This window comes from Pongo abelii, chromosome 1 (genome assembly GCF_028885655.2).
Source record: "Pongo abelii isolate AG06213 chromosome 1, NHGRI_mPonAbe1-v2.0_pri, whole genome shotgun sequence".
Lineage (NCBI taxonomy): Eukaryota > Metazoa > Chordata > Mammalia > Primates > Hominidae > Pongo > Pongo abelii.
The window spans coordinates 50,633,951-50,778,129 of record NC_071985.2 but is presented as its reverse complement, the minus strand read 5'-3'; the positions used below and the strand labels follow the sequence as shown (position 1 = coordinate 50,778,129).

The window sequence follows — 144,179 nt, the reverse complement described above, 5'->3', positions numbered from 1 at the left end:
TTTTTGTTACTTTAGAAATAGGCAATTCTACATATGCCTAACACTCGAGGAAAATTATTCAGTTGAATTATCACTCCTGGCTCTCCATAATAATTCTTAAAATATATAGAACTGGCTTTATATTAGGGGAATCTCTTTAGCTTTTTGGCACTTCTGAATCATATAAATATTGTCAACTCTCAAGTGGCCAGTGTTAAAAATCAGTTTGAGCATTATACATACTGTATTTTTCTCCTCCACCTCAACCTTGTCTTGTAGGCTGTTGTTGTTTTCTTCGTTTGATGGATTGATTGTGCTTTGGTGTTTCTAAAACAGGAAAAGTTCCTTTGTTCCCCTCGCAGGGTGTGCGCTGGGAGGTGTAGCTCACCTCTTCATTGCCCAGCTGCTCAAACCTCTAGGGGAGCATACAGACGGGCAGGCTGTGGGGCTCTGACCCCACGGCAGTGTCTAGCGGTTTGCAGCTGAAGCTCTAGTGGGCTTGTGTTACAAGTTTGCTCTTTTAGTTTAGGCATCCGTAAGTGCCTTGTTTTAGCTCAATTAAAACCTCCTGCCTTATCGGAAGGACAGAGGGCTTTCTGTATCCTGAGGTTTCTTGCGTTGGTGTACTGGAAAAATCAGTTCACATGTGGGCTTGGAGAATGAGTGCAAGGTTTTATTGAGTGGAAGTAGCTCTCAGCAGATGGTGAAGCCAGAAGGGAGATGCTTTTCCCCTGGAGTTGAGCCACTCAGCAGCCAGGGCTCTCCTCCGACTACCCCGGCCAAACTCTGATGGCCTGCCGGTGTGCCAGCGTCGTGTGCTCTTCCACTGGTTTGCTCCCCTGGACGTCCTCTTGACGTCCAGCTGCTTGCATCTTCTTCCGCGGATGTATTTCTCTCTATGTCCAGCAGCTTGTGTCCCTGCCTGCTAGGGTCTTGAGGCTTTTATAGGCACAGGGTGAGGGCGTGGCAGGCCAGGGTGGTCTTGGGAAATGCAGTGTTTTGGCAGGAAAACAAAAATACCTGTCTTCATCTAGGTCCCTGGGCACAGACCTAGGGGTGAAGCCCTAGCCAGAGACCATGCCCTCCTCTATCCCGCATTTTCCTTCCCCACTTCTGTATCATTTAAAGGGACCATGCCCTTCCCTTCCCAGCACTTCCCTTCAGTATCATTTCCCCACTCTGGAGAGGTACATCTAACTGTCATTAGAATACGGACGATGACCTGTCTGAGCTGTTTCCTGCTGACAGCGGCGTGTTGTTTTGGGGGAAATGGCAGTCAGACTCCTCCCAGAGGTCTATCTAAGGGTTTCTAGCAAAGCGGAGCCATTGTCTGAGGCTCCGGTTGTCTGACCCTTTGGAATTTGATGGCTTCTAGGCATAAGAGGAAAAAAACAAGTTTTATAAGGTTAAGTATGCACGGGCTAAATATGTGTATTATACAAAAAAAGATTTTAGTGCCAAAGATTACAGAGACAAGTAGTAAAATATACTAACAACGTTGTACCCTGAGCCGTTTCACCCAGGTGAAAGACATTAAACCTTGCATGGGCGTGGATAAACTTTTAGAATGAAATAACTGTTCTTGCCATATCTTTAGCAGTTAGCAGGTGCACACTGAGAATTCTGGGGTTTGTGAGCTTGCTTGGTGGCCTTTAAAGCTTCTGTCTCTTTACTGTATTTCCTCTCTCATTCCTGGGCCTCCCTGTCTCTATTATAAAAGACTGAGGTGGCTACTTTAAGGAGGTTCTCTAAACTACTGTCTGGTTCCAGGGCCTGTTTTTGTAGCTTCCTCCTGATGTCAGGAGCTGCCTGGGTAATAAATTTATCCTTTAGGATTAGTTGTCCCTCAACTGAATCAGGAGAGAGAGAGGTATGCTTTACCAAGGCCTCTCTTATCCTCTCCAGGAAGGCAGTGGGGTTTCCATCAAATCTCTGGTCAATCATGGACAACTTATTGTAATTGAGAGGCTTGGTCCTAGTTCTACATAAGCCTTCCACTATGCACTCCTGAAAGTGTCTCCTCTTCCAGGCTTCCACCTCATCATTAGGATCCCATTTAGGGTCATCCATTGGTACTGCTTCTCTTCCAGTTGGGATAATATTTGCCTCCTTCCCTGAAGCTATATGTGATACAAAGCTCATCCCTATGTCTCTCTGCTGCTTGCAGAGTAGCCTGTTCTTCAGTGTCCACCAGGGTTTGATTCAAAAGAAACAGAACATCTTTCCAGGAGACTTCAACTCTTTGGGTGAAATTCTCGAAAGCCTCTATATATCTATCAGGGTAATCTGAAAACTTGCCCGGATCCCCCTTCATTTGCTTTAAGTCCTGTAGGGAAAAGGGGACCTGGATCTTACCTGGCCCAAATTCACTGAGCATCTGTTGGAGCAGCAAGAGTGAGAATGGGGCTTGTTTAGGGTGAGAATTTCTAGGAGGGGGCAAATGAGAGGCTAAAGCAGAATAGGGATGTCTGGGTGGACCCAGAGGAGCAGGGCTGGAGGGAGCTGGCTCCTCTGCTGGGAGTGCCTCTGGGACTCATATCTTTAATTCTCTGGACTTTCCCCTTGCAGCCTTCCCTGAGATGGCAAACAGGAGAGCTGGATCAGTCTTACACTGTTGGCAAGGGTCTGGATTGCCTTGCAAGGTATAGAAAGCATGCATATATGGGGCCTCAGACAATCTGTCCTTACATCTACAGAAACGTTCCAACTGCTGCTATTGAAATGAATGGTTCCTTCCTGGGTCCAACCCAGTCCTTCCTGTAAATCATAATTTGGCTAAACCTTTGTGCAGAGGACTATGAGGCACTTTCCTCCAGATTCTGAGGGTCAAAGCAATCCCAATGGTTCAGGATACACTCCAGAGGAGTATAAGCTGGGGGTGATGAAGAGAACTGGTTGTCCATTCAGAAAGACAGGGAAAAGAGGCATCCTTATTTCCTTTTCCTCTTTCAGCAAAATATCAGAGTGAGATGGAGAGAGAAGGTGAGTGTCCTCCCTTGACTTTTCACCTCTTGCCCCTGAGCCCCAATGACCTTGGCCAGGTGCCGGCCATAGGTACAAATGCAGTATGTACCCATAAAGCAGGGAAAACTTGGAGAATCAGAATTAACTGCCCTCACATATGCCTCCCTTTCTGCCTGCTGTTGGCGAACTCTGAGTTCCCTGGGCCTGTTTATGCCATGAATCATGGCCTCCTTCCATGGGGTGGGGGGTTTAGTCGGCAGGAATTGGTCCTGCCCATTTACATTGTGCCTATTTCCTGGCTTTGGATCCCTCAGACCTGTTTTTTCTTTCCAGGGCCTCAGCCTGAAGCTTGGAATCGAGTTTGGGACTGAAAAGGCATTTTAGAGGCTGTTTCTGTTTAGAGTGTCTCACGTGTGCCCTGCTGAATCTGCAGTTCTCAGCCAGCAAGGGTCGCTCTTCTGTTAACTTCCCTACCAGAAACAGAGTTGGGAGAGGGAGTCCTCTCACTTAGAAAAGGAAAAAAGAGAAAAACAGTTTAAGGGGCTAAAAGGGAGAGATGCTAGGAGAAGAACCCCTTGCATAGTGCAAGTGTGCCCCTCTAATCCTTATAACTTTCCCATCCTTCCCTTAGGTCAGACCATGTTGAATTCTTTGGCCAGGGGAGGAAAAGTTTGGTTGGCATGGTGGGCAAGAAGCACCCAGCAGGGTCCCAGCTACCACTGGTTTTTTCCGGCTTCCCCCTGCCCATGGCTGTCGGACTTGGCCTTTGCCTGCTGCAGGCACACTCACATGACTGAGCTGGGAGGGGAAAGGTGCCCTGAGCCATGCATGCCTGTGGCTGACAAGGTGGAGGCATACATGGCAACTGTAAGAAAAATTGGTCAGATTTGCACATTTGGTGGCTGAGCCAAATGCTCATTTTACTTAGTAACATTGCCACAGCCTGTAGCAAAACTCTTAACATTATAAATGAAGAGGTAAGAGCCATTTCAAACTGTGTGAGAGAGAGAAAAGACATGAAAGGAAAACACAGCCTCTTACCCACAGGAAAGAGAGAGAGGTGGCAGGGTTTTGGAAGAAAGGCAGACCCGACAGTTTTGCTTTTGTTCACACTGACCTTCCGAGATCCCAGACGAGCCCCCAATTTAAATGGGAAAATTTCTCGTGTCCCTCTTGCAGGATGTGTGTTGAGGGTGTGGCTCACTTTTTCAGTGCTCCGCTGCTCAAACCTCTAGGGCGGCATACAGATGGGCAGGCTGTGGGGCTCTGACCCCACGGCAGTGTCTAGGGGTGAATGTTTACAACTGAAGCTCTAGTGGACATGTATTACAGGGTGCTCTTTTAGTTTAGCCATCCGTAGGCAGTTTGTGTTAGTCAGTTCAATTAGACTCCTGCAAGGACAGAGGGCTTTCTGTATCCCAGGGTCCTTACCTTGGTGTACTGGAAAAATCAGATCACACCTTCAGCTTGGAGAATGAGTGCAAGGTTTTATTGATTGGAAGTAGCTCTCAGAAGTTGGGGGAGCCAGAAGGGAGGTAGTTCTCTCCTGGAGTCAAGCCACTCAAAGGCCCAGGCTTTCCTCTGACCACCCCAGCCAAACTTCATTGTTCCTCCTTTGATGGCCTGCCAGTGTGCCAGTGTCTGTAGGTGTTGTCTTCCACCAGTGTGTTCCCCTCGACGTCCTCTTGACGCCCAGCCACTTGTGTGTCTGCCTGCTAGGGTTTTGGAGTTTTAATAGGCACAGGTTGAGGGTGTGGCAGGCCAGGGTGGTCTTGGGAAATGCAACATTTGAGCAGAAAAACAAAAATACCTGTCCTCACATAGGTCCGTGGGGACAGGCCTAGCCAGGGACCATGCCCTCCTCTACCGAACACTTCCCTTTCCCTCTTCTGTATCATTTAAAGGGAACACACCTTCCTTCCCAGCACTTCTCTTTGTATCATTTCCAAGAAAAAAATGGAAAGAGGTGTGAAAGCAAACAAAACACAAAGGATAGCTGATTTTTTTCTTTTTTAAAGCTTGGGTAAAAACAGGGTCCAGAGAATCTTGAAGTTTCAATTTTTTTCAGTTACTCAGGTTTTCCCTAACTGCCCACCATCTTTCTGGCCTCCCAAAATGACTTCATTGCCATGAATTAAGAGTTGACCCAATAGCTGGCTGAAAGGCATCAGAAAAAAAATGGCATTACCTAAAATATATGTCCTCATTACCATCCATTTCATGTATATGATATTCATTTTTACATTTTCTATCTCCTTTACTTTTCAAAGTGAGGCACAGAAACACGGAACTACAGAAAGCAAAGGGCAAAGGATGGAACTCGGATTTGAACTGAATTACAAAGCCAGTGCTCTTTCAGTGCCTTCCATGTTGACTCCTTTTGAGAGTGAACAACTGTAGTAATACATGTTAACTCAGGTTTAATGATTTGTTCTGGGTCCTTTATTTATATAAAATTTGATTTCCTGATCTCTCAATCCCTGAATCCTGGACCTGGCCTCAGAACCAGTTTATTTTTTCAATTGTTATGATAGGGTTTTCATATATTATTTAAAATATACCTTGATAAGGACCTATTAAAACAATCTTTAACCAAAAAATAGTGATCTTTTGTTCTTCATATAATGTCCTTCCCCTCAGTGGGTCTAGGCAAATAATATGCAGAAGAATTTCTTGAAGGTCAGATGTCTTCTAGCTTGAGCCTCAGGGGTTCATTCAGGTCTCTCATCAAAAGCATATTTTAAGTAGGTCTCTTACTGATTTATAATTTACAAACTTTGCCAACTATAGCATACAAAAATCACCCTAGTGTAAAGAGAAATGCCAGTTTAATTCATAGACATTGGTTGACACAAAGTTTAACTTTATTTCATAATGACTACATTTCAACTTCATTTATTGCTTTAAAGTTAAAAGACATTTTTATAGCCAAGCCAAAAGTTTTAAGGCAAATAATTTTCAATTATGAGTTATAGGATTGTCTTAGTCGTTGGTAGTGCTACAACAAATGTACCATAGACTAGATGGCTTAAATGACACAAAAAAATTATTTTTTCACTTCTAGAAGTTGAGAAGTCCAAGATCAAGGTACTGGTTGAGCCAGTGACTAGTGAGGGCCCTTCCTGGTTTGCAGACAGCTGTCTTCTTGCATCCTCATGAAGAGCAGAGAGAGAGAGAGAGAGAGAGAGAGAGAGAGGCAAGGTCTCCCATGTCCATGTATTGGTATTAAAAGGAAGGGCCACTGGGAGGTGATTAGGTCATGAATGGAATTAGTGCCTTTATAAAGGAGGCCCTAAATAGCTCCCTTGTCCTTTCCACTATGTGAAGTTACAGAGAAGATGGCCATCTATGAAGAAGCTGGCTCTCACCAGATGCTAGATCTGCTAGTACCTTTATCTTAGACTTCCCAGCCTCCAGAACTGTGATAAATAAATTTCTGCTGTTTATAAGCCATCCAATTTAAAATATTCTGTTATAATAGCCCAAATGAGCTATGGCAGACAGTTCGGTATAGTGCATCCCTTTCAAAGAGTTGAGCATAGATTTTCTTTACGCATCTCATCTTTTAAAAATCTTTACCATTTAGAAATATTTGTATTATAATGTACTTGCAGCTCATAAAATAAAAGCATTGTCACATCATTTTTAATACACATACATTATTGGAAAAAATAGAAATTACATCTAATTAGAGAGAAGGAGTAAATTCCAAGTAAGTCTGGGGGAAAGAATAAATACTTGAAAGTGTATTTACTGAGTCTGTTTTCAAGTGAGAGATGCATACAATTCAAATTTATGAGCAGATAAATACATTTATGCCTACCAAGGATTATTCAATGCATTTGTAACTTTTGCAGCCCAGGTTTTAATCCCTGTCTGCTACTATAGGACCTTAAGTTTCCTTTAAATTGTCATCCAATATGGCTGAGATGATCTTAGGGTGGGTTATGTGTGTCCAGTACTATGTTATCCTCTGATATTTGCCATTTTTTTCTTCTTCTGCCCAGATCCCCTGAGGTGAGAAACTATTTTCCTGACATTCCCACAGCCTGCTGTGTTCATGCAAATATCTCACTGCTGATACTTCTGTTGGCCAGAGGGTGAAGGCTTGAGTTTCAGATTCTACCACTACAGCAATGGGATGACTGGTTGAGTCAAAGCATCTCCACCCATGCCAGAAGAGAAGAAGTCAGAGAAAATAACTAAGACAATTGCTGACCTTACAACGGTCCTGTCTTCTGATGCCACCACCAGAAATTTGGACACCTCAAGCTACAAAGTGACTCCAAAAGGAGAGTTCCAGTCTCTTTTATGCTGCTCTCTTTAATATCTTCCTCCCCAGGAAGGAGTAATCTTGATCAACTGGTCATTTTCCAGGTCACTGATTACTCCACATTTTCTATGGGTGGATGCTTTAAAGAAAATAAAAATGAAAGCTCTTCTCATCATAATTTATTCCTTCCTTCCACTCAACCAGACTAGTAGCTGAGGTAGTGCAGCCAAAGAGTCACTTAGTCACTCTCCCTCTCCTTGGATGCTTTTTTGACCCATTTGGCATCTAGACCAGAGTTACTGCCAATTGGAATCTAGGCAGGAAGGCAAGGACTTGCTTTTATTAGGTTGGTGCAAAAGTCACTGCAGTCTTTGCCATTACTTTTAAATAGCAAAAACCGCAATAAACTTTTGCACCAACCTAATAGTTCTTTTCTCTGACTTCTTCTCTTCTGGCGTTGGTGGAGATGCTTTGACTCAACCAGTCATCCCATTATTGTAGTGGTAGAATCTGAAGCTCAAGTTTGGATTGATAAGATCCTCTGGCCCTTGTACATTCAGGTGAACATGGGTATAATTTAGCTGAGGTAAAGGGGGCTTGATGACGTATTGCCTAGTTTACAACAGATCTACATTAGCACTCAGACACAAAGCCTCAGTTAGTAATATTTGTGTCATCAGCATTTGTCTTATGTTAATATTAAAACTGAGAGGAGAGATAATCCAGCTGTGTTACTTCAGGTTCTCCAAAAGGCAGACTGTTTAAGACAGTATTAAGCTTACAAGGATTTTGTTAGAAAAAAATGCCTGCATGAAGAAATGGTGAAGGCCAGGTGCAGTGGCTCACACCTGTAATCCCAGTTCTTTGGGAGGCTAAAGTAGCAGGATTGCTTAAGCCCAGGAGTTTGAGAACAGCCTGGGCAACATAGCAAGACTTCATTTCTACCAAAAGTCTTAAAAAATTAGCCAGATGTTGGGGGATGCACTTGTAGTCATAGCTACTCAGGAGGCTGAGGTTGGAGGATGGTTTGAGCCCAGGAGTTCAAGGCTGGAGTAAGCTATGATGATGTCACTGCACTCCAGCCTGGATGACAGTGAGATCCTGTCTCTAAAAAAGAAAGAAAGAAGGAAGGAAGGAAGGAAGGGCTGAGAAAACAGTCTGATAGGATGCAAGTCTGACCCCCATGAAGGAAGAAGGGAAGAGAGATTGGAGGGAAGCACCTAGACTTCTATACAGTTTAAGGAAGTGTCACAAAAGCTGTCAAGAACTCCTCAAACCAAAGCCATCAGAAAAGTCTCTTGTTGCTCCATAATGAATATGCCTAAGGAACCATGTTGCACTCAATGATTGGCAAGGAGCAGCCCCTCGAAAGGCATAGTCTTGGTACAAAGCAGTGATGGATTTCAAAGAGCAGCAGCTGGAGTTCAATTACACCTTCTGTGGTTGAAGGTTGAGAGGCACATTCCCATGGCTGTCACACAAGCAAACAGGGGATTTTGGTATTCCTTGGACACCTAATCAAAATGCCTAATAAGTGCTGACCTAAAAACACCCTTGTTTATTGCCTGACACCTAGATGGCTCCACATCCTCCAGGCTCTTTAGGCCAATCTTTTAATAGCTGTAATCAAATGTCCTTCCACTTATTGAAGAAAACCAGCATTTTCTCATCCCAGTTTTCCCAGGTGTATTAGTTTTCTAATGCTGCATAACAAATTACCACAACCTTAGCTGCTTAAAGCAACACCCATTTATTGTCGCACAGATATGTAAGTCAGAAGTCCAGGAGGGCTCAACTGGGTTTTTGGTCTAGGATCTCATGAGGCTAAAACCAATGTCTTGCCCAGATTACATTCTTATTTGGAATATCTGGGGAAGAACTTCTTTCCAAGGTCATTCATGTTGTTGGCAGAATTTAGTTCCATGTGGTTGCAGGAGTGAGGTGCCAGTCTTCTTGCTGGCTTTCAGTCACGGGGTCACGTTTAGTTCCTAAAATCTGCTCTGAGGTCATTTTACCCATCCCTCTCCACCTCCACAATAAACCAACCTCATGCCAAATCTCCCTGAAACTTCCAATATCTCCAATATCTTCTGCTACCAGCTGAAAGAAAGTCTGCTTTTAAGAGGCTTGTATGATTAGATTAGGTCCACCTGGAGACACCCCCATCTTCAGGTCAACTGATGAATAACCTTCTCTACATCTGTCAAATTACTTTCCCATGTAATATAACATAATTGCAGCAGTGCTAGCTCATTGTATTTATAGGGGGTCATCTTAAAATGCTGCCAGCCACATAAATGACTTTGAGGATGCCTACTCCAGATCTCCTTGCTTGCTTCTCAAAAAGTCCCTCGTTTCCACTCTGCTTTCCGTCACACTACTGTATGCCGTACTGAAGGCAACATATTTTTCATAATTCACCAAAAGTGTAACAAATAAACTATTGTGCATGGCACATGTTTACTGTCGGTTGGGTTATTACTAGGAGATGATATCAGAGAATAATAAATACAAAAAATTTTAAGACAATTTTAAAAATCAATAAACTACTAAAATTTCTTCCTAGTCAAGTTCTTGGTACTTGGTTCACTGACCATCTTTACTCAGAGTCTGTTTCCTTTAAGACTGTTTTATTCTTTTATGCTCTACCTACCAGCGACTTCCTTAGAAAGACAGTATCACAGTTCACCACCTACCCCCAACTACTCAAAGCTATCCAAGCACACAATCTGGAGTTTCCTTAAACAAAAGAGGCATCAGTCAGGTTCTCATTCTCAGCAAGAGTCTTCTTCCCTGTCCTCAACCTCCCCACCCCACCTCTTCCAGGAGAACATAGAAAGGAGCTTTAAAAGGGATTTATTCTAGTCCTAAATACAGCAAAACTATGGGAGTGGTGGACCTTTTTGCATTATTCTGTGTAAAGATAAAGAGATTCATCATTTTCCCTGTTCTAACTGCATAAAGCAGAACAAACTGAGGTTCTTGTGCACCAAAGCCTCATGTTTGCTGGATGCCTGGAAGTTTCTTTTCTATACCCTGGTGCTCTAGGATTTGTTCCAAAGTAGCATTGCCTTGTGCCCTGTGTCTGGGTTTTAGCACAGAATAGTTCTCTCATATCTACTTTAAAGCCTTTCTAGGACATAAATGGATTTTTTCTGTCCTGACCCGGAGAAGGAAATGAACAGACTTGGGATTCAACTTTCTCCCCACAATAGAGGCTTTGGTGGTGTGGCCCTTCTCTTATATATCTTTCTACCCCAAGGCTTCCCCACTCCCCTGTGTAACCGAGCTTGTAATGGGGCCACCCAGTAGCGTACCAAGCATGCACAAACACGTCTAAAATGCTGCAGAGGATATGGACTACACCAGTCCTGGTACCACCTAACAGAGGAATTTGCAGATTGTTCTTTTTCCCATACACATAGACATATATTCTTCTACTCCCAGCACGTAAGTGCCTTACCAGTTTTATTGGTCAGATTTGCAATTGCCTCTTTCACTTCTGGTTTATATGATTGAGGTCAGAGTGTTAAGTTTCATGGGTTAAATATAAGAGACTCACTGTTCCTTCTTGTTTTTCTTGTCATAAAGAGTACAGTACTGGAGTGGCAGAACTTAATGAATCGAGTCTTTAGCCTGACACCCAGAGCAGCACCTGCTGGCAGCTGGAAGTGACACTGCTATAAACCTTCCACCCCATGGTTAGTCAGGGTTTGCACCGGAGCCTTGTTAACTCACTACCCTTCAAACACATGATAAATGTTCTTCTTTGAAGAAAACAAAAACAAAAAAAATAAGGTGTTTTACACTAGCATCTTGTTTTCCACTAGCATCTTGTTCACCTGCGCTATCAGCAGTAAATATCTAAGATAATTAAAAAGTAATAAAGTTTTTCCATGTCTTTTTATTGAAATTGCAAAGATTTTACAGCTTTTTAATCTGTCCTGCCTGTATATGTTAATCCTTAAAGTAAACATAGAAATTTGATTCATTCTTAAAAGTCTTGCATATGCCAAAAATAGTAACCATGTATTTCCAACCTGGAAACCAAAGACCTGCAAAGTCCAGAAGGGCTGTTTATGATGATTCCTGTGAGTTCACAAGCATTGCTCATCACAAGTATTAAGGAATTTAATAATTGTTCTGATTCCAAGGGAATTTCTTTTTAGTTATAAAACGTGAACCATTTCATTCGTTAGGCCCTTAATGAAATACCTGTGAGACATGTGTGTCAGATACTTCTTAAAACCTTCAAAATAAAGTGTGATGATTTCTCTAGAGACACTTATAAATAAGTTCAGAAAAAGGCAGCCTGAAGACAGCTAAGGTAATGCACTGCTTACCACTAAGTGGGAAACTTACTCTACAGCAATCTTGTTTGATAAAATGCTCATGAATAGTCTTTTTACACCAAAAATTTATCATCATGCAAACAAGCATGGGATTTGATGAACAAAAATCTCTCAAATTAAGTTTCCTTGTTTTAACCCCATAGCTTTCAGAATTCACATACAACTTTATATAGGGAGCTATTTCCACATGACCAAAACGATACATTCGGTGATCCAGTGTCCCCAGAAGATATCCCTAGCAAATTGCTTGACAACAGATATAATGTATGGTTAGTGTTTTCTCTTTGCTAATCACTGTGACGGGTGCTGTGGTTTAGATTATTTTATTTAAGATTCACAAATCACTTCAAAATATATATTCATTCAGTAAACTAAAATTTTATTCATCTGTTGCTATGTATCATGCACTATTCCAGGCACTTGGGATGAATCAATTAAAAAAGCAAACATCACTCAAGGAGCTTACATTCTAGTGGGGGAAGAGAGAAAGTATACAATTAATATACATAAAAATTGCATAAATTGTGTAATATATTGGAAGGGGCTAAATGTTACAGAAAAAGAGAAATTTGAGAGGTAGATTGGGGAACAGTTTGTCTAATAAGATAGCATGGCCAGTATAGGTCTCACTGTAAAGCCGATATTTGGTCAAAGGCCTGAAAGAGACAAAAAAAAATAGCTATTAAGATATCTGTTGGAAGGTGCTGCAGGTAAAGGTCATATCTTCATCTGCAAAGATGAAAAGGCAGGAGCATGACAGGCCTGTGAGAAGGCCTATTAGAATAATAGCAAGGTGGCCAGTGGGGCTGGAAGGGAATATATAAGGTAAAGAGACATAGAAGATGAAGGTGGAGGGTCACATGTGTTCTGGGGGGCCATTGCAGGGACTTCCTCTCTTTCTCTGTGTAAAAGTGGGGCCATTACTGGCTTTAAGGAGAGGAGTGACATCATGAGATTTACATTTCAAAAGGATTTCTCCCTCTGCCTCAGGAAGAAGAGACTGCCAAGAGCCAAAGGAAGAGGAGAAATGAGGTGAGAGTCTATCACAATTCAGGCAGATAGGATGGTGGCCCTGGCTACAATGAAAACCATCATAAGGAATAGCCAATAACTAAGTGGCTTGATTTGGGGGATGAAAGGGCTGATTCTAAGGTTTTTGCCTAAACTGCTATTATGATGGTGTCATTTAAATTGAGATTAGAAAGACTGTACATGGAAGAGGTTTGTGGAGGAAGATCAAGGACTTTGATTTTGGACATATTGAAAGTATGTCTAGTGCACATTGCAGCGGCAACATCAAGTATGAAAGTTGGACATATAAGTCTGGAGTTAAAGACAAGTGTTGAGCTAGAGATTAACCTTGGGAATTATTGACATATAGATATTATGCAAAGGCTTTGGGCTGGTTGATATTATCAAGACAGTGGGTACAAATGGAGAAGAAGAGATTATGAAGATCTGGGTCCAGAGCACTGTAATGACGAGAGGTGGGAAAGAGAAGGCAGAACCAACAAAGGCAGTTGAAAGGCATTAACAAAGGACACAGAGAATAAACTACGAGGGTGATCAAGAAAGTACAGTGTTCTAAAAACCAGCTGAATACAGTGGAGAACATAATGTGGCTCTAAAGTTTTAAGAATTTGGTTAAATTTCATAAAACTAGTAACTGGTAGCAGCTGGATTTAAAGCCAGCTCTTTTGACTTCAAATCCTGGTTTTATCTACAAAATACTGGAACCCTGAGTATAAGCTATAGTTGTTATAAATATAATGAAAGCTACAAACATGAGTTACAAAAGGAAAACTTTTTCTTGTCAGCAATGAGAGATTTAGACCTCTTTTAGGCCAGAAAAGTAAGAGCCATCCATGATCATTGAGAGTGATCTATTAATGATTGCTTAATATGAACACATTTGTAATTTTATCATACTTTAAAGTTGTTTCTGGTAGTGGTTTACTGATTATTCTATTTAAAATCAATAAGCCAGGCGTGGTAACTCACACCTGTAATCCCAGCACTTTGGGAGGCCGAGGCGGGTGGATCATCTGAGGTCAAGACTTGGAAACCATCCTGGCCAACATGGTGAAACCTTGTCTCTACTAAAAATACAAAAATTAGCCAGGTGTGGTGGCGGGAGCCAGTAATCGCAGCTAATTGGGAAGCTGAGGCAAGAGAATCGCTTGAACCCGGGAGACAGAGGTTGCAGTGAGCAGAGATTGTGCCATTGCGCTCCAGCCTGGGCAACAGGAGCGAAACTCCATCTCAAAAATAAATAAATAAATAAATAAAATTAATTAAGACTTTTTTTTTTTTTTTTTTAAGAGGTAGGGTATCACTCTGTTACCCAGGCCAAAGTACAGTGATGTGATCATAGCTCACCGCAACCTTGAACTCCTAGTCTCTTGAGTAGCTGGGACGACAGTTGCGTGCCCCCATGCCTGGCTAAGACATAAGGATATATTTTAAGAAGCCTTAAAGTAGGGAAAAAGCAAAATATAAAGTCATCCCACAGTAGAGGCAAAAGATGTAGTACACAACTTCTAAAGTTAATTTTACTTCAAAGAAGAGAGTACTGCAGTTGAAATACTTGACTGAAAACAGAAAGGGGCCTGGGAAGTCCTCCTGTCCAGTGTTATCCAAGTATCTAGAGGATTATCAAGGAAAGGGAGGAGATAAGAATTTTCAAGACTCCGCTGTTTTCCCCATTTTATTCAAATAAGAATCATTCTTATCAATTGTATACAAGGGCTTCCTGTAAGATTTTCTTTGACTAACAGGCCTCACAAATAAATGATATTTATTTGATTTTTTATTTTACTGATAAGAAAACTGAGGACCCAATGTGACAGGCTCAAGATCATAGCTGTTAAGGGTTGACCTGAAATTTAGACCTTCGTCTTGTGATCCCAAGTCCAGTGTGTGTACCTGCTTGTGTGTGTGTGCTTGTGTGGTGTGAGTGTGTGTATGTGTGTGCATGTCTCTATGTTTCTCTATAGCACAATTCCTATCTCCTGATAGAAGAGTGAGGGAGTCATCCCCATAACATGGAAAAAGCCTCAAAATCCCATCTCAAAATATGCTTGTGAAGTTCTGGGCACCAGAGGACCCAGAACAACTTTATAGTCACTCAGCTGACCACATAATGGCACACTGAACTGAAGTATTACCATTTGTGCCTCTTCAGACCCTGGAACTTCTCTTTCTTCCCCTTTCATTTCCTCATTACTTCCAGAAACTTACTGCTTCTGAGTTTTTAAGATTCCTGCTAATAATAATAACTAATATTTTTCAAGTCTTATGATATGCTAGGCACCACTTGGTATTTCATATATATTCTTATTTATATAATATATATATTATATTCTTATTTGTATATTCTTTATTCTTAAAGAATTTACATATTCTTATTTATATATTCCTATATATATATATTCTTCATTTAAATGCACAGCAACTTTATGAAGTCAGTTTTAAAACTGTTTGTAGCTTTGACACAAGGAAACTGAATCAGAGTATGAAGTACCTTGTTCAAACTCCTACCACCAGAATTCCAACCTGAGAGTCTAACTTGAAGCTTGACATGTAAACACTACCTACGTGTGGAACATAGCCAGGTCTGTTCATCCCAGGCCTTACTGTATATCTCATGTTTTCTGAATTATTTCTTTCTAAGGATAATGGTTTGTTTTTCATAGAATTTTATACTTTGTTTGATATTTTCCGTAGGCACTGCATCATGAAAACAGGCATCAAAATTCTCTTGCTGCTATAACTCATTCCACCAAAGCCTTTCCTTGACTGTATAACTCATCTAAGAAACTAATGTGAGAAAAGTTATTAACAGCTGATAACTGGATAACCTATAATTTCTCTACTTTGCCCTCACTTCTGTGTTACATTTAAAAAGAGCTTTTACCTAAACCAAAACAAAATAGCTATGGAAAAGTTAGGCTCCATAATAGGACTGAGGGTGAATATAGTTCTGACTCTGCTGATCTGAAATTACACCATCTTCACAAACATCTCTGCTATCTATGAAGAAGGTCTCCTAAAAGCACTCAACTTATGCCCTCTAAGGGGACATAACACCATTCCGTGATGTCGCACCTGGATTGTTTCCTGTACCAGAATACCCTTCTTATCTGTAGCGAGCTAACACCACCCTCTGAATGCCATGCCATTCTTCTGAGGAATAATTCTTTCCACACTCTGCACTACAAGCTTTCAGTCAGGGTAACTATGGATTTATCTGATACTGCCTGCCTAGCCAACCAGATTGGGATTGGTGATCAGCCTACGTCTCCTCATCAATCGGAACCTTGTCCTAAGATGTTGGAATTAGGGTCCATTATGAGCCACTCTTAGTCCCATTGTGTTTGCAAAGCTGGGAGATGTGTGTTTTCGTAGCTACATGGTCACTATATTATAATCATCCAATGGATTCCTCCTGCCCACTGCACAGAAAAAAAAAACGATTCACTGAGAGTATGGTATTGCAGTACAGAAAGTGTTTAATTAACACAGAGCTGGTCAAGTGTTTGGACTGGAGTTGTTACTCAAATCAGTTGTCCCCAAGGACTCAGAGGCTAGGGTTTTTATGGATAATTTGGCAGGCTGTGGGCTAGGAAATAAGTGCTGCTGAATGGTTGAGGGTGAAATCATAGGATGTGGAGGATGGTACTCATGCACTGTGTCTACCTCTGGGTGGGGGCCACAGGACTGGTTCAGTCCTGCTCTGGATGGAGTCAGTCAGTTGCCAGAATGCAGAAGTCGGAAAAACATCTCAAAAGACCAGTCTTGCCAGGCTCGGTAGCTCACACCTGTCTCTCATCCCAGCACTTTGAGAGGCCAAGGTGAGTGGATCACTTGAGGTCAGGAGTTCAAGACCAACCTGGCCAACCTGGTGAAACCCCATCTCTACTAAAAATCCAAAAATTAGCCGGGTATGATGGCACATGCCTGTAATCCCAGCTACTCGGGAGGCTGAAGCATGAGAATGACTTGAACCCAGGAGGGGGAGATTGCAGTGAACTGAGATTGCACCACTGCACTCCAGCCTGGGCAACTGAGTGAAACTTTGTCTCAAAAAATAAAAAATAAAAATATCAATCTTAGGTTTTACAACAGTGATATTATCTATAGGAACAGTTGGGGAAGTCACAGATCTTGTGACCTCTGACTACATGACTCCATGGCTCCTGAACAGCAAGGGATTATACAATATAAAGGCAAACTAGGGAAAAATGGCTGGTTATCATTTAGCTACATCTGTATTTTAGCAGAATTCAAGCCTCTCCCATAATCTTAATCTCATGGCCATTCACTAGTTTTACTAAGGCAATTTCCATCCCTGAACAAGGAGGGGATCAGTTTTAGGGAAGGATCATTTTCATCATTGCTTTAAAGTTAAATCAAAATAAATTCCTCCTGTGGTTAGTTTGGCTTAAGCCCAGGATTGAGAAAGGACAGCCAGTCTGTAAGGCTAGAAGCAAGATGGAGTCAGCCACGCTAGTTTTCTCTTGCTGTCATAACCTTTTGCAAAGGTGGTTTCAATACCCACAGTGTAGAGAATTTGTGTCTGAAAAAAATAAAACCAGTCAGAAACAAAGAAACTGAAATGAGGGAACCCGTGAATTCTGGCAGCTTTCACATGCTTGAGGTTAGCCCCACCCTTGCCATCTTTCAGGTTTGAAAGCAGCATATAGAGTAGCCAGAGCAGTGCCTGCTGGGAGTCCCCTGCTCACCCCTCAGATTCCTCCTTGAGCTTCACAGGGAGAAGGACTGCAGGCAGAAGTTGAAGGAATAATTTTTTTTCATAAGGGGAATTCTGAGACTTTCAGTTATGAGTGTGAGAGGGTGGGAAAGAGGAGCAGCCACCTCACTTACATCCTGAAAGCCACACAGCTTCTGTTTAGCAGCAATTTGTCAAGTCAGAGTCCAGGTTTGTAGTTTGGCAACAGCAGCACTGGAAAAGTTCCCCAAACCTGCATTGTTGGTATTGACAGCAGTGCTCAAAGGGAAGCGTCTTTAAATGGGTGCATAAAGAAGTCATAATTATTACTGGATTGATGGGAAATACCTTAGAGACTTCCAGAAATAATTTTGTGAAGTTTTGGAATGGAGGGTAATGGGGACTAGAAGAGCTGTTTTGTTAAAAATAAAGCTATACAACACAGGTTATTAAGTTAACAGGGCACGTGTGTTCCCATTGAAGACTGGTAAAACACAGGTTATACTAGTTTAATTTCATTTTATGTTTTAAAAATTGTTTTTCATGAAGTTATATGTAATCATGGTTTAAAAATATCAAAGTATATAGAACATTTCTTTTTTTTTGTCTTTTTTTTGTCTTTTTTTTATTCTTATTCTTATTCTTATTCTTATTCTTATTATACTTTAGGCTCTATGGTACATGTGCGCAACGTGCAGGTAAGTTACATATGTATACATGTGCCATGCTGGTGCGCTGCACCCACCAACTCGTCATCTAGCATTAGGTATATCTCCCAATGCTATCCCTCCCCCCTCCCCCCACCCCACAACAGTCCCTGAAGTGTGATGTTCCCCTTCCTGTGTCCATGTGTTCTCATTGTTCAATTCCCACCTATGAGTGAGAATATGCGGTGTTTGGTTTTTTGTTCTTGCGATAGTTTACTGAGAATGATGATTTCCAATTTCATCCATGTCCCTACAAAGGACATGAACTCATCATTTTTTATGGCTGCATAGTATTCCATGGTGTATATGTGCCACATTTTCTTAATCCAGTCTATCATTGTTGGACATTTGGGTTGGTTCCAAGTCTTTGCTATTGTGAATAGTGCCGCAATAAACATACGTGTGCATGTGTCTTTATAGCAGCATGATTTCTGAAATAAAACTATTTTCTCCTCCCCTGGTCTCACGTCTCAGAAATAGCCAAATAGCCACTTTTTAATATTTTATTATTTTTGTTCTGTATTTTCTATAACAAAAATTTTTTTTTCACTTCAAGCATAATTTATTGGTTTCTTGCTGTGATTCTCCTTACCTCCTCTACACATTTGTAGTATATGGCTTCTCTATTGGTAATCTTTTAGCTTTAAACAATATATTAATGCTAAAACTGCTATTTTTTTCTTCCATCATTATTGGTGCTATATCTTCATACCTCACTTCTTCAGATAAGGATACAGATGCCTCTGAACTTCTATTCTCTAATTTCCTTCGTGTCTCCCACCTCGTGGCAAGTTTACTACTACTATAAAATGGGAAGTAGTGTGCAGAGAGTCTTGCAGAATGGAGTTCAGTAAAAAGGAATGGAGAATGACCTGAATAATATGAGTAATACAATTTAGCAAGATTGTCATTGCTTCTATACTTTTGCTGTAGCTAATACTTGGAAATGCCATATATGTTTGTTTTTAAAGATGTGTTTATATCAATAACTGCCAATTAAAATATAGCAATTACATGATTTTTAATTAATGCCTGTGATCTTATATTTGCATCTCTTTTCACTTTAAATCTTAGTTCCAACAACAGTATTTATGCACTATTGTTGTATTTGCATTATCCTACAATATAGTTACAATAGTTTTATAACACAAGCATTGCTGAAGAATTAAACCATTGAATGAAATTCAACACTTATTTATGGCTGTATGTGTCCCTAGAGTATATTCTGCAAAAGTAGTACAGTCATAAGAATGTTATGTATTATATAAAATCACGTGAATAAATGGTTTTTCTATATATACCAACTGGATATGCAGTTCGCTTCAACCATTTCAGATATTAAATTGCTTCTTTAATATTTCTGAATTAATTTAGCATATGTTTTCAAGCATACAAACATATATGCTTTACGTATTCAAAAAAGTTACATAATTTACAAAATTTTACATAATTTTTGAATATGTAAAGCATGTATGTTTACAAGCTTGAAAATATAAAAGGCAGATTCACATAAGTCTGACTTCCATTCCTTTTCCCTTTCACCTACAGACAATCTTTTTTTTTTTTTTTGCTTGAGACAAGGTCTGGCTCTGTCACCCAGGCTGGAGTGCATGACACTGGAGTGCAGTGAGCTACTGGAGTGTAGCTCCATAGAGCTCAAGCCTGCCTCAGCCTTCCAAAATGCTGGGATTACAGGCATGAGCCACTGTGCCAGTTTATCTGCTTTTGGTTTATCTTTCTAGTGTTTCTTTTTTTAAAAAAAATATAATTTTTTAAATTATACTTTAAGTTCTGGGGTACATATGCAGAACATGTACTTTTGTTATATAGGTATATATGTGCCATGGTGGTTTGCTGCACCCATCAACCCCTCACCTACATTAAGTATTTCTCCTAATGCTATCCCTCCCCTAGCCCCCCACCCCGAGAGGCCCCAGTGTGTGATGTTCCCCTCTCTGTGTCCGTGTTTTCTCACTGTTCAACTCTCACTTATGAGTGAGGACATGTGGTGTTTGTTTTTCTGTTCTTGTGTTAGTTTTCTTTTTGAAAATATATTCTAATATATAATATTCCTACCTCCTTCTCACACAAAGGTGGTATACAATATACAGTCTTCTGCACCTAATTTGTCTCACCAGATACTAACAAACCATCCAGGAGATCACACCATTTCATTAGATGGTGACTTGTAACTTTCCCTCATTCTTTTTATATGTCCTGCTGATTTATTAGAAGAAATCGGGATCATTTTTTCATCATGTGCCCTGTTGATGACCATTTGAGTTGTTTCTAAGTATTTTTCTATTTAATGATCTTACAACGTTTAACTTTACATATGTGTCATTTCATGTTTTTTTCTAATAAGTCTTTGAAATCCATTTTTAGAAGTGAGATTGCTAAATCTAAGAGCTATTGCATATATAATTTTGTTAGATGGTGCCAAATTTCCTTTCATCGGGATTGTAGTTTTTGCATTTTTATCAGCAACATATGAAGATGCCAGCCTTTCACTCTATCTAGGGTCACTTACCTATATTTAGTGACGGAATTCTTAAAAGGTTTTGGAATATGAATGACACCCTTCCCTGTTTTCTTAATTTTCCTCTACTACTGCTTTCAATCAGCCATTTCAGTGAAGATTTGCAAGTAGGACCAAATTATTCTTGTGGAATCAGAATGTCATCATGTTGCTAATGCCTGGCATTCCCTTCTGACAGCATTGAGTCAAATATAATAGAAGACACACAGTGTTTCTATTAGTAAAAGAGTACCCATGCAAATGCTATATAAGATCAAACAAATGTTTAGCAATAAAATCGTCTTTCTTGGTTGCCTACATGCATAAACATTTGGCATATTTTATTTACATTGGGGGTGCTCTTAGGAAAATTTTTTGGTATAAAATCATTGGAAATAAAGTTCGAGGCCAATGCGAAAAATCTGAAGTCTTTGTCAGTTCTCCTTTTTTTTCAGTTGGACTGGAATCTTTTTTCCATCTCATTGGGAATTACTAGTGTGAAGGAAAACATCAAGAAACCAGAACCTGCTGCTTACTTCCTCAAAGAGTAGAAATGAGATGGTACAAAAAATGGAAACATCAGGATTACATTTGTTTCCTTTTATTATCATTTCTTTCACACCTTTTTTATACTTATCCTGCCTTAATATGTATTTTCTATTTTATTTTATTTGGAGTTTTATTTTTTTCTCATCTCAGCTACATATTTTCAAGTGATCAACCTAATCATTAATGCACCCCAGCAAATGCTTCTACCTCTATTTTATAACTCAGTTGAATAAATGGATATGTGATTAAAAATTGATTTGCATTTTAAAAATTCCCATATCAATAAAGTAAATGGAAAACAAAGTTTTTAACTAACATTTATATAATTTTTCCTATATAATTTTGCCAATTTTTTTCTCAGTTCAGTTGTAGAGATCTTGAGTTCCAAGAGTGCTTAGAGATCCACTCTTCCAGAGACTTCATTTGGAGATAAGAAAATTAATTGCCATATACGATTCTGGAAGAATATCAGTCTGACTTGCATTAGACAAGTGGTTCATGGTAAGACTGGGCTGACACATGCTTTCCAAATTTTAAATTTAGTGTTTTTTTTCCATGAAATCATGAGACATTTTAAAATTTGTGGTGTTATTGTTGCTGTTGTTAGCGGGAAGTAATAAAGAATAGACAGAAGATTATTCTACTTTGGAGTTCTGCTTTTATTATTTTACTTTTATTATTATTTTACTATTATTACTAGTGTATATATATATTATTACTATTACACATATATTATTATTTATTATTTTACTTTGGAGTTAGAGGCCAAGTAGTTGCCTTTGCTGTGATTTAGATGATTCTGGCCAAGTTTTCCCTGGAATCTATTGTATGAAGAATTGATAAACTTCCTTGCAGGCAGCTTCATCTAAGAAAGCAAAAACAAAATAAATTTAGGTTTAGCCCAATCATGAAAGCTTCATCAAAATGAGGTGCAGATTTCAATTTTGCAAGGTGCTTGGCCTGTAGATGAGTCTGTTTGTTCCACTTTATGGATTTATGCTTGATTTCCTACATAAATAGAATCACTCTGTTAAAGCTTTATATGATATTGGGGGAAAATGTAGTTCTTTGGTACCATTTTGCCAGAGTGTTCAATTTAAAAATGAAATAAATTCCTAATTGTCTACATGGTGAAGCTCTGGCAGTTTGAATCAACACTCCAGGGGAGTGAGGGGACCCAGAAATGGCAGAACTTGGCAGCCATGCTGTTGTTACCCAGTGAGATTGCTCTGTCAGCAGGAGAAAGTAGTGCTGGCTGGGTGTGATTACATGCAGCCAAAAGAACAGTGATGCTGAATGGGACTAGTTGTAATTCAAAAGAAAAGACAAGTGGAAGAAAGTGGATCGTGCAGCGTGCAGGTTGACTGGGTTTGTAAAATCTCCTGAGACCCTTCAGAAATACTTTGGGGAAGTAGAGATAGGGAGGGAATTCTGAAGACTGAGGCCCTGCTGTATCCAGGGTGCAAAGTTTTCATGGACATAATTTTGTATCTTCTATATAGCCACTGTTCGTTCTTATTTAGTAGCAACAAAATATCATGAATGAGATACATCAAAAGTCTTTCTCCTATCATTACATACTCACCACAATAATCTGAAAGCAGTTACTTGTGTGTGTGTGTGTGTGTGTGTGGTCGCTGGGGCTTGGGGAAGGGAAGAGTCTCACTCTGTTGCCCAAGCTGGAGTGAAGTGGTGCCATCTTGACTCACCGCAACCTCTGTCTCCTGGGTTCAATCTATTCTCATGACTCAGCCTCCCTAGCAGCTGGGATTACAGGCATGCACCACCACATCCAGATAGTTTTTGTATTTTTGGCAAAGACACAGTTTTACCATGTTGGCCAGGCTGATCTCATACTCCTGAGCTCAGATGATTCACCCACCTCGGCCTCCCAAAGTGCTGGAATTACAGGCATGAACCACTGCACCCTTAAAGGCAGTTACTTTTTTAATCAATATAACCAGAGTTTTTGCTGAAAATGAATGAAACAGAGAAGATAAATATATTGTACTTTGAGCTTATCCATACTTTAAACATGCCAAATTACAGAAGCAGATACCTTTACAAAGACTTTTTATCTCAATTCTTTTTTCTTTATCAATCTCTAAACCATTGAAGCTGAAATCATTTAAACGTTCTATTATATCTATCTGTACACTGATTGCTGTAAAATAACATTTTAATAAATAATTTAATAAGGAAAGAGAAAAGGAATAAAGTAGTGAAAAAGAGTAAAGAGATGCACCTGGACATTTAAAAGTATATAGTGACAGTGGCAAAAAAAATAAAGGGCAAAATCTTTGCTTAGTCGGCAAGCTCTCAGTCATCTATTGCTGTGTAACAAATCACCCTGAATCTTAGCAGCTTAAAAGAACAAAGGCTTCTTACCTCACCGTGTTTGTGGGTCAGGAATGTGACATGGCTTGGCTTGGCTTCTCTTGGCTCAGGGTCTCTCATAAGGCTTGTAATCAAGATTTTGGTCCAAGTTTCAGTCATCTCAAGATTTGAGTAGGGGAGGATCTGCTTGCTAGCTCATTGACATGGCTGTTGGCTGGCCTCCATCTCTTGCCATATGGGCCTCTACAAAAGTCTGCTTCATGACACAGCCGCTGGTTGTCCTCACAGAGAGTTATCAAGGGTAAGCAAAAGAGAACAACCAAGATAGAAACCACTTTTTTTTTTTTTTTTGTAACCTAATCTTGGAAGTGCCCCCGTCACCTCTGCTGCATTCTAGATGCAGCCTACAGTCGAAGGGAGTGTATTTCAGAAAAGCACCAATATTAGGAGATGAGGATCTTTGGGGCCTATCTTACAGGTTGCCAATCGCAATCTCTAAGACAGAAAAGCTTTGGATCAAGGGTTAAATAGTGTGTTATTATGTTTATGAAATATTGTGCAGTTTGATATTTGGGCACCTTAATCATAATCTCCCTTGACACTCTCACTCTCTTTCATTGTTGAAATCACCCAGGTTCATTGGAATCATCGGTTTTGAATTCCACCATCTCTTTTCTGGGCCCTAAACGGTGTATAAGCAGCTCAACTAGTAAACCCTGTTAGTTCAACATTAAAACCATCCCAGAGTGATTATTTTTTTGAAACGTAAACCAGATCATCCTCTACCTTTCAACCTTTGCGTCTATCACTCATTTAAGGACACTTTGCTGGATTCCTATTGCCCTTGAGACATTAGAATAAATATTAACATGGCTTACACATTTTTGTGTGGCCTTGGCATAGACCTCCTTAGCCTCAGGTAACAGCAGCCTCCTGGGAGGCTCTGTTCCAGCCGAATTATATGAGTCTCTATGCTTTCCTTGAACTGCATTTCTTCTTCCATTATTGAGGGTCTGCACACGTTATTTTCTCTGCCTGGGATGCTCTTTGTCTCCTTATCCTCAATCCATGCCCCCAACTTCTCTACCAGTTATCATTTACATCTGTTAAGTGGAAAATTTTCCACTAATGCAGTGCTTGCCTAGGAGATCTCAAAACTAATTTAGTTTTAATCACAACTAGTTCTAACCAGTTGAAGCTCATAAAATACCATGAATTTTTTGTTTGTTTTGTTTTGTTTTTTAGATTGAGTTTCGCTCTGTCACCTAGGCTGAAGTGCAGTGGCATTATCTTGGCTCACTGCAGCCTCTGCCTCCCACATTCCAGCAATTCTCCTGCCTCATTCTCCCAAGTAGCTGAGATACAGACACATGCCACCATGCCAGCATTTTTTTTTTTTTTTTTTCAGTAAAGACGGAGTTTCACCATATTGCCCAGGCTGGTCTCGAACTTCTGACTTCAGGGGATCCACTCTACTTGGCCTCCCAAAATGCTGGGATTACAGGCGTGAGCCACCAGGCCTGGCCCAAAGACTATGAACTTTGAATAACCTGAGTACACCAAACATTTACTGGACCTAAGTGAAGATTCTTTACCAATGAATAAACTATAAGATTTGTTTTATCCAACCATGTATAGACCTTGGACTCGTTTAGCTTACCCAGAGAGCTCCTTTTCAATTCTTATTTAGAACATTACCAAGAGTTTCCCTGTCTAGCATGTAAAAATCTGTAACTTTTCCTAGTTCCTTTTATTCTCTAGGCCTTTACTTAAGAGCCCTCTGTTTGTATAACTGTGTGATTGATATCTTTTTCTGCCACTAGACTTCAAGCTTTCAGAAAGTAGTATGTCTGTGCTTACCATGGTATCTCCCCCAACACTTAGCAACATGCCATTAAATAAATGGCCTCCCAGCACATATTTGTTGAATGAATGAATAATTTTTTATTTCATGACTTCATATTAAAAACCAGGAAAGAACATGTTATGAACTTATTTCTTTCTTTTCTAGTTGTTTAGTTCTTAGGTTTTCAGGCAATGGCTGATATTTTTGACAGAATATAGATGAATCTATCTTAATTGCTATATTAGTATGTGCTTACCAGTTGCAAAAGGAATTTAATGATTTGGAGAAAGGCTATCAGTCCTCCCCTTTCTTCTGACATTACCAATAATGTGCTTGGCCAGCTGTACAATACTGTCGATGTGTACAGAAATTCTTTTCTGAAAAGCACAGGTGATCATGTTACATCCTGAAGCCTGAGATCTGACTACTCTTATTATAGTAGCCTGAAAAGTTACAAATGTCATTAGTAGTCATTAAATTACTCTGCTTGGCTTTCTAAAGGAGCTCTGGTATTTAGCTCAGCAATCTCTCATGGCTGTAAAGTCTATAATTTGAACATGCATTTTCATGGGGCTGCATATATTTTGACAGAGTCTATGTTTACTGCTCTAAAAATGACTCTCAGGAATGAACGCAGAACCTGAACCAAAGAATTCTAATCGAAATTCATGGAAATCCAAGTCTTGGAATTAAGTATGTGTGAGTATTGGCATGCTCAAATTGTCTTCTCCACCCCATCCACTACCCTTCTATTTTGCTGTGTTCAAGCAATTTAATTCTGCATCTAATTTTAATCTGTAAACCATATCCCTTCCTGCAGTTGTAAAGCATGTGTTAGCACTTAACAAGCAGGAGGGGGTTGCCTAAGGTAAGAGGATTGATAGCATAACCCAGGCATCTTAAAAATGGCTTTGTGGGATTTGGCGCCACTAGCTAAAGCCTTATGTCCACGGGTCCAAGCTGTCTGTCCAGGGCTTAGGGAGACTCAGGCAGTGAATACAGAGAAATCTTTTATTCCTACTACTTGGTGTTGATTTTTCAGGAATATTTACATGGTGAGGGGCTGTGTAAGCAGCTCAGCATATTCACAATCAGCTTTCTTAGAAGGAGCAGGAAGAATGAGTGAACTTGAAAATATGGTTAAAACCATTTAAAATTGTATTCGATTGTCACAGCAACGAGTAAAGTAAAAGAAATAATTTGGAAAAGCACAAATATGTCTGCAACATAAATGCTACTCCTTCTAACTAGCTATAATTTATAGTATTAGAAATTAAGAAAAATCTATTTTACCTAGAAGTTATTCTGACATGAACGTCAAGGAGAAAGTTTGATTTTAAGATCAGTACATAGGATAAGAATCATATACAAATAAAATAACCCTTGGATGTCTTTAAAATAGTTGTAAAGTTCAAACAATTCATTTCATTTCCACAAAATGGTAAAGGTAAAATTAAAATTATTTCCAAAATCTTTCCGTATTTTTTTCTTCCTTATATTACCTTTTCAGATTTGAGTATATTCCTTGTTTAATGTAAACAATGCAACCCATCAGTGGTGACATTCTGAGGGTAAATACTGTATGACATTTACTCTAAGATGTATCTTTCACATTTTAACATCTCTGAAACTAAGATGTGTCTTATGATTCAAAGCATTTTACGATTATAACAGTGAGGATTTCTTTCTTTCTTTTCTTTCTTTCTTCTTTCTTCTTTCTTTCTCTCTTTCTTTCTTCTTCTTTCTTTCCTTCCTTCTTTCACTACTTCATTCATGATGGTTTGTCTTGCCATTAATTATTTCTTAGATAGGAAGAAATATAGTAGGTAAATTCTCATATGGTAAATACATAAGTAAAAGCTATGACTCCACTGGAAATAAATGCCATGCTTTGTATGTAGTTTTCTGAGACACCCACGACTCAACTTTGACTCACAACATCAGACCTAAAGCATTGGATTATATGCTTTATGAGTAGATTCATTCTTGACTCATTCATTCAACTAATATTTATTGAGCTCCTATTGTATGTTTGACATTGTTGTTGGTGCCAGGCTTAGAGCAGCAAACAAAGCAGGTAAACCCTCTGACTTGTAGAAATTTTTTTTCTATGATTAATAAGGAAAACCAGGACTTAAATCACTTGAATTGGCGTGTCATGTTTCCAAATATGTAGTCTGAGGGTATAAACTTTGTTCTTGGATCACAGGTTTATCATGCCCTAAATCCCAGAGACAAAGAAGTCAAGCTTAGTTATTGTTTTTAAAGGAATACACTATTCTTCTTTTCTTAGAAATAGTTATTCACTACAAGCTAAATTCTCAAAATTTGAATGTAAAGTAGATAACATAGCTTAGAGCCATCACTCTATCAGTTCTGGGGCATCAGGCATATTATTTCTATCTTGTGCTCACCTTTAGAACAGTATTTCCTTTCTCAAATGGTTCTTGTGAGGATTAAAGGAAACCATGTAGCCATATCATTGTGTGAATTCAATAAAGTAAATAATAATCCCATTTAACTTTATTTTGCAAATTGATCAAAAGTGAAAAATAGGCCAGGCATGGTGGCTCAAGCCTGTAATCCTAGCACTTTGGAAGGCTGAGACAGGCCGATTACCTGAGGTCAGGAGTTCGAGACCAGCCTGGTCAACACAGTGAAACCCCGTCTCTACTAAAAATACAAAGTTAGCCGGCATGGTGGCACATGCCTGTAATCCCAGCTACTCACTCAGGAGGCTGAGGCAGGAGAATCGCTTGAACCCAGGAGGCGGAGGTTGCAGTGAGCTGAGATTGCACCATTGCTCTCCAGCCTGAGCAACAGAGTGAGAGTCTGTCTCAAAAATAAATAAACAAAAAAATAAAAAGTGAACAACAACATGTGTTGTATTTTTTTGAACCAATACTTAGAGTCTTTTAAAACAGTAAAGAGGCATATGTTGTCAGCTTAAAACAAAACAAAAAAAGGGAGAAAACTTTAAAATAAAATTTTCTCAAAAAGGCAAAATCTAGACAAACATCAAGAGAAATTTTTAACTAAACTAAAGTTTGGTAATGACTGGTCTTGAAAGGAAATCACAAATGAAAATTAGACTCTCTCTTCTTTTCAAACTATCTGAAAAAGAAAGATTAGTGATAAAAGATACCCACTTGTAATAATTCCTTTAAATATTTGAAATACATTTTAATTTTTTATATACCTTTCTTAAGATATCTTGATGCTACCGTTGGGCAATGACTGCCCAATATTACTTAAAAGCACATCCTAGCATGTGAGTTATGACTTGATTCTTCTTATTTTTCATTAAAAAACTGGTAAACTTTGTAACTAAGTTACAGAAATAATAATCATTATATTATTAATGATTATGTTATGTTATGAAAAATCAAGAGCAACATTCAAAGCCAAATGAGTAGTCAATTAAACATTTTAATTTTTTATGTTATGAATTCAAGTCAATGTACATGAAAAGTATACTATTAAATGGAATTTTCATCAATGAACTTTATATCATTTAACTGTCAAGCACTCAAATTCCTTCAGAGGAAATATAAAAGAGAAGAGTACATAATTGACTTAATCTTTCAAACTAACTCATTCTTACTTATGCTTATTTACCTTAAAATTTTGAACCTGAGTTTATCTTCAGATTTAGAATGAGAATAAAGTTAAATAAAGCGCTTTTATAAAGCATTGTATCATTTTCTGTGTGTGTGTTGTTTATGTTTAAATAAATGCATGCTTTATAACATTTAATAATTTTAAATACTGTCATCAATGCCCTGTGACTAGTATGTATTAGAGTTCTAGCACTTTGGAGGGCTTTTAGTTCAATAAACAAATACATTTGGAATTTAATGATAACGATATTTTTAAAATAAAATCATTTAGTGGCTTACTATTATCTAAAAGAGTATAAGTAACACATTTGTAGCTCAGAAATGTAGAAGATATAATGAATATGATAGAAAATGGTCAAAATTCCAGCACTAAGAGTTAAAGAATAATAATAACTTGTTATGTATTGGGGTATGATCATACACAGGAATAGAGTCTACTACTACTACTAAATATTTACTAAATGTCAGGCACTATGCTAAAGTCATTGTATGAATTATTTATCCTTAAAGCAACAATGTTCATGTAGGGAATATTATACAAATTATATAGTTGAACAAATTCAAGCTTAGGAAAATTAATTTCCCCATGCTTACTCTTCTAGTAAGCTGGAATTTAACCCTCTATCTGAGTTCTGAAAAATTTATACTTAAATATAAGCAGGATTTTTAATTAAAATATAGTTGTTTTTATTTTCCATCATATATGTCATAATTCATTTTCCCACTCCTCGTTTTTGAACATTTAGCTTGCTATTATTAAAATTTTTAAAATAATGCTGCTTTGAATCTCTTCATACATACATACATAAATACATTTTAAAACATCACACTTCCTAATTTCAAAAGATTTCATAAAACTATTGCAATCAAAAACAGCATCGTACTGGCATAAAACAGACACATCAACCAAAGAAACAAGAAAGTCCAGTAATAAACCCAACTACTTATGGTCAACTGATTGTTGACAAAGGTGCCAAGAACACACGATGGGGGAAAGACAACTATTTCAATAAATGGTGTTGGGAAAACTGGATAGCCACTTGCAGAAGAATAAAATTGGACCCTTATCTTATACCACACACTCACATCAACTCAAAATGGATAAAGGACTTTAAATATAAGACCTGAAACTAGAACTTTTAGAAGACAACAGAGAGAAAAATCTCCATAACATTGGTCTGAGCAATGACTTCTTGGCTATTACCCCAAAAGCACAAACAACAAAAACAAAAATAGACAAGTGGGATGGCATTAAATTAAGTTGTTTCTGCAGAGCAAAGAAAACAATTATGAGAGTGAAGAGACACATAAGTGATATATAGATACATAAGAATATATATATAGATATATAAGAATATATCTATCTCTATCTATCTATCTATGTATCTATCTATCTATCTATCTATCTATCTATCTATCTATCTATCTATATATTCTCATCCATGGACTGGAAGAGAATATTTCCAAACTATATATCTGGTAACGGGTTAAGATCCATAATATGTAAGGCATTCCAATTTAAACAATTCAATAGCAAGAAAAGAAAAAACCTAATTAAAAAATGGGTAAAGGATCTGAGCAAACATTTACCAAAAGAAGATATACACATGGCCAACATTCACACCTTTTTTTTTTTTTTTTTTTTGACAGAGTCTCACTCTATCATCAGACTGGAGTGCAGTGGCGTGATCTCAGCTCGCTGCAACCTGTGACTCCTGGATTCAAGTGATTCTCCTGCCTCAGCATCCTGAGTAGCTGGGACTACAGGTGTGTGCCACCATGCCCATCTAATTTTTGTATTTTTAGTAGAGACAGGGTTTCACCATGTTGGCCAGGATGGTCACGATCTCTTGACCTCGTGATCTGCCCGCCTTGGCCTCCCAAAATGCTGGGAGTATAGGCGTGAGCCACTGCGCCCAGCCTCAACACCTCTTATCATAAGGTAAATGCAAGTTTAAACTACATAAAGATATCATGTCACACCTGTTAGAATGACCATTATCAAAAAAAGAAATGAGAAATGTTGTTGAGGATGTGGAGAAAAAGAGAACCCTTGTATACTGTTGAGGAGAATGTAAATAATTAGTATAGCCATTTTGGAAAATAGTATAGGGGTTCTTCAAAATACTAAAAAGAGAATTACCGTATGATCCAGCAATCTCACTTTTGGGTATATATCTGAAGGAATTGAAAATTGGTACGTCAAAGAGACATCGACAATCTCATGTTCACTCCAACTTTATTCCCAATAACTAAGATATGGAAGCAACTTAAGTGTTCAATAGATGAATGGATTAAAATAAATGTGGCATATATAAACAATGGAAAATTATTCATCCTTAAAAAGGAAGGAAATTCTGCTATTCCTGACAACATATATGAAACTGGGGGACATTAGGCTAAGTGAAATAAGGGAGGCACAGAAAGATAAATACTGTATGATCTTATATACATGTGGAATCTAAACAATTTAATTTCATAGAAACAGAATAAAAATGTGGTTACTGGAGATTGGGAGAGTGGGAGAGGAATAGTGATAGGAGAGATGTTTATTAAAGTTTACGAAGCTTCACTTAGTCTAGAGGAATAAGTTTTAGTGATCCTATCATATCGCATGGAGACCACAGTTAATAATAATGTGTTGTATATTTCAAAATCGCCAAAAAGAACAGATTGTTAACATTCTCACCATCAAAAAATGATAAATTCTTGAGGTGTTAGATATGTTAATTACCTTGATGTAATTTTTCTACAATATATCTGTAGATCAAAATATCACATTGTGGAGTTCAAGACCAGCCTGGCCAATGTGGCGAAACCTTGTCTCTACTAAAAATACAAAAATTAGCCAGGTGTGGTGGCAAGTGCCTGTAATCTCAGCTACTTGGGAGGCTGAGGCAGAAGAATCACTTGAACCTGGGAGGTGGAAGTTGCAGTGGGCTGAGATTGCACCATTGCACTCCAGCCTGGGAGACAAGAGTGAAACTCAGTCTCGAAACAAAAAACAAAAAACAAAAAACAAACACTAAAACAAAAAAATCACATTGTATCCCATAATCATATATAATTAGTATCAGTCTATTAAAAATAAATACATAGGTAAATGGGAATTCTAGAAATACAATTATTGATTAAAAGTTTACAAGCATTGTTAAATTATTGATAAAATTGTTTCCATAACATTTAAATCAGATCATACTCTCATGAGCATTGTATAGTTCTGAAGGCAAAGAACAGAAACCATCCTTAGCTAAATAAAATAGGACTTATTTTAAGCCATTAAAATTATTATAGACACTGAAAACAGCCATCAAGGAAAAAAAAAAAGCAGAGCAAAGATGGCTGGGAAAATGGTTTCTGGACCTGGAGCTTTTTGGACTAAGCTTTTTCATCCGTCTCTCAGGGAACTGCAAAAATCTCATGTCTATTTCTTGTAGCTGCTCTTCACTAACCAACTTCCATCTTTTATTTACTTTTTTAATGTATAAACAAAGAAAAATGTTAATCTATTCCAAAGCTTCATGAAATTATACATTTTGTACACACCTTCTACTCCTGAAGGATTTATGTTTATTTTAATTCAAATTCATAAGAATGAAAATATAAAAGTTTCAGTCAAATGGATGGATTGAGTCCCTTTGGCACAGGTGTGTACTTCTGATCTAATTTGCCATAGCTGGAAGGGTGTGTTTCCATGTTCAAAAAAGAAAGTAATGGAAATGGAAAAATCAAGCCCAGAAGTTTCAGCAGAAACCAGAGACAATCCAGTATAGCATGAGAACATTCATGTTACCATCACTACATTTTCTTCATCAGTTAGCTTTACTAAAGAAATACTACATCTCATGGTTTTAATTTGAATTTTCATAAGTAAAGCAGAATTTTACATCATGTATGTCTCACTCATTTGCTTTACATCTGTGACCGCTCTGTTCATATCCACTGTTCATTTGTCTCTTTAGTTGTTAATTTTTTCTTACTCCTTTTTGTATATTAAAAATGTCATATATTAAGTGTATTAATCTTCTTTCTTTCTTATTGTTCATATTCATTTTCATTTGGCTATCTGCCTTTTCATTATATGGTTATTTTTGACACGTTATAGTTTGAAGTTCAATGTAGTCAAAGTCATGCTTGTCGTTTCTTTTTGTCTCGTTTGTGTTAAAATTGAAAGTGTTCTTCATCATTTCAAGGATATTAAATTTTCAACCACATTTATTTTAGAAAATTTTCAGAAATTACATTTAATTCATTAATATACTAAAATTAAGCTTGAGAACTTATACGAAGTTCCAGATATCATTTTTTTCTCATTTAGCTAATATTCACAATGCTTTTCCTGACAGAATGATCCATCTATTAAACATTTTATTCCAAGTGCATTAAAGGGTTTCACAATATGATTACATTTTTAAAATCACTTTTTAAAATACTGTGAAGAAAATATTGAACAGATGGCTGGCTGATGGTGGGAGTTAGGAGACTATTGGAATAGTCCAAGTAAGAGGTGTGCATTTCTGGACTAAAGTTCAGTAGAAGTATACAGAATAATTGAAATATTAGCAAGATAAAAAGTGAACATCTTCAGGACTGTGCAATTGTATGTTTAGAAAAGGAGAGGAAGCAAGGTTCAGGAACATGAAATGAATTGAGATTTATGACCTTGGTTTCCAAGTAGATCAAGAGTGTTATCCCTTGGGAAAAAGATGATAAGTTATCTGTAGTTATGGATGGGCTTGGGTCTGTGAGAAGAGCAGAAGACAGATATGTAGCTTTGGGATATGTAAGCTGGAGATAAAGACTTGGGTATCCGTAGCATCTGAGCAGATGTAAACATCATTCACGTGCCTGAGATTCCTTCAAAGATTGTGAGACAAGAGAAGAGAAAAAAAGCCAGAAAGTTAAGGATGGGTCTCAGAAGGATACTGGCATTGGGAGTTCAAGCAGATGAAGAGCTTCTTAAATAAATAAGACATCACTGTAATAAAGACAGAAATCCAAATGAGAGTAAGATCACAAAAGTGAATGGGGACTGGAGTTTAGGAAGAAGTGGTCAGCGGTGTCAGGCATCAAGGGGAGTTTGAGTAGGACAACTGGCAGAAAAGTTAGATTTGTATTTGGCAATATGGAGCTCACTGGTGATTTGGGGAAAAGCAATGTCATTAGAATGATGTTATTCACAAGTGGGAGAGAGAAATGGTAGAAGATGCCAAATTACATATAGTTGAGGTGAAATGGGAAGTAAACAAATATAGACAGTGCTGCAGGCTACTATGTACTATTTCTAAAATCTTAGCTTTTAAAAAGAAGAAAAGAAGTGGGATAAGTAACTTGAGGATAAAGCAAGTATAGAGAAGTTTTTCTCAAATTTCTTTTGTTTTCTATTTGAGAAGAGAGAAAACTGAACCTTGTCACATGTGAAATGGAGCCAGATGGTGAGAGAGGAGGGGGATATCACAGGGGAAGAGATGTCCTGAGCAAGGCGGGAGGCTCACGTGAGACAACTCAGGGCAGAATCCTATGCATTCATAGGCTATAAACGAGGAAGTGGAGGGAATAATCACATGGACTCAAGCTTCTCAATGAAAAACAGAAGTCAGTTCGTCTGTTGAGAGTGGAATCGTGGAAAGGAGCAGTTGAGGAAAGAGGTAAACATTTAGGCTAAGCACGAGGGAGTGGAGTAGAAGAAATGCTGGGTGAGAGTTGAGGGACTGAGGTGTTTGGAGGCCCCTGAGTATGTGTATTAATGTGTCCATATAATGATGTGATTTTATTTTTCAGCAACACTGATATTGAAAGGACAGTTGCCTTGGAGATAAGAGAATGAGAAACTAGAATGGTAAGTGATAGACAGAGTGGGATATTAGATATCGAATGTGGTAAAATATTTTAAGGTTATGATGAGGTCTAGAGCCGGGTCCCAGCAATGGGTTTCTGTAATGGGAGTTAAAGGCAAATGGGATTTAAAAGATCAAGGAAAAGAAAGGATAATTTATTTGACCATTAAAAAAAAAACGAACATTGAAGCCACCCAGGTACTCCAAACATAGACACTCGAGAAAGCATTTTATTTTGCTATATAATTATTGTCATTACGAATGGTAAACTTAAAACTGCTGTGATCAAATTTAATGACAAATGTCCTATATAAAAATGCAGAGGCAAACCGCTTAAGAAAAACCATGATATGCATAGGCTTTTACTTGAAAAGTCAGATGAGTAAACATGAGGCAATTAATGGGCCATGACTGTAAGTCTAACCACGCAGTTCATGCACAAAGAAAGAGGGTAAAGTTTTAATTTAAAGTGGAAATTGAACTGGGAAAATCAATCTACTATATGACTGTCATAAGTGTTCTGATAGTTATATAGTTATGTATATATTATTTTCTTCGTATTTAGCATGTTACATAGCAAGAGGCAGAATTATATGAGCAAATCCTCACCCAGAGAAGCAGAAAGCTAAAATTATCTGGTGTTTCTATCCCACTTTGACCAAACATCTAACCAAGGTTGTAAAGAACACATATTTGTAAGTGTTGTTATTGTCAATGGCATGGGAGCTGAGGTCCTACTTTATGTCTTCATTTCACTCACACTACAACAGTAGGAAGGTGAGCTAACCTAGATGATGATACTATACGTTTGATGGACAAAATAGTTTTGCCTTTTCTAAAACATGCTCTGTTTATAGCATACAAAAGATAGAGAAGCATTATTCTTGTTTAAACCAGTGTCTTTTTCATTGAAATCTCATCACATGACATAAATTGAATAAATAAACCAGAAGATGCTGACGAATTGGAAAACTTAAAGAACAATAGTACTATTTTGAACACATCTTTCAAAGATGGAATATCTGTTGATTGTGACAGCAAAAAGCGGGGCCACAGTTGCATTCATTGTTCAGTGAGCTTGTCCACACAGTTCAACCCACCGACAGCAATGAATGTTGATTGTGACCTTTTAAACAATAATCTCTGCACAGGGAAGAGAAAGTCCTGGTGTGTCCACCTTTGGTTTCCTGTCTTCAGCGAATTCTGAGCACCATGGAGTAGATGATGGTTAGCCATAGGGTACAATCAACGGTCGATGGTTTTGATTTTAATTCCAAACTCACCGACAGCGTTGAATGTTCACTGAAGCAACCTCAAAACTCAGAATTCTACTCACTTTACAGTATCTGTAAGTATCTGAAGGGGATGGGAGACAGAAACAACAGTACCTTTAGTCATATACTTTATGCATTTTTATGCCATTTCAAAAGAATACAAAAGAAGACAAATAAGAAGCATGATTCTTCCAACAAAGAGTTTGGCAAACCTCCACATCACATTGTATGAGAGAAAAGGATCGGTTTCATTAAGCAAAAAAATGGCCTATATTGGGCTAGTTCCAGAGATGGAATTATCTCACTGTTAAAGACAGGGAGAATTTGTTATTCAAAGTACTTTGGGGTATAAAATCCAAACAATATCTTATAATTTAAATATTGTTATGCTTATAGTAGGCAAGCATTATGTATATAGCTTATACAGAAATTAAACAGAATTACCTTAGATTTCCTCAAATTGGCATTGATATCATTTATATTTACATTATATATTTACTATATTTTATTCTAAAATAAGGTTTTAAAATTAGTACAACTTCCTAAGAATAATCTTATTTAGAAAATGCTGAACAAATTATAAATGAAGAAACCAGCTCAATTTATTTTGCTTAGCTTATGGCACAAAGATTTCATTAATACAGTGAAAGGTAAATACAATCTATGTATGCTACAAAACCATTCATTTCCTATTATTTTAAATAACATCTAACATCTAGCATCTCTTTATGGGTAGATGGGTGAGAGATTCTTTTCATAGTCTTATTTTCTAAGACTTTTATCATTAATGCTTATTTTAAAATTATTATGAACTCTACTCAATTTATTTTTAGAGACATTTTCAATAATTTTCTACCATCAATTAAAACAAAAGTCACCTTGGATATATCTAAACCAGAATATATTTCATATATTTCATACATTTAAGTTGCATCTAATATGGTTATAGAGTAATTATCTGTAGGAGGGACAACCCACAATAATTTGGAATGCTACTTTGAAGGTGATAATGGTCTATTCAAGTCAAGGCAATTACTCTTGAAATGTTAGTGAAATATGTATCCCAAATTTTTACACATTCTTATGTTTCAGTCACTTAGAATTATTTTAAAGCCAATAATTGTTTAACCTTTTAGACAAATTATTTACATGAAAACTTCAACAGATTTTTTTTTAGAGAAACAGGGACTAGAGATCAACTGGAAGTAAATTTTAAAGTGACAAATAGGCACAGAATATGAAACAGTGATGTATCTGAATTTTGCATTGTTTATTCTTTTGAAAGAAGCAAATTTCTCCCACAGAATAAAACCCTAGAAGAATGCTTTATCAGTAGGCATTTCTGTGTTGCTGCTGGAAATAATATTATCATGGGACTGAGGATTCATTTGTTTGCATTATCAATTGCGACTGAAAGCATATCACTCCTGTTCTGTTGCCTGCCTATTGTGGTATTAGTGTCAGGTCAATATACAACTGTTTTCAATCATGCCTATTCATCTCTTGCTACATCTGCTAACGTTTAATAGGGATGCTGTGATAAAAGACTCTACGCTGTGTATTTTCCCTTAACACAAAATGCATTTGGCCTACCGGTAAGCAAAGCTCTAGGTCAGTTACAAATAATTACAAGGCATAACTATGTTATCTTTTGTTTTCCAAAATATTCTTCTAGAAGTCTTTGGAAGAATACAATTAACTTAATCCTAAAGTTGTTATATTCTTAGAATAAAAATCTTAACTATAATTGATTTAACATTAAAATTCTTTAAAGTCTTATAATGATTCACTTGAAGCAATAGAAGTTACATTGAATGTCTTGTTATTTACACATAAAATAGCAATGATAAACAAAGTGATTAATTATTTTTTCTTTCTTTGGGCTAATCATAGTCATAGTTTGTTAAAGATAAAACCTCATATCTTAACAGTTTAAATCCTCCACAATCGAAAACAGGATCTCTGTGTTCTTGCTTCCAATTAATCTAATGTCAGAGACGATAGTAAACTTTAGGCTCTATATTCTAAATTATTTCAAGCAATACAGAAAAATTGTTCTACTTGGTGGTTCAATTTAGTTTTCTGCTCACTTATGTGATCTTGCAATTACTGTCATGTACCTTCCAATCCTATATCTTTTCCATCTTTATTTTCACAACTTAATCCTTAGTTATAAATCATTTATCTTTAAAATATTAAGATGCAATGGTACTGAGATTTCACATTTTCTGGCAATTTTTTAGAACACATTGTTCATAATTCCAGAATTCTAAGTTGGTGGTAGCAATATGCATTCTTGCATAGTTTTCCTTGAATGAAAAAAAGTCACAAGCAATAGGTCATTTACGCATAAATACTCTCTTATCCCCTTCTTCCTAATTTTGGAGGGCTGTGTGTGTAGGATAAAACCAATCCAATTTGCATCCAAGCCAAATTTACTGTAGCTTTCATTTCTCATCCCTAGGCTTGTGGGAACATTAAGTATTTCAGTTTTGCTTAAGGTTAGTAGGTCATAAATAAACCAAAGCAATTTTTTTGCTTTGTGCAAGAGGGTCACGAAATACATGAAATACCACTTTTAAACAAAGCAAACCCTAACATGAATTGACAGAGGAACATAAAAAAGTAGTGCAATGCGCCTCAGTAAAAAGCCATAGGGATTTGGGATGCTGAAGTTGTCTGTTTTAGGAATAGATTATATATCTTGTTTGATGATCTGTATTTAATTTAAGTGACTGCCTCTGCCAGTCCTTCCAGAGGGCAAGTGTGTGAAATAGAGCATCTCAATGTCAGTCTCCAGTCCTTTCCTCTGCCTGATGCCTTGACCTAAATTGGGCATGTGGGCATTGATCTGGACAAATGAAAGAGACTGAGTCTTTGCTGCCATGTACATTTTATCCTTAGTTCTACTTAGTTTTAAAATCTGGGGAGCAGCATGTATGCATAAATAGATTTATAGTTTAGTCAGTTTTATTTTATGTCATGAAAGTGAATCTATTCAAAACAAAAGAAGTGAAAAATATTGCATTAAAAAAATGCCATTGCTGTTTCCTCCTCCTCCGAAGGAGATAACACTATCTCTGAAACCCATCATAAACAAAATTTCTTCTTAACCGGTATTTTGGGTTCCCAAAGTCCCTTTCTCATGTCTGTCTCCATTTTCTTAGAAGATTTCTTCCTCTGCTTAGGATATAAAATCTCAATAAATGCTTCAGCACTGGCACTATTACCTTCCCAGTTATGCAGTTAAAGTGCTTATCACAGAAATGTTCTTCTGGGTAATTATAATTGTAATTATTGGGCCTTCTGGCTGCTTCAATAGAAAAAGCAAAAGCACGAAAGAGGTCAGAAACTGACTAAATGTGATGGAGAGCCAAGTTGGGCACTTGGACATGGTTCTCCATTGAGAAAGAAGAAAAATCAGGGCGAGTCATGCCAAAGCTTGGCTCCAATGAGATATCTTTTACTACCGAAACACTAGCACCCCGCAGAGGACTATAATTATACTTCCGATAGTTTTGTAATTAATGATAGCCCTTACTCCTGATAACAGCAAAGGGCCTGAAAAGTTTCTGGTTTTCCATCCCACAAAACTGTGGGAATAATTCTACATTACTCACTTTGTAAAACTTCCTATGAATTTCCTTTTGAGAAGGGAAGAATTTCCACTATAACCTTTGCACTATTTGATAAAGTTATCAGTAATTGAAAAAAATTAATAGGTTTATTCTTAACATACATATTAACTGTATTTACATATAAGAAACCCACATTGTGCCTCTGTTACAAAACAGACTTTGAGAGATTTAAAAATCTTTTCCATAGTAAAATCCAACCAATTGACACATACTGAACACTGAAACTTTTTTGTTCTTTTTATTTTTGAGACAGAGTTTCGCTTTGTTGCCAGACTGGAGTGCAATGGCACGATCTTGGCTCACTGCAGCCTCTGCCTCCGGGGTTCAAGCAATTCTCCTGCCTCAGTCTCCCCAGTAGCTGGCATACAGGCATGCGCTGCCATGCCTGGCTAATTTTTTTGTATTTTTAGTAGAGACGGGTTTTCATCATGTTGGCCAGGATGGTCTTGATCTCCTGACCTCATGGTCCGCCCACCTCAGCCTCCCAAAGTACTGGGATTACAGGCATGAGCCACTGCATCCAGCCAACATTAAAAATTTTTAAAGCAGCTTTAAGCTCTGGAAAGATTTAGAGATTTACAGTCTACTCAACTTTCTGGTTTGTTTTTATAAGTGTTTACAGATATAAATATTTGTGTGTTGTTTGTTTAAAAACTGCACACAAACTCAAATATTCAGAGTTTAATGTAATAAGAAAGTTAAAAAGAATCATTGTAACTCAACATTAATATTTTAATAATCTCCCATTGATTATTGATATTATTGATAATTATTGATATATTGTGCTTATTTTACTTTCCTCAAATTAATCACTTCTTATCACATGCTGGTTTAAACTGTTTTTGTTCAGTAGAGTGTATACATGCACACTATGTCTGTATGCATAAAGTTTTTCTATGCATATGAATTGCAGCAATGTAAAGGTGTAGTTTATTGGGCAGCATAATATAATAACTAAAGAAACAGCAATAGAACTGAGTCAATGAACCCAGGACCTCCCAGTCACTAGCTTCATTGTATAACCTCTATGAGATTTGGTTTTCTGAATAAAATCTAGATAATAAAACCATTCTCATATACAGTGGTTCAATATATTTCTGAATAATCCTTTATAACAGATATTTTATAAGGGATACCATTATTTAAGGGGACCAGATTAAATCAGGATCTCCTAAGATTCTAATGCTTCTTCCTTCAAAAACAACTGTTTTCCCACTTCTAAAATAATAAAAAAAAATCTATTAGCCTCAAAACATATATATATATATTTTTTTAATTTATGGCACAATAATATTCCCAGTAAGGTACAGCACTCTACTGTGTGGCTTTCTTACCTGGTAGGTGGTAATGATTGACAGACAGGGTGAGCTCTTCCAAGACAGGTAGCTCTAAAGAGGATTGATGTCTACTTGAAAGTTATAATTAATCTTAAACTCTCCTAAAGTTAGGAACCCTTGATTAACCTAATGCATCCCTGTCTTAATCTTCAACATTAATGCAAAGTATGAAGACTATAGTGTATCCAGGATAATTATTACTGTTAACTTTTCAAAACAGTTTCTTGTTCTTGAGCTTATTCTATATATTATTTTAAATCAAATCAGTATGCCATTGGCTGTCTACATAGAATTAGACTAGTTTTTAAATTTTGTAGTATTTTTGAAAATTGTTCAATCTTCATATTTTTTAATATTTCAAGCTTTGTCTACTGGAAAGCTATTTCAATGTTTATTTGCCCTGAAATTTAGACTTCTTCCTGAAGCAAAAAATAAAAATAAAGTGAGAGAGAGAGGGAGAGAAAATGAAAGAAAACAGAGAAAGAGAAAGAAAAAAAGAAAATATATATAACTACAATTTTTTCAAAATCCATGAGCTTATAGTGCAGATAAATTATACTGAGCTATCAAAAGTAATCCTTTATAAACAAGGAGTTATTTAAATAATCAATTTACAAAAAAAGATAGAAAAAAATCTCATTTTTATAGAAAAAAAGCACAATGATGATGTGAAGTTTGAAGTTAAATGCATGTAATGAAAAATTCAAATCATAGTTGAAGCCATGTTATTTTTTCATAAAGAGAATCCATCGTGAAACAGTATAACCCCATGACTTCCACAAACTGTGCCAATGCCACAGTGAGCAGTGTTTGTTTTTAGCAAAGAAATATAGTGCCCTCGATCCAAGAATTTGTACTAATAGTTGATTAATTCTTCAGTTTAGAAAGTACAGATGCGTTAACTGATATTCAAAATAAAATTAATCCCAAATAAACACTACCATATCAGTAACACAACTTATGTTATTATGTTGTTATTACTAATACTAAATTAATATTTGAAAAATAAGAGTGATATGTGTGTTAGAGAAAGTAAGCATTTTTGGGGGAAAATTTTTTTTTCTGGGACAATTGACATGATGGATATTTGTTATGAAAAGAAGTAGACCCCCTTGCTTAGACAAATTATTAAAATTTGCTAGTGAGTGGAACATGAAATGTACAATCAACAAAAAGACATGCTAGGCTTTTTAATTTTTTACGTGAATCATTAAAATGTTATTTTATTGTATCATGTTACTTTGGAAAATGAGTGATTATAATTGTATTTTTAGAATATTGATAATATCTTTCAAGTTTTCTTTGCTCCATTCAAAATACAGTCTACAAATTGGAATCTCCCAAGCTCTTTGACTGCATTCCCCACTATGTTATTAGAATACCTTACTATTTTGGGAGGATATTGTGGACATATTTCTGGCTTCATAAATTATACAAGCATCTGTTCTTTCAATCAACAGGATACCAAATGTTTTTTACATCAATCTGTGTGAAACAAGGTATATAATACTATTCTATTTCCCATGAGCTTTTAGTAAGCACTGACTTTGTAGTAAAAAAATATCTGAGTAATTAAAATGGTGGAAGAGAGATGAAAAATAGTAACAAAAATGTATTACAAAGTAAGATCTGTGTGAACTTTTAAAAATAATGTATGCTATAAAAGTAGTTACACTACCTTTCTGGGTTTCTATACTACATAGACATTTTTAAATCAACTGACAGAACTTGAGAAGTTTTAAATACAAAGCTGAATATCTATTAAAAGTTTATTGCTCATGGCTCTAATATTACATAAAATGCTATATTAGGCTAATATGAAAATTTATAAAATATTTGATCTGACTTCTGATACACATTACATGGATTGTTTACTTCACCACAATTGTCTTTATAAAAATTTATCTTTTAAGAATGAAGAATCTAAATAGACTTGAATATGCAAGAAGTTCTCTAAACCTTCCCTAATGTAACCAGCAGGTTACTGTTTTCTCTCCATGGTGACCTGTGGGCTGAGAAAGGATTCCAGCCAAAACTCGAGACTCTATTGTAGTTAAATACTTTATTTCTTGATAAATAATATAAAAATGAAATACTTTAGCTCAAACATACACCATTATGACATTTTTGGATTATCTAAAGAATATATGCATTGATTTTGGACTCTGATAAGAAATCTCTTATAGTCCTGAGATTCTGCAACTTCTAAAAATTTCTATTTTTTATTTTCCTTAATCAAAGAGTGATTCTAGAGGGCTTAGTTAATATTTTCTCTATGCTACATTTAAAAGAACAAATAAGCAAAAATCCAGTATTTTGTTAACAATTCACAGTACTTTTTTCTTTATAAAAAATATTTATAGATCAGCATATTCCTTGAACAATAGGATCACGTGACTACTTGATTCATTGAAATCACAACTGAGGAAGAAAAAACAAAAGACTTAATCTGGTGATTACCTTGTGTTTCTATCAACATAAGGATGTTCTTTACTACATGTGTAGCAATAATACAGATATTATAACAACTTTAAACTACTCATAGTCTTTACAGCATTTTCTTCTCCAAAAAAGATACTTGAAAATAAGATAGACAGATAAGTGAGAAAGTTACTTCACAGTAAGAAAGTTTTCTTCCGTTCATATTTTCAAATCTTCACTGTTGGTCTGCTGTCTTTTTATATTTACATATGTACAGAAAAATGAATGGCTTAAATTTTCAAAAAGTACCACATTATTGATGATAGCCTATCAGAGATAAAGGTAAATCACATTTGATGTCATTAGGTAACTGTGGAAAACTATGATTTCATTTAAACGATCTTTATGAATTTATTACCTACAATCCTGAAAGGACCCCTTCCCACTACCACTAATCCATCTAAAACACCTAGTTTCTAGCAAATACATGATGTAATTGTGTTATACTTTTAAAGTTATTCCTGTGGGGCTTAATTTACAAGCAATCTCTTTCCTGTATTAAATATAAATGGTTACCGGAGATCAATGCAGAGAAAAACTGATACAATTACCCAACTGAAGAATGACTTTCAAAAATATCAATATGTGCAATTAATAATAGAGTGGCTTTATAGTTTACATTTTTTAATCAGTGAGGGTATTAATTAGATAAACTTGGATCAAGTTAACTTAGGTGCTTTTTAAATACCTCGCCTGAAACTCTAATTAAATATACTACTCTTCCCAGTTTCCTGTCTTAAAACTAAGTTTTTAACATCGCCTGGAAGCTGTTAAACAGCTGCAACATTCAAACCATGAAACTAATGTCTTTTAGGGATGAGTGGATTACGTAAATGCAAATACAGTTAAGTTTCTTCTGGGAAAAGGTCTATAAATGCATAGATTTTTAAAAAGTAAGCTTAGTTATCAAAAACTTTCAGACATAAGAATATAAATATGCCCATAAGTACCTTAAGTGCTTTATGAAAAAAGTGACGATTACTATACAAATAAACAAACACATTGTACGGCCATAGGAGGAAGACAGAAGTATTTATTCCGTAGAACTATTGAGCTACATACTCAAATTGGCACAAAGACTCAAAACATTGAACAATTTGAGACAAGCTATCAGATAGTGACACAATTCTAGCTTATTTTCCATGTCCTTTATATTATTCTATGTATATAATGTATTAGCTTCTATTAACAGTTTTTTATTTTCTATTTATCAACCAAGAATTTGTTTCAAAATTGTAGAAGAAAACAATATAAATTAAGTTCCATATTTGTACCTTGAGACTTACAGGCTATCTGATATTTCCAGTTGACCTTTAATATAAGGAGAAAATAGGATAGTGTAGTAGGTTAAGGGCAAGTACACCAAGATGATATAGAATTCTAGTTTCAATGCTACATATTTTTCACCATGAAAAGTTTTCTAAAAATGAAATATAGGCATACCAGTAATTGAATCAAAGTTTCTCTTTCTTGGCCTATCTCTCTCACTAGACAGTGAGATCCTTTGGGTCAGAGGCTGTTTTTTAGTCATCTATAGACTGTGAGCACCTAATATATTTCCTGGAGACAGGAGGCACTCACTAAGTGCTTGTAGCCTCTTCCTTGATTCCCTAGCGCACATCAATATGTAGATATTCAACTCGACTCAGTTTATTTCCCCACTATCCTCCATTTACCTGACTTTATAAAAAGCAGTGTAGAAGTAGATAATTTTCATATTGGTGCCCCATGTGTCTGAATGTAATCTATTGCATTTAAAGTTATTTTTGAGAGACTGTATACTTATTCTAATAATATTTTCGTTTTTGAAAACATTTCTATATTATCCCTGTTGATCAACGCACATGGGTACCATGTAAAGTATAATAATTTGGGGCCCATGCAAAACAGTATTCATGAACTGTTTCTAGTTTTATTTAGTAAAAGGGTAAGTGGAAGGAAGCAGAAAAGACAGTAAAGTGCCTTGGTTAGACAAAAGTCCTCCTTGGAAATGAGTTTATCTACTTCTGTTCTTACCGTAACATATCTTTAGCAATAGGTTTCACCCCTACCCAGGTACCCAAACCACATACTATTTTCTCATTAAGGTAAGTTCTGGCAAAAAACAAAAACAAAAACAAAACAAAACAAAAAACATATATATATATTTGTTCTGTAATGAACATATATATGTTATATATTATATATATGTGTGTGTATATATATGTGTGTGTGTATATATATATATATATATGTTTTCCCGTTTCATTACTTTTCTAGTATTGTCTTAGGTGCTTAGGACAAATATCCAGCTAATCTGCTTGTGTTCAGCCACATGACCTTCAGAGGTCTTTCATTGACCCCAGATTAAAATCTACCTAAGTTTTAAAATTCCAGTTCTTGTGGACCAAGCTGATCAACCAAACTGATCAACTACTATATGTACCATACTTTGCAACATTAAGAGTTTCTAAAGCTATTTTTGAAACTTGAATCATTCTCAAAGGATGGAAAGTTGTCTTGTTTGAGTATCTTTGAAGAGTGGGGTTAAAAAAATAAATGGTTCAACTTAATGGCAACTCCTAAAAACACCGTGATCAGTGGCAGATTCCCTGGCTTATGGTGCCGTCTTCCAAGGCATTTAACTCTGAAGGGCCAACAGCATTTGGATGTATACACTATAGGGATGTGTTTTTCCAAAAATTAGTCACATTAATGTAAATATTGATATTTATTTTAAAAACTCAGCAAATGGAAAATTTGTTTCACAGCCAAATTTTTTAAAAAAATAAAAGCGATTTTTACTAATAGTTAAGATGCTGCTAGTTAGAGTGTTCATAAGGGAAAATGTTTTAGCATTCTTGGATTTTTTTTATTGAAGTAATTTTAGCTAGCAGATACTTTCCCCCAAAGATATCGTTACAAAGAACATTAAAAATAATAAAATAACTTAGGGTCTTTTTTTCCAACACTTCTTTTGCTTTCATTAAATTCAGTGTATATCAATGTCTAAAAAGTTGATAATCATTCCATTGTCATGTCATCTCTTGTTTTGTCTTTCAGTACAGCTTTCTCTGTGAGACAGATTAACGTTGTAATCTGTGGTCATCATATTGTACCTAAAATTACACTTCTAAATGTTGTATTGGATTTCTTCTTACTGTTCAAAAGAAGAAATTCTGACCAGTAAACAACAAATTGGATTATATAGTCACCTCGAAGAGTAAGCATCCCCAAAATAGCTTCAAACATATTGACTGACTTGAACAATCCAATTCATTTCTCTCCATACCTAATAACTAACTACAGGGAAGGCATATTTTAAATAATGAGATTTACAGATGAATCCTATCATTCTGGAGAAAAAAAATATAACAATATATTATGCTTCAATCTATTTTTAGCTTTTATTTTCTCATAAAGCAGAAAAGTGATTTTGGCCATACCATTTCAAAAATCTTCTATTTTTTTTTTCGTTTTAGGGTAAAAAAATTTGTTTACTAAATGGACGTTTTTAACCTAAATATTCATTTATAAATAGCTTTTTTTCACATTCTCAATTCTATATTCTGCCCAGTTCTGTTAAGATCACCTGAATGATACAAAAGTTACTAATTTATACTGACTTAAGAGCAATCACACAAGCACACCATTCTGTGGATCAGAACTGCAAGATTGAATCTGTAATGAACAAAATTAGCCTCGTGAAATATTTTTCAGTAAGCACTTTTAACTTATCCTAATTTTCACATACTATAATGGAAACATTTGAGGGCATTCCAGAGAAATATTTTCATTTCTTTGGGATAAACAATTAAAATAAAAAAGCCAAAACATCTATCGGGGAGAAAAGATATCAACGAGTAAGCTTTCACTTCTATTATGGGAAATAGCTTGAGGCATATGGCAGAAGTAATGGCAAGTGGCTTTATTTTCCTCTGCCTTTAAATACAACTTTTTACTTTAAAGTTAACATTATATTGAAAGCACAATTTTTGTAAGCCTCTGTAATTACTAAAGATATCTTATTTGAAAGGACAGTAAAATTTTAAAATTAGATGCACATATATCATCACAAATTTGGAATAATTTTGGGGGAAATAATGGAATTAAAATATACAGTGCATACTGAGAAATTCAAAACAGATGTCTCCTAAAATTTAGTATATTTACATCGTTGTAAACAGCATATCTTTCCAAAACATGACATTTCATCTTTAGGATAGTTTTTGTGTGTCTATAGGATGATGGGGTGAGAGAGGGAGAATACGTTCTATTCAAAGTTCTACATCTGATAAAACCAAAACTGAGTTTCTACAAATTATTTTAAGTGACAATGTTTCTATTTGAAGGAATTTATGAGTGAATAAAGTAATAATTTGCTTTAAGCTGACTTATTTTCAGGCTTTTATATGTGTCGTATAGAATATTTGTTTAGCCCTCACTCTTTGATTTTTATATTTTTGAAGATTTTAGAGACTTTTAAACAAAAATGTATACCAGAGGTGTTTCACAATATTTCTCTCCACCAATAAGGCTGAATTTGGAGGCTGCACCAATTGTCTTATTTTATGGCATTATAGTTTGCTTTGGAATTCTCAGAAGGGTAAGTTCAGGTCTTTGCTGTAAAACTGCGGAAACATAAGGGAAGTCTTCAGGAATCTGAAGTTCAAATTTCCAAGCAGGAATAACCCCACCACCTTTTTAAATCCTTTTTTAGTTTTAGATGCAAACATGGAAACTAAAGGCTCTACTTTTATTGGAAATTTAGCAATTTTCTTTTTTTTTCTTGTTTTTCTTTTTTCTCTTTTTTTAATATATTTTTATTACACTTTAAGTTCTAGGGTGCATGTGCACAATGTGCAGGTTAGTTACATATGTATACATGTGCCATGTTGGTGTACTGCACCCATTAACTCATCATTTACATTAGGTATATCTCCTAATGCTATCCCTCCCCACCTCCCATCCCACAACAGGCACCAGTGTGTGATGTTCCCCTTCCTGTGTCCAAGTGTTCTCATTGTTCAATTCCCACCTACGAGTGAGAACATGCGGTGTTTGGTTTTTTGTCCTTGGGATAGTTTGCTGAGAATGATGGTTTCCAGCTTCATCCATGTCCCTACAAAGGACATGAACTCATCATTTTTTATGGCTGCATAGTATTCCATAGTGTATATGTGCCACATTTTCTTAATCCAGTCTATCATTGTTGGACATTTGGGTTGGTTCCAAGTCTTTGCTATTGTGAATAGTGTCACAATAAACATATGTGTGCATATGTCTTTATAGCAGCATGATTTATAATCCTTTGGGTATATACCCAGTAATGGGATGGCTGGGTCAAATGGTATTTCTAGTTCTAGATCCCTGAGGAATCACCACACTGTCTTCCACAATGGTTGCACCAGTTTACAGTCCCACCAACAGTGTAAAAGTGTTCCCATTTCTCCGCATTCTCTCCAGCACCTGTTGTTTCCTGACCTTTTAATGATCACCATTCTAACTGGTGTGAGATGTTATCTCATTGTGGTTTTGATCTGCATTTCTCTGATGGCCAGTGATGATGAGCATTTTTTCATGTGTCTCTTGGCTGCATAAATGTCTTCTTCTGAGAAGTGTCTGTTCACATCCTTTGCCCACTTTTTGATGGGGTTGTTTTTTTCTTGCAAATTTGTTTGAGTTCTTTGTAGATTCTGGATATTAGCCTTTCCAAGGCTGGCTCAACATACGCAAATCAATAAACGTAATCCAGCATATAAACAGAAGCAAAGACAAAAACCACATGATTATCTCAATAGATGCAGAGAAGACCTTTGACAAAATTCAACAGCCCTTCATGCTAAAAACTCTCAATAAATTAGGTATTGAAGGTACGTATCTAAAAATTATAAGAGCTATTTATGACAAACCCACAGCCAATATCATACTGAATGAGCAAAAACTGGAAGCATTCCCTTTGAAAACTGGCACAAGACAGGGATGCCCTCTCTCACCACTCCTATTCAACATAGTGTTGGAAGTTCTGGCCAGGGCAATCAGGCAGGAAAAAGAAATAAAGGGTATTCAGTGGGGAAAAGAGGAAGTCAAATTGTCCCTGTTTGCAGACGACATGATCCTATATCTAGAAAACCCCATTGTCTCAGCTCAAAATCTCCTTAAGCTGATAAGCAACTTCAGCAAAGTCTCAGGATACAAAATCAATGTGCAAAAATCACAAGCATTCTTATAAACCAATAACAGACAAAGAGCCAAATCATGAGTGAACTCCCATTCACAATTGCTTCAAAGAGAATAAAATACCTAGGAATCCAACTTACAAGGGATGTGAGGGACCTCTTCAAGGAGAACTACAAACTACTGCTCAACGAAATAAAAGAGGATACAAACAAATGGAAGAACATTCCATGCTCATGGGTAGGAAGAATCAATATCATGAAAATGGCCATATTGCCCAAGGTAATTTATTGATTCAATGCCATCCCCATCAAGCTACCAATGACTTTCTTCACAGAATTGGAAAAAACTACTTTAAAGTTCATATGGAACCAAAAAAGAGCCCGCATTGCCAAGTCAATCCTAAGCCAAAAGACAAAGCTGGAGGCATCACGCTACCTGACTTCAAACTGTACTATAAGGCTACAGTAACCAAAACAGCATGGTACTGGTACCAAAACAGAGATATAGACCAATGAAACAGAACAGAGCCATGAGAAATAATACCACACATCTACAACTATCTGATCTTTGACAAACCTGACAAAAACAAAAAATGGGGAAAGGATTCCCTATTTAACAAATGGTGCTGGGAAAAGTGGCTAGCCATATGTAGAAAGCTGAAACTGGATCCCTTCCTTACACCTTATACAAAAATTAATTCAAGATGGATTAAAGACTTAAATGTTAGACCTAAAACCATAAAAACCCTAGAAGAAAACCTAGGCAATACCATTCAGGACATAGGCATGGGCAAGGACTTCATGTCTAAAACACAAAAAGCAATGGCAACAAAAGCCAAAATTGACAAATGGGATCTAATTAAACTAAAGACCTTCTGCACAGCAAAAGAAACTACCATTAGAGTGAACAGGCAACCTACAGAATGGAAGAAAATTTTTGCAATCTACTCATCTGACAATTTAGCAATTTTCTATCAAAGCCTTTAATACAAATAAATAAATACTTTTTTTGTTATCCTAACTTCCACGAGACAGAGAGAGCGTGTGTGTGGGAGGAATGGAAGGAAGAAAGAAAGGAAAAGTAGGGAAGAGAAGAGAAGGGAGGGAAATGAAAGAGAGGAAAAGAAAGAGAAGAAAGGATGTAAGAAAAGAAAGGAAAGAGGAAGGAAGGAAGGAAGGAAGGAGAGAAAGAGGGGGAGAGAGAGAAAGAGGGAGAGAGAAAGAGGAAGAGAAAGACAATGGAGAGAAGGTTTCTAATGGGCATGGTGCCACTGTAACAGATGGTCATGGGTGTAGACAGCCAGGAGAGGCCTATGAGCATCAAAGGACATAAGGGCTAAAGGCAAGGCTGATCTGGAACCACCTGAACATTTACCTTTCCTGTATGAATTGAGAGAATATTTACTAATGGATTGACTGGAGTCTTTTTTTTCGTTCTTTAATCTAAACAACGACTCTCTTGAGATTCCATACCTGAGCTGAGCAGGAATAAACTCTTGTACTTTCTACTACTGCAGAGTTTTATATTTGGACAATTGGATAGTACTTACATGTCCCATTAGCTAACAGGTTACATTTATAGTCAAATACATGCTATGCAATAGCAGCTTTATTTTAAGAAAAAAAAATTTAAATTGCTTATTTTGGTTTTCTTTTGTGAAACTGAGAATTATATAAGTCTATGGTTTAATTTCAGAGAATTTCAATGTAAGAAGTAGATACCTAATAAAGCCTACATTATAGTTTAGGCATTACTTTGATTATAGATTATCAGCTGAAAGTGAGTATAAATTTGGGTTATTTCTCACTTAACTATACAAATATACAGACTCTGTGATAAAAAAGAAATCTTAAGAAGTAACCCTAAAATTAATAATTATCAGGTAATAATGAAAGCCTATTCACACTAATTCTATTTATTTTATTATAAAGAATATTCTACCTAGATTGTACTCCTTATCAAAATAGTTTAACTGTTAAATTTCTAGTTCTTCGGATGTTTACCACATAGTCTAATAGAAGCACTTAATTTCATAAAATGATGACTAAGAAAATGTAACAAACTTGCCTAAAACCCCACAAAAATATAAAGGCAGAGCCAGGAGTCAATGCATAATCTGGAGTCATTTCTAATAATCATTTCCTCTTTTTTAGGGGCTCAGTGAAATTCATGGATTGGGCAAAAAATCTCTTCCCAACTTTTAAGACTATGATTATTGCTTCAGCTCTTGTTCCATTTTTTGATTCATCTTATGAGTTTATTTTTATTTTATGTCAGTGCAGAGATAACACCTAGAGTGTTACAGCGTTTCATTATAACAATACAAACTTACTGCCCTATTCTAATTTTTTCTCTCTCTTTTGTTTTGTTTTATTTAACAAGTACACTCAAGAATCTAAAACTTTTCAGTGTCTTCAGATCAGTGTCATCACAGTAGTACCCATGGAAAGCCAATATCTCCAGCCCTTCCCTTCTGTCTCTCAGAGAGCCATAAGGAAATACATTTGATCTCAAAATGTCGTAAAACATCAGCATCCATTCATTTTTTTCTTCTGAAGAGCAAAGACGCTTAACGGATTTTTCTGTATTATTTTTATGTGAGACAATGCGTTGAATGCTTTATTCTTTGTAATAATTAAAATGCTTACCTGGTTCTTAAACTTCTCGATATTTTTTCTCCCTTCCTCCTCCTTCTCTTCTTCAAATAAATCGCTTATTTTTCAATATTTGAAATGGCGAATGGTAAACCAAGACTTGAAGACAGAGCCAAAATTTGCCTTGCAGCAATATACATCAGACCTTAAAATAGTATTTTTTTCAATATATCTTCCCATTAATTAATTGATATCTTTAAAAAATGTAAAAAAATTCAAATCATCTTGGATCCATGTGAGATACTTATATTATGTGATATTTACCAACATTTCATATTAATATAGATATTAAGGTAATTTGTTAACAATTATATCACTTTGAGAGTTATTTATGCTTTTCTGTCTTGTCTCCTACCTCCGACCCAACCTATATACATTAATATGTAAATAATTAGACTCTTAAAAAAGTAAAATTATGCTAAGTCTACAGAACAATAGAAAATGAGAAGTGGGAATTCCATACAACAGAAATTTTCTAAATTCTTGTCTGTCCAGGCACAAAGCTCATTTCTGAGGTCCGCAATTCTCTCTACAAAATCCGTGTGCATTGTCACACATCAGAACAGGTCCTGGATCCATGTTGGCATATGTGGCAGAGTCATGGCCCTCTTCGTGCCACTGCAATTACCAGAAGAATCAATGAGCAGAATAATGTGTTGCCTTTTTCTCTAGGATTTCTTGCTGAGATGATTTAGGCAGTAGATTTCCCCAAAATCAATGAAGTTCTAGGTGACATTTTTTTTGGTTTTGTTTTGTTTTTGCTTTCTATGTTTGCTTTATTAAACACTCACTGTAAGTAATTTCTCTGCATCATTATATAAAATAAAAGGAAAATAGGAAAGGTCAGATAGAATACTTTTTTTTCATTTTAAATTCATTTCATTTAAAATGTATTCATTTAAATTAAGAATAGCCTAAGTTAAGAATCATTTTCCGTTTGTTTGAAGCAGGGAACAGTCATGTTGTAGTCCAAGAACTCTGACAGCAAATTTCAGGATGGCAAGGGCTGACCCTTTTTGCTGCGTCTAATGAGCTGGGAAGGCCTGAGTTGGCAGTGTTCATTCACATCCACCAGGGTCCTTCGCTGCAGGTTCTTTTGCCTTCCGTGAGGTAATGCAGAATCAGAGCCTCTGGGTACAGCGCACTTCTCAGCACTGGGATTTTAAAAAGCAGATGTAACCTGAAGAGGCTGATCCTGCGGTGGATTTGTTTCTTTTAGGGAATATTCCAAGGGGCCTCTTAGCTCTTTGCCCGTGCTCAAGTGACAGCTTTCAGGTGATATGGCCAAAAACCAAGGCAAGTAATCTGCCTGAGGCTGTGCATTGTCCCCACCCAGGCATTTCTCTCAAGAAGGACTCAGCCCATAAATCAGAGACAGAAAGTCTGTCTCAGAGGAGCGTGAAGGACCCATTGTCTGCAGCACTTGGCTGTTTGTTGAATGTGTGATTACAAGCTGGAAAAACGCAGCCCTTGCAGAGGCTCAAGTGCCTGAATTATACAACAGCGATTAATTAGGACAACCAAATTTCAAAGTTGTGAAAAAATAAACAAGTTTTTAGAATGAATGGGATTAATTTATGATGTATAGTAGGCAGTCTGTCTAATTGATGTACCCTTTAGACAAGTAAAATAATTAAAAGCCTATATATTCTACCAACTTCATGTGAATTTTTTCAATCAATTTCTATAACTCCTTTTGGAACTAAATATAGCACATGCTTTTTAATATGACAAAATCTGCTAAGTGTGCTAGATGCTTACTCTTACATAAAGAATTGAACTAAATAACAAAGTATAAGCATGGCTTCTAGTTTTAAAAATCCTCAAAAACTCGGATTTTGTTTTATTTTTGTGTATGAAAACACTTTCCTCTTTCTCAGGTAAGGTTGAAAGAAGATACTTTGGTGTTACATTGAAATGATAGCCACCTTCACAATGAGTTACTTGGTGATTTAAAAATTTTCTCTTCAGAAATGTCATCATGTTTATTGAAAATTCCAGAGAATGTGCTGAATGTAGAAAATAATAATGAATAAAAAAAGTCTTCATTGATAAGGCATATAATAAAGCATAATCTTTTAAAAGTTACCTTTCACTTTCTGACTTAGAATAATTATAAATATATATAAAATTTAGATTGAGGTAATCAACAATACTGGATCATTTCCTCCAAGGGAAGACATTTTAAAGGGGTGAAATGAACTGTCTGGTAATATTTTGGAGTGTTTATGAGAACAAACAGTAGCTTGAAATAAACAAATTCTGTGAACAGAATACTATTGTTATTCTATTGACTCATTATTTAATAAAATTCAGCTATATATTATGAGTGTAAGTGCAGAAAAATCGATAACACAGATTAGGACTAAAATATTTCAGGTTCTATGAGTGTGACTGCTACATGTAATGCACATTTTTTGAAAATAAGACTACAATCCATTTCTTTTTTTCTTTTTGAGATAGGGTCTCACTCTGTTGTCCAGCTCTGGAGTGTAGTGGTGCTATCTCGGCTCACTGCAAGCTCCGCCTCCCGGATTCACGCCATTCTCCTGCCTCAGCCGGGCCCAATCCATCTTTTTATTAGTCTTTACATACTTTCTTCAGTAAAGCTTTACACACATCCCTTTCAAACCTAAGTTGCCTTCTGTCTGTGTGTTTTGCATTGTTGACATCAAGTATATACATAGGGAATGAAATTAAGTGTTCACTTCTCTTTTCGTTGTCCTTGTTTGTAACTTATAACTGTGAATCAGTCCATAGTAATAAATAACTTGCATTGAATATTTGTGTACATGCCTGCTATTCTGCTAAGTGCTCTGATATGGTTTGGCTGTGTCCCCACCCATATCCACCTTTGAATTGTAATAATCCCCAGGTGTCAAGGGCAGAGTCAGGTGGAGATAATTGAATCATGTAGGCTGTTTTCTCTGTACTGTTCTCATGCTAGTGAATAAGTCTCACGAGATCTGATGGTTTTATAAACGGGAGTTCCCCTGCACAAGCTCTCTTGCCTCCTACCATGTAAGACGTCCCTTTGCTCTTTCTTCATCTTCCATCATAATCATGATGTGCAGCCTCCCCAACCATGTGGAACTGTGAGTCCATTAAACCTCTTTCCTTTATAAATTACCCAATCTCAGGTATGTCTTTATTAGCAGCTTGAGAACAGAATTATACATGCTTTCTCTTCAATACCTCTCAACACTACATCTTGGTAGGCAGTCACATGATTAAATCTAAAGTCCTCACCACAGCTTATATGAATGGTCTGAACTGTTTCTCGCATTTTGTTTCCCATCTTCTTTTCACTCACTCTTCTCTTGTCACAAATGCTTCTTTTCCATTTGCAGAGCATGCTAAATATGAAATAGCCTCAGGGCCTTTGTGCATGCTGTTGTCTCTGTCTAGAACGCTTGACCATTAGTTGGAACCATGACTCATGTTTCTCACTTCATTCATGTCTCTAGTCAAAAGTTACCCTCTCAGGGAGGCCTTCCCTCACCACCCAATCAATAATAGTACCTTACTTACTCTATCAACTTACTGTGGTTTTTTGTTTGTTTGTTGTTTGTTTTGCTTAATTGCAAATATCACCATAGAATATTACATTAGATACTAATTCAGTCCTTTAGTAAATAGGTAACAAACACCTGATACATACCAGGCACTGTTCTAAGATCTTGGGATATGGCAGACGGCAAAATAGAAAAATGTCCCTGTGCTCATGCAGTTTACATTTTAGTGAGAAAGATGAAACATAAAGATAAATAAGTAAAAGACGTGGTATATTAGAAAAAAATAGGACTAACACTTGAAAACTAACAGAACAGGAAAGGGAATATGAACCGTGATGAGGGTGGGATTTAAATTTAAAGTAGGTAACCAGTGAAGGTGACTTTTAAACAAGAATTTGAATGGTGAGAGGGAGCTAACTCTTTAGACTTCTGTGGGAAGAAAATTCCAGGAAGGAGACAGCACATGCACATGCACTGTGCAGGTAGGAGAAGACGGGTATCATTAGTCTGTCAGTTTATTATGTGTCCTCTACTACCAGAATGGAAGCTCCATTGCAACGGGTATTTTATTTGTATGGTTTACAACTAAATCCTTATAGCCTAGAATAGAATTCTCTGAATAAATATGTTTGAATGCATTAAACAAATTAATTATTCTCAGTTTACCAATGAGGAAATTGACACACATTTAACTCATTTGCCCAGAGTACCAAGGTGGTAAGTAGTGGGCTTAAGATTTGAATTTGAAAAAAAAAATACATTTATATATGTATACTTCCACAGTCTGTGTTCTAATTACTATCTTCTGCTGTTACGGTAGCTTCCAGTTATCTCGGAAAGTAAGAACATGTTGTGGGTAGACTAAATGACTGAAGTGGTAATCAGGGAAGACAAATCACTATTCTGGATATTTTTATTCCCAAGTTTAATTTAGATTCAGAAAGGTTACATGAGGTAACGTCCAGAAGTTCCCAAGGTTAAGGCCAGAACCATCTGAATCAAAGGCTCATGTGATCACTGCTATAGAGACTGGCAAGTCATAGATAGTTAGTCATGATTGTATAATTTATTACTGTATAACTTTGGGCAGTATTCTTTCTTTGTGCTTCAGTTTCCTTAGCCACAAAATGAAAAGATTGGGCTAGATAACCCCTAAATCTTTTTTCTGTTTTTATGGTATCTTATCTTTAAATATTAAGTCCCCGAAAACACTCTGGAAAGGTTTGAATAGTTCTTATCTACCAAAGAGATGAGTAGACATTATCTGTGAAGAGAAACAGACAAGGCATGTGAGAAAAAAAGGGTTATTAAGGGGGGCAACTTGGTATAACAATTCATATGTTAGAAAAAAAGCACATAAATATTAGACAGGTGTCACTGAAAAACAAAGTGAGTAGAGGGAGAAGAAGGATGTTTGAAGCTGCTAAATCTTCTGGGCTCAGAATATGAAAAATTTTTAATACCATGGTAGGGAGTGTGGACCTGACTCTATGGGTAGCAGAATGTCTAGACAATTGCAACACAAAGTTATTTGAGTTGTATATATTTAACATGGTCAGTGATACATCTACTGTATGGGCTACAGTAAAAGTTAATCAGCTTCTTATTTATTTATTTATTTATTTATTTATTTATTTATTTATGTTTTGAAACAGGAGCTCACTCTGTTTCCCAGGCTGAAGTGCAATGGTGTGACCACAGCTCATTGCAGCCTTGACCTCCCTGACTCAAGCAATTATCTGGCCTCAGTCTCCCAAGTAGCTGAGACCACAAGCGCATGGCATGACGCCCAGCTAATTTTTTAATTTTTTTGTAGAGATAGGTTCTCCCTATGTTGTCCAGGCTGGTCTTGAACTCCTGAGCTCAAGCAATCCTCCTGTTTCACCCTCCCAAAGTGCCAGAATTAAGGTGTAAGCCACTGCACCCAGCCAATCAGTTTCTTATTTTAAAATATTTTCAACTTGATTTGAATTGTGACAAGTGAAGGTGGAGAAGCAAGAGACAGAGTTTAAAAAGTTATTGGAATAAATTATAAAGGTGTAAAAATAACTTTGGGAGGCCTTCCTTCCTCCCCTCTACTGTCTATCCTGTACTGGGTCTTTGTAGACTGTAAGGCGTGGGGTTCCTGCTGTCACGCAACCTATCACAGCATAGACGAGAGCATTATGTAAACAACACAGAAACTCATTCCCCAAATCACTTACAAGGTGTAAAGTTAAAAAAAAAATTCTAAATTGAATGAGGTGAAATTTAGAGTTTTTAAAAGGCTATGTGGACATGTAATGGCAATTGAAGAGAAGAGTTGTAGGGTTTATCTAAGTAGTTAGTTCAATGGTCAAGAAAATAAAGAACAATGAAAGTTGCAGTTGCCTGTCCTCCCACACATTTATTTTTTCCCTCCTTTCTTTTCCCTTCCTCCTCACACTTATTTATGCTTTGCATAGCCATCTGTGTAAAAATCTCAAAAAGCTTCCTTTAGAGACTGTGATTCACCAGTCATTGCACAGTATTGCATTTCTTGATGACTCACATGTTGAGTAACCCATGTGCACCCTTCATTTTTAACTGGAGATGTGTCTTCCCTCTAGAGTTGTTCAATATCATTTACAAGGTCAGTTGCACATTAGTTCCTCTACCACAGAAGCCATAGGAAAAAAATCAATACATAGTTTCCAGCAACACCATATAAAATGCAGTACAGAAATTTAGTAGAAATCCACTTCAAAACAGATAAGTCAAAAAGAAAAAAATGTAAAATGCAAATGCAAAGAAGTAATGTCTAGACTTTGACCATATTAGACAATTTCAGATACTTTCAAATCTAAAATTTTAAATTAATTCTTAAGTATATTTAGTTACATTTAAATTTAACTACGTTAAGCCAAACCACGTTACCAACATAAAATAATGACTTCATTCTAGAAATAACTGTAGTGTCTATCAATATACTGTATTCAAACTTGAAATTAATTGCATATGATAGTGATTGTTTCTAAAAAGCAAAGGAATTATTGCACTGATGGTTTTGATTTGTATATAAGTATATATGTAATTTTATATTATATATGTATATATTTTAGTAATATGCATATGTATCTATTTTTTAAATTATATAATTGACTTGCTTTAAGTAGTATGTATTTTTAGAAGTGAACTAATAAGTCAATATGCTTTATTTTCCTTTTCCAAACAGATCCTCATATTCTGAGCAATGACAATCACAGAAACCCGTATTATTTCCCCACTTTGTTCTTTTTCTTTCTTTGTTTACTTGACTGCCTTCCATATTTTTAAATAGAAGCCTTTATTTATTCACCTACCCTCATAATATTTTAGAATATATGTCTTGGTTACCTCCAAACTGTTCAAGTTTTTAAAATATTTTGGTTCTCACATTTTGTGTATATTTTTACAGTAAATATTTTGAAGTGGGAGGAAGAGTATCGTATAAAAGAATGGCCACTTCCCAAACTTTAAAGCAAATTGATTTTGGAGAAGTATTTTCTCATAGTCAGAATGCAGCTCTTCCAAAATAAATGACTATATCAGTGCTCAATGGCAGCAGGCTTCTTACAAAGTTAATGTCTGAGAGATAACTATTTCTATTTTATGTGGAAAAACTTCAATGCAATTAGTTGATCCATGATAAGAAAAACAAAGTTTATTCATTTAAATGATGAAGACATGAGGACAAATAACCATTCTCATTCAGAAATAAAATTGTGTTGTACTAACATTTCAAAACGTTTGCATTTTTAAATTAATGTTCATATCCAAATTATGTTTCTCTTTTTTCTAGTCAACTCTATTTTAGTTGTATCTGAAAATATTTTAGCATTATTACCAACTACTTTTTGCCAACAAAATATTTTGTCCTTTATTTCAGCCTTAAGGAATCATTAAGCTCCATTTTGTTTTACGCTAATGAAATAAAAATGTTGGAGGAAGTGAAATCAATTTAATAAAAGCAAAATGAATCTAAAATTGCATGCTCCAGGAGACAGGAACTATATGAGCATTGATAAGAGCTTGTTATAGCATAGGTATTACTGATAGGTTTAGAATATAGATCTCTTTAGTCGAAAATGAAGCCCAGTAGTTGTAAAGGTGATAAACACTCTTGTAACAACAAAGATGTAATCGTATTTTTTTTTTTAAGAGAAACACAGGAAGGGGTTCTGGGACTTTTTTAAAAGAGTACCATTCATATTTTATGAATTATTGTGTGAACTATTATTTATTTCATAGTTCCACATTTAAAAATTAACAATGCCTTTTGCTCCTTCTTTTTGGAAATAGATTATGATGAAAGGAGTAAAGATATTTTGATGAAGTGACTACAGGGTGAAATTTTCAGGCCACATAAAGAGAAGGATAAATTCACTACACCTGTGCTTGTTCTTTTGCATGAGCCTGTGGAAATGATAGTCCATTTTTTGGACATGAAAATGGATTAACCCAAACGATAATGAGTAGTTACCTTTAAGGGATTTCCCTCATGTGTTAAGGCATGAATGATATTTCTATTCACTAAAATTCAAAAAGAACTAAACTACAAACAGTCCTCATGATAATTACTGAACTTTTCCATGCATAGATAAGCACTTTGGAAGATACCAAAGTGTATTATTATCTAGAGTTACTCATAAAGATGAGTTTAGGTGGCAACCCCTGAAAGATCTGGATTTGAAGCACCTAAACAATTCCTACCCTATCAGTTCAGGAAAAGTAGGATTTGTATCTAAGCTCAAAAATATGTTTAGTACCACAAAAGCATTAATGCTCCCTATGACTATATTGAAGGAGATTTCTGCAGTAATTCTTAAGGTCCATGGGTCTGGATGTTTGAGAACTTTTCCCAAACTCAACAAATCTAAATGTGATGCTCAGTCCCCTGATTAAAGAAATATGGCATAGGGCAAGTTACATACTTAACTTAATATTTAAAATATGCATTCAGTATACATAGTTAAAATTTTATTGCCTGGGATAAAATACTCTATGTTAATATCAGTAAAAACTAAATGGTGGTCATGGGTTGCATAGGTTATGGAAAAAGTATAAATTAAAAACCAGAAGATTTGAGATATTATTATACCACTCATCAGCTATGAAATCCTAAGGAAATTATTTAATATCTCAAAGATCTATTTCTCAAGAGTAAATGAACAGCTGCCAACTCCACTATCTACTTCATGGTGTTTTGGTGAGGATGAATTTAGCTAAGAAAGGCAGAATCTAGAGTGGATGAAATGCATTTTGATACCAGGAAGACTAAAGTTTGAACTTCGATATTGCCACTTTTTAATTGAAGGACCTTGTACAATTTACCTCTCAAAATCTGTTTCATCTCCTGTAAAATGGTCAAGAAAGAGTTGAGCCAGACTGACTTGACTACCTATCTGTCTATCTATCTATCTATCTATCTATCTGTCTATCTATCTATCTATCTATCATTTATCTATCTGTCTATCGGCTTATCTATCAAATAATCATCTGATTGTGAGTATTGGCAAATATTAATGAAGTAGAATAAAGTATTTTTTGATTAGTATTCCATGCAAATGTATCCCATTATTAAGTGGAGTAGCATGAAAAAAATGTGTTTATAAAATCTGCTATTCAAATTAGTAACTTTATGTCTATACTTAAAATTCTAATGGTTTCATATTATTGAAATTAGAATATAGCAATTTGGATACTGTATCAATAACACTTGTTCATTTTTAGAAAATTAAATGCATTCAAGTAACAAAAATATTGTAAAAGAAAATATATAAAACGTGTATTGTCTCTATCCTTCCTTCTGCCAATCTAAAGAAAGTATCCTCAGGGTGTTTTGTTTTGTTTTGTTTTGAGACAAGATCCAGCTCTATACCCCAAGCTGGAGAGCAGTGGTGCAATCTCGGATCACTGCAACCTCTGTCTCATAGGTTCAAGCGATTCTCCCAACTCAGTCTTCTGAGTATCTGGGACTCCAGGCACATGCCACCATGCCCTGTGGTGTATTTTGTATTTATTGTAGAGACGGGGTTTTGTCATATTTCCCAGGCTGGAGCTCAAGCGATTCACCTGCCTCAGCCTCTCAAATTGCTGGGATTACAGGCATAAGCCACCATGCCCGGCCAGTCTCAGAGTTTTCTTTTAACACCTAGGATGGCAACTGCCCAGGATGATAACTAATGGGAGTTCTTAAAAATTTTCATAGCTAAAAATAATTGAAAGCAAAGACTAAAAAAGATATTTGTATACCTCTGTCCAAATCAACAGTATTTACAATTATCAGAAGGTGGAAGCAACTCGCTGCTCTCTGTTCATCAATGGTTGAATGGATTAACAAAATGTGATATACATATATAAAATATCTTATGATTATATATACAATATCTTATGATTTTATATATATATATACACACACACACACACACACAGACAATGGAATACTATTCAGCCTTAACGAAGAATATTCTGCCACAATATGGATGAAACTTGAAGACATTATGCTAAGTGAAATAAGTCAGTCACAAAAAGACAAATATTACATGGTTTCACTTACATGAAATAACTAGAGTAGTCAAATTTATAAAGACAGAAAGTAATATGGTGGTTGACAGGAGATAGAAGGAGGCAGGATAGGTGTTAGGTGTTATTGTATAATGAGCACAGAGTTTTAGTTTGAAAAGGTAAATAATAGAAGAGGTAGAGATGATTGATGGTGATTTTGCACAATGATGTGAACGTACTTAATGCCCCTGAACTGTACACTTAAAATGGTTGAAATTGTTAAATTTATGTCATGTACATTTTACCACAATAAAAAAATCTATCTAGTAATTTTCTGTACATTTCTCTACTTTCTTATACTTATGATTGTAATTATAATCTTCAGGTTTGGTGTTAATATTTAGTATTTCCAAAAGTGGTTTGAAAAGGGTATGGGAAGAAAAATAAAATGGGTCATTTTTGCATTGGCTCAGTCCTTTAATTTTAATCTCCATTTCCTGAGTTTAAAATAAATTTGTTTAATTAATATTAAGATAACCAAAATGGATTCTGGCTTTGCTTCCTCTTCTAGATAATAGATTTGGAGAGAATGGTTGTTGATTGGTTTAGCAAGGCAGGTATTTTATAAAACCACTCAAGTAGCTACTTATACATAGAATTGATGCCTGTGCATAAATAATACTTGTAAAAATGATGAAAGTATTTAATATTAGAAAATATTTAGGTCTTTTAAAAGGAAGTTTGTCTAGTTTTATATTAATATCATAATATGCTTCATATATATTCATTAGAGTTTTAAAGTTTTACCTTCCACATATATACCCTTAATCCATCCACAAACCTATGACTCAGAAATTTCTATTCTAGTACATACTTTAGAGCATTTATTGCCCATACGCACCAAGAGATGCATACAAGAATACTTGCTGCAACAGCTTGCTTAATTCCAAAGCAGATAACAATTTAGATGTCCAAAAAAGAGAACAAAAAATAAATTAAGAATGCTTACATAATTTAATACTATACCCCAAGGAATAAAATAAACCTAAAACTATATGCAACAATTAGTAGATGACAATTAGAAACATATTTTGACTGAAGAAAAGCCAGTAATAGTAGGAACATGTACAAAATGTTACCATTTTTGTAAAGCTCAAACCAAGCTGAACTTTCATTTGAAAAGGTAACCCTGAAATTCAGGAGGATGGAGAACCATCGTGAAAATCTGTGTAGGTGATGCACGGCACACTTTAAGGGGCATCATTCATATCCGAACTGTATGTAAGGGTAGGCATTCCCTAGATTTGTAAAGTACACAACCTGCACAACTATAAGTGGAGACTTTGATAATAGTAACCTCTGAGGGAGAGAAGGCACAGAAGTACAGAGGTTGCTTTATAAATTTTGATGCTGCTCTAGTTCTTAAATTGGATAGCAGATTTACAAGTGTTCATTATATTGCACATATTCTTTAGTATTTATCAAATAATATATTTCCAGAAATAATTCTGGGAATTATTCTAGTGTTGTGGGGTAGAAGAGAATGGGGATATAAAATTAACTATTTTCCACACAAAGAAAAGTGTTCTTTCTACTCTATTCTTTTGCCTCTGAAAACCACTATTTTTTTTGCTTGCAATAAGAAAAAAAGTATTTTAATGAAAATATTGCATCATGTGTTCCCACTTAGCTACACAATATTCTGACAATAATTTCTTATTTGACAATGATTTCTTATCAAATGTCAGCCAAGTATGGAGACATCCAATCCTAATTCAATGAGAAGGTGTTATAATAAATTATCCCCATTCTCAATAAATACCTTCCGCATTTTTTACCTGATTCCTCAGCTAAGTAAAATATGTCAAAGTTTCCTTGGCATTTCCAGATTGAGAAAAAGACTTTACTCCTCAAATCTGTTATGTTTCCAGTAGCCCCCTTTATTTCTACTCTATATGTGGCAAATAGAAGATGTGATTTTCTACACAAAAATAATAGGTATAAAAGTCAGTCAAAATCAGAATCAATTTATTGTAATGGTTGGCTTTTTCCAAAACAGATATACATATTCTCATAAATATTCTCAGTTGATTTTATCTAAGATAGTGTCACTTTAAAGAAATGCCTCCCATGGGCATGTTAAAATCACTTATCCTCAACAAGCATATTGCATCTCAATCTTAAAATGAACATGTGATTTAAAAATTCATTATATTTTCAAGTTATTTAAATCCACTCTTAAAAATGCATCAAACTCCCTGTTGTATTGTGAAGCATGAAAGCAAAGTTATCCATCAGTTACTAATCTAGCATATGCTCCTGAAAAAAATGTTTTACTTTTTAAAATGGCTATAACTACTTATCAATATATATAATATTGGATATCAGGAAGGTGTAGGTTAATTGTGTATTCCTGATTATATTTATTTTTGAGAAAAAGCTCATTGCTTCTGTAGAAAATGTAACATCTAGGAGGGTGTACAGCTCAGGAGTAGAGTATTGGACTGCAGATCAATAAAATATAACATCTTATTTTTATATGTACAGGAATATTCTGAGTAAAATGCTAATTTTCAGCAAGTTTTTATTGTTAAGTTACTATAATAAACATTATGTTAGAAGTACATATTCAAATGAAAACTTGTCTCTCCAGTGACATTTGAAACACACCATCTGCATTATGTGCTATAGCAGAATTCAGAGAACAGCTCCTTTCTTTTATATATAATAGTCATTCTATTATAAATCAGTTTAACATAAATACTTTGCTTAGAAAAAGCGATGCTTTAACTATAATTTTCTGATGGGAACACATTTTTATTTTTCATGTCACAAAAGTCTATAGTATGCCATGTGCCATGTAATACATTAGAGAGAAGAAAATCCTAAAATCAAACAAACAAAAATGTGGAAGAACGAAAAGAAGAAAAAAAATCTTTAAGTTGGTTTAAATTTATTAAGTTAAAATAATGTAAGCCAAAGTATGTCTTTGTCTATCTTGATTAGTTCAACTCATAAACCTAGTTAAAAAGGCAGTTTACTCAATTTTTCTTCCAAAAGAGAAAAATGAGGGCAAGTACAGTATAGAAGAATTTTTAAATGAGACATACTGACAGACTATAACATGGTGTCCCATCAGATGATGTGGTGTTTTGACTGCATGGCTACAGAGGGCTATAATTTAAATGCCATTAAAGACACATAGGCTTTAGCACGGAGACAGGAATACTGTAAAATCTTTTGGTCTGTAGTCACAACGCAGATAAAATTGTTCCTTTGATCTTGCAATGCCAAAGTCTGTTGTCCAGAAGGGAAATGTCTTTGTGCTTCTGTCTTAAACTAAGACAGATTTCATTTTTTTAATCTAAGCCATTCTGTGAACACCATGTAAAATAAAGTGCATTTTATCAAGCAGAGCTTCGTTTTCTTCCATTGTTATTTTAGGTTACATTATGATTATGTAGTGCTCAAAAAAATGTGCCCAAAATACACACATCTGGGTTTAAAATGATGAGACGCTAACTTCAAATGTCTTGATGTGGACAGTTTAGTGGCATTTGTATGCTAGGAGTTAAGAACATTGTAGTTCTCTTCTTTATATGTTTTTATTTTTAAACAATAGTGATATATTTTGTCATAAGGCTAAGCAGAACATAAACATACACATTTGACCTCTGTAAGAAACCTCAGCAGCTAAAAGTCTGTAATAAAATATATGCTGCATGATTTGCAGAATCATACCCAATGCTCTCCAGATCAAGTCTCTAAATTAAAAAAATTGTAAAATGTTAACAATTTTTAAGCATTACATTGTAATTTTAAATGTATATATTACATTATTAAGGGGAAGCTACACTGTGGGAGATTCTCGTAATAGATTCATTATGTCTTATTTCTTTAAAAAAAAACTAGAAAAAGGAAGTAGTTGTTGGGATTTGCACATAGTCTTGATGGCTCATTGTACATGAAGTATTACATTTATGTCAAATACATATGTAATTTTTGAATGACAGTATGTCAATGATAGCTTCCAGCACCTAGTGTATTTTAGGTCTTAATGGCTTATATGGTGATTCTCCTTTATATTAAAAGATGAGCAATATTATTTTTAAAAAGTAGATAGTGAGTTTGAGTTAGAGATACAAATATTTTTGCCAAGATTAAATCTAGTATTAAAAATGTTACTTATCTCTCTATTCTAATTAGACTTAAGAACTATTTCCAGTTTCTTTCCTAGGTGAAAATTTTGGGATGATTAAAGGCTGTATGTTTATTGGCCAAAACTAACATTTCCATTCTGTCAAAATTTATGTTATCAGGTGAGAAACTTTTGATAATAAACTTCACTAAAGTCAGGTTTGAATAGCTTAAAGGCAAAACATCTTATGCATAAATCATCCGCTTATTTTATTTTCTGCCTTGATACATTTTATTATATTATGGCATAACAAAATTCCTAAATACAAGTTTCTGACCAAGAGGTCTTTGGAAAGTAAAGGGTGATTTTTAAATGCGTAAGAAAAAGGAAAAAAAAAAAAAAAAACAGCTTAATCAGCACTATTTCTGGCACAAATCATGCTCAAAGTGAAGCAATTCAAACATATTGGGCATTTCTGCACAACACTCATCAACAAGCAAACAGTCAAAATCAAAGCCTGTAACTGAACTCTTCAATCATATTGTTCTAAATATTTGATAATTTCAACTGTTTGTCATGTAGCAAAGGATATCTATAACTTTTAGCTGAAAGGATGTGCTTTCTTTGCTCTAAATATTTCAGATCAGTTTGTATTTAATAGAAATAGAGGCTCAGTTTGCTGTCTGGCCCAAAGTGGAGACTAATGGAGATGCTTCTGTTGAAAAGCTTTTACTTAGTGTGTATTATTACTCAACTTTGACATATTATTAGTAAAGACTCTAGAGGATAAGAACAGTGTCCCAGGCATCCTCTTTGTGTTTCCCCCAAAGTCCAATACGTATGTCAAATGATGAGTGTCCTGACAGTAGAATGGTGCGCCCATGTCTCCTTTGTGTAAGTGGATCCCTTGGCAATTAAAAGTACATCACTGGCGTTTTGTCCAGACCTCTGCAAAACATCAATGATGTGTAAGGACACCATTTTATAAAAATAATTCTGCTTTGCTGATTCTGAAAATAATTTATATGACTATGAAAGTCCAGGAACAACCCAAGATTGATACAGCATTTTTTTGTGACCCATTGCAGGCTGATGAAAAGTGAATTTTAGTTAAGATAAGAAACGCAAGCAGCATGAATGGCAAGAAAAACAATCCTAGAAAATGTGTTGTATTTTTTGTGTCTGATTTTGAAATAGCTTTTTAAAAACTTCCTATCAACGTCATTCTAGAATCCATAATTGCTAATGGTTACAAGTATCAGCCCCAGGCAAATTGCCTAGTGAGATTTTCTGCAGCAGTGAAGGTAAACAAACCAGTCACTTTCTAAACAAACATTGCTTTTATGGTTATTTAAGCCTGCAGTATACATTGGAGCATTAAAATAATATGAGAATGCACAGTATCTTCTGGTTATCATAGGAACACTTGAATAAAAGTGATCAAATGCTTAAACATACACAGAATCAGTGTAATAGAAAAGATATTATAAATACATTGCAAAAATATTTTTAACCAGAAGAGGATATCAGAAACTAGAGTCACTGAATACAAGGCATCAGAAATCACTTAAGATGAACTATTAAATTGTGTGTGATAGAAAAAGAGAATAAAAAAGAAAGAGAATAAGAGAGAGGAGATTGAGATTTAATCACCATGAGTGTAAAATTCCAGAAGAAATAATTAAGCAAGGAGAAATATTAAATTTAATTGGAAATTAGGTCAAATAAAAATATACAATGGAAAACTTTGCCATATTTTAAAAGAATGTAGGGAAGAGGGAAAACAGAAATAAAAAATAAAATTATAAACTAAATCAAAATATGTAATTAATTATATTTTTGCAGAGCTTTTTTGTGAATCAAAGCAATCCTCAATCTGTTCTGTAGCAAGACAGTTTAGTTTCTTGGAGATCATTGGCAATCATTTTGATTACCAAAGTAATTGTAGGGCAGTACTAAAATCCGTTTCATTCTTAATTTGATGAACAAAAGACACTAATGCTCTTAAAATGAGAATAACAATTATTTGTAGCCGTTTCAAAGATAAATTTGCAGTAAATCAATTCAGCAGTCATCCCTTTGGTTATTTTTAAAGAATAAGAGCAATCTGAATAAACAATATATAGATATATCAGCTCAAAAACACAAAATAATTTTAGGCATTTGGTGACACTAAAATGCAGTTGGATTTGCCCAGCATTTAATAGTTTTGCTCTTCTTTTGGAGGTCTCGATTTCTAGAAAATTAATAAGTATCTGAAAATCTCTGCTAACAGAGGTGCTATGTGGGCAAATACAGAGCAGGATGATTCTCACAACACTTACTTTCTAACTTAAATTAATTAATTCTCTTCCAATGATTTAAATAGGAGCATATTTTTGGGTAAGACTTCTTCCATGTTGATCATTTGAGAAAATGATGGCAGAAGTGAGTATGAGCAGAATGAGGTTTAATTCTCTAATATACTACTCTATATTTAAAATGATTAAATTTGGAATATGATATCATTAAGAGAAAGACAAAATTAACACCTGTAAGTTGTTCAGATTGTGACATGTTGTACATTTGTGTATAATTCCAAAATGTGGTTGCCACAAAATAATGTGTTCACCAATATCCAAGCTTTTTGAGCTGCCAGAAAATATCAAAACAATTGGTGCTCTTTGGAATGTGTAGTTCACTTCCTGCTAGGAGAGGAGTCACAGCTGCTACAGTAGCAGTGGGTTTCCAGATGTCAAGGCTGTGAGGATAGTGAGGTAATTGCAGGAAGGAAGGGATACAATTTTGTTATTACAGATTACCCTCCCCATTGAAATCTCTGGATACAGCATTAGTATCAGCGCTTTGAATATGCACATTGTGAACTGGAGATCTTCATGTTGAAGTGTAGAGGTCTGTACATTTGCTTCAGTTGAAAAGGCTGGGCCAGGCTTATTAAAATTTGTGGGAAACAGAGTAAATGCTCTCAAAGCTGTATTATTGTATTTATAAAGCATCCATAAGTGCTAATACGTTTTATCAGCAAAAGTTGGTTTTATAAGGACAATAACCAAATAACAAAGTTTAGCTATAAATGTTCCAGTACTATAGCTCATCCACTGAATTAAGAGAAAACAAAATGTTTAGATACCGATAAATTAATCAGCAAATTTGCTTAAGTCCTTCTTTGTATACTAGTGACTGAGTAGAGGAAATAGATGATGATTTTTCCAGTATTCAACCTAGAAGAATTTCTTTCTCAACTTCCCGTGCTGTGTAGTCAGAAGAGTACAAATTACTGAAAACTCTGTTTTTCATTCAGAAGCTACAATCATGGTGCCATATTTCCATATGGGAATTTTAAACACTACAGTATTTTGACATATTTTATTGTCAAAACCAATACATATTTGTCCACACAAATTAAATTGAAATTAATTGAAGAAATTCTGTTTGATAATTTCTGGGTTTTTTTTTCTGTTTGAAGGGTCTGTATTACTTATTGTACTGAATGTAGATATTAGCTTAAGTTTCTTTGTAAATGAATGAAATAATTGGTGCATTAGTTTCACCTAAAACAAGGCAGGGTTGAGGATATTCTGAGAGTTATGTGAAGTTGACAATTCTGGATTCATTCTACCAGCCATGAAGAGAGAGACTTCTCATCTCACTCATAACAGATACACCATCCTCTGCTAAAACTCTAAGCTTTTCATAGTTTTTGAGGGCAGTTACATATCACCATTGAATCACACTGAGCTATTCATGGTCAACTAATAGCCAAAAGTCCCATGTGCCATTCTTACTTCATGTCTCCCACATTCTGTAGAATTTTGAAGTTAGGGCTAGAACTTTATGCCTGTCTTGCTAAACCTGACCTATTATATCTGACTAAGGCACACTGGATTGTACAATTCCAGAGAGTGCCATTCCTATCATTAACTCATAAGTGTTCTTCCTGAAGTTACACAGCCTCTATGGCCACAGGTGGCCTTGTCTACCTTTGAATTTTGTTTTTAAATCATGGATAATTTATTTACTATAGTAGATGTCCTCTAGTTTAATTAATAATATACCTTAAATTTAATAGAATCCTATCAACGTTTAAATAAAATTATTGAATTAGTGGGGTCTTAAAGTACATGTAGGTGATGACTTATAGAAGGACAAGAGCTATTGGGTACTTTAGGGAGGGCTGAAGACTGAGGACATAAAATGACTAATTCTTTTGTGGCAGGTGAAATAAGGATAACTATGGGAAAATATAAACAAATATTGATAACAAAGTATTTGCTAGTGTAGGAGAATGAACTTTGACATTCTAGTAGGCATTTGAAAAAAAAAGATTTTAGCTAATTCAAATCCCCGTTTAGGAGTTGATTATCAGTTTTGTTTTTCTTTTAAGGTTTCCTGTCTTTCAATGGCATGTAAAGAATCTCTCATTAAAACAACCACTCTCCTAAGTCATTCTTTCCAGTGGTAATGCTGATTTGGTCTGTTGCAAATGAGAAAACCCAAATGAATACAATTTATTTATTTGTATCTACACCGCCTTTGCTATTTTAATAAAGAGAAAGTTCTCAAGTCAAAATAAGTTGTACCTAAAATTAAGCATGTCTCCAGAAAAATGACTCTCTATGCTACTGCATCACCGGAGAACTTGTTAGGAATGCAAGTTCTCAGAAACTCTGAACATCAAGCCCAGCAATATGCATTCCAATAAACCCTCCAAGTAATTCTGACACAGCTAAAGTTTGAGAAACTTTGGCCTAGCAAATCTATGGTAGCTGAGTGTTTCTTCAGTAACTAAGTTGGAAGAAATAGTGACCCAGTACTTGGTTAAAGGAAATTGTAATTTCTTTTCAATTTGAACATACTCACTGTAAAAATGTTTTGTCACATTTCAAATATACTGGTAAGGATAAGTTCTCATATCCACTTTTCCCCTTTATTGCATGCCATATTATTTGTTTTCAGGGAAAGACTTAACTGTAATTTAAAAGTGCAACATACAGAAACAAAGCATTGTTACCCTAAGCTCTTCATAAAGAAAAAAATTGAACTATAATCATGCCACCATTTTATTATTTAGTTACTACAAGTTGGACTATAAATCCTCCCAAGTTTAATATCTGAATTTTGATACTACAGATTCATGGTAATATGTTCAGCAACATTACAATTAATACCTGAAAGGAACTGATCCCACATCTATCCTCAGTGAACAATGCTGGATCTACAAAAGAAAAATCTATTTTAACATTTGTGGATCTAGATAGCTTATTGAAACCTAAAATTTTAAAAATATAATAAAAGAGAAATACTGGTATATTTAAATTTTGGGGCCTTCACATCACCTAGTAGAGAGTTTTAAAGTAAGTGACCTGGTGAGCTGAAGTGGCTCATGCCTGTAATGCCAACACTTTTGGAGGCCAAACTGGGAGGATCACTTGAGTTCAGGATACCAAGACCAGCCTGAACAATACAGGAAGATTTCATCTCTGCAAATAATTTTTTTAAAAGAATAGCTGGATGTGGTGGCACACACCTGTGGTTCCACCTACTCTGGAGGCTGAGGTAGGAAGATCGCCTGAGTGGGGGAGTTTGAGGCTGCAATGAGCCATAATCACGGCACTGCACTCCAGCCTGGGCAACAGAGAGAGAACCAGTCCCAAAAATAAGTAAATAAATAAATAAATAAATAAATAAATAAATAATCCTCAGGAGCTTTGGGAAATTATCCATGAAAGTCATAAGGAATAAAGGGCAAATTAGCTAAGTCGTTCCAGGTGCTCAATGAGGAAGCCACATACACAAACACACACACTCATTAGATATTTATAAATTTATACTGAAGGGAAATCTTCAACGTTTAATAAATCTTGAATTGTTCATGTCGCTTTTTTTTGACAGATAAACTAAGCTAAAAGTTACTGGTTTAACAACTTTCACCATTTTTGAAACAATAATGGATCAATTCCATATAATATACTTTTTTCTATTGTGTAAAGCTTAAGATTTCATACTACCTGGATATTTCTCTTTTATTGACTTGTCTCCTAAGCTTCCATGTGACTATTATTTTTTCCTTTCTTATCAATTTATTTCCACCAAAACACACACACACACACACACACACACACACACACACAGAGAGAGAGAGAGAGGCATATTAAGTTAATAGCTTCTCTGCCATCTCATCATTAGTTTAAAAAAACCTGACAGTCCATATTTTAGACATGATTATCATGATTATCAGCTCAATTTAATGATGATTTCCCAGGTTCTCTTCAGATTTTATCTTTCACTCTCAATGTTTGTGGTCTCCCAAGAAATCTGTGCTTTAATACATGGATAAAGCCAACAATTATGGAAAGGTACAATGAAGGCTACTCTTCTGTTAAAATCAGCTCCATGTAGAATCATCATAGTAGGGTCTTGTTTCGTTCACTACCACAGAAAGTTACCTCTAAAAACCTATTACCATATTTAACTATAATACACAAGAAAACTTTTTCATACCCAAAGGCAAACATTTTGCATCTATTTACATTATTTACACTGCAAATTTTCAAATAAGGCACAAAATATGAGCCTACATTCAACATCTTTCAACATTCAACGTGTGTTGTGTAGCAAATATTTCAAGAGATGAATGTACCATTGAGATTCTTATTTTTATATCCTGCAGAAACGTTTGCATTGTAGAGCTATTCTTAACTTATTACATAAACTTTCTCTGTGCAAAATTCCTATTAATGTGAATGCAAATAACTAATCAAACTCATTTTGCATAAAGATAAATGAAGAAAGCAAAATCGCCTAGACAAATGGTCTAAGCAGATTTTGTTCTCAAGGGAACATTCGGCGATATATGGATATCACCATAGTGGGAGGGGATACTATTGGCATCTACTGGGGAGAGGTCAATAATGCTGATAAAAATCCTCCAATGCACAGCAAATTTCCTCATGACAAAGAATTATCTGGTCCAAAATATCAACAGTGGCACCTGTTGAGAAATTCGGGCCCAGAGAAAAATAAAGTGTTCTCTAGGCCAATATAAGTTGGCCGTAGTTACTGTAATTTCCATGTTTCCCTTGAAAAATGAAAGCCTTCCATCATAGCAGTGTAGCCCTGCAACATGAGTGAAATTCGCTTTTCTTATACTCAAAATCTCCACTTCCACTCTAATTCTCAACTCCTGGGGAGAGCTTTCCTTCTAAGTGCAGAAACTATGACTAATTATTACAGACAAGCATTGAATCTTTATTTATTAACTAACATTTTTGCACTGGCATTTTGAATTATGTGGTACATTGCCTTGTGTGAAGGTTTAGCTTTGTTAATCACTTTCTTTTACTGAAAAGGAAGTTATTACATTATGAAATTATTGCTCCGTATAAAAAAAGTAGTCATTTCACTATCTATATAATTACTATTCCTAATAAGACTTTTATTTCTATTTCATCTCTTTCTAAATTTTCTTTGTGATTGAAAATTAGTTGACAAAATACTAAACCACAGCCAAATTTCTAAACAATATAAGCTGTTGGATCAAAATATACCTTTCACTGTGTCTTTAAAAAATTCTTAGTTTTTAAAGGCACAGTGAAAGGCATATTTTCTAGAAATGTTTTCTCTACTGTACATTATAACCTTTTTATTTTTTAGCCAAAGGATGTTTCTAGGCTCCCCTGGATAAAGATGTCACTCAAAATTTAGTGTAATTTTGCAACATAAAGATAACAGTAGACAAATGTTGCTGTGAATTTACAATTTATCTAGCAATATAAAAATAGAAAATTGGGAATAATGTATTTTTGTGCAATCTGATTTCAAGTTTCATCGAGTTATATCCTTCAGTGCTATTTGTAGAATATGGGCAGGTGATACACAGCTGCACTTCCTGTCCCTGGAGATTCTAGGAAAGGCAGTTGGTGTGAAGCCTAATTATTTCTGCTATATTTGATTATAGATACCTTTATTAATACCATGGATACTGCACACCTACAAACTCTGATGATATCTTCATATCAGTTGTTACAGAGAAGTCTATAGAAGTAACAGGAAAAAATAATCATGTTCATCCTCCTTTGTGATGATTTCCCTGTACTTTTTTGGCTAAGAGAATTCAATTTTCTATATATACAAATTAATTATATGATAGTAGTGTATATTTTTGATATATTATTATTTAAATTATGACAGCCATTGAGACAATTCAGATCTTGATGATATTCATCTGAATTTGGAGCCCATAAAATACAAATTAAGCCTGCCGACTGCCACATGATTCTGATTTCTTAAAAAAAAATGATTATTTTTATTTCACTGAGATGTGTCCTCGGTGTTTTGAGACTGAAACATATGCTCTGAATAAATAACAGGTAGCACTTAATTATGGAGACGGAGAACTCTTTAGGTATTGTTATTTCATCTTTAACTGAAATGTTAAAATGTTCATTTCATTAACATTCAGTTAAAATGTTCATCTTTAACTGAAGAGATGACCATATTTTAAACATTTGAATCAAAATATGTTTAGAATTAGAAAGCTAATCAAATTATGATTACCTAAATACATCGAAGACTTGCATTGTTAATCCTAAGGCAGTCTTGAAGCCTTTTGGAGCAATGACTTTTTGCTCTTTCAGTTTTCAAAAATCCTCATTTTCAGTAATATCACCACACACATTTTTGTATGGCATTTGCAGTATTAATCTGAGTGGATATTTCCTTTAAAATTGCTTTATTTCTCTAGAAAAACTAGAAAGCCAGTTTAGGGGTATAATTTAAATTTTAAAAGCCTTGTGTAACAAAAAATATTTACTGGTATATTTAATATGTTGGTTTAAAAAATATTATGTCTATTACATCTTCAAGAACAAACTATATTTTCTGTGGAATAAAACTGATTGTCTCCAATAATAGGATCTAGTTGTTTATTGGTAGTGTATTTCCTCCCCACCTCACCACTGCCAATTTTTATGGGAATTCTTATAAATGAGAAGATGAGATTTTTTTTCTCCTTCGTTTTTCTTTTTTAAGAATACAAAGCTAATAATAGAAAAAAAAACTTCTGATTTCCAACAAAACTGATGAAATAGCTTACCTTCTTTTCTTCTGGGTAATCCCTTTGTTCTGGTTAAAACTACAGAACTGTGAGTAATAAATAACTGGAATACACAAAAGTGAAATAGGGATTGTACTGGTATCCAAAAATAAATTTATTTATGTACAGAATTTGGTTGGTTTATATATTTTATACATATACAGAGGTCAGAAGATTTATTAGCAATTCCAGTAAGTTTTGCTATATGAATAATACACTCAGGCAATTCAATACATATTCTTGCCTATGTTGAATGATGGACGGTTACATTTTACTGTGTATATATTTTGATGATTATATTTCTTCTCAAACAGTTCTAACCGGTTTCTGAGAAAGTATTTTCTTCGCCTAAATATATGCAAAACTATAATTAAGCCAACAGCACTTATAGACAAGCTGAATGGCTTAGGACAGTTGATTTTTTGTGCATCATTTTCTTCATCTGAATATGAGAGTTGTATATACAGTTTCTATACTTTCTACCAGCTCTGAGATTCTGTTAATTCTAATGAAAAATAAGAATAAAGACAAATTATACATTGAAATTCTCAAGATCATAGTGAATATTATGCAAGGTAGACAGGTACCTACATTTATCATTTTATTGGTGATCCTGCTTCTATCAAAATTCATGTCCCAAATTACTTCATCTACAAATATTCATGACACCCACAGAGCACAACACATTAAAAAATGGACTAGTGGACTGGGGAGGCCCTTCTGAGATGCACTGTCTCCTTTCTAAACATACTCTATTTTCTGGGGACATCCAGCATGGAACAGTAGTCAGAGGCCAAGAAACTACGGTAAAAAAACGGGGTGGGAAAAGGGGAATGAGAGGAAGGAAAGTAAAATATAGAATTGTCAAAGAGATAAAATCAAGTGGAAAGTGTGGGGACACAGGAATGGGGCGGGGAATAGAAACTAACTGGGAAATGGATTCAGCGAGGAATCACCTACAGCACATCTTCAAAACTGGGGGCCTGATTCACTGTCAGACGCAGAAGTGTCTTCTTCCCAGACTCTGAGCTACAGTAGCCACATCTTTAAATTGCCTGACTCCAACAGCTGATTTGGTTGCCACCACATAAATAGAAATTATAGCTTTCAACCCTTCATTTTATCTCTCTTACCTATAATCCTCTAGTTCCAGTCTGTCTGACCACTTGACAAAGGTTTTTTTCGTTTTTGTTTTGTTTTGTTTCAACATTAGTGCAGCATTGGGGGAACACTTAAATATGTTTTACACATAGAGAACAGTAGACAGCCCTGGAAACCCTAGATGAGAAAAGATATATCCTGCTGGGAACATAAAATGACACACAGGACACACACTAATGATTCTTGTAATTGAGATTGTCATGTGTCTTATTAAAAGCCATAATTTACCTGGAGGTCTTTCTTGAAAAAAAAAATGCAAAGATGCTTTACAGATTTTACTTAAGAATGTTTCTCAAAGCCTTACTGATCTATTTTCATAGGTAAGTTGTTTGGTTAGGTCCTTCAAAGGGCTTCAAGGTTTACTTTTATATTTAAAAAGAGTGAAGATGAAAGCTATTATTTGAACACAGCATTGCATTCAGTGGCACCAAGATGCTTATTACAAGTGCCCTGATGAGACAGTCGAAGCGTCTCATGGAAGCCAGTCTCCTCTAATGCGTATTTTGGTGCCCTGTCTGCTGGTTCGCCTAAGTGATGTGGCATACATTTGATGAAAGGACAGTAAATGACATCAATTATAAAAGACATCTACTAATGAGAGGAAGAAGAGGAAGAGAGAGAGATTGAAAAAAAGAAGAAGAAATTCTCTGCAATGGAAACAGCAAAGCACTTTGATTGAACTAAAAGAAATGACGTACCTTAATCATGCCCTAATTTTAGGGTACCACCAACCAAGCTACTCACTCTTCTTTGGAAAGATGACGTGTTTCTTCAACTTCTGTACAACTGTCATTGAAGATTTAAATCAATCTCCCTTCAGTTTCCATCATTGATTGTTGGTAATTTTGCCAGGATCTCTGTACAAAACAAAACAAAAAGATATTATGTGAAACTCAGGCCATGCTGAGCAAATTAGCTGAGATTTATTTTTATCCTCTTATGGGGATGTTTTCCAGTTCAACAATCCATAAGGATCTGCCAACTTTTCACATTCTAAATTTTCTCCTTTCTAGGGCTACTAATTTGGTCGCAGAAAACATATTTTTTTCTCTATAAATAAGCTTTGTCAAATAACAACCAGAGATTAGTGAAAAGATAAACTAGTTTTGGATATTTCTGGCATACTAATTGAATATAAGGTCCATATTTTTTCTCAATGCATATGCCATGCGTAAAGACACTTAAAAATATTACATTAAATATTAGCATAATTGTTAAGGAAATCTAAGATTTTATTCTCATACATCTTATATAAATATACTTGCTTTTTAATCATCCAGTATCTCTGAAGAGACTTTATCTACCTAATAATAATAATATTATTTTATGTTAACATCGTTCTTCTAGTCTATGATAATAAATTTTCAAATAAGAAAATATTAAATGTGATTAAGCAGTGTGGTTTTCCCCTTTCAATTGGGCTAAATAAAGACAAACAAATCTGTTTTTTTTCTTTTCAATATTGAAGTATAGAATCCTGATATTTTGCTTAAAAAAATACTGTAAGAGACTGCTTAGAATTTATAAGTTTGATGACCTTCTTAGGTTAGTCATTACATATCTCTCTGCAGGAATGCATTTCTATTACTTTTTTCTTGAACATTTTCTATATTACAATACGTTTTATTCCCATGATATTCTATATTCAAAGCTCTAGAGACTGCTTAGGAAGCACAACTAAAGAGGTGTGAATGACCCTGTTGGCTGAAATGCAAGGAAGTGTATTGAAAAGCTTCACATGTCATCCAGTGCTGTTCTTGCCTTCCAAGGCAGAGGCAGTGTGCTTGGCAGTCTGGGAAAGGGCATAATCTTGCCCGCATTTTCTGGCTGGATTTTTGGGTCACTCTGGTTCACACTGGCTCACTCAGCTATTCTGTGTACATACACTTACTAGTGAAATGACTAACAAAGGAAGGGTGAGTTAATATCAACCAATCATGTAAACATAAATAAATAAAGCAGATATACTTTAAGAAATTAAAAGTCACAGAGTATCAGATTTAATTTTATAGCATGTGAAACATTCTGAAAAGTGAACAAATACACAAATCAACTGGTCTTTGATGTAGTGACTACATAGCTTTGGACTGATTTATTTTACTGTATTCACCAGGGACTTCCTGTCCTTATTAATACACTGAACTGTTCTGCATATTAAGCTTAAAAGTTTTAAAAGACAACAAAAGTACTGCACACTCCCTTCTACTCCACATATTAGCATTTTGTAGTCAGTGCTGGCTTTGTAGATTTAGTCCCCATTTTCTTCAGTTGGCAAAATTCTTCATATTACAGACAGGTAAACTAAGGCTCTAAAACTCACTAAGATTTCAGAGTAGCTGAATAGGGCTAAAAAGTCCAAATTCCCAAACCAGTGCTCCCATTTGATAAACAAATAGATGAATACTCACTTCCATTATTTTAATATCTCAAATGAAATATTAATTTTATTAATTAATATTTTAAACACCTTGGTTAAATACTCCATAGTATTCTTCTTAGATTGGAAATGATACTGAAAATGTATCCTGACATGAATGCTGCTCTGAGACTTTAAGGGTTTGTATAAAACATTTAACAGACATAGGGTTTACCTAATATTCTCTTTCCTTTCAATTTCCTTTCAATTATCTCTCATTAGATTATAAAGTAATTTCTTAGTCTCTTTTCTCTGTCTGATCCTCCTATTGACCAAAGAAATTTAAGAAATTCAGGAGCTTGGAAGGGGATGAGAGTGAACAAAGTGTGTTCTCAATTTTTAAAAAATTTGTTTTAAAACTTTCTTTTTAATTAAAATATCCCCAGTGCAATTTCTTGGTCTACTACTCTTGCCAGCTACTATTAATTATACTTTCACCTGTTAAGGGTCTAATACTCTCTAAAACATATTAAGCCAAGTTTTCTGTAAGTATTGAGCCTATCTGTTAAGAACAAAATGATACTGAATGGATTTGGGTGAATATGTAAGCGGACAGGAAGAAAAGCGTAATCTTCCTTAGTAAATGACAAACTTTGTCTCCCAGTTCTAGGCTTTGTACCTACACACTGCCTAGTGTGGTGTGGAGGCCGACCAGACGGCCTTCACTGTTAGATGCCAGAAGAAGGGACTGCAGAAGCCAAGGCCCTGGGCACACAAGCTAAAACTTGCATGCTTGGCAAGGCTCAGATGCCAGGTTTGAATCTCTAATAAACCACTCGCTGCCTCTCCAGTAATGATACCCTGGGGCTGCTGGGAGGGGATTCTTTTTATAGGAAACATACTCATAAGGATTTAATATTATCTTTCAGAACCCTTTGATTTAATGGTTTTTTTTAAAAAAAAAAATTTCCCCCTTATTTTGTAGACCCTGTGATGTGAGCCAGTGTTAATTCCTAATCCAACAGTAGTATATAATCAACATCTCTCTACTGAGCTCAATATTCCTTTTCCTTTTTAGCCGTGTGCTTAAAAAAAAATATCTTGCCACTGAATGTCTTTTTACAGACTGAAAAGACTTTTAGGTTAAACAACATTTGTTAGGCTTTGATGCAATCAAATGCAATTTCAATCTTGAATTATTCAGCCCTGCCTCTCTGAAATTGCACATATGTGTCAGCTTTCAATTTTTCTCACTAGTGTTTTACACATGAAATCTATTTTCACTGAGAAAATGGAATCTTTGTGTCTTTGTCTCTAGGAGCGCTGCTTTCAGGCATGTTCTGGCAGGGGCTTTGACTGTCTAGGCACTGGGGGAGGGGCCTGGCAGTCATTTGTCAGCTTTTCTTGCATCTGTAATTTCTGGCCACTCAGCAGTATTAGAAGGTCTTAGAAAGGGGGTGAGGAGGGTGCGGGGAAGAGCTTGTCATTGATGAAAGCCAAACCCGGAATCACTGCCCAATGTTAATGACCAAAGAGAGAAGGGAGAGTCTGAAAAACTTTTATTGTGCTTTAATGAAAAAGACTTTTTGGAAATGGCTAATTTACAAAATTGCACATGGTAACATTTTCAGATCTCAGTTTAGAAAGCCCCTGTCCATATTGTGTTACCGATTTCATTGCTTTTAGCTTGGCAAGGGCTCATGAAACTATTTTAATTTTCCACCAGTGGCTTCTGGTTATTTCTGCTCTTATTTCCTCGTAACAAAACTGACAGCCCAATTAAACAGCTGCATTTTTTAATCTGAATTTCCCCCATAACTATTTTGCTTTTCTTCTAAAACTTCCAGATGTTTTGGTTCCTTTATGATTTTAATGCATGCGAGTATATTTCTTCCCATTTCAAACAGAGAGAGAAAGAGAGAGCTAGAGGGACTGACCAGATGTTTCTATATGAAAAGCTTTGTAATATACCAATAATCAGGTCAGTATTTTTGTCTCTTTATGAGAATATTTACATTAGAATACATCTCATTGTCTTTCAGCACTTTACAATTTGAGTCGATCTGTGCAACTTATTTTTGTGGGCCATTAGATTTCAGAATTCACATTGTGATCTGTTAATTAATCCTTGTGGCAAATGAAGAAAGTAACCAACTCTGTTATCTCAGTATCTAGTAACAGGGATAGAAGCTGCTGTGATTTGTTTCTTATTACTTGTCTTTTTCCCCCCACTGTGGGAAATAAGAAGTTGTAGGTTACGTGAAGCAACAATGTATTTAAATTCATTTTCCAGGTTTGTACAAACATTGACAGAATCATCAATATCTTGCCTTGAAGTGTCTGGACAAGAGTTTAAAGAGTCTCTTGTATATTTCAAGAAAACCTGTTTCCCATAATTAATAACAGGAAGCCTGGTAAACAGACTTTTGCTGACAAATGAAACTGAAACAGTAACATATACACAGAAACATGGGAAAAGAAAACAATGCAGCATTGTATGGTTATTTCAGAAGAGTAGCTCAGTTCGGATACACTTATGCAATACTCACATAAAACCTCAAAGTCCAAGATTATTAATTATATATTTCTGACCATGTAAACACATACTTGCAGAATACAATCATTTATCCCACTGCTTACTATTTGAAAATGATCTCTGGCTATTTAGACATTTAACATTTAGGCAGATAATCATTATTTCCTGGAATATAGATTTTCCAGACTATCAAGTAAACATGAAGAAAGACAATCTTTAAAAAAAAATTATTATAAGATTGTAAAAGTCCATTCTTGATGCATACTTCTGGAAATGAAATGGGAACATATAATAAGATAATTTTGGTGTAAGTTTTTTTTTTGGGGGGGTGAGGAATGTATATCCAATTTGGGGAGCGTATATTTATGAGGTCTCAGGCACACCAAATGCAACAGTCATTAATTAGACAGTTCACTGTGCAACTTGACCCACTTGTGCTTAAAGCTCTGGACAATGCTTCCCCTGGAAGTAATGGGTCTTTATCTTCCAATTGTATCATAGAATGGGAACTCTCTGATCCCAATATTGACCTTGAAAGTAGCAAACTGAGGTTATACGTGGTGTCCCTGCTTAGAAACATTGAGTTTGAGTTTAAAATTTTTGTTTTTGTTTTCAAAAAAGAATTAGCTGCTTATTTACAGTTAACTATTAGGAATGAATTGCTTGATCCTTAAGTGACTTTTTAAAATTACATGTTAAAGGTGATTATCTGAGAATGGTTAAATGTAAAATAAGCTTAATCAGATATTTATTTCTGTTTATTTTAAGATGAATAAGACAATAAGCAATGAAGGGGGAAATAAGAAAATGCTTTTGTTTTATGATGTATTATATTGCACATTAAAGGATGTATTTTGACGATTCGAGAGTAATAAAGAGACCTAAACTGTGCTACATAAATAGAATTACTTGCCTTCTTGGTAGGCTCTCGTAAGTCGTATCTTAACACTAGAAAAATGAGAATGGAAAGTGTCCTGGGTGGTAAGGGCAGCGGTTTGTGTCATGTATAATATACATTCATACAACTGACTTAGGAACTAAAAACCAAATTTATTTTTTTTCTTAACCATATCCGCAGTGGATATAAATTTGAGTCAAGGAAGTTACACTCAAAACGGAATAGGTCCAATTACAAATAAATAACACTTGTTTCATATTTTATATATACCTGAGTGAAAGAGAAGTACATATGACACACTTTAACTCCGGAATCTTATATTTATTGTGGAAGTTGGAATCAACCAAACAAATACTTTGAATTTAAAGGAACAGTTGAGTTGGAATAATTATCAGAGTAGACACTTGCTAATTGCAAGAGAAAGTAAAACATTTCCTTGGCTGTAAAATTTCAGTGAGTTTGTAGGTAAGCAAGAACAACATGCAAAAACTTAAAGTGATGAAAGTGTACTTATCTGAATTTCTGTTAAGTATAGGATGGACTCTATGTATTGTTTTTTAGGTATATATTAGTTTTGGGGGAAGCTTTTTGGGAAAAAAAGTGTTAATGAATCCTAAATTATAAGAAATGTCAACAGAGCTGTCATTTGTTAAATCCTTGTAGAAAGAAAAGAAAGCCAATCAGGTTTCTTACTAGAATTATGCTATTTGCAAATTGATGCTTTGGAAAATATAAAATGTCCTTCCAAAAATTTTAGATAAAAGTCTTCTCGGAAAACTTTTAAATATAAACTAACTTTTAAGTAACAATCATAAATTTATACTAAAACGAGGAGGATATCCAAATTTAAAATAATGATTTTCACAGGCAGATTCATTATCATACTCTCATTTCACAATATTTAAAGCTATTCTTGGAAATGGTTTATCATGAAGACCATGTACATGATATGACTTACATTGTTTAGTGATATGATCCCAGAGCCACCCCAAATCTGGTTACACTAATTTCTCAGGTAGATTAGGTTGAATAGAATTCCCAATACCTGGTAGGAATAAAATTTCTCCTCCTTTCTTTGGCTCCATGAGAGCACAATGTACTAGTCTTTAGATGAATCAAACAAGAAAAATTTGGTGTATATATTTCAGAGAACACTGAGCTTTGTGTATAATTGTCAGAGCATCAGTAAATTATCTTGCTTTTGTAGGAAAGTACTAATGAAAGTTTCATTTCTTGAAAATGAGATCTGGAAGAAAAAATATTATTGACCACAGCATTATACATGCCATTGAACTTGGACAAAGATTTTAATCAAAGAGCTAAAATATATAACGCAAAGTTCCAAGTTAGACTTGTTTAAATGTTCTCATAGTAATGTCTTTTGGTTCAAGTGGTTTGTATATGGTGTATAAATTTCATTTTTGTTTGCTCATCCTATCATAAACACACGTTTGGTGATTTCTCTAGTATACTGTCTTCTAGTTTCCATTTTCTTTTTAGTAATCTGCCCCAGAAAACAGTAAAAATCTGCATCTTGACTTCTGCCTTTCCCTCTATTATTAATTTATTCATTTAGTTAGTCTTTTGTAAATTTCGTCTAACAGATATTCTAAAGGGATAAAATATATGGGTATAAGTGGAAACTGGAAAAATTATTTCTTGACTACTTGGTGCCTTCTAACACTTTCAGTAGCTCCTATAATCTATCTGATACCTAGTAAATTTCCAGTACAAGCAGGGTAATTTCTGTTGTGAATGTCAGGTATGAACAGGGTAATCCCCATCAACAGAGTTTGCTGAAGAGCAAGGAAACAGCGTTGGTACAATTCTTTGACAGAGAATTTAGCAGTTTCAACACCTCCCTTCCTGCTCCCTTTTAAGAATCATTGTTATCATCAAACAAAACTCTAAGACTATTTCAGACTTCCCAAAACAAGGAAGTTCTTTCAAACTCCAACCAGGTTTCTGGAGATCTTTTTGTCTTGCATTGTCGTGTGCTTTGCTTAGAACATCCCAATATATTTCCTGTCATTGTCATCATTCTAAACACTGCGACCTGTAATACACGCTGAGCCCACTGGAGGAAAACATGTTATTTTGTTAATAATGTGCTAGCAGTAGAAATTATTAAGATTGAAGAGCAGTTTTTAAAAATCTATTCAAATGTGAATAAATGATGGTTTTGATAGGACCTACATTAAAGTAACAATTACAATTTCATTTGTAGCATAACTATAGGTCAAGGCTGGACATGCACACTGACTATAAATATCAAGAGTGCTGATTCTTCTGTCGTAAACAACAGAACATGCCTAACATATAAAAATCAACCTTTTTATTTTGGCCTTACAATAAAAAACGAAATGGTGAATCATTACTGCCATCCAATTAGCATCCTTTTTTCTAATTTCTCACCATTTACATGTCTTCTTCCTTCAAAGAGAAATTAAATTCACTTTGCTAGAGTGTAAATTATGTTTATAAATTCAAATTTTGTAGAGCAAAAGTATAACATTTGTCTTGGTGGTTTAACAAGTAGAATATTCATAATATATCCCATCCATAGTATATTCAGAAACGAATTTAGCTCTGCTTTACAAAAACTACAGATATTTAAAAATAAAAATAATTTTGAAGTATAGCTGCACTTTTTTGTTGTTTAAATGAGAACTCAAATGATATTGCTTGAGAGAGTTTCTGACTTTTAAGAACCCATGGATTTATTTATAGATTACTCAGCAAATGTAAGTATACATTATCAATTTGTTAAATTTTACTTGCTTCTAGATAAAGGGTTTATTGAAACCTTAAATATGTTGTATAAATTCTCTATGAAAGGAAATTAGAACACTGTATAAGCAACTTTTGGGAATTGATGCTCTTTGATTCTACATTTCTGTTCTTCGTGGGTTGCAATATCTCTAAAGTGTTCAGTTCACTTTTATTGAAGTGTGATAAATAGGCATGTCAAATTGTATACAGAGAATAGAACACAAATCAGCCCTGCCTGTTTCTGTTGTTTCTTCATTCTCTAAATAAGTATCCATTGCTCATTACAAATAGGGTATGTGCCCTTTTATTTGGCAGGTCTTATTTCTTCATTGACTTCAACATTTCATGGGATGGCAATAGAATCAACAGCCATTTATATATCTGGGAGGAAAGATTTATTGGACAGAAAAACAACATATTTTCTTTCCTTTTTAGTATATTTTGTACTTTCTCTTATAAATTCTATGGCAGCAAGTGACTGAGTGAAACTTGGTATACAAATTTTAATCTTATAATTTCAGATAACAAAAATCATTCCTTTAACAATGTTCATTATGCAAAACCATCAATATTTATTTTTCATTATGCACAATACAGTTTTTATTATACATAATGTAGCAATATTTTAAAATAGTTTGCTCATAAAATTAACACCGTAAATAAAATTTATTGTTTGTATATTATAAAAGATAATGTTACATTTTATACTATGTTACTAGATTTTTATCTATAATTTCAAGAAGAATTATTCGGTTGTGGTCTTGAAGCTCTATGAGAAAATATTTCTTATGCTAATTATAAGCTTAGTAAACTTAAATATTTGAGATATTTGTGGTTTTGAGTGGCAGAGTATTTTTTTATTATTGTTAATGGGATTAGAAAATTCTGAACTTTGGAACCTAACAAAACAACCAAATAACCATTTCTTTGTACTCTGTCATCATATTTACGATGCTCATTGGAAGCAGAACAGAACAACACTAAACAGAAGACAGAAGATGATACACTTCAATTTCTACTCTTACGTAATCTTTTGAAAACATCTAAAATTTGCGATCAGGGTTTAAGCATGCCCGACTTTCAACAAATGCAATTTCCAAAAAGACAGGGTTGAGCATCAATAACTCTGACAGGATAAATTATTCCACTTTTAGCAAATCTACGTGCATCCATTATAGCACCTTTTTAGGCAAAAAAAAAGAAAAAAGAAAAAAGTGACTTTTTCCTCTTTCATTGGAAGGAAACCTAGCATATAACCAATGAGACGACTCCCAGTAAATATGCAGTGCCATCTTGATTGCTCTTGGTGACTATCCATACTTAAACAGAGACTGTTCCTTTCTGTATTTTAATAAATCCTTAATTCTGTTTCTCATACTCTTCTGTCTCCCATACTTATATTTGCAAATTCCCCTATGATCAAGGATTAGCACAACACTGAGGGCTGAAATGAAAAGAAGGATCTAAGAGAAAATACCTTGAAAGAGACGACAGAACTCATCTTTGATGGAACAAAGAAAAGGTTAAAAAATTCTCTTTGGACACCTGAAAAAAAATGTTTTCTTTTTTTTTTTTTTTTCTTAGAGAATAAGCAATTGGTGGGAGTCACCAGATTATCAATTATTTAACCTCTCAAGACTAGTGGCAGGTTTTTCCTTTCTTATTTAGCTTAAATGATTATTTAGGAGTTAGGTCCTCAGAAAGAAAGGATTGTTTCCAATTCTCTGTTATGTTTGTACCACTTAGCCAGAATATCATGCATTTAGGGGCTGTCAATAAATACACGATGCATTAAATTCTCTTTGCATTTCCAGAGGAAGGGGGTAGGGAAAAGAAATAAGTGAATGCCTGACTCAAGAGACTGAGAGTCTATTTGAGTGAGGTGTGGGTCTAGTGGAAATCTGCAGAAAAGAATCTTGTAGAGGAAAAATGACTCACAAGTATGTGAGGGGGAAGACTTTTTAATGTCAGTGTCCATATTTCCTGATCAAAGTGAGGGTATTTGCATCATGTTCTGGCATTCTAAATATAAAAGCAGCTAAGAATCTCCAAGAATCCCTTAAATTCTTATTCAAGAACAAGAAGAAATGAATAGGTTAGAACTCAAATATTATAATAAAAAAGTATTCTCTAGCGCAATAAAATCATTACAATAAAACTTGTTAGCTGATTGATTAGTGTTTTAGAGTGCTGTAAATGCATAGTAACTGAAAAATGTTTCAGAATTTAAAAAATAGGTCATTGGTTAATGATTCAGAATAAAGAAATATGTGAATGGTCAGGACTAACAATAAAGTTAGACTTTTTCTCCTAGAAATAGTTTGTTAAATGTTATCTTTAAGGATGCTTTTTAATAATATTTATGCTTTAAACACACATATTTAAAAACAAGACAACACAGAAAATATCACTAATAGGATGTATTTTCCCCATAGAACGTGCTTGTTAAAATTGTTCAAAAATGAATTATTGCATGTTTGTGTTCAGCCTAAACAATGCAAAACATCGCTAAAATCACTACACTAATCTTTTGAAAATAAGATGCTAACAATTTTTTATGAAGCTAACCATTTAAGTCAATATTCAGAATTTTTCCTCATGCTAAAAATACGTTACATATTTTAAATCAAAACTCCTCTTGAATATGCAGAAGAAAACTGAGAACAAAATGTGAAATTTAGTAGAAGGAACAGTAGCTTTGGAGCTCTGGGATCTGTCTTGACTTGTGACACAAAGCATGTCACCCAGGCCTCTCTGAGAGATGGGGTTAATCCTAACAGATGAGCTCCCTAGAGAGTAACTGTGAGAATAATTACCATTATAAATATGATATAATGAAGTCCTCTCGGAAAAGATGCTCTTTACATCTGGGGGAATCTTACTTGGTAAAGTCTTATATAATAATTTGACCTTCACTCTAACTTAAAATACACCAGAATCCAGCCACTTCTCACCACCTCCACAGCTGCCACCCTAACACAAGGCACCTGCACCTCTTGCCTGGATTATTGCCATACCAGCCTCAGTGGCCTCCATGCTTCATCCTTACGCATTATCACCACCCCTAGCCTAAGCTGTTCTTTGCACAGAAACCAGAGTGAACCTTTTAATTCTACAGCCAAATCACATACGTCCACTGGTCAGATCCCAATAGTTTTCTATCACACTCAGAATAAAATCTTGAATCTTAACCAGAGCCTTTCAAGACCCTACATGATTTGCTCACCTCACTTCTTCACTGCGTCCCCTGCCACTGTCTCCTTGTTCACTCTAACGACCTCCCTCTTTACTCTTTTGCTCAAACATCCTAATAACATTCCTGCCTCAGGACATTTGCACTTGCTATTCCCCTAGTCTGGTCTGGAGAGCTCTTCTTTGGATATTCATATGACTCCCACCATTCTTTCCTTCAAGGCTCAGCTCAAATAATATCATATCATAGAGTCCTTTCCTGATAGCCTTATATAAAATGTCATACCACATATAATAGTCTGTTCTCATCCTGCTAATTAAGACATACCCAAGACTGGGTGATTTACAAAGACAAAAAAAGGTTTAATGGACTCACAGTTCCACATGTCTGGGAGGCCTCACAATCATGGCAGAAGTAAAAAGCCACATCTTAACGTGGTGGCAGGCAAGAAAGAATGAAAGCCAAGCAAAAGGTGAAACCCCTTATAAAACCACCAGATCTCGTGAGACTTACTGCCACAAGAACAGTGTGGAGAAAGCTGCCCCCATGATTCAATTACCTCCCATCAGGTCCCTCCTACAGCATGTGGGAATTATGGGAGCTACAATTCAAGATGAGATTTGGGTGGGGTCACAGACAAACCACATCATTGCACGTTCATAATTCTTTTATTTATCTTTTTAGTATTTATAGCTCCCTGATTGATTATGTATGTGTTTACTGTGTGCAGTGAATTTGTGTTTATCATTGTCTTCTCAGCAACTAGAAGGGTGCCAGACTTACAACAGGTACTCGATAACTACTTGTGGAATGAAACAATGAATGAGGCACCAATCAGTAACAGAGATACATCAGCCATAAGATATTTTAGGATTACACCTATTTGTTGTATTTCATAATCACTTCTTCTCCTAGTCTTATAATGGTACTTCTGTTACATGCAATTCATTTGTTCCTCAAGTTTTATTCTTTGATAAGTTCATTATTTGTGCTTTTTAATGATGCATATTTAGGGCATGCTTCCATTAAAATCTGTAAAAGTAATCATTGTCTTCAACATTGGTCATGTATTGGGCATAGATTTGTAATTCATATAATTAGAATCCCACTCCTATCTGATTCCCCTCAATTCCTAAGGTTTTTGTTTTCAGTTTATTTTAAAAATAGGACTATTTGAATATTACATTTTAGGAAGAGGCAACTTAGTACCCTTCACATTTCTAGAGATATTCATGTTCTAGAGCTGGCTTTTGGATTTCTTCAGGGATTTTTCTAAATCCTTACACATTAACTCAATATGTTAACAAATATTTACTTGTATCTACTAGATCAAGGGCACTCTGCTGAATGATTGAGATCCTGCCTCCAAGGATTGGTCTTCTAAGGATGAAAATACAGTAACACAAGAAACAGTGTTGTAAGTACCCTTAAGAGAATAGAGGTGAAAGGTTATTGACATTTAAAGAAGAGATTAAGTACCACAGTGGTAGATGAGTAAGTATTAGAGAAGGTGGCATTTGAGTTGAACTACATTTGGATATTCAGAAAAGAGCAAGAAAAAATCATTTCAATAGGAGGAAATAGCATAAGCAAATTTGGGAAGTATATGGAAAACAAAACAATAAGTTCACATAATAATGGGAAACCTTGGGCTATGATTGTTTATATACTCAATTTCTTTGTGCAAGAGTGTGCTTACTGTAATGCACAGTATGGCCTAAATATAAGTGGACTTGTACATACACTTGAAAACATGTACTTAAAAAATAAAAATTTCTTTTGTTTTTCCTACTTTTATAACTTAAAAAACCCCAAAATCAATGTTTAAGTTACATTAGAAAATTCAATAAGTAATACATACAATTGCAGCAATGTAGGCATATGTAGCTTTGAGCTCTTGAAGAAAAAAATTACATAAGTTTTCAATAATTCTTTATATTCAGTGTAATCAGAGTATGTGGCACACACTTTAAGTTACTATTTAAATGTGTTAACATTATCAGGTATTTGCTTTCATGATAAAATACCTGCCTACATATGCACACTGAGATGGTTTTCATGTTTTCTGTGCCTAGTGATTATGAACACGGAGAACTTGCTAGGGAAACTTAAGATAAAACTGCTCTTCCATCTTTGTATTTTTAGTGAGAATCAACATGTTATCTCCTACGTGCAATTCATGACTTCACTATAACTATCTTGAAACATTGCATTACTAGCAGATATATGGCCAAAGAAGGACACAAATAACTTTTAATTGTTAGAAAGCTTGCATCATGTGTGAATCTCAGGCAGAGCAAAAAAACGTAAACTTCAGTTCGAATGTCAGTATTAGGCATTTTCCTCATCCGAAAGCATTGTTTGCTTTATATAGTTTCTTTTTTGAATGATTTTGAGCAAGGCAGAACAATTACTTGGGGTGCTGGCAGAGGCCCATGCAACATCAGACCCAAGTGACCAGGCACACACTCTTGGGAAGTCCATATGTGAATTAACAACTGAGAGTTTTTCCTGTGTGGGTTGCATTTGCTTTTTATACTTTGAAATAATAAAATTATATCTAGCCTGAAACTACACCAACTTAAACATGTGCTCCAAATGTGTAAATGAAGAAAAACACGAGGAGAAAAATTAATGGCTGCCTGTTTTTAAGTCTTCTGTTTAGAGAATAAACACTTGAGGAAAAATATGAGTTACATTTCATGCTTAAATCCATATTTCATTTTCGGCAATTACGATGTCACCTCATCTGAACTGATGCCTGAGTTATCATTCCAAATGCAGATTTGATCCTGTCATAGTTTTGGTTGCAATCTTCAGGCGACTGTCAATTACCTGATACATAGACGTGTTCAAGGAATGTGGTTGTATAAATGAATCAGGTGTTTGCAAAGGAGCTAGATGACATTCCCAGAATAAAATCGTACACATATATGTTGACATCCATTTTGAGAATGGAATGTTGTATAAATGCCTCCATAAACCCATGAGATTTTCTGAGAATTCTTCCAGCAGATTGCCTTCACACTCAAAATGCTGCTCCTCTGGGTCCCTGGCCTGATGGCCTGCTCTACAGATTTTGGGCTTGCCAGCTTCCACAATCACATAAACCAGTTCCTTAAAATTAATATCTCTCTCCCTCCCTCTGTCTATACATATGTGGATGTATACATTTATATATACATATCTTTTTTTTTTCTCTAGATAACATTGACTAATGCAGGAGAGTTGTATGGCTTGAAGATGACCATCTGAATACTGACCAGCCTCTTCACATATATTTTGCTCTACAACTCCTTGGTAAATCCTGTCACAGACTCCTTCGTAAAATTGTTTTAGAACTAGGACACTTGAAATCTGTTGGATATGTCAGCTTCACTTTTGCAGTGAAATTATTCCAACATGCAGCACTGGCCTTCCCAGTAGTCAGTACAGTATCTCTAGAATGTCTGGTCTGAAAGGTGACAACTTTGAAGGCTATTTCTGCTACATGCCACAGGCTATTTCTGCTACATGTCACAGCCCTCCTACTGCTAGCTACCCTGGAAGGCAAAGGGTTGATGTCAATGGAAGAACCAAGAACAGAAGATAATGGAGGAAAAGCATGAGAGAATTCCATGCCTCATCAATATCTTTAGCAAAATTGTTTCTACTCTCTGCAAAAATTAATACTACATGGTGAAATGATGTGGCTGGCGTTGTTCTCATCTCATGATTAGGACATAAATAACTTTTAATTGTTGTTAGAAGCCTTGCATCATGTGTGAATCTCAGGAAGCAAAATTTTTCATATGGTAATGTACTTTTTTAGATATTTGCCATGTCCTATTATTTTCAAGTTTTTATGATAGGCAGTTTAAGAAGGAGACTTTGTAGAAATGTTGAATGAAATCCTTTACTTAAAAAAGTAGGGTTAATTTAATGTTGAAACCAGAGTTGAAGTAGTTGGTGGAGTGTAGACATGACGTTGAGGGGCAATTTTCTTGTAGCTGGTTTGGGTGGAGAATCAACTTGCTCTGCCCTCTACAGTTTGGAGCCCTATTCCTAAGTCCTGGGGAATAAAGGGCATATGCCTCTTGTGTAAATCCCCAATTCTTCTTTACCCATTGTTTTAAGTGGAGATTTCTGGCAATCACTTCAAGCTTTGGTAACTCTTTCCTGTGGAGAATTATCTACTTATTACCATATATGTGTAGGTTTTTGTGAGCTATCTTTATGAATATTAATTTAAATAAAGAAATAAAGCTAGGTTTTTTTTAACTTTACTATATTTTTGTACTTTATATTCGATTGCCTTTTATTTCTTTTATGCATATCTTTATGGGGAAAAGCTTCTTTCCCTACTCTTGTCTTTTCATATGTAATGAGTTCCATTAATGTAACACTTTAAGCTCTCCTTTTTATTCTACTCCAGACATGCATTTAAATGGGAAGTTAGGAAGGAAAAACTGGACACGTGAGCCTGCATATGTCCATATCTTCTTTTTCTCTCTTTCTCCCTCATCCTCTCACTGTCTAACTCTCATGTTCCCTTCGTCTCTTTGTATTGCCTACAGAACCATTCGACCCAGCCATCCCATTACTGGGTATATACCCAAAGGACTATAAATCATGCTGCTATAAAGACACATGCACACGTATGTTTATTGCGGCATTATTCACAATAGCAAAGACTTGGAACCAACCCAAATGTCCAACAATGATAGACTGGATTAAGAAAATGTGGCACATATACACCATGGAATACTATGCAGCCATAAAAAATGATGAGTTCACGTCCTTTATAGGGACATGGATGAAATTGGAAATCATCATTCTCAGTAAACTATCGCAAGAATAAAAAACCAAACACCGCATATTCTCACTCATAGGTGGGAATTGAACAATGAGAACACATGGACACAGGAAGGGGAACATCACACTCTGGGGACTGTTGTGGGGTGGGGGGAGGGGGGAGGGATAGCATTGGGAGATATACCTAATGCTAGATGACGAGTTGGTGGGTGCAGCGCACCAGCATGGCACATGTATACATATGTAACTTACCTGCACATTGCGCACATGTACCATAAAACCTAAAGTATAATAATAATAATAATAAAAGAAAAAAAAAAAAAAAAAAAAAGAATGTAAATCCTCCCAGATGACCTCTCTATGCTATAAATTTTCACCCCACATACTTGAAGGTGTGAGTCACATTCTTCAAAATGATCAGCTGTAGCAATAATAAAGGTGATATTCTGCCTCCATCTATTTTGCTTCTTATTTCAGAACTTGAGTGGGGAAGAAGGGTGCTGTTTATTGACTTCCTCAAGAACTCCAACTATCTAATGCATGGCTTGAAACAAATATAACCTTGCTTTCTGCGTGGAATGAAGTATTATCAACACATATTTACCTATATTTTATACTACTGTTTCGGTACTTTATTTTCTTTTTTAATTGTGATTCAGAAATATGTGTGCAGTAGGGCCTAATTATCATATTCTTATTTTTCTTCTCAAACAACAAATCAATTGTTTCAATTATATGCTGACACTTCATGTCTCTGAGGTAAAATGATAATCTGTACCTAAATTAGGAAAATAAGTCAAAAGAATACGGATTAAGACTTTTGATGGCAAACACCTGGATTTTGCTCGATGAAGGAATATAAACTTGACCAAAAAAGAAAACAACTTCAACAACTTTCTTTTTAAAACTATTTTACTACAGATTGTGTTATTTTACAAAATTGACATATTTTACCCTTAATAAATCTTTTTAAATTCTCATTGCAGTAAAGCACACAGGGAGTCTCAGCAGAGGGTAACTCTGCTCTGAATTATGATTTCCTTATTCCTTCCTATAGCGTTCCCATTAATTCAGAGGTACTATTTCTCTCCAATGAGAAAAATCATCAAAATCAAGAGCAGAAAAAAAGGCTACCTTTTCATTTACTCTCTCAGTAATTGAAACCCCCCATACCACTCTAGCATCTAACATTGAACTACATAAAAGCTATAGCAATTCAGTCAAACTCTTGAAGCTGGCTGTATTAGGGACAATGAGCTACAATTATACTCTAAAAAACATAATTTGAGACTATACATATGTCAAAGTCAACACTTTAGAAGTGGCCAATAAAGAACCATATTGATACCGAAAAGTCATTAGGGACAATCAGCTGTGTTAACGGGAAAGAATGACATACTCTGTGGGGAGCACCATGGCAGTTGTTATCATAGCTGCTGGGAATCCTACTGGAGTGCCATTTCCACAAAAATAAGAAGAGAGCATAGACTGTCTGGGGCTGCCTTTCATGGCACTTGAAATCTCTTTGGAGCTAGCATTGCACACCTGAGTCTCTATGACCAAAATAAAAATGTGGCTATTGCTTCTGAATGCCTCCCCAGCTTCATTCAGATTCCTAGGTCAGAGAACCCCATGCATGGCTTCTGTTTAGTCCTCACAATGTGTTCCTTTGCTATCTCCTTGCAATTTCATTTGCTTTCTAAATCAATTCCATCTGTTGTTTTAAAAATCATCTTAGCTTAAAATCTTTTTAGCAGTTTCATTTGTTACATCTTCCAGGTTCACCCCGTAGAAAGAATAAAAACCCCTGATGTTTATGTGGCCAGTTTCTAGGAAGTATAATTCTGTCATCTGGCCAAAATACAGACATACCATACTTTATTACACTTCACTTTATTGCACTTTGCAGAAATTGTGCTTTTTGCAAATAAAATGTTTGTAGCAACCCTGCATTGAGCAAGTCTGTCTGTGCCATTTTTCCAATAGCATGTGCTCTTTTTGTGCCTCTTTGTCACATTTTGGTAACTCTCTCAATAACTCAGAACTTTTCATGATTATTTTATCTGTTATGGCAATCTATGATCAGTGATTTTCAATATTTACTGTTGTAATTTTTGTGGCTGCATGAACTGCACCTATATAAAATGGAGAATTTAATTGATAAATGTTGTGTGTGTTCTGACTGCTCCACAGACCAGCCTTTCCCCTGTCTCTCTCCCTCTTCTTGGGCCTCCTTCTTCCTTGAGACACAGAAATATTGAAATTAGGCCAACCCTACAATGGCCCGTAAGTGTTTAGATGAAAGATAGAATCACACCTCTCATTTTAAATTTAAAGCTAGAAATGATTAAACTGGGTGAGGAATGCATGTGGCAAGCTGTGACAGACCAAGAGCTAGGCCTCTTGTGCTAGTTAGCCAAGTTGTGAATGCAAAGGAAAAGTTCTCCAGGAAATTAAAAGTGCTACTTCACTGAACACACAAATGATAAGAAAGCAAAACAGGCTTATTGCTGATTTGGAGAAAGTCTGAGTGGTATGGATAGGAGATGAAACCAGCCACAACATTCCCATAAGCCAAAGCGTAATCCAGAGCAAGACCCTAACTCTTCAATTCTATGAAGTCTGAGAGAGGCGAAGAAGCTGCAGAAAAAAGTTGGATGCTAGTAGAGGTTGGTTCATGAGGTTTAAGGAGAGAAACTGTTTCTGTAACGTAAAAGTGCAAAGTTACACAGCAAGTGCTGATGTAGAAGCTGCAGCAAGTCATCCAGAAGATTTAGCTAAGATAATTAATAAAGGTGGCTACATTAAAAATATATAATTTCAATGTACATAATACAGTCTTCTATTGAAAGAAGATGCCACCTATGACTTTCAGAGTGAGAGAGGAGAAGTCAATGCCTGGCTTCAAAGCTTCAAAAAACAAGCTGACTCTCTTGTTGGAAGCTAATGAAGCTGGTGACTTTAATTTGAAGCCAATGCTCATTTACCATTCCAAAATTTCTAGGGCCCTTAGGAATTATGCTAAATCTACTCCACTTGTTCTCTGTAAATGGAACAACAAAGCCTGGGTGGCAGCATATCTATTTACAGTATGGTTGACATGCTGTATTTTAAGCCCACTATTGAGACCTACTGCTCAGAAATATAATTTTCTTTTAAAATATTACTGCTCATTGAGAATGTACTTGGTCACCCAAGAGCTCTGATAAAGCTCTAATGCAAGAAGATTAATGTTGTTTTCATGCCTACTAACACAGCATCTATTCTGCCGCCCATGGATCAAGGTGTAATCTTATTATTTAAGAAATACATTTTGTAAGGCTATCACTGCCATAGATAGTAATTCCTCTGAGGGATCTCAGTAAATTGGAAAACTTCTGAAAATGACTCATCATAGTAAATGCCATAAAGAACATTTGTGATTCATAGGAGGAGGTCAAATTATTAATATTAACAGGAGTTTAGAGGAAGTTGATTACAACCCTCATGGATTACTTTGAGGAGTTCCAAGACTTAAGTGGAGGAAGTAACTGCAGATGTAGTGCAAATGGCAGGACAACAAGAATTAGAAGCGGAGCTTGAAGATGTGATTAAATTGCTGCAATCTCATGATAAAACTTTAATGAATGAGGAACTGCTTCTAATGAACAAGCAAAGAAAGTGGTTTCTTAAGGTGGAATCTACTCCTGGTGAAGAGGCTGTAAATATTGATGAAATTACAACAAAGGATTTAGAATATTACATCAATTTAGTTGGCAAAGCAGCTGCAGATTTTGAGAGGACTTACTTCAATTTTGAAAGATGTTCTACTATGGGTAAAATGCTACCAAACAGCATTGCATGGCACAGATAACTCTTTAATGAAAAGAAGAGTAAATCAGTGCGGTGAGCTTCACTGGTGTCTTATTTTCAGAAATTGCCACAGCCATCCCAAACTTCAGCAACCACCCACCTCACGAGTTAACAACCATCAACATTGAAGCAATACCCAAAACCGGCAAAAAGATTACAACTCTGAAGGTTCAGACGATCTTTAGCATTTTTAACAATATTTTAAATTAAGATATGCAGTTTTTTAAAATAATGCCATTTCACACTTAACTCACTATCATATAGGGTAAACACACTTTCATATGCACCGGGAAACTAGAAAATTCATGTGACTCACTTTATTGCAATATTTGCTTCATTGCAGTGGTCTGAAACTGAAACCACAAAATCTCTGAGGCATGCCTGTATTCTTCAAGTTAATTGTGGATCGGTAAAAAATCAGACTAGGCTCTTTCACATTTGTTTGGCATACAGAGAAATAAAAAGATAATGATGGTGACATTGATGTACGGGATGGAATTAGTATCAAGCTTCAATGGTAAAAACAAGAATCTCAGAAATGTAGTCCCAAGTTTTAACATGACAAGTGGTGAGAACTCACTTGTCAATTGGAGGGTGTCAGATGACCAATTTTCTAAAATCAGTGGTTCCATAAACTACTGCTGCTATGAGAGTCCAAGCCATTCCAGAATTTACAGTTTGATGAGAGTATTCTGTCTTCATCTGTCTAGCTCCAAGAGCATCATGGCATCCTACAACTTCTGCTCTGAAATGATTCTGAAACCACTAGTTTTTAGGTCTCAGGTTTGCTGAAAAAGCTATGTGGCATAGGGTGTCAAAAGGAGCACCATCCTAATCTTGAAGATTCCTGAGGAAATCGTAGGTCATAGTGTATTGGATCAGATCATGTGGTAAGTGGTTATGCTAATTGTGTTTATGCTATGCCCATCTAAACTCTCAATGATATCATTGATTTGATGAAGATAGATCCTGAAACATTGAGAATGACATGAATGAATGTTAAGATTCCTGTTGTTATTTGTAGTATATCTGAACTCTTCCAAAGGCCTGTACATTTATTGGAACAAATATCCTACAGCAGCTGCTACTTCTTTGATCACATAGAAAATGTCCCTGCTTGGTGATTTTCTTTTCTTTCATGACATGCGCATCCTTTAAGAATTGGGGAAAATACGACTTTAGTAAACTAATAACAACATTTTTTACATATTATCAAAGCAAGAAGTAATTATGTGATTTAATAAAATGCCCTGAGAATTTCATAAGAAATATTGATACAGAAATGCAGATTTTTTCTGAAACTGATACATTTGATTGATTCTTGGAGTCTCATTTTAAAAACTCTAGATTTTATTCTAATATCACACTAAACATAGTTTAGTGTTTATTTTTATTTTTTATTTTCCTTATTTTTTATTTATTTATTTTTTTGAGATGGAGTCTTACTCTGTTGCCCAGGCTGGAGTGCAGTGGTGTGATCTTGACTCATTGTAACCTCCACATCCTAGGTTCAAGTAATTCTCCTGCCTGAGCCTCCTTAGTAGCTGGCACTACAGGTGTACACCGCCATGCCCGGCTAATTTTTATATCTTTAGTAGAGATGAGGTTTTGCCATGTTGGCCACTCTGGTCTCAAACTCCTGACCTCAAGTGATCCACCTGCTTCAGCCTCCCAAAGTGCTGGGATTATAGGCATGTGCCACTGTGCCTGGCCGATTTAGTGTTTATTTTTATAATTCTAAATCTTTAGGATATTTACTCCTCTGGTCATCATTATGAATATCAATTATATTAGCAAAGTATTGAATAAGGACAATTTAAAAAATGTAATTCCCTGAAATTTATTGCTATCCACAAATTTATGATTTTTACAATAAAATGTTCTGCAAACATGCAGAAGATATATTTTGAATATAAAAGAAGAATTATTATGGTGCATATTTTAAAATGTCATTTTGAATCAATTTGCTTATGAATACATCAAGGGCAGATAATACATTTTTCTCATATTTTTTATATCCTCCTACCTGTGTAGTGCAGTGTTTAGAATAAACAAAGCCTTAATTAATAGATATTGAATTAACGTAGCACAGTGATCCAGTCTCTGTTCTCCTACCCTGAAAATTAACTAGGGAATTTGGTCAGCATCTCCTCTTTTGTCTTCTATTCCTCAAGGACAAACTAGTAAATTAGCTTTACTCTTTACTTATATAGTTAAAAAAATGAATATATGAATGTTTGAATTCGTGACTCAAACACCACTTATGGGTATGGAAGCTGAAGAAAAAAACCGATGAAAAATTATAAATGGATACTCAAATACAAGACATTCTGGCTGGGTGCAGTGGCTCATGCCTACAATTCCAGCACTTTGGAAGGCCATGGTGGAGGATTGCTTGAGGCCAGGCCTGCAGTGCGCTATGATATTGCCACTATACGCCAGCCTGGGTGAGAGGGCAAGACCCTGTCTCAAAACCAAACACAAACAAACAGAAAGCATAAACAAAACTGTTTCTAATAATAGTTTTTGGTTTCTTTAATGACTTTTGCAGTGACTATTCAATAACATTTGGAACTCTGATTCATTTTTCAGGGATAAATAATGGAACTTCTTCAGGATATTCAACATGACTTCAGCAGACAATTTCAAATTTATTGTAGAATTTCTTAGAAGTTAGGGCAATACTGTAGAGAACTTTGCCACAATTGCTTCCTGTTCCCTACTATTATGTTGCATTTGACCTTCAATAAAAGTTCTACTATAGTAGGCTGAAATTGCATATAAACACACTAGAGACATGTTTTAAAATAGTAGATACCTTCAAAATGAAGGTATTCTGAGGTATTCTTGCCTCAGCCTCCTCAGTAGCTAGCACCACAGGTGCACATCACCATGCCCAGCTAAGTTTTATATTTTTAGTAGAGATGGAGTTTTGCCGTGTTGGCCATTCTGGTCTCAAACTCCTGACCTCCAGTGATCCACCCATCTCAGCCTCCCACACTGCTGGGATTATAGGCATGAGCCACCGCGCCTGGCCAATTTAGTTTCTAATATATATATACAATATGCATATATATTTTTATGTATATTAGAAATTATTTCAGATCTAGCAAATAACAAAAACTGTTCTTCTGTTGTTTATGGAATAAATGAGTTTCTATAGTGAGTTTCACTACCTGACATAAAATCAAGAACTATTTTTTTAGAAAGCTGGGAACCAACAAGAAAATTTTCGGGCAATGACTTAACACCACTTCTCTAAGACAGAAGTTGACTTGAGTCACACTTTCACATCTTGTAACTTTCAGTCAATTAATGCTTAAAGAGTCACAGGAGAGAAGAGAAGGACTTGTGAGTCCAACCAAGTCTCTAACTAAACCGAACTTTAGTTGTTTATGGAAATTTTAGAAAATGCCAAAAAAATTGAGAGGTGTGAGATTTTCGGATTTCTAAGTACATATTTTTAATCCTTGACAGACTCCATTAACCTTGATCCAAGATTGAGACCATCTACAGTTTTTATTTTTTAAACCATGAGAACATGAATTATGTTGATGCCCAATGACTTCCCCTGAGCTAACATTTGAGATTGATTATAAAGTGACTACATTGTAACAATTTGATAACACTGTCCTTGGACTCAGTTTTATCCTTTTGCAAGGATTATTGGTGGCTACATTGATTTGGATGGAAGCCACAACAGGCTGGACTTCTGTGTTACTGTGAACTGTCTTGTAGCCAAGCTCAGTACATTTACTAAAACGCTGTGAGATTATTTTTTAAATTTGCAGCCATTATTGGTATATTTTTTTGAAACATTAGTTCTATTTAGATGGAATAGCAGAATATAACGTGTTGAACAGGTAAAGGAGATAAAAATACTAGGCAGATGAGCCATGGGAAACATGACTGAGAACAAACTGATATTTACAAAAATATATATGAGTGGTGTGGAAATGAAAAGTGTATTATCCACACAGGTCAAATCTTATTATGAAGAATTTTAAGAGAGTTTAGTATACAGTAATTTTAAATAAATAAGTAAAACGAATGGACTTTTCCATTGTGCTTATACATGTTCTATCTCAATCTTCCTTGTAATGGAACTTATTACAGAGTTTTGACCTGTGCATCTAAGTATTGATTACTGATGATAACCTGAGACAGGGCCCACATCCTTTCTAGGATTAATATGACCTTGCATTTGAAAAATTATTTATTACTTTGATGTTTCCCCCTCCCCCTACCTATTATCTCATGTTTTAAGACAAAAGTGGTGGGAAGTCATGAAGCAAAGCAGTTAGATGCAGGAGTAAAAAGTCTCTCCAGCCTCTGAGTTAAAATCATAGCCCTATCCCATAGGCATTATAGCATCTTGAGCTTATGACCTGGCCATCCTGTTTCTAAGTTTCCTCATCTCCAAAATAGGATAATAATGGAAGAGTTGCCTCATAGAAATTTTATTAAAATTAGGTGCAATATACATAGTTCTATGATTTACTTGTAGTAAGCACTTAATAAATGTCTGTCCTATTATGAGATATATAGAGCATGTGCTGTTATGACTGTTCACAGAGGAGGAAACTGAATAACAAAGGGGTTATGTCCTTCTGTAGGAAGTCTGATGTTTCTTATTAAAATGAATTGCTAAGCTTTATCCTTAGCAGGACTTTTATCAGAGCTAATGTTTTTAACCAAATGGGTTCATTGTGCCCTTTGTTTCCCTTGACGCAGTCATTTTTAAGGGGAAGTCCAAGAAATTGAAAGAACTATACTTTTATCACTCTAGATACTATATGAATGTAGATTACTTGCTTCTCTTCTCAGGTCTCAGTTTCTTTGTCTTTCGGTAATCTCTAAGGCTCTTTTCTGTTAGAAAATGATGTTACATTATTTCACAAACTAGATAATTAAACTCTTGAACTCTAAGATTTGACTCTAATAAACAAACCAACCTAAATTAAAAGAAAAGGAACCCACATTTTGACCATAAAAATGTTATGGATTATTTTGTGGTAATAATTAGGTACTGATATTAGGCACTCCTAGGCCAGTTCTTCCTTTTTTTAACATCCCATTTCAAAAAATTTTAGAAGGGAAATTCAGATCCGTAAACTCAGCCTAACATTGACAGCAGTTATAGAAATAAAGTTTTACCTACCAAGTCCAAATATGATCATTAATAATGTACTGTGTATTAATAGGTGCACATGGTATAGATCATCAATGGCTAATGCAATGACAAATCACATCCAAATCTAATAGAAGTAAATATTACTAAAATTCTACATTATTTTTATTAAATAATTAATTCCACATTTTCAACTAAGAAACTACTTTTGATATTTACTTAATATGGTCTGCTACTGCATCTCTAACTTTTTTTCCTTCATTTTCCTCTGTCTAAAGATTGGGCTTATAGGACCAAATATCAGTTGAATAAATTGATATTTTTTAAAAAAATAATGATGAAGAAAATCACAGACATTTCTGCAATTTCATATTATGGATAGATTAAGAATAACTGAGTTTTGTATGCTATGAATACCTAAAAAGCAATTTAATTTGAATCTATTCTATGTTTATAGAATATTCTAGACCCGGAGATAGTTTTGGTAAACAAATAGATTTAAAAATTTGTTTCTAATTGTCTACTTTATGGCATGATCTAAATAGTTATTGTTTAGAATTTTGTAAATTAAATCTTTTGTATAGACTTCAGTGGAAAAAAAATATTGTCAATATAATTATAACTATTTACATTTCAAGTATATTTTTAATTCATGTTACATTTCTTCTTTAACTCACTTGTGACTTTTTTCTCCATGGACTACCATTACGCATGCTACACTCTTCATATTTAGATTTATATTATTATCGCTACTTCTGACATTTGAATCTATAAGTTCCATCCCTTGTGCTTACTATTAATGGAAGTTCATTATATGTACATTGCAGTTATAAACCAATTTAAACCTAAAGCATGGTCTGAATTAGCAAGAGAATTTATAACTTATTGTCATTTATTCAGAAATAAGAAATCTGAGTTAAGTTTGCAATGATAAAATTCAGGGTAAAAGTGTTGGCAACAGTCACTCAATGATCAACTTTCCTATAATAAAAAATAATGGTAGTGCTAACTTAAAACATAATAAATTTGATAATACTCTGAGGACATCCATTTTGTAACTCTTAGTATTAATGTCTAAATCAGCAGTTGGAAACTCCCCACAGTCATATCATGTGGTTTCAGTAATAATAGCTAAAATCTATCCTGCAGTGAATCTTTTCTTTTTTTGAGCTACCCAATGGTTCCATATTATTACAGAATTTGCAGAGAATAATTTCTACCCCAAAAGAATCTTTACAAATATGTGCCCATGCTGTTTCCTGACTTTACTTGGCTTATCTGTAAAATGCATTATCAGAATTGAATAAGATCCTTTTAAGCTATGTGATTTTACAAGTGATACTTCATAGAGAAAATCAGCAGATTCTGGTGAAGAATGCTTTTCAGAAGACACAGATAGGAACCAAAGTTCATATACAAATAAGTTTAAAATATGAAAATTAAATACTAAAAGAGAATAACCTTGAATAAGTGAGACCACATTTTAAATAGGATGGACCACTTGGCACATGTATAATATAGAGATTATTTTGAGAGCTCAGAATTTATTAATTGGTTAATGGTCCCATTTTTAGATAATCATGTAGAGATACGTCCTAAGACCTTGGAGATCCACCAGCCCTACATCTCTAAATTACTGATAAGGAAAATGAGGTCCAAAAAGAGCCACCCAGCTGTTGAATAACATGTCTTCTGACTCCTTATCCAGTGCTTTTCTTATTTGCTATTTTACCATGAGAAACACACATAGGTATTCTGAAAGACAGTTAATTAACTGACCAAAATTGTGGAGAAGAAAACAAAAAATACCGAAATAATAGACACTGACTATGTAATTATCTGGAGGAAAGAGTATTGGTAGCTTTTTAAGTCTAATAAAGATACAAATGTCCAAGAAAAAGAAAAAAAAATAAATATTTAGTAAACATATTTCAAGTTCTTTTGGCCAAATTATAAGAAGAGAGCCTTTAAAAAACAGCTTTCCATATTCTTGAATTTATTTTATAGCAAAAATGTGATGCCTTTGAATAAATGACTTGGCATACAAAACTCACAGAATAAAGAATTTTAAATATATTATTGTACAGTAATAATATGTTCTTTTGATAAATGGTATGGCTGCAATCATTGCATCAGCATTTTTTACGTAGATCTAGTGTAAAAAGTCAGGAGTCACATTTATCGAGGGCTATAACATACTCTCTCTGAACCTGAGAAAAAATGGAGTCTTTCATATTCACCTGTCTTCATCTTTAGACCATGTTAGCCCAAACATTGTCTGGAGTAAATATTTACTAGTGGATACTAATTGTCCAATTTTGAAACAACTCGTAGTTAATAAATGTGAGTTGAAGATAGTTTAGGTGGATAGCAATCTCAAATATCTAACAAAGGTAGTACAGTTGCTTACATGTTTTAGGCGTTAAGATCTTGACTAAAGTTTTAAATTGACTATAGGTATCTCTTAATATATTGCTACCTAGATAATTTAATTAGTGAGGGAAGTATTAATAGGGGGCAAATCATTTAAACTCACCTTTACGTACATCTGAACTTTTTTGTCTATAGATTATGTTAAGGATCATACATGATAGGAAATGTGCTGATGCAGATTTCTACTTTGACACTGTGGCAGACACAGAGCATTAGAGGTTTGTATGGCAATGCACTACCACATGGTTCATGTAAATCTGCAGTAATACTGTATTCAAATAAGGATCTTGGTTTCAGTACACTTGTTCAGAATTGCGTTTGCCCCTTTTTAAAGGAAAATCTAGTTCCAAAAAGCAACCCTACTGTCAATGCTCTTTCTTTAACTATGATATTGGTGCTATTTTCTTGGCCAACAAAAGACAATTCTTATGGATTGTTAGAATATTTTACAATAAGCACCTTACAATATCCTTTGAGAGTGTGGCATATGAAAATTAATGCATAGAGCTAACTGTAATACATTCTTCTTTATGAAAACAACAAATGGGAGAAACAGAAATAATGTTAAAGAATAATATTTTAACCATATTACCAATTCCTTATGTAACATAAAAATAGCTAAAATGTAAGACTTAATTCCAAAGAATTTGAATAAAAGAAAGGTATGAGGCATATTTTCTCAATTTCTGCAACCATGAAAGTTAGTTGAAGCAGGTAGAAAGATCTTTTAATTTAAATCTTTAATCAACGTTATGGTTTTAAACTAAAAATATATTAATAAGTACAGTATCCAATGAATATATTTATTTGAAAAATTTCAATAACTTAAAGACAAATTTAAAAACTAGTTAGGAATTTTATATTTGATACCTCATTCTTTTTATTGTTTCTGATATGTAGGTGATTAAAATGTAAAAATAGAGATAAGAAAGATAAGTGGCAAACTATGAGATAGTGATTACTTCCATAGCCAGAGGGAAATCAGGATATGAAATGAGGATGGGAGTCTTCAATTGTATATAAATAGTTCTTTTTTTAATAATTTGGGGGTAAGTATAGCAAAATATTATAAATTATAAATCTTGGTGGTGGAAATATGGATATGTATATCATATTGCTTTACTTTTCTGTGTAGTTTAAAATATTTCAAAATGTAAAATAAAGTTTCTTCTATATTTTAAAATTCTAGCTAAAAGAAATGCTTATATATTATTTCTCCAGTGAAATTTTAAAACCAACCTTTTCCTCAAGTTAGATATTTTATTTCTTCACAATTCAAAACCATGTATTTAAAATACATGAATTTATGTAATTTGGATAATTTTTTGCTAAACAAAGCATTCAGCAGAAAAGTAAAATAAAATTCTGAATGTTATTAATGTAATCCAATACTTGCAAAACTTTATTTCCCCTTTTTATGTTTATATAGTTAATATAGAGTCATTTCATATGTTTATGCATGTTATATATAAAAAACATTAGATTTTAGAGGCATATATATATGGTTCGTTTGTTAAAAAATATCTATTAATTAGTATGTATAAATGGATGTTCATTTATATTTATCAAACACCATGTAAATACATAAATATATTTTATGAAGTGTTGTAGTAAAAATTGTTCACTAAAAACACTAAAGTAGTTTGTGTATTCATCTCTTAGTTTATAATTTTTAAAAATAAAATTAATCCTTTAAACAAATATAAGCCTGGAATAGAAGAGCTTTATTTATTACTAAAAGTGTATGTGTGAAAACATAGAGGAAATAATTATATAAAGTTTTCTATGTCCCCCTCAAAGTAAAGTAGCTTAAATAGAAATCACTATTTTAGATATATTCTTACAAGAATTCATTCTAACAACAAATGTACTAATCTGGTTTAAATGTAAGTTGCACTTGAATAGCCTTATATCTTGAAGAAGAGCAATATGCACTATTTATTAATTATAAAAGGAAACGAATCTAAGTTTACTGAGTTTTTAAACTTTTTAATAAAAATGTGAGCATCATAGCTACTGGATTATTTGCTATGTTCAACACACTCCGTTCACAATTAAAGTTTGCACATAGTGTCTAATAATGGTCAAGCACTTGCAAAAATGTTGCACCTGGAACAGGGAGGAGTGAGAAGGGCAAAGGTCAAAACCAGTCCTTAATAAGCATTGACTAAATAGACTTTGGACTCAGTGAAAAGTCCAGACGACCCCTGCAGCGTCATCTTACAGCTCTGATTTTCCTCTTTTCAATATGTAGTATAATCCATAAATACAACCAAATCACTAGCAGCTTAGTCTTTGGTTTGGTTTTTATCTTTCAGTTTCCCCCGACTGCCCCCTTCACAAAGATTTGAAAAATTAACCCCTTTCTGTCCTCAGACTAACCAAATAATGAATTTCTTCATAGTCACTGTTGTCAGTTTAAATCGTTAACTCTTTTCAGGGCAAGAGGCACTTTGTAAAGTGGCTCATAATAACCAGAGTAGTGACTGAGTGTTTCATTTTCTCCCAATATATTTTGAATAGATAACTAATAATAACAAGCCAATCAAACAATTATACAAATCAGTGAATTATGTCTCTTTTATAAATGTTTTTAAAGCAATTAAATTAATACTTAAAACCTTGCGAGGAATTTTTACTTCTGTTTTCCCATCACACAGTGGTTGTATTTTCACGAGTTTCTTGATAATTCATAGGTATAATAAAAATGTCTATAACCAATTTTTGACACACTCTCCTAATTTCGAATTATTTGATACAGTTTACACCCTGATATTCTTATTGACATAGTCTCCTCTTTTCATAATTGTCTTTTATTTTTCTAGTCCAACATTTGCTGAAGGAGAAGTTAGTTCCTTTAAGTTAAAACAGTAATTTCCCTACAGGAAATATACCGAATCAAGTATAAACCACAAGAATGAGTCGAGCATCTACTTCAAGTGCATTAGTTGAGAGAAGCCTTCCACTCTGAAGTGGGCACACTTCATGAACCAGAAGTGAGAGCTGCCCAATCAAATTCAGTGTAATCGTATTATTCTGTCTACTACACTGCAGATTTTCAGAATGCCAAAGACATCTGCGTCGGTCCCTACATTTATCCTTTTGATGTCATGTCTACCCTGTTAACCCTGTTTCCCTTAGAGTTAAAAATATAACATTTTAAAACAAAAATTTAAGAAGACAGCTCTGCATGTGAAACATAAAGAGCACCATTGAGGGTGAGGCAAAGTCCTAACTAAGCAGAAATGACTGGGAATGTAGCAAACTGGGTGGAAGTTCAGGAAGTGTGCTATAGTCTGAAGGAGGATCCTTTAGAAGGAGCATGAAAACAGATAGAAGTAGTGTCCCTGGAGAGTTAAAAGAGGCCTGGGTTTCTCAAGGATTGCTGTTCCTAACTGATTGTCACAGTCTTAGAGAACAGGAAAGAGGATATAGCAAGGGGCAGACATTTTGCACGATTGCAAAGCTTCCCTAACTGGCCCTGTTTTTTTATGCTCTGTTCGCCTACAGAATCAGGATACATGGAAACAAACAGAGCAGTAAATCTCAACCATGACCCCACACAAATAAAAGTACCCAAACTTATTTCAAAGATAAGTAGAAAGTGTTTCTTATTTTATGTAATATTTTTGATTATCTACAATCTTGCAGAATCAAGACCAATTTTTCCAGAGTAACACGGAAAAGGAGAAAAATGGGAGTAGCTCAAGAGTTCTATTCCTTATTTAAACCTATCTGTCCAGAACATCTTAGCTTCAACTATCTGAAATTATAACACCAATGTAATTTTACTGTTTTTTTCCCCAAGATTCTATTATCCATTACCTCTGACCAACAAACTTAGATTCAGCACTATTAAAATGTATAGTTCTAAAAGTAAAGCAAAGCTAGAAATTTGTATAATGTAATACTTTTATGCTTTTTTGTGTATATTTTGTTTGATTTCTTAAGTTTCTAAAAATATTGTATTTATTTGAGGTAGGAAAACAAGAATTGGCTAAATCACTGCCCTTAATTTTTCTAATGGGTTTTTATAATTCCTAAATTGATGGGAAAATCATCAAATATTGGAAAATTCTTATATTTTGGAAGCACAAATTGATTCGCAGAACACACACATATATACATATATAATATATTCTGTCTACATAGAATGAATATATATATATACACCCACATATATAAAAGACGATCTCAGATATTTAAATTTTCCATGTTCATAAAGAATTTACTTCATATTTTGGTGGCTTAGAACATGCCTTTATATTTGTGAATCCCATGAACAAATACAGTTCAGGTTTCTCTGAAATTTTGATTAAAAAAATTATAATTGATCTTATCATTCATAAGGCTTGCACTTTTCAAACAATTTAAAAAACATGGCTTTTGATGATTAGGCAGCACATATTTTTGGACAACTAATAGATTTGCTTGAGATATAAGGTACCTGATGAAGAATGAGCAAAGAACACCAAATCAGATAGAGTGTTGCTCTGAGACCACTTCAAAAACCCTGATAATTAATTTGGAGTTTTTCTTAACTCTATTATATATTTTTAAAGTATACACCTTTGGTTTATGGTTTTTTCTATCTTTATTAGGCAAACAAATGTCAATATGTCTGGATAACTTGTTTTCATCTAGTATTTTCACCATTTGAATAATAAATGTCTTTTAAAAAAATCTTTGACTCTTTGCAGTAATAAATAAATTATAAAGATAATTATTCGAGTCAAGAATTTTTCAAAAAGAAAAAAAATCTGGGAACTTAGATGCTCACTTTTAATACATACGTAATTCGCTGAGCTATACTGAATATGGAGATCACCTTCTATTCTTGATTTTTTTTACTGGTCCAAGTTCAAATAAAATTTACATAAAAATATTTTCTTTATAAAATGACTATACAAATAATGAACCAAGAATATTATATAGTGAATATTTTCATGGTAAATTTAAAAAGCATATGTATCTTCCAAAAATAATGTTTTTTAAATAACAAGAAAAATTAATTTAGTACAATCAATCTTTCATCTTAGTTCAACCAATATTTTATTTTTTAACCAATAAAGTACTTACTAGACAGTTGAAACTGTGTAAGCGAATAATAACTTCAAAAAATTACTTGTGATAAAATGATAGAAAAAGCCAACTCAAATAATTTTCATTGAAGACGAATCTTGCAGCTATATTAATATTAATAAAAATTAAACGCTTTTGATTAGTCTAGATTGGCTTGTAATGGTAAAACACAAAGACAAAACTGAGGCAGTGAGCCTCACAATGCCTCTACTGATTTCTCTACTGGCCCTTCCTCTGCACATGGTCAATTAGAATTGAAAATCCTGTGCTGATTTCATTCGCTGGAATTTTTAAGCAGGTCAGGAAGAAAGATGTTATTGAAAGGAAAAGTCTCATCTAAATAAGAAAGGAGCACGTGGCCATCTGGTCTTAGCTATACATATAAAAAGTTATTTCAGCTGAACTGCAGGCTTGATGTTTAAAAAGATGTACCAGAAATCAAACCAAAATCTGTTTACGGTAAAATATCCCAAATGTTTCTTTTTAAACTTTCAAATATGCAATACACAGTTCATTTCCTATCTGTGATTCATGAGCCCATTTGACCCCAGCGCCTCACTGAGCTTGACTGAGTTTCACTCAGTAGAACATTCAATCATTTTTAGAACACTTTTCCTTCATAGAGTGTCAACAAGACAGTGGATCTTTTGAAAATTGTGAAAATAACTTTGATAGTTTTCACTCAAATTAATTTTGAGTATTGTCATCATGTAGGATTGCAAGAATAAAATTTGAAACATAAAGCAGCCAAACCAGTTTCCCTTGTTTTCTCATCGCAACTTGAGGTTCCTGTGCATTCTCTGCACAGTACTCAGGTATCTACTCACAATAATTTCAGGCCTTATGCCTAAAGGCTAAGTTAAAAAAAAAATTCTCTTTTCATGAAGAGAAATTTTAAGTGTTGAGTCTTCTTTTGCAAATCATTTTCATGGTAGTAAGAAACAGAGATGGTTTTAAAAATCACATTTTATACTGTTTGTCAAATTAGAGTCATATCTTTTGATTTTGTTTTTTGACATGAGGTATTTGTGGTAATTATAACATCAATACATTAATTCATCCAATATCTGATAATGCCCTTCTGCTAGTATAGACATAGCTAGTTGATATCGCAATCTGAATTTTATTGTATTGAAATACATTAGTAGTCTTCAAGAACTCTTATTATAAAGTGACAACAATTATTTGGGGTCAGAAGACTATATTCAAAGACATTATATATATATATACATATTTATATATACTAAATATGCTACATGCATGTCAGAGACATACATGATCATAATACCAGCACATGCTAAACAAGGATGTAGATTTAAACTAAGTCTTCAGATAAATACTTGGATTAAAATATTCTAATATGTGAAACAAAAGCCTCTTGACGTATCTTTGACATAAAATGCCCATTGGTTGTTTTTGTATATCTACTATGTTTGTTCTGCCATTTCAGATAAATCATTGCCATTGTGTAAGAAGAATAAACTGTACTATAGTAAATTGTTCTTTCTCCGTTATGCTCTGAAAAACCATTTGTTCTTGAATTGGCGTTACGTAGTTCAACCATTTCAATCAAGTCCATTATCTTCTTGTCTTTGAAAGATGCCTTTTCAGTAACCTGTACCCGATGGGCAATGTCATGTATTGTTTTTTGAAAGTAGGTAAAATTTAAACACAACTATTTGCCCATTTTAATCTTTGATAAGGAAATTATATAATTAATCATCAATCTTCCACTATATGTTGGAAGAACTGTTTATGTCAAAATTATAGAGTTAGGCCAACAATTTCTTAAAGAAGTTGTTTATTAGTTCATAGTGGAGTCTTACCCTATAGACTGTCATCTAACTTGTGTAGCTTGTTTTCTCTAAGTACAAAATGTGTCAATTCTTTAGCTACATACTTTTCTTAACAATAGTAACATGAAAGCAGAAAAAGAACAAAACATTTTTTCATTTGTTTTAAAACAATCACACAATACATTGGCAAAATGAATCTTATTAATTTGTTGACATATACGTAGGCTGTTTATACATATATGCTTTGAAAATCCTTTCAGATTAATTGCTTTTTAGTATGCAAGAATGAAGAAGTATTAAGAGCAAATTCCAAAATTTTAAAAATTATGTATCAGATATGTGGTATGTAAAAACTAGTAAGTATAGCAGTCATTCTATTCTAATGAAGATTAATTTAAATTACACATCAAAACTTGGTAGTTAAGGGGTAGAATGTATACAGAGTTGTTCTATATCTACATCTCAAATCTGGCACTATGTTTTGGTAAAAGTATTAAACTTTATTAGAGTGAAATAAAATAATGTACTGAAATGTGTGCATTAATAAAAATCTGAGCACATGTTTGGTGAGTAACTATCCAGTGTAAGACCCATAAAACAGACTTGAATATAAGTACAAACACTGAACTAGCTCACACGAAAGTTAATTCAACTATTATCTAATCCATAGATACACCCTTATAAAAGCACATGAGAGAGCATTACTTCTAATCATTGGTATAAAATTATTCTCTCCTAAAGAAATAAGTTAAAAGTAAAAAGGATTTAATTGTTACAAAACGTTAAGTGGCGAATAAAAAACACCAAGTCATAATAAATTGAAGTATTGTAGCATTTTTATCCAACTTGATTTCAAAATGCTCACCATTTCTACATCCTATTTATATCATTGAAATTCAGCCACCTTTCAAATGTTCAAACAGCATATTAATAAGGCTTCCTAGAACCAGGAAACTCTGACTACATGTATCTTGATAAACATACCCATCCTGCCCCATAAACACATCTTCAAAAGAAAGATAGCTGCAAATAAAATAGTCCTTTCCTGTGGGTGTCGGTTAACCCCACGAGCACGTGAACTTCCTATGGGCACACACCCAACATACATTAGCTATTAGGTGATTGAAAATGTTGCCCACAAAGGCAAAATTTTATATATGATGACATCACCAGCTAACCTGAATTTCTGTGTGATATAATGATATAATTTCCTGGTTGAGTGTGTGCATCTTGAGATAGAGAAAGAGAAAAGAGAGCGAGCGTGTGTGTATGTATGTGTGTGTGAGAGAGAGAGAGAGAAAGATGCTTAAAGAACAGCATCATCAGAAATGGTATATAACCTTCTGCAAGGTTTGCAAGAATCTTTCTACAGACCTTTGACTTGTTCCAGATTTCATGCAGCGTAAGTTCATTCAAAAATGCATTCCCCACACAAACAAATTACGTTATGTTTAGTTAGCACACTATTAGTTCCTAAAATATTCTGATAAGATCTGTTGAGATGAGATTTCTACACCAAATGAGGCATGTGCATCTGTATGATACGGTTCGGGAGTTGCAAAGTCCCTTGAGACCTGCCTTTGAATGGGTAAGACGTCTTGGTTTCAAAGGTAATGAAAGGGTTAAAAATTGAGGCTGTCTAGGGTAAGAGAAAGGGGATATTGTTGTCTTTAATCTTTCCGCAGTATGTGTAAGACTTCCATCCCGGATCTGCACATAGCAGTGGAATAGGCTCGGCATGCATTGCGTGCAAGCTCCTTGATTGTAGAAGGGGAAAAAAATCTGGCTGGAGTCCAGACAGGCTGGAGCTCTGTTGATCATTATGTCTAGCCTTCAGGTGTCTCAGCACACAGTGGGCGGCGGTGGGGGAGGTGTAGATAACATGAGAGCAGACAAAGAAAAAAATGGTGTATTTTTATAAGATTATGTGAAAATTTGTATTTATTTTCAAGTCCTCCTTAACAAAATGAATCCTAACGTCTTGGACTTTTATAATTAGAACACAGGCTCTGCTCTGGCAGCTCTCTTTAAGCCATAATTAGTTATGTCTGGAGCCTTTGAATAATTTCTTTCAATAATTGATGGAGTTAATATTCTCTTTTAAAAATGAGGAGGACAATGTTTTTCACAAACTCTTTTTGTTGGAGGCTTTGTCATTCAAAATCTTCATCAGTCATAATCACACTGGTGTGATTTGCCTTTTAATTTCTTATAAGACTTAGCTTATAACTTTTTAAGGATGTGGATAATTCTAAAAGTAAAGGCATAATGCATTGCTAGATTACTCTAGCTGAATATAAAAAGAAAGCAGTAATACAGGAACATTCTATCCATTTGTTTCCAATTATTTTATAAATTTAAAAACTGCATTGTATGTTGCTTCTGTTTGAAACTCCATCAAAAAACCTCACTATGAATGTAAGGAACTTAGATGCTAATCATATCTTTTGCTTGCTAGCAAGAAGAAATGCCAAATTATTTTATTCTTCAAGCATTCTTCTATAAAGAAGCTTCCGCATGCTTCCTCCCCACCCCCACATCCTCACTCCACCCTATTAGGAATTTCAAAAAAAAAAAAAAAAAATCTTTATACATGGAAGGCTAGATCCTAAGACAGAAAGCTGTCTTTTCCTTCTGTCTTTGCACTGGCCACTTTCAGTCGCCTTCACTTCTGCTGGGACTTTATTTCACATTGTGTGGACTACAACACTGAAACCAGTTCAGTCTCTATCTTTATTATAAAATTAAAAGTGGTGGTTAAAAAAACATATAAAGAAAGCCCTGGCTTGAAGCCATTGTTCAGAATTTAAGAGCTATTTGCCCCCAAGTGTCTTTGCAGTCTTTCATAGCTAATTATAATAACTGTCAGATGTCTGGAAAGTCTATGGTGCCCTTGTCAGTGGAGTCAGCAAAGTTTGTCTTTTATTTTTCTTGGGGACAGAGCAAATCTGATTAGACATAAAGAGCAAAAAGAAGTGAACTAAGTACATATGCGTGTGCCTTCATTTTTTCTTATGAACAAAGCAGCACACTAGAGCGATGTTCCGGCGCACAGCCTCCTACAGCTACTCTTTGGAATGCCTGACTTTTATTTTTAATTGTTTATCCTTAAGAGAATAAAGTATGCAACAATTGTCCCTGGAATATTTTCCTGCCAGCTGAATACCCTTCAATATACACATGAAAGAGTACCCTTAAGAAATCTTCAAATATTGGATGTTTATGACATAAAACTATTTTAATCAGTACACTTGACGGAAAGAAAGGTATACTTACAATTTCAAAATGGTTATTTGCTCTAGTTTCTTGTCCCCGGAGGCAGAGCAGAGGCTTTTGCCAGACTGTCCATGATGCAGGTGCAGAATCCCTGTTTTCATGCCGGAGAGGAAGGTAGAAAGTGCTTCATAAAGTCACTCGGAACTCAGCCACTTGTGCTCAGACATCCCTTGCTCCTGTGGAAGCTGTACTATCTGCAGTTCTGAATTGAACTAAATTACAGCCCATGTGAAAGACAGGGGCAGTGAGTCATGTGAGAGATACAGAGCTATCCTATTGGCCACAAAGACATAGCTTAGGCATTCTGCCTTTTCCACCATTGGTGAATAGTTAAAACTGAAAGCATCTAGATCCTCCTCTTGAGCTTATTTGTCCTTTATGTGTGGAAGAATGACTGTAGGATTTTACAGTGACAGAATTAGTTAAGAAAGGGACTGAAGTCATCCTTCACAGAGACTGGTGGGAGGTGATTGGAAGCTCAGCTTTTTTAAGATTTCTTTTTTCTTTTTATCCCCCTGCCCTGCGGTTTTGTCTATAATTTGCCTGTTTGCCTGTCAGAAAAATGTTTTTTGTATTTTTTTCTCCCTTCAGTTAACTTTGGAAGTGACAGAAAGTAAATTATCATCATATTCCTTTGCAGAACTGTCATGTTTTGCAGCACAAAATCAATTATTTTCAATGATGCATTTTCAAATTTTATTTTTACATTTACAGAGACTTTATTGCAGTTCTAAACTAACAAACTAAATTGTTCATTAGTGACACCAAAAACAGAATTAACTTTTGAGTAATTATTACATTTTGGAGAAAGGAGGGGTAGAAATAACTCTGGAAAATAATAAAAGGCAACAACATCAAAACAAATCAAATAAGGGGCTTTAATTAAGAAGGGATAAAGAAGAAATATATTTCTCCATCAAAGCCACTCTTTAATTTACCATTTTTGGTAAGGCAGAATGTCCAGAAAACTGCCAGTCAGAAGGTATTTTTTAGTTATGCTAGGATTCTTTAATTCACCTAATTCCTTAAAAATACTTAAATGTGTTTGTAAAGATTTAGAGGCTGTAAACTACCTTAGAAGTCATCAAATCTCACATTCCCTATGTTAAAGGTGAGGAAGGTAGCCTCTGACAGTAATGACTTTCTTCATAACCCTGATCCACCGTGTTATGCAAAATAAATGAAGGAAACACTGAAATAAATACTAGTTTGCTCTGTCTTACGTACCTACTAAGAGCCAGTTACCTTCTCATTTAATTCAATAATTATACAACCCATAGAATAAGTTTGACTACTTTCATTTCTCCTCGGCAAAAACAGACTCAAATGTTTTACTACCATGGTAGTGCCTGGATTTGAACCCGAGTGGCTGATTCCATGCCTACTTTTTCCAACTAGGTATGTGTCCTTCCAAATAATGATGGTTGTCACTTATAGGTTCCTTCCTACTGTATGTCAAGTAATGTGCAAAACCCTTTAGAGCCCCTCATTCAATTCTCACAACTGTTAGTGAGTCAATTATTCTATTTTGCTGATTTCACTGATGAGGAAATGAGGTGTATACTACTCAGTATTATGTAAGTGGTAGCTGGTAGCATGTGATTCAAACGAGCTCTTATCTGTTTTACACACTATATGGATTCTCATCACAGTGTTAAATATGACTTGATTTTTCCATTTTTTTTTCTGGTCTAATATATTAGAATATTTTGGCATAAATATGGAATATTAACTGTGGTCATGTCATTGTCTGGGTCTGTTTGGTTCAGACCCAGATCATACCATTAATTGACCCATAAGGGACTGGAAATAGGCATCAGAGGAGCAGTCATGGAACCATATTTATCTTGGGGCCCTACAAGCAGCCTCACACAGGGTCTTGCAATCATAGGAGCTTCCACATCAGTTGAAGGGGCACATGCTCTCAGAACATCAGCCTGGGTCTTAAGGAGTCCTACTGCTGGTTCAAAATCTGAAACCCGCTGTTTAGCAGAATAAGTACCGGATCATTTCAAAAATAGTGTCAAAAATTCCATTTCAGCCAGATATCAAGAGCCACCAAGGAGTTTCCTGAATTGTAACCCTCCTGCAGCAGCTGTAATCATACAAATGGGAAATTTGCATTGGCTCCCGCAACCCTTGTGTGGTTTGTTTGTAGACGGGAGGTGATTACTGAAGTGCAACTGCATCTTCACCTGCACTTTCTAAAGCACACATTGCTGTTGCTCAGAGTATCCTATAGGACAGGTTAGGCAGGTCCCAGATAGCATCGGAAGAGAGTTTTTAGTCCTCTTCTGTTTTGAATACTTTTGCTTCTTTCCATAAGTGCTACTTACTTTCCTGAACAATCCACAATCCAATCACCTACCTCATGCTGTCCCGAACCCTTCCAGGTCAGCCCTCTCATATAGTGAGCATGTGATTACGTTATGTTATCCTTATCTTCATCAAATAAGCTTCTCTATTATATTGCAAATATTTCAAAGACTGAGCTGTATCTTGTTATATTTTAATCCTGCATAATGCCCATCACAGTAGAGATGAGATAAATATTTGATTTTTTTTTTTTTTGGCCTTCAGTGACCTATTCACTGGTACACAACAGATCAGAAATAAATCTGGTGAGATAATGCGAACATATTTTTTAAAAACTTAGCACTTTAAAATATAGTCTAAAAAAGTGAATCAGACACTGGAGAACAAGTAGGAAAATTATTATGAGACCACAGAGTCTCCCTAATATTGGTCTAAATCAATCACATACAACACTTATACTAACTAAACTGATGGTCATGGTATTAGCACACACTTACCTCACTCCTCTCTGCCGTCGTCTACCAACTTCTCCTTCATTCCTCTCATTTACTGTTTTTCAGATTTCCTTTTTTGTCTCTAGCCCTGCTTTAGTTCAGTGTTCACAAGGGCAATCTATTCAACACTCTAATGTCTCAGTTCAGCAACTTCCTCAATTTCGATGAGGTTCACCGCCACTCCCCATGACAATCACCGATGCTCATGTGTTAAAGCTTGGAAATTTTTATTTTATTATTTATTTATTTTTTCTTTTTTTGAGATGGAGTTTTGCTCTTGTTGCACAGGCTGGAGTGCAATGGCACAATCTCGGCTCACCCCAACATCCGCCTCCCGTGTTCAAGCGATTCTCCTGCCTCAGCCTCCCGAGTAGCTGGGGATACAGGCGCACGCCACCACGCCTGGCTAATTTTGTATTTTAGCCATTTTGTATTTAGCCATTTTAGTAGAGATGTGGTTTCTCCATGTTGGTCAGGCTGGTCTTGAACTCCCGACCTCAGATGATCCACCTGTCTCGGCCTCCCAAAGTGCTGGGATTACAGGCGTGAGCCACAGTGCCCAGCCTAGACCACCTACTTTCTAATCACCATCTTCAATGTTTCCAACTCTTTATCACTATGTTTTGTTTTTCAGCTTCTCCGATACCTTCAATCCTTTGGTGTCTACATTTTCTCCTTATCTATCACCCCCTTCATTCCTTTTCTCCCCTTTCCTTTCATACTTCATTCTCTCTTAGAGTTCATGATTCATGATTTCATACAGTGTCCTGAATTTTCTTGCCCTGTTTTTCTTCTGATGGCCTCCTTCTCCCAAGAAAACCAGATTTTGAATCAATCCAACTGTTAAACTTTTATTTATTTATTTTTTTGAGACGGAGTCTCGCTCTGTCGCCCAGGCTGGAGTGCAGTGGCGTGATCTCCTCTCACTGCAACCTCTGCCTCCCGGGTTCACGCCATTCTCCTGCCTCAGCCTCCCTAGTAGCTGGGACTATAGGCGCCCACCACCACGCCTGGCTAATTTTTTGTATTTTTAGTAGAGATGGGGTTTCACCATGTTAGCCAGGATGGTCTCGATCTCCTGACCTCGTGATCCACCTGCTTTGGTCTCCCAAAGTGTTGGGATTACAGGCGTGAGCCACCGCGCCTGGCCTAAACTTTTCTAAGCTATTCTGGGCTTTCTAAGAGCTGCTGGAGAAATGTCTCTTAAGCCTAGAAAGGATGTTACTATAGGCCAATAGTCTCCAGATTTGACCAGTTACTCAGTGCTATATTAAAAATCTATGTTTCCCCAATCAGCTCATTTTATCATTTTCCACAATGCTATCCAATCTTTTCTCCACCACCTCTATTCTGCATTCTCACCAGATTGTGTTGCCTTCTTATTCTCAGGAGAACCAATGAACTTGCCATATGTAGATTCAACTTTTTCTTATTTATTCTCATCACAATGGAAAAGTTGTTTTTCAACCTTTTCAAGGCAGATCACTCACTGTGTACATGGATATCAATCTCTTCTACCTACTTGGAAATTTTTTCTTAGATGTTTTTATCTTTCTCAAATTGTCAACGTGTCCCTGCCTACTAAACTCATTGATATTAGCATTTTAAAAATGCTGTTTTTTTCTTTAATATTTAAAAATCTCCTCCATAGATACCAAGTCCTGCTTCCTGTCTTCTACCCTTCCTGGGTAAATCTCTTCAAAGATTTAGTGATACTCACTATTATTGCTTCATTTCCTTTTGTTTCTCTACTTAATCTGGCTTCTGTTCTCATCATACTGATTTTTGACAAATACCTCTGTGCTACTAAAACCTATGAACAATTTTCAGTCTTTGGCTTCTCTAAAATGTTTGTGAACATTTGGGTTGGGGCACATATATGCCATGGAATACTATGCAGCTATAAAAAAGGATGAGTTCATGTCCTTTGTAGGGACATGGATGAAGCTGGAAACCATCATTCTAAGCAAACTATCACAAGGACAGAAAACCAAACACCGCATGTTCTCACTCATAGGTGGGAACTGAACAATGAGAATACCTGGACACAGGGTGGGGAACATCACACACTGGGGCCAGTCGTGGGGTAGGGGGATGGGAGAGGGATAACATTAGGAGGAATACCTAGTGTAAATGATGAATTAATGGGTGCAGTAAACCAGCATGGCACATGTATACATATGTAACAAACCTGCACGTTATGCACATGTACTGTAGAACTTAAAGTATATATAAAAAAAATATATTTGTGCAGTTGACCACTCTGTTTCCTAAGGTGTTCTCCTTCAGCCTCATGTGTTCTGGCTTTTGTCCCATCTTCCCTATGTTTCTTGTGTTTCCTCCTCTTGTCTCTTGAATATTTGTATTTTTCAGAATCTCCCATAGACCATATTCTCTTCTCACTCCACAAGCCTCTCTTTCAGTCATGTCATTTACCTATACAGTTTCATTTGCAAATCTGTACTAATGATTTCCACATTTCTATCTGCAGACCAGAACTTTCTCTTGAGCACCAGAGCTGTAGATCCCACTGCACCTTCCCTTGGATGGCTCACTGATATCTCAAAGCCAATACGTCCAACACGGAAGTCATCATCTCATCTTAAAATTGTGTAACTTTTATTGTTTCTTATCTCAGTGAATAGTACCACTATCCACCAGGGCCAAAGACAGAAAACAAGAGGCTAATATTTATCTCTTCCTTTCCTTTACATCGGCTTTCATATCCAACTAATCAGCATGCACCATAGATCTCTTGCATGTGTTCACTTTGCTGCATGTCATTCATTGTAGGCATGCTTCAGTATGCATAATAGTTAACATTAGGTGTCCCTTTTGTCTCCAGTCTTGCTTAACTCCACTTCAGCATCCCTGTGACTGCAACAATCCTTTCTCAAACTTGTAGCCAAATAGATCTTTTAAAAAGGCAACCTGATTCTTTCACTCCTCAGCTTAATACTTTTTAGTGGTCCCATTACTTCTAAGGCAAACTGTGAATGTCCCTGAGGAGCCTGCTTTTGTAAGCTCCAGTGTTTTATTAAAGTAAATGCATGGAAATGTTTAATGTATGAATAACATTATAATTTACTTAGTTAAGTCTCTTAAACTTGCCCTCAAACCTTTTAAAATCTTCAAGTGAAACTGAGGCATCAGCAGTGACAATATTTGTCCAGTGGCATGAAGAACTCCCAAGGGAACTAACATTCTAGTCTTAGAATATGAAGACAGAGTAGATTCAATATCTTTCTTCTTCAAGAGGATTGAAAGCCTACTCACAGCAAGAGAGAGACCTGTTTTCTCTTCCCCCAGACAAATCTTTTGTCTTTAAACTCTAGAGGAGTTCTAGGAAATCTTATATATTTTTATATTGCTTCTTTCCTTTCCAGGGGTCTGTGAAAGTGAGGGCATCCCAAACATACAACGCAATAATAGAAATTACAAGGTGGGTTAGGTCAGATGGCTTTCTAATTTTCTTGAGTTTCCCTCTTTTCTTTCACCACTCTTCATTCTTCATTATTTCCTAACTCAGTTAATAGCAGCCCAACAATTGGTCAGTCTGAAACCTGCCTATCTTTCTTAATTCCCTTCTTTCTCCTCTGCATGCCCACAGATAAGTGAATATTATGGAGCTTACCTTTAAAATAGACTTGAAACGCAATTACCTCTCACCACGTCTTTTGCTGCTGTGCACACTGAAACCACTATTATCTCCCACATGCATTACTGCAATCATCTTCATCTGGTCTCTTCTTCCACACGTGCACTCACTCCCACCACAATATGTTCTCCAACAGCAGCTAGCTTTTAAAACATAAAATATATTATGTCCTTTTCTTGCTTAGAATTCTCCAGTTGCTTCCCACTACATCTACATTAATCACCCGATTCATTGCTATGACCTATAAGACACAACATCATCCTGTCATAATCCATACCTCACACTCTGATCTCATCTTTTGCCCACCCCTCTCTCATTTCACTGCAATCACACTGGCCTCAGTTTCAGACATTCTGCAAGCTGTTTGATTAGCTGTTCTCTCTGCTGTCAATGTCCTTCCCCTTGATATTCATCTGCTGGCTCCTCATCATCATCTGTATTTCTCTTCAAATGTCACTGCTCAGAGAAATGATTTTTTTTTTTTTTTGGAATGATACCTACCCATCTACCTATCTAACTTTTTGTCTTGTTTTGTTTTGCATAGCAATTATTATCAGAAAATGTCTTAGTAGTTCATTTACTTGTCTACTATCTCTCCTTCCCCATCTAAATATGAGTCTTACGAGAGAATACTGGTCATCATTATTTTTTCTCAAGTGCTTGGAACTTTCCGTTGCATATAATAAGCAATCAGGTCTTTGTTAAATGAATGAATGAATGCTTAAATAATTATAAAAATTATAAGATAATTCAAGTAGTGTATTTGAGGGGAAAAATCACCTGTCACAATAAAAATTATTAATGTAGTTCTATATATTAAAAAATAAAGAAACACTATTGCATTATCACTGAAGGCTAAAACCCAAAATACAAGTTAACCAAAAATATATTGATGTTGAATGTTCAGAGAACTATCTAACATTCTAATTTTGACTAAAATTTTTTTTGTTTGCAGTAAAACAATTGAGCTCAACAATTTTTTTTTCTTTTTGAGATGGAGTCTTGCTCTGTTGCCCAGGCTGGAGTGCAGTGGCATGATCTCAGCTCACTGCAAGCTACACCTCCCAGGTTCAAGCCATTCTCCTGCCTCAGCCTCCCGAGTAGCTGGGACTTCAGGCGCCTGCCACCTCACCTGGCTACTTTTTTATATTTTTAGTAGAGATGGGGTTTCACCATGTTGGCCAGGATGGTCTCAGTCTCCTGACTTCATGATCCACCCACCTTGGCCTCCCAAAGTGCTAGGATTACAGGTGTGAGCCACCGTGCCCAGCCCTGAGCTCAAAAATTCTAAATACACTTTATAATGGCCATTAAGTATATTCAGTTATAAATAAATTGATTGAGAAAATGAACTTGAGTAAAGTACTCAAAATGTAGTAGTCATGAAAATAAAATAATACCAACAATTTAATTTATGAGTATGTTTTCCTCACTCTTTCAAAATTGTATCTATGTGCTCTTGAATAATTGCTCAAGGCCAAATAGAGTGAAGAAAATTATATCTATGTTGTTGCTCTGTAAAAATATTTCTTTCTACATTAAAATGGTCAATTTCTATGTTCAACTTTCTGAAGAAAAATCTATTGAAAAATGAATGTTATTGATGGCAGAATTGGACATCCTAAACTACATGTTATTAAATAAACCCAAATGCATACCACTTTATAAATCCTACAGTGTCTTTAAGAAAACATAGTTACCAGCCGGGCACAATAGCTCATGCCTGTAATCCCAGCACTTTGGGAGGCCAAGGCGGGTGGATCACCCGAGGTCAGGAGTTCAAGACTAGCCTGGCCAACATGACAAAACCCTGTCTCTACTAAAAATACAAAAATTAGCCAGGCATGGTGGCATGCACCTGTAGTCCCAGGTACTCGGGAGGCTGAGGGAGGGGAATCGCTTGAACCTGGGAGGCAGAGGCTGCAGTAAGCCGAGATCATGCCACTACACTCCAGCCTGGGTGACAGAGTGAGACTCCATCTCAAAATAATAATAATAATAATAATAATAAAAAGAAAATATCTTACCAATAATAATCTTTTATATTAATATAGTGCTTGATACATCTCAAAGCTGTTTAACTCCCACTGTTACCTATATTCACAATAACATTATGAGGAAGGTGGTACTAGTATTTTTATCTCCTTAATATAAAGAGAGAAACTGAGATCTGGAAAATAATATGATTGTTGGTAAGTCACAATGCAACATAGGAACAGCACCATGTCTCATGATGACTATGAAATTGTTCTGTATCTTGGACATGCAAACAAATTATTGGATTATGTTAAGATTTCTAATTTGACCTCAAACTTGCATACTAAAGGGGAGAATGATTGTAGAAATAGCTACTTTTCACGGGTATGCATAAAACCTTTAGTTATATAGTTCTTGCTAGTAATTTTGCCCAGTTTTTTGGGTGGTCTGGGCCTTGGGTGGGAAAATTGGGATCTGATGAAACGAGAGTTATCTGAGCAGGACATTTCTTAATTGTTCCAAATTTACAATGAGTACATATTGGAATATGTGGTCAGATCATAGGGAGTTGAAGTAAACAAGCTAAAAAAGGCTGCCTCTTATTTTGCATTGAACTCTGTAAGAGATAACATTTTCTGTGAACTTAGATCTTTTACCTTTAAGTGGCTGAAAGGTGTTTGATTTTTCTTGGTCTGTTATCCTTTCTTAAGAGTGATGGCCAGATTTCTTATGAGTACATAAAAGCCTTCAGACATAGTGAATTTCTCAAATACATATATCATTCATGTAGAACAAATTTGAAAACTCATTATTTTGGCTTTTTCTTTTCCTTTTTTTTTTTTTAAGATTGGGTTTGCTACGTTGCCCAGGCTGGTCTCAAACTCCTGAATTCAAGTGATCCTGGCTCAGCCTCTTGAGTAGCTGAGACAACAGGTGCATGTCACTGCACTTGGCATGGTTTTCCATTTTTCATGTGGCTGCTTTGACATCATGTGGAAAAGAGAAGATAGGCAATCTCCCAATTTCCAATGCCTTGGCTGACAAAACTCAAAGTATATTTTCTGTTGTCTTCTAATCACAGGGAAACAGTTATGTAGACAGAATGCAGCCTGTGAACAGATACTCTATATTTTAGAATTAAATTGAGCAAAACAAAGTGTCATTATTGCCTAGTCTCAGATTAAAACCACAAAATTATATAAAAGAACAATGTTTTTATTAGAGTTTAAATTTCATTTACCAATACATCGTTTGAGCATTTACGTCTAGATAACCAAACAGGAATGCTTCTCCAAAATTAACATGCACATGAAGTACTTGGAACCTTGTTAAAATACAGATTCTGATTCTGTAGGTCTGAAGCACTGTCTTCAATTCTGCATATCTAATAATCTCCTGGGAGATGCTGAATCTGCTGCTCTGCTGAGCACACTCATAAGCAAGGCACTAGGAACCATTTAGAAATCTTAGGGCATAATATCAGAGGCTAACTACTTAAAGGTAACTTAATAACGATCTCCAACAAGAGAGTTCCTCCCACCACACTCTTTCCCTTTTTCTTTTTATCCTCTGTGTCAATTCTTGTCCTCACCCTCCAACTTTACCATACCTTGCTATCACTTGACCATACATGATAACTTCAGGCCACAGCAATTCTTATGTCATCATCAGCCACATACCAGCAAAATAGAATTTATAAAAATCTAATTGAACCACTCCATAACTCCTAACAAAAGTTCTACTTTCTGCTATCTCATTTATCTATCCAAGGTGTTACATTTGTCTTTCATCCACAACTTTATTTCTGGTATGCTTTCACTTAGCTCTTGAATGATCAAGAGCTCAAAAACATAATAGCCAACTTTGGCTTTGTTTTTGTTTGTTTGTTTTTTGCTGTTTTTATACTAAAATGAATTTCAAAATAAGCTCCTGTTTTTCTGAAATGTTTGCTCAGTGCTCTGCTAGACTGGTTTTGTAGTGTGGTTCTACTGGACAGCACCAGTATGAATAAGTATATTTACCCATTTGGGTATCCAGTGGTGAATGTTTTTCTATTCGACTAACCAGTCGAAAAAATTTTAGGCAATGTGACTATTTGGTGAAGAAATGTTTGATAAAAGGGAGATTCTTATATGACCCTCAAATAACACCACTGAATGCCTATCTACTTCATTTTTGTGTTAGTATTTATGTTTCATCTGATAGCACATATGATTCAATTAAGCCGTTTTAGCCTCGTTTATATTAACTGAGTATGTATGTGGTTGCGACACAGTGGAATTCAAGGCTGAAGTGCATTTAACACTATTCGGGGAGTGTATGTATTTATGGAAACTTCTGCTGAACCTTCTATTGGTCTTCCTTGGGTTTTCTTTTTACAAAGGTTTATTTTATGTTATTTCTTTTCAAAAATATTCCTCAGGCCATGATAATGACTACTGTGATACTTTATTTAATGAAAGCAAGTATCTAATGATCAATTAATTTTATGAAATTATCCCATTGACCCCGGAAAAATAAAATAGAGGCAAAGTCACAAGAAATAACAGTTTATTTCATAACTCTAGCTTCCTAATGTAGGTGAATACATGGCTTTCAAAGACACACCAAATTATCTATTAATGACTTCAATTATGAAAATTGTTAGGCCTACCAGACATCATATTATTTTTGAGCTGTATCTATATATTCAATTCCAACTCTACTTCCAACTCTTGGGTGGTCTAAAATTGAGATAATTAATTAAACCCTTTGAAAAGCACTTGCCATCCACATTTTATCTTGGATGAAAGAAATTATTTCATGCTTTACTTAAGGAAAGTTAATACCCAAAGGCTGCACATTAGCACTGTCTTGAATTAGAACTTGCCAAATCTGAAAATTGGCTACTCACATGCAATCTTCTTTAATAACTTATGAAAATTTAAATTAAATTGGATTAATAATTTAAGTAGAAAGTTCTACAAGGAAAGCTTAAAATTTTAAAGTTTTAGAATAAGCAGAGAAAATATCAGATAGAAAATGTGTTGCTGGATGTACAATTTTAATGATTGTCTTAAAAGACATTAAAAGCAGAGAAAAAAAGTCCTTCATAGGAACTTGCCTTAGACTAATGTACTATGTCTACAGAGGGAAATAAAATCATTGGAAGAAAGATTGGAAAGTAAATAAAATTATACCTGTCACCTGGACAAATTGTTTTCTCCACTTTTACAAATCTGAGACAATTTTTGCTTAAAAGGAATAGGGGTTGGGGGCTGGGGAGGGGAATAGTAACCTCAGTTGGCTGCTTTAACAGATGATCGTTATGTTAAAAATTTCCAATTTAGCGTATTTTCTGAGAAAACACCAAATGGCGGATGATGCAGATGCAGCAGGAAGGCAGGGCGGGGCAGAGGCCCCCTGGGGCCCTGGGATGGGGAACCGCGGTGGCTTCCATGGAGGTTTTGGCAGTGACATTCAGGGCCAGGGCCTGGGCGGAGGCCGCGGAGGTCGATCAAGTCCCTGGAGGGAATCTGTCTCTTCTTCCTGCCCATCAAGGAATCTGAGATCATTGACTTTTTCCTGGGGGTCTCTCTCAAGGACGATGTTTTGAAGATTATGCCGGAGCAGAAGCAGACCCGCGCCAGTCAGTGCACCAGGTTCAAGGCGTTTGTTGCCATCAGGGACTACAATGGCCACGTCGGTCTGGGTGTTAAGTGCTCCAAGGAGGTGGCCACTGCCATCCGCAGGGCCATCATCCTGGCCAAGCTCTCCATTGTCCCCGTGCGCAGCGGCTACTGGGGGAACAAGATCTGCAATCCCCACACCGTCCCTTGCAAGGTGACAGGCCGCTGCGTCTCTGTGCTTGTGCGCCCCATCTCCGCTCCCAGGGGCACTGGCATCGTCTCGGCGCCTGTGCCCAGGAAGCTGCTCATGATGGTTGGCATCGATGACTGCTACACCTCAGCCAGGGGCTGCACTGCCACCCTGGGCAACTTTGCCAAGGCCACCTTTGATGCTGTTTCTAAGACCTACAGCTACCTGACCCCCGACCTCTGGAAGAAGACTGTATTCACCAAGTCTCCCTAGCAGGAATTCACTGACCACCTCCTCAAGTCCCACACCAGAGTCTCGGTGCAGAGGACCCAGGCTCCAGCTGTGGCTACAACATAGGGTTTTTATACAAGAAAAATAAAGTGAATTAAGCCTGAAAAAAAGAAAAAAAAAGTCCAGTTTAATCTTTGGCATTAGGGATGATTTCAAGGAATGAAAAGCAAATGACAAAAATATGCTTCTTAGCTAGTGGAGATTGAAAACAACTGTACAGTGGGCACAGTCATCAATGAAGCATGCTGGAACCTGAGCTTCAGGTCTGGGTAGAAGGAGAAAAAGCAGAAATGGATTAAACTCAAACTTGAATACTCAAATGATTGTAGAACTCATCTGTAGATTGAAAACTTTCAGATCAAATACAAATCCACTGGCTCAATGTAGACAAGGGAATCTGGAATGATATGGGGGCATGGGAGGGAGGAAAATCCAGTCATACTGGAAGGTATTTACTTCTTTTTGTTTAGAGCACAGCTCCTGTCAGCAGCTCAAGATAGACAAATACAGTGAATGCCTATTGCATAGGATTCCCACACCTCTTTTCTCGGAAATTCCACTGTAGCCTTCCATTCACACGTTTGCAACTGAGGTAATCCTGTTCCTATTACCCAGTCCACAATGTATCAGTCCCGGTTTGGGACTTGATCTAAGTTCAGTTAATCAAGTCTTTTTCTTAGGACTTTAAAATTGTGACTAAGATTTAGCTTCAGCCTATAGACTAAGACGGGAAAAATAGCCCATTTTCAACAAGAGTACACACTAGAGAGTCATGAAAGTCAATCATCAGCAAGAATGAGGAGCAACGCAGAGCCTGGAGATGCGGATGGTATACTTGTAGAGTTTTCTACAATGTCACAGATTTCAATCTTAATGCCGAGTTATGTTCTGGCCCTTGGGTTTCTTGACATCTCTTCTTCAATGACCAAAGACGAAGGACCCATGGATTGAGATCTGATATGGGCTCATCACAGAAACAAACATCCAGTTTTGATGCAACTTTTAATCATTATCATCATATCATATATAACTATGCCTCACTGTCCCTCTGACTTATTCAGTACATTGCATTTTAATAAAAAAAAAAGGTACAATTCCTTTCCTTAGAGTCACTCCCATCTTCCTGTAACAATTGATAAGTTGTCCTAATGTTTTTCTCCAGCAACCTCACTTATAATATGTATTGTGAGGTTGAAAGAGTCAGTCAACAAATATTTATAGAGAATGTACTATTTACCAATATTATCAGATGGGAACAATAATGCTCTTTTCTTACCTGGCAAGAAGAGATAATAAGGTATGGCTAAACCTACCATACTAAACCCTTTATGGAACCATTGAAATGCATCTAAAAACAACAAACATACTATTGGTTCTTCAACTTCTTTAAATATAGTGGATTATATATTGTAATATATGAGTAATATATATTATACTATGCAGTATATGATATGTAGGAGAGCCATAGACAAGGAAACAATCTTTTACATTAAAAAAATAAAAATCCAGTTATCACTAACACCAAAGCTGTCAAGAGCACTGCTCTCCAAATATCTCTTATGACTATTTCCCTTTGATTTTTTCTGTTCTTTGCTGCCTTAAACGGTCTGACTTTCATTAAGCTCTCTATGTTAGCTTTTTATCAATGTCTTTAGTTCATCTACATCATTTCACATCCACTGATGCTCTTCTTGAGCTAGGGTCAAGTCAACTCCCAGAGGAGCAAGAGAAACTCAAATGACACTGATGTGTTTCATCTGACTCTGACTTCCAGCCCTAAATTCGGGGTTTGTCCAAATAGCCAGGGTTTTATAAATTACAAGATATCACTTTTCCTATTTGCTTACATTCATGAAAGCAAAAGTGAGATCAAACTTCTCATCCCCCAAAAGAATTTCAATTACAAGAACTATTTTCCCTCTGCCCTCCGTTCCCCAAAGCCACATCCTTTGTAGCTCCTACCAGTTCCAGATTCCCGCAAACCTTGATCTCTTCAGATCCATGTTATAAAACTCATCAAGCTCTCTGCCTCTCAACTTTCACATCCAGTTGTCCCTGTGACTGTTGTGCTTTGCAGACTGAGAAGAGTAGAAACTTGCTAAGACCTCTCTGTAGTCATGAGCAGAGTGATGTTACCGTGAAGTGTTCTGTAAGGACACATACCATTTCACTATAATGCTTCTAAAATTCAGAACTACTAAACATATTTGAGCTGCCCTTTCATGCTATTTTGAAGAATATTAGGGAACCTAATTAAATTATGCATGCTGATTTGACCAAATAAGGCATTTGCTTCATTTTAATGGAGAGTGACATTTATTTTCCTATGCTAAGAGAATTCCACAGAGCTTTCACCGTAATAAAGGCTAATTTTTATCTCTAATATGATAAATATATAGATATAACCAAACAATTTCTATCTTAAAAAAATTTTAGTCATTTTCAAGAGGTACGTTTTACTTACCTACATTTTTAAAATTAACAATAGGCTTGATAACTAACTTCAACTTTTCATCTTAGTTTTATGGCATATGTTCTTGTCATATCCACTAACTGTGAACAGAACATATCATTTGAATGCACAATTTAGAATCAACATAATTATTTTAAATGGGTTCTTTCGATGTTTCAGAGGACTATTGAAATTTATACAATGGGGTCAAATTGCAATTTACAAACTTTTGTGCATATTGAAAGTGATTTCTTTGGCAGTGATATGTTTTCAACAGATGATGATGATGGCAGTTATCTTCCGCTGGTCTGAATTTAATTTCAGTCATTTTTATTCATGATATTATAACCCATGACATATTAAAGAATACATAACTTCTAAAAGTGCTGAATTTTCTTTGAGATGCAGTTTATCGTCTGTTAAATACTATACATCATAAGCAAACAATTCATGTAGAAAACTGTGCCTGTTCTTTGGAGGGAGGTAAATAGATAAGCTGTCCAAGGTACAAGGAAATAGAGCATAGATAATGCAGGTTTGAAATATTCTCTTGCTTAAGTGATGCATTAAATCAATATTCTGCAAAGTCTTTTTCTTGTTATGTTATTTACTTGTATAGTGTCACAATTTTCCATTAAATTGTCTGTTTCAGAAGATATATTTTTCTCAGTTCCCAATTTCATTTGATTAGTATTCTTTAAACTCTTTCACTATATATGCAAATTATCAACTATTTCCATCATGTCACTCTTCTACTCAAAGACCTTCAATGGTTCCCTATCTTGTGTCATATCACATGTAACCATTTGTGCCTGATTTTCAAGATCTATAGTACCTGGGCCCTACTCTAACTATAAAACATTATTTTCTAGTATTATCTGAGATTCTGCCTGGTGCAATCAGGTCATATAAACATGTCACGCCAGTCTCGCCCCACTGTAACTATTTTCTTGCTCCTTCCCTTCTTCCTTCTCCTTCTTGTTTGTGTACATGTGTATGTACTATATATGTAAAATGCTCTTTTTCCTTCCTCATTCTCTTTCTTTAACCTTTAAAGGCTAAAGACCTCCTCCCTAAAGTTTTCTCTTAGTCCCTAAAAAATAATTGATTGTCATCTTTAAGAAAAATCCTGCATACATAGCACACACTGTCCCTAACCACATAACATTTGTCTTATTTACATTTTCTTATTTATATTTTTATTCACCATAGCTATTATCATATACTGAGAGACTTACTATGTCTAGTCACTTGATATAAATGAATGCAGCAAAGTAAATAATTTATCCACTCTCACACATGTGCCAGAGTCAAGAAACCAACCCATGTTTATCTGGGTCCAAAAATCTCATGCCCACTCGCCCTACTAAACTGCCTATTCCATGTGGGTAATTTATCCATTGAATGATAAATTCCATCTATTTAATGAGGGAGTAAGCATGAAACACTGGCAGGAGTACGAGAATAAGAAGCAAATGAGTACATGCCTTGTTTAAACTGCTGTGCTGACTAGGGGTCTGTGTCTTTTTGAACTAGATCAACTTCGTCTGTTTCCTTAAAGCTCTAAAACTCCTTGACAAGAGTTTATGCTTCATTATTTTTCAAAGAAGATGGTATAGAATGTTTAGAACATACCTAGCATTCATAAAAACATTTTCAGTGGAATGTGTTAATTCAGATCATGATTATAAGGAATTTTCACACATCAGTTTGATTCATTGACATAGGAATTTATGAAAAAATACCTAATTGGTAACATCTGTCATAAAATTTTCATGTTAAAAACTAAAAAATTGCCTAGCACTTAGAGGATATTGAAAAATATTTGTTACATGAATTAATAGCCCAACTCTGAAACCAAACAGGGTAGTGTACTAGTATTATAGTTATAAAATGAAAGGACAGGGATTTTGTATATATGCAACTTTAAAATGACAGATTCATAAACAGAAATTCAAAAATAACCAAAATATTACATAAATATTAAAAAGATAGGTATTTTGTATTGTTATTTCGGTACCCCCAAGTGTTGCTTAGCAATACTGGATAGCTTTATTCTATTATCTGAAAAATATCTAGGTTCTCTTAGGATGGATTTTACAAATATTTAGTTTGGTTTTCTTTTTAAGGTTGTAAGTGATATAGCAGACTGATATGGAGTTGTAAAACATGTGACTAAGCATCTTGAGATGAAGTCATTATCCTGGATTATCCAAGTGAGTCCAATGTAATCACAAACGTCCTAATGAAAGAGAGGCAAAGACAGATTTGACACAGAAAGAAGAGAAGGCAATGTGAAGATGGAAGAGACTGGAGTCAGGTGGTCACAGCCAAGGAATGTCAGCAATTGGCAGAGGCTGGAAGAGACAAGAAGGCCTCTGAGAGTCCCTGGAGGGAAGACAGCTTTTAAACACCTCAATTTTTGCCCAATAATACTGATTTTGGATTTATAACCTTCAGATATATAAGATAATATGCTGTTTTAAGCCACCAATTTTGTGTAAATTTATTATAGCAGCAATTGGTAACTAATATCTTCTTGCAGTTGACATAATCTTACATATGAGAAAACCTAAAATCTTTAACAAAAACTTTTGAACTATTAAATATATTGAGTAAAGCTGCAGGATACAAAATCACCGCACAAAAATCAGTTGGATTTCTTTATACTAGCAGTGAACTATCTGAAAAGGAAATTAAAACATTAATCTCATTTAAAATAGCATCAAAAGGAATAACATACTTAGGAATAGATTCAATGAAGGAGATCAAAGATTTGTAGGATGAAAACTATGAAACATCGATGAAGGAAATTGAAGAAGAAACAAATAAAAGGAAATATACTTTCTACTCATGAATTGGAAGAATCAATATTGTTAAAATCCTATACTACCCGAAGTGATCTACAGAGTCAATGAAATCCTTACCAAAATTCAATAACATTGTTCATTATTCACAGAAATTAAAAAACAATTTAAAATTTGTATGAAACGAACACAGACACAAAACTGAACAGCTAAAGTAATCTTGAGCAAGAAGAACAAGCTGGAGGTATCACACTTCCTTATTTCAAATTATATTACAAAACTATCATAATCAAAACAGTATGGTACTGCATTAAAAACAGACACATAGAGCAATGGAACATAATAAAAATCCCGGAAATAAACCTACATATATAGGGTCCACTAATTTTTGACAAGGGCACTAAGAGGACACAATGGGGAAAGAATAATCTGTTCAGTAAATAGTGTTGGAAAAAACATATCTTTTATGGAAAAGAATAAAACTGGATCCTTATATTACAGTGTACACAAATATTAATTCAAAATGAATTGAAGACTTAAATGTAAGACCTGAAATTCTAAAACTTCTAGAAGAAAACATAGGGTAAACTCTCCCTGACATCAGTCTTGGCAATGATTTTTTTTTTTTGTATATGAAAACAAAGGAATGGGCAACAAAAGCAAAAATAAACAATGAGACTATACCAAACTAATATGTTTCTGAACAACAAAGGAAACAATAAAAAAATGAAATGACAACCTACAGAATGGTAGAAAATATTTACACACCATGTATCTGATAAGGGGTTAATATTCAAAATTTATAAGGGACTCATATAACTCAATAGAAAAAATAAACAACCTGATTACAAAATTGGCAAACGACCTCAATAGATACTTTTCCAAAGATGCTCAACATCACTAATCATTAGGAAAATGTAAATCAAAACAACAATGTCACTTCATACTTGTTAGGTTGACTATTATCTAAAAGTCAAAGATAACAGGAGTTGGCAAGGATGTGGAGAAAAAGAAACTCTTGTACATTGCTGGTGGAAATGCAAATTGGTATAGCCACTTTGTAAAACAGTATGGAAGCTCCTCAAAAAAGTAAAAATAAAACTATGATATCATCTAGTTATCCTACTTCTGGATATACAGGTTAAGTATCCTTTACCCAAAATGCTTGGGACCAGAAGTGTTTCAGATTTAGAACTATTTTGGATTTTGGAATATTTGTATATACATTATGAAATATCTTGCAGATGGGACCAAAGTCTAAATATGAAATTCATTTATGTTTCATATATACCTTATACACATAGTATAAAGGTAATTTATATAATATTTTAGATAATTTTGTGCATGAAACAAATTTTTGACTGTGAACTGTCATTTAAGTTAGCTGTAAAATTTTCCATTTGTGATATCATGTCAACACTCAACAAATTTCTGATTTTGGAGTATTTTGAATTTTGGATTTTCATATTGGGGATGCTCAGCCTGTATACCCAAAGGAAATGAAATCATTATCTTGAAGAGATATTTGCACTCCCATGTTCATTGAAGCATTATTCACAGTGGCATATTTTCAATATACTATAATATATATATATATTTACAATGGAATATTAGTCAGCCTTAAAAAGAAGGAAATTCTGCCACTTGCAATGATATAGATAAAGCTAGAGGACATTATGCTAAGTAAAATAAGGCAAACACAGAAGGAGAACTATTCCATAATCTCACTTACATGTGGCATCCAAAAAAGTTGAACTCATGGAAAAAGAGAGTAGTAGAGTAGTTACTAGGTGTCCAGGGTTGGGAGAAATGAGATGATGGTCAAAGGGTATAAACTTTCAGTTAGAAGATGAATAAATTATGGAGACAATGTATAACAAGGTAACTATAGGTAATAACAATGTATTGTATACTTTGCTAAGAGAATAGATGTATGATATTCTCATCACACACATCACACACACACACACACACACACACACAATGTGAGGTGAGGGATATAATCATTAGCTTGATTGTGGTGATAACTTCACAATGTATGCATATATAAACACGTCACGTTGTACACTTTAAATATACATCATCTTTTGTTAATTGTACCTTAAGTAAGCTGGGGCCAGAAGAGAAACATATTGTAATGTTTTCCAGTTATTCTTACTTAATTTTAGCCAAAATGACAGCTGTGGGGGCAATCTGGCTGTAGATTGTCAGGGTTGATTTGGCTAAAACTGAATGGCTAGGCAGGTGCCTCTTTTTCTGTCACCATTCTGCATAACCCCAAACCCCATGCAAGTTCCACTGAAGAGTATAGCAAAGTTTTCATACCCAGAAAAACCTTCACATAGTTATTCAGGTTTATCAGCAGAATCTAAACTGGATTTCAAATCTGTATGAATCCCCCAGTATATCTAATAGAATACTGTGTACACAATTATGATTAAACCAACTTTATTTGCACTTGTAAGCAAATATATTTATCTTCTCCAACTGTTGTCAGATAGATTTGTGGTTACTAAGTCTACTAGACCCACATTTAATTTTCAATTTCCTCGATGTTACCTGAAAATCCTACCTGTTACTTCACTGTGCACTGTGCATCTATTCTAAGAGGATGCTGTATTCAAGTGCTTTGGTGAATCTGGCTATGGTTATTCACTTATCACATCACATATTTCCAATAAATTTTAAAATGCAACCTAATACTTTCTGATTTTCTTTTAAAGCTGGTTATAATGAAATAATTTGGAGAGAAGTTTGATAATACTTCTTGGTAATATAGTAGTTCCCCTTTATTCACAGGGGATATATACCTCCAGCAGATGCCCAAAATCTTGCATAGTACCAACCCCTGTACATACTATGTTTTTTTCTATACATACATATCTATGATAAAGTTTAATTTATAAATTAATCATAGTAAAAGATTCATAACAGTAATGGATAATAAAACAGGAAAATTTTAACAACATGCGAGTACCACTACTTTTGCTCTTTGGGGCCATTAACTAAAATAAGGGTGACTTGAACACAAGGTCTGCAATACCACAACAGTTGATCTAATATCCCAGATGGCTACTAGGTGACTAGCAGGCTGGTAGTGGACAGCATGGATATGCTGAACAAACGAAGGATTCATGTCCGAAGCAGACGGAGTGGGTCTACAGGAGATTTCAACACTCTACTTAAAACAGCTGCTTGATAGCATTTTACTCACTGTAGAGCTTCTTTCTGTAAAGAGGATTGAAGTCAATCCTCTCAAACTCTGCAGCTGCTTCCTCAGCTAAATTGATATAATATTCAAAGTCCTTTGTTGTCACTTCAACAATATTCACAGCATCTTCACCAGAAGTAGATTCCATCTCAAGAATCCACTTTCTGTGCTTCTTCACTAGAAGCAACTCCCCATTCACTAAAGTTTTATTGTAAGATTGCAGCAATTCAATCACATCTTCAACCTCCACTTCTAATTCTAGTTCTTCTGCCATTTCCACAACATCAGCAGTTACTTTTTCCACTGAAGTCTTGACCCCCCTCAAAGTCATCCATAAGGGTTGTAATGAACTTCTTTCAAACTCTTGTTAATGTTGATATTTGACCTCCTCCTGTGATTCATGAATGTTATTTATGGCATCTAAAATGACGACTCTTTTCCAGAAGGTTTTCAATTTATTTTACCCAGATCCAGCAGAAGAAATCATTATTGATGGCAATGATAGCTTTTTGAAACGTATTTCTTAAATAATAATTCTTTAAAGTTGAAATTACTCCTTGATTCATGGACTGCAGAATACATGTTTTGTTAGCAGGCATGAAAACAACATTGATCTTCTTTCATCAGGCTCTTGGGTGACTAGGTACATGGTCAATGAGCAATAATATTTTGAAAGGAATTTATTTTTATAAGCAGTAGTTCTCAATAGGGGGCTTAAGATCCATAAACAATGCTGTAAACAGATATGCTGTCATCCAGGCTTTGTTGTTCCATTTATAGAGCACAGGCAGCGTGGATTTAGCATAATTCTTAAGGGTGTTAGGATTTTCAGAATGGTAAATGAGTATTGGCTTCAAATTAAAGTCACCAGGTGCCTTAGCCGCTAGCAAGAGTCAGCCTATTCTTTGAAGCTTTAAAGCTGGGCATTGACTTCTCCTCTCTCGCTATGAAAGTCGTAGATGGCATCTCCTTTCAACAGGAAGCTGTTATGTCTCCATTGAAAGTCTGTGGTTTTAATGTAGCCACCTTCATCAATTATCTTAGCTAGATCTTCTGGATAACTTACTGCAGCTCTTACATCAGCGCTTGCTACTTCACCTTGCACTTTTGTATTATAGAGGTAGTTTCTTTCCTTATTTCATGAATCAACCTCGCTCGGTTCAATTTTTTCTTCTGCAACTTCTTCATCTATCTTAGCCTTCGTAGAATTGAAGAGAGTTTTGGCCTTGCTCTGGATTAGGCTTTGGCTCAAAGGAATGTTGTGGCTCTTTTGATCTTCTATCCAGACCACTAAAACTTTCTCCCAATCAACAATAAGGCTACTTCACTTTCTTAACATTCGTATGTTCACTGAGGTAGCACTTTTAATTTCTTTCAAGAACTATTCCTTTGCATTCACAAGTTGGCTGCTTGGCATAGAGGCCTAGGTTTTTGTCTATGTTTGCTTTTGACATGTTTTCCTCACTTAGGTTAATCACTTCTAAATTCTGATTTAAAGTGAAAGCTGTGTAACTACTCTTTTTTTCACTTGAACCCTTAGAGGCCATTGTGGGATTAACTGACCTAATTTCCATATTTTTGTGTCTCAGGAAATAGGCAGGCCCAATGAGAGAAAGAGAGATGGGAGATGGCTGGTTGGCAGAGCAGTCAGAAAACATACAACATTTATGGATTAAGTTGCTATCTTATATGGGTGTTTGTTCATGGTTCCTCACAAGAATTACAATAGTAACATCAAAGATCATTGATCACTTATCACCAAACACATCAAATAATAATGAGAAAGTTAGAAGTATTGAGAGAATGACAAAAACGTGACACAGAGACATGAAGTGAGTACATGCTATTGGAAAAATTGCACTGATAGGCTTGCTCAAAGCAGGGTTGTCACTAATGTTCAGTTTGTTAAAAATGCAATATCTGCAAAGTGCAATAAAATGAATGAAGAGTAATAAAACAAGATGTGCTTGTACTCTGATAGATAACAAAATCAGTACTGAAAATAAAGCTTTTAAAAAATCTGCCAGTAAGTATCTACTTATAACTGTTTTATGCATTTGAATTTAAAATTCTGAAACCAATTCTGAATTGTGAAGGATAATAAAAGAATTCCAATAGGGTTTTGTAAAGTACAAATTACCTCTTGTTGAGATTTTTAAAGGTAACGTTTTAGTACAGAAAGTTTATACTTGAAAATAATATGTTCCACATAAATTTTTTTTTACAAATGAAAGTAATCATTTTTATTATTTAGTTTTTAATTTTAATTTCATTTTTCCATAAGTTATTGGGGTACAGGTAGTATTTGGTTACATGAGTAAGTTATTTGGTGGTTTTTGAGTTTATTTCTGGGTTCTCTATTCTGTTCCATTGGCCTATGTGCCTATTTTTTATACCAGTGCCATGCTGTTTTGGTGACTATGGCCTTATAGTATAGTTTGAAATCAGGTAATGTGCTGCCTCCAGATTTGTTCTTTTTGGTTAGTCTTGCTTTGGCTATGGGGGCTCTTTTTTGGTTCCATATGAATTTTAAAATTGTTTTTTCTAATTATGTGAAGAATGATGGTGGTATTCTGATGGGGATTGCATGGAATTTGTGGATTGTTTTTGGCAGTATGGTCATTTTCACAATATTGATTCTACCCATCCATGAGCATGTGATGCGTTTCCATTTGTTTGTGTCATCTATGATTTCTTTCAATAGTGTTTTGTAGTTCTCCTTGTAGAGGTCTTTCGACTCCTTTGTTAGGTATATTCCTAAGTATTTTATTAATTAATTAATTAAGCAGCTATTGTAAAAGGAGTTGAGTTATTCATTTGATTCTCTGCTTGGTTGCTGTTGGTATATAGAAGAGTTACTGATTTGTGTACATTAATCTTGCATCCACAAACTTTGCTGAATTCTTTTATCAGTTCCAGGAGCTTTCTAGAGGAGTCCTTGGGGTTTTCATATCATCAGCAAACAGTGACAGCCTGGCTTCTTCTTTACCAATTTGGATGCCCTTTTTTTCTTTCTTTTGTCTGATTGCTCTGGCTAGGACTTCCAGTACTATGTTGAAGAGGAGTGGTGAGAGTAAGCATCCTTGTCTTGTTTCAGTTCTCAGAGGGAATGCTTTCAACTTTTCCCTGTTAAGTGTTATGTTGGCTGTGGGTTTGTCATAGATGACTTTTGTTACATTAAGGTATGTCCCTTGTATGCCAATTTTGCTGAGAGTTTTAATCACAAAGGATGCTGGATTTTGTTGACAACTTTTTCTGTAAGTATTGAGATGATCATGTGATTTTTGTTTTTAATTCTGTTTATGTAGTGTGTCACATTTATTGACTTGAAACCCACTTCATCATGGTGGATCATCTTTTTGACTTGTTGTTGGGTTCAGTTAGCTAGCATTTTGTTAAGGATTTTAGCATCTATGGTCATCAAGGACATCGGTCTGTAGTTTTTTTTTTGGTTATGTCCTTTCCTGGTTTTGGTATTAGGGTGATGCTGGCTTCATAGAATGAATTAGGTAGGGTTGCTTCTTTCTCTTTCTTGTGGAATAGTGTCAAAAGGATTGATATCAATTATTTTTTGTATGTCTGGTAGAATTCTGCTGTGAATCCATCTGGTCCTGGACTTTTTTTTGTTGGTAATTTTTAAAATTACCATTTCAATCTTACTGCTTGTTATTGATCTATTCAGGGTATCTAATTCTTCATGATTTAAGCTAGGAGGTTATGTTTTTCCAGGAATTTAACCATCTCTTCTAGGTTTTCTAGTTTATGTGTGTAAAGATGTTCATAGTAGCCTTGGATGTTCTTTTGTATTACAGTGGCGTCAGCTGTATATCTTCTATTTCATTTCTTCCTGAGCTTACTTGGATTTTCTCCCTTCCTTTCTTGGTTAATCTTGCTAATGGTCTATCAATTTTATTTATTTTTTCAAAGGGCTAGCTTTCTTTTCATCTATCTTCTGTATTTTTTTATTTGTTTGTTTCAATTTCATTTAATTCTGCTCTGATCTTGGCTATTTCCTTTCTTCTGCTGGGTTTGGGTTTGATTTGTTCTTCTTTCTCTAGTTCCTTGAGGTGTGACCTTAGATTGTCTGTTTGTGCTCTTTCAGACTTTTTGATGTGGGCATTTAGGGCATGAACTTTCCTGTTAGCTCTGCCTTTGCTGTATCCCAGAGGTTTTGATAGGTTGTGGCATTATTGTCATTCAGTTCAAATAATTTTTTAATTTCCATATTGATTTTTTTGATCCAATGTTCATTCAGGAGCAGATTATTTAATTTCCATGTATTTTCATGGTTTTGAAGGTTCCTTTTGGAGTTTATTTCCAGTTTTATTTCACTGTGGTCTGAGAGAGTGCTTGATATAATTTCAATTTTCTTAAATTTATTGAGGCTCGTTTTAAGGCCTATCATATGGTCTACCTTGGAGAAAGTTCCATATGCTGTTGAATAGAATGTGTATTGTGAGGTTGCTGGATGAAATGTTCTGCATATATCTGTTAAGCCCCTTTGTTCCAAGGTATAGTTTAAATCCATTGTTTCTTTGTTGACTTTCTGTCAAGATGACCTGTCTAGTGCTGTCAGTGGAGTACTGAAGTCCCCCACTATTACTGTGTTGCTGTCTATCTCATTTTTTAGATCTATTAGTAATTATTTTATAAATTTGGGTGCTCCAGTGTTAAATGCATATATGTTTAGGATTGTAATATTTTCCTGCTGGATGAGGTCTTTTACCATTATATACTGTCCCTCTTTGTCTCTTTTAATTGCTGTTGCTTTGAAGTTTGTTTTGTCTGATATAAGAATAGCTACCCCTGCTTCTATTAGCGTCCTTTTGCATTAAATGCATTTTTTCCACCCCTTTAAGTTTATATGAGTCCTTATGTGTTAGGTGAGTCTCCTGAAGGCAGCAGATAGTTCATTGCTGAGTTCTTATCGATTCTGCAGTTCTGTATCTTTTAAGTGGAGCATTTAGGCCATTCACATTCAATGTTAGTATTGAAATGTGAGGTATCATTGCTTTCATCATGTTCTTGTTGCCTGTGTACTTTGATTTTTTGTTTTAGCTTTTTAACTTGTATTTTTGTTTTATAGATCCTGTGATTTATGCTTTAAAGAGGTTCTGTTTTGATGTGTTTCCATGATTTGTTTCAAGATTTAGAGGTCCTTTTTGCAGTTCTTGTAGTGCTGGTTTGGTAATGGCGAATTCTCTCAGCATTTGTTTGTCTGAAAACGACTGTATCTTTCCTTCACATATAATGCTTAGTTTTGCTGGATACAAAATTCTTAGCTGATAATTGTTTTGTTTGAGGAGCCTGAAGATAGGTCCCCAATCCCTTGAAACTTGTAGGGTTTCTGCTGAGAAATCTGCTATTAATTTGATAGGTTTTCCTTTATAGGTTTTCCTTTATAGGTTACCTGGTGCTTCTGTCTCACAGCTCTTAAGATTCTTTCCTTTGTCTTAACTTTGGATACCTTGATGACAGTGTGCCTAGGTGAAGGTTTTTTTGTGATGAATTTCCCAGGTGTTCTTTGTGCTTCTTGTATTTGGCTAAGTATCTCACAAGGCCAGGGTAAATTCCCTTGGTTATTCCCCCAAATATGTCTCCCAGGCTTTTAGAATTATCTTCTTCCTCAGGAACACTGATTATTCTTAGGTTTGGTCATTTAACATAATCTCAGACTTCTTGGAGGCTTTGTTCATATTTTCTTATTCTTTTTTTTGACTTTGTTGGATTGGATTAATTCGAAGACCTTGTCTTCAAGCTCTAAATTTCTTTCTCCTACTTGTTCAATTCTATTGCTGAAACTTTCCAGAGCATTTCAGATTTCTGAAAGTGTGTCCAAAGTTTCCTGAATTTTTTATTGTTTTTTCTTTAAGCTATCTATTTCCATGAATATTTCTCCCTTCACTTCTTGCATCATTTTTTTTTTATTTCCTTGCATTGAGCTTCACCTTTCTCTGACCCCTCCCTGAGTTAGCTTAATAACAAGTTAATTAAGGTTAGCTTAGTAACTAACATCCTGAATTCCTTTTCAGGTAAATCAGGGACTTCTTTTTGGCTTGGATCCACTGCTGGTGAACTAGTGTGATTTTTGGGGGTGTTGAAGAGGCTTGTTTTGTCATATTACCAGGGTTGGTTTTCTGGTTCCTTCTCATTTGGGTAGCCTCTGTCAGAGGGAAGGTCTAGGGCTGAAGGCTATTGTTCAGATTCTTTTGTCTCACGGGGTGTTCCCTTGATGTAGTACTCTCCCCCTTTTCCTATGGATGTGGCTTCCTCTGAGCTGAACTGTAGTGACTATTGTCTCTCTTCTGGGCCTAGCCACCCAGCTAGTCTACCAGGCTCCAGGCTAGTACTGGGGTTGCCTGCATAGAGTCCTGTGATATGAACTGTCTATGGGTCTCTCAGCCACAAATACCAGCGGCTGTTCCAGTAGAGGTGGTAGGGGAGTGCAAATGGACTCCATGAGGGTCCTTAGCTTTGGTGGTTGAATGCTCTATTTTCCTGCGGGGAGGTGGCACCAGCTGTAGTATTATGGAGAGGGACAGGTGTTGGGTGGGGCCCTAGAACTCCCAAGTTTATACGCCCTTTGTCTTCCACTACCAGGGTGGGTAGGGAAGGACTATCAGGTGGAGGCAGAGCTAGGCATGCCTGAGCTCAGACTCTCCTTGGGCAGGTCTTGCTGTGGCTGCTGTGGGGGATGAGGTGAGATTCCCGGGTCACTGGAGTTGTGTACCTATGAGAATTATGGCAGGGAAGTGGGGGAAAGCCAGCAGTCACAGCTGGCTGAGGCCCCCATCAACAGCCTGGAGTCTGTTTCCACCAGGTGGAGGGTGAGATGAGCTTGAAAACTTGCCCCAGGCTATCCGCCTCCCAGAGTATTTGGGGTGTCTCCCAGGTCTTGCAGTAGCAGTCCGCTTCCTTCAGAGGGTCTGTGGGTCCTCTCGGGATTGCAGGTTTGTTCTTGCTGTTGATCTGGAGCTAAAATTCACAATGCAAGCCTCCGCTTGCTGCTCTGTCCAGGGTGACAATCTAGTCCTGCCTCCCATCCACCATGATCCTAATGCCACTTCACCAGAGTTGAGAATTTCAGACACAAGGAAATAGTTACCAAGTCTATTTGTTTTGTGTCCTCCTGGACAGGTACAAAGTAGTCCATTAACCTTTTTAACTCTTGGATTTATGTATTTGTATGTTTAGGCTGTTACTGATGTTGAAAGTGAAAGTGGCAGCTAAGCTTCCACATATATTATCTTGAAAAGAGAAACATAAAAAATGCTTGGTTTCTGCTAAAAGTAGATAGGTATTTTCATCAATATATTTTTGAGTATATCATTTGCCACTCAGATAATGATAATTTCCTACAAAAACATGATTTTTATATTCAAACCTATGAATTCAAGTTGTTTAACAATTTGTATGAGGCCATGGTTTTCTTGTAATACTGTAATAGTAACTTCAATTGAAAAATATTTTAAATACAGGTGGAAAGCCAAAAAGAATTCTTCAGTTACTGTCAAATATTCAATTGTGCATTTCCCAAATGCATACTTCTATAACAATTCAAATAAGCATCATACTAACAAATATCAAATATGAAATGGCTTTTTAAATGGGAGAAATTATTTCTTTTTCTAGGAATCCTAGTCACTTTGTATCTATATCTGACTTAGTGGATCCTTTAATCATAATTTTACTGACATACATATATTAAATTATCTTGGAAAAAATGAACATTTTCATGCTTCTTAATGTGTGGTCATGTGATCACTTTAGTACAGCTTTCAGTTTGCCCAAGAGTACTGCTCTGGTTTTTCCCATAATTGGATCTCATCCAGTTAATGTATGACCCCTTTTAGCCCTTGTAATATCTGTTTCATAACGAGGAGGGGAAGAACAAAAAAAGCTGTTGAAACTCTATCACACAGTAACTGTACGAAGAAGAGGAGGTGGTTGAATTTAATATGTAGCATTACTAACCAGTGATATGAAACATTCACTGTGAGCCTGCATTGCTGGGGTGCTAATTCCTTTACCTCTTGCAAGAATGTGAGAAAATAAAACTCAGGTTTTTACTATGTGGGATATGGGAAAGGGTCACAAACTACAGATTAATATGTATTTCATATCTCTTTTCTTTTTTTTCTATTAGTGCTATACAGTTGAGACCATGTAAATATGGACTGATTTAAACTACTTGAAAATCTGGCTATGCATTTTGTGAAATCAGACCATTTGTTTCTGGAGAGAAAACTATGTATGTAATACGATGAGCTTTACTTGGAGAGCTCCAATATTCTCATGTAATTTTCATGCAGGACAAATTAGCAAAGCATCTTATAAAATAATAGAAAAAATGATCATCTACATATTTTTCATTTCAACTGGGCAGAA

At 35.3% G+C, this 144,179-nt stretch overlaps 1 protein-coding gene and 1 long non-coding RNA gene across 3 annotated transcripts; one reads left to right on the top strand and one right to left on the bottom strand.

Annotated features, from left to right (window-relative positions):
- Positions 1 to 36,583: 36,583 nt before the first annotated feature.
- LOC100938574 (uncharacterized) lies at positions 36,584 to 115,051 on the bottom strand. 2 transcript variants are annotated; one of them, XR_008510918.1, is made up of 3 exons: positions 114,788 to 115,019; positions 52,251 to 77,525; positions 36,584 to 49,140 (listed from the first exon to the last, which is right to left on the bottom strand). It is a non-coding gene; the product is annotated as an uncharacterized LOC100938574 (long non-coding RNA). The 2 variants fall into 2 exon arrangements; XR_008510916.1 differs by lacking the exon at positions 36,584 to 49,140 and having other exon boundaries at positions 61,607 to 77,525; positions 114,788 to 115,051.
- Positions 115,052 to 126,584: 11,533 nt separating this feature from the next.
- LOC100938930 (small ribosomal subunit protein uS5-like) lies at positions 126,585 to 127,303 on the top strand. Its single transcript, XM_054523618.1, has 2 exons — positions 126,585 to 126,660; positions 126,696 to 127,303. Exons 1-2 carry the CDS (start codon positions 126,585 to 126,587, stop codon positions 127,301 to 127,303), a joined length of 684 nt encoding a protein of 227 aa, XP_054379593.1.
- The last annotated feature ends 16,876 nt before the right edge of the window (positions 127,304 to 144,179 follow it).

What these genes read in the sequence shown, in the direction of transcription:
- LOC100938930 (XM_054523618.1), top strand. Translation starts at nt 126,585, where the DNA reads ATGGCGGATGATGCAGATGCAGCAGGAAGGCAGGGCGGGGCAGAGGCC. An exon ending in CCCTGGGATGGGGAACCGCG is followed by an intron (nt 126,661 to 126,695) that starts GTGGCTTCCATG and finishes AGTGACATTCAG; the next exon opens with GGCCAGGGCCTGGGCGGAGG.